Below are 121,722 nucleotides of genomic sequence, written 5' to 3'. Positions count from 1 at the left end.
GGTTTTATGAATTGACAGGAATGAAATGATTTTACTTCACAACCATTCGAATATTTTCGACCTTAACCTAACAATATGTTGATAATGGTTTGAATCAGGTTCAAACTCAGGTAGTAATTTGTATTTCATCGTTGATTTCTAATAATTAGAAGTCAAAATTCATGGAACTTCATCATTTTGTAGCACTAGATTCATAACAATAGTGAAATATTATGTGTTTTTCACAGAAAACCAGCGGAGTGCGGAGATTAACAAAAGTGATGTTGAATCTACAAAATTGTAGGATTGTGAATGCATTTTTCTAGGTTGTTCACTATCGTATATTATCTGCATTGTATCTAGATAAGTCCGTTATTGTCTTGAAATACAGTTTGGAGTTGAGGTAATAATTCTAGTTCAATTTATGATTGTTTTTTTCGGCACTGAAATAGTGAAACATCTAAATCGACATCTATATCTATAAAGCTCAACTGTAGTTACTAATATCTACCAGTTTCTCATCTTCTAAATATTATTATTGCCAAATTGATTATTGTATTGATTCTATTGAAGCATGGCTCTTTTAATGAGCACTCTGTACTTTTATATATAATATAACTACATATTACATTAAATGTTGACCCAAAAATATTTTTTATTGAGTATTGACTAGATTTACAAGATATGAAATTCAGGAGGTGAGACAGGTATGATGTTTACCACGTACACGCAATAATTGAAACTGGTATGAAACAGTAATATAAAACGCACTTGTTATTATGTCACTCTTGAGTTTACTGAGTATGGACAATACCATTCCTTTTCGGCACATAATTATTACTTCACAAATCATAATAATATTGGTAGAATAGTTTCTATGCACTCATTTGGTTTGATCTCTTTTCGTTGATTCATCTGAAAGTTGAAAAAAACGGATACATACTCGATGAATTTAATATCCATTAACTTTCGCCTCACATAAAATTCTTCTCAAAATTTGTACAACAATTTGAAATAAATCATCCTTCGAATTCATTCAATCATTCAACGTCAAATATGAAAACAACCTAACCAATATCTTGATTGTCATTTTCAAACTTCTAATTCGCGCATGCGTACAAGTGGATTCCTCCCAACGATTTGGCTTCATGTTTCGTCGTATTCTAGAACGCGTGTTATCAATATTGGTATAATAGATATATGCCTGATACTCCTGATAGTTCGTACTAAAAATCCCGCGTACTTCTCGCCTGTTTTTGGATATTTTAGCGAATTTCTTAAGATTTATTTCTGTTGGAATGTGTTCTATGATCCTTTCTTAACAAGTTGAAAACAAAATTTCGTAATAAAATGGTATATTTTTTTAATAATGGATCAATATAAAATTGGTAGGCAAGATCCATGGAAGTTTGTCGTAGCTTCATTTCGTTTCTAACCTCCGAAGCTGACATCATTCTAACGCGCAAGCGTAGCATGTAATTTTCCTTGTATTGTTGCGGTTCATGATTGACGTATAGCAGAAATGATCTACGACATGACATACGGATGTATTCCGTATAGTAATGTGTTCAATTTTGATTTAAGGACATATGAAAGTATATTGTGATGTAAAATGTATTTGGAAACAACATTGGAAATGAAGGCACCCAATTTTGCTTGTCTTTATACTAACATTTACTTCTAGCTAGCGATATTCCATCTTATAGTTGATTCCTATGTAAAGCAATTTGAATATGGATCTCTCGCCAATTGAGTGATTCTAACCTCACTAATATGGTCTATACGACTCTAGATCATTTGTTATCAGAATTATCGCAAAGCTTTGGAAAAACTATATGGTTTCTTTTAGGATATTGGCCCGGAAACTTAGGATTGCTGAATTGTTCTCATTATACAGGGTGTCTGTAAACAAATGCGAAGGGAGATGATTCCTCGATGAAAATGAGCAGGGGTAGTTCCTATAAATTTTTTTCGAAATCGACCTCCCTTCCAAGATACAGCCTTTGAAAGTCAATGACGAGTTGACAGTTCTTAATTTTTTATGGGTTCTAAAAAATACTAAGTCATAAGATAAGTGATATGAAGCACTAAGTAGATGTTACACAATTTTTTCAGATTTTATAACTTTATTATAAGGTGTTGAAAATAACAAATCCTTATGATTTTCCTTCGAAAATTGTTTTCGTGGGATGGATTTTCGAGAAATAAAATTCTCTTATGGTTTCCCATTCAATTCTGGAGAAAAAAAGTGTATTGCAAAATTCCGATACAGTCCATACTTTTCTCGGAATAAATAAAAACTTACAAGCAGTTCCAATCACTGTTCATTCCATTTCATCGTATAAGTTTGATGTTTATGTTCTGTGGTATAAGTGTTCCATAGAATGACTATCTCCCCCTAAAATACATCAACTCTCTGAATCATAGACCTTCGTATACTGCTTGTATCTCCAGAATTGAATGGGAAACCATAAAAGAATTTTATTTTTCGAAAATCTATCCCACGGAAACAATTTGTGAAGGAAAATCATAAGGGGTTGTTATTTTCAGCCCCTAATAATAAAGTTCTGAAATCTAAAAAAATTGTTACATCTACTTAGTGCTTCATATTATATATAGTTTTATGACTCAGTGTTTTTTAGAACCCGTAAAAAAATTGAAAACTATCAACTCGTCATCACCTTCCAAAGGCTTTAACTTGGAAGGGAGGTCGATTACGAAAAAAATTTATAGGAACTACCCCTGCTTATTTTCATCGAGGAATCGCCCTAAGTCCTTCGCATTTGTTTACAGACACCCTGTACAACTAACACTTTGTCAACATAAGCACTTTCAAAGAACTGTGTCAATTTTCAACACTTCAAGTGACCTGATGCAACTAATCTGATAGACTCGCATGTACTGAACCCTTCATTGTCCACCCATATGTTTATGCTTTGTTTTTCCGATGCCGGAGTCACCTTCCAATTCCCGTACTTGAAATTCAATGAAATTTTGTGGTTCGGCCATATTGAATATCTTATATAGACAACCTTTCGTGAAATGACTTATTTTGATGACTTCAACCTTCTGTCAGAAAAAATCCTCAACTTCCATAACACCCTGTATATAGTATATTTCTAGGTTTACTTTCACACATCTTTCGATGTGATATGATTTCTATCTGAAAGAATCTTGGACAGTTGTGTTTCGCACGTTGTAGCACAAGCTAGGACCTGAATCTCAACTAAAAAAGTATAGAATTTCTTCTAGAACATTAGTCAATTTTCATTCAATAACCCCGAAATCATATTACTTCTAGAATAAATTCGTTTGTGCATCAATCCAAGTGTTCACTGAAAACTTCGTTATAGGTACTATTATTCCAAGTAAAAAGAACATATTCGAAATTGAATGATAAAATTCACGGCGATGGAAGTTTATAAGTGCTTTTTCCGTCTAACCGTTATGTAGCCAACTTTGAAACAGAAGAAGTGAAGAACATAATAAAGATGAAATTAATACGATAACCTATCTTACAGACACTTGAATTAGTCCATGTCTGAGAACTTTCTGAAGATAAAGTGACAAGGATGGTCTGGTTACCAGTTGACGTAATCGTATTCGTTTATCGGAAGTTCATTTCGTATCTAATGACATTTGAGTAGGATATTAAGATGCTTCGGGCCATTTATTTTGGGGACTAAGCACCGTTGGGTACGGAAAACCATGGAAACGACTCATTTTGAGAGAATTAGGGCCTGTCCGGAGAACTTTTTTCGTTTCTCGTATACAGATCCTATTGAACAAACAGGATTCGTGTATTTGGTGATGGTGGTGTATGGTGATAATGAGACTAACAAAGTTCTCGGTGCTTACACGGGGTGGTCCAACGAATAGTTGGCGAAACCAACTCGATTTTTTTTACACACTTTACTCATAATTTGAGCTTTCTTTCGTGTCGTACATCTCAGCACAAAAATTACAAGACGACCAAATTTCAGAAAATCGCCTACAAGTGCGGGCTATCGAGAGCCTTATTTTCGGAAACGAAGCATCATGGCCGAGGGCGACTAAATCTTGATGATCTAGAAGTAATTCAAAACTATAAACGATGAATATTGGCCATAAAGGCCACCGAAATAAGTTTTTTCGAATTATTTCCTTTACTGGGCTTCGAATTGTTTTCGCATTCATTATAAAAGTTGTAGAGCATAACATTTTCTACAAATTTTGTCCGAAGCATTTTTTGTCTACGTTCAAACTTTTTCGAGATTTAGGGCGACGAATGTACATAATGATACCTGTCCACCCGCGACAAAATAGTCTCGAGAGCAGACTCAAGCACTTTTCGACACAAGTCAATACTAGTCTCCTAGACTAAACGTGTCTCAAGTGTTCAGATGAACAACTCCCTGAGATTTTATCTCAGGTGGACACTTATCATTAGACTGAGTTTCTACATTGACCTTGGCCTTCCGCATGTGTGGCTGAGCTCCTCGCCCTTATCACCCTCTAACTTGAAAATGGTTGAGAGTATGTTAAATTGCTCCAGACAAAAATTGTATAGAATTTTATTATATACAACTTTCATAATGAATACAGGAACGATTAGAGCTACAGGAAGGGCAATAATCTAAAAAAAATGCCTTTTTATCATCGTCGAACTGTCAGATTGAAAGAACTCCCCCTGATTGGTGTCAGATTAATGGGTCAACTTGCTTGGAACACCGAGATTAACCATCTGTATGAAAATGTGACACGCTACAAGTACAATTTTTTTTTTAATTTTCAACGGACCGCTGTGACCTTGCGTCACGTCCGAATTGTCAGTCTTTTGAAGAGTAGCTTCCTTCGGGTGCAATTAACATATCCTCTAAAAATCCGACATGCCAGAAATGTTTTTTCCACCATTTTCAACTCTTCCGTACGGCCAGCCCCACCAAGCAAACTATCAGATTAACATGAATTTATTATCAGAGACACGTTGGACATATACAGCATCTTAATCTGACAAGCTCAAATATGTACACCTGACGATTTTTTTTTACATCTTTCAAAACCTGCAGACGCTTTCCCCACCGCTACATGAACGCAATACCGAGAAGGTTCTATATAGAACCTTCTTTTCTTTCTACCATCTAATCTTCAAAATCCACTAGGTCTCCACAATGCTCAAGTAAATCCCGATTTAGCATCGTGGGCTCCCCAACTATTATTCGATCGGACTGATCGAAGTAGTGCCTACACTGCAGCACCCCCCTACGATTGAAACTGCTATTGAAAGACAACAGTCGTTTATTGGATATGGCATCGCACTAATTTTTTGACTCTTCCACTGTTCCACTAGATCCTGACCATCTTAGAAATTAACATTGAATTTATTGAATTTTCTATTTTTTCGACTCAAATTTTCAAACCTGTATATCTTATAGTTGGGGAGCCGAAGAGGAAAGTTCGGGATTTACTCGAGCGTGTCAGATTAATATAAGGGGACATACCTTGGATCCTGTAGAGTACCTCTACCAAAAATTAGACCTGTATATAGGGTGAATTGTCTAGGACATCCTGTCAGAATAGTAAAAAAAAAAACGATAATTGTACATACTCGAGCGTGTCAGATTGAGATATATGTAGTTAATTACATGTTGAAAAGTATATATTCTCTCAATCTGACAATTTGAGCCTGTCGAAAATGTGTCGGACGGCGCCAAAGTTGCAAAAAAAAACGTCACTCTCGAGCGCGGTTGCGTTTTTTCTTATTTTGCAGCTGATGATTCAAGAATAACGGAAAAAAGATAATCTGACAGTGTTAGCAAGCCGAAACAATAAAAATTAGCCATAAAGGTCACAAAAATCAGTTTTCTTGAATTATCTCCTCCCCTGGGCTTCAAACCTTTTTCGCATTCATCATAAAAGTTGTAGAGCATAACATTTTGTACAAATTTTGTCCGAAGCAATTTTTTCTACGTTCAAACGTTTTTGAGATATATGGCGATTAATACGAGGTGTTTAACGATACATGCTGAAGCGAAAATTCACTCTTTGGAAAATAGTACATTCTAAGGTTCAGTCAGCGAAATCACTGAAATTTTCGTGACTAATTTCGAAATTGTCATCATAGAGATACCTTGTCATTTTGACAATCGGATGAATGTAGATTAGACTGGGATTCTACAATGACCTTGCCCTTTCGCATGTGTGGCTAAGCTCCTCGCCCTTATCGCAATCTAACTCGAGAACGGTTAAGGGTATGTAAAATTACTTCAGACAAAAGTTGTGTAAAATTTTATATTCTACAACTTTCATAATGAATACAAAAACGATTAGAGGTACAGGCAGGGGAATATTCGAAAAAAAAAGCATTTTTATCATTTATCATCTTCAAAATGTCAGATTGAGAAAACCCACCCTGATTAGTGTCAGATTAATGGGTCGACACGTCTATAACACAGAGATTAACCATCTGTTTGAAAATCACACGCTCGAGTATGTACAAGTAACGATTTCTTTTACATTTTCGAAGGACCGCTGTGACCTTGCGTCACGTTCAAATTGTCAGTCCCTTGAAAAGGTAGCTTCCTTTGGGTCCAATTAACATATCCTCCAAAAATCTGACACGCTGGAATTTTTTTTTACCATTTTCAACTCTTCCGTACGGCCAGTCCCACCGCGCAAACTGTCAAATAAGCATGAATTCATTATTAGAGACACGTAGGGCATATACAGTATCTTAATCTGACACGCTCGAGTATGTACACTTGATGATTTTTTTCGACATCTTTGAGACCCTGCAGACGCTTTCCTCACCGCTGAAAGTGCAAACATCATAGAACCTTATTTTCTTTCTACCATCTAATCTTCAAAATCCAATAGGTCTCCATGACGCTCGAGTAAATCCTGATTTAGCATCGTCGGCTCCCCAACTATATATATATATATATATTCGACCCCTGTTGTTGCGCCGAGCGCCTGTTATGTAGCACAAACGTGAGATAATGTACGAGTAGTTGCGCGAAAACGCTGATAATAGACACCTGGCTTCACAATGCGGTGTTGTCCTCTAGAGGTGATTTTGCCGGCACCAGAAGCGACAATAATAATTATTTTCAAGCCAAAAACTTCTCGTGAGTCATCAATTAATTATATGCAATTCCTGTTTACCTTCTGAATGATATCAGCAGACGGGTATCATTAAAACTTCACTTATGAAATGCATACGTTTCGAATTAGAGTGATAGTTTAATTCTACATACCTACCTAATTATGTTGAAGTGGTTCCGATATAAAATCAGCAAGTAGTCGTGAAAAACAGAAATGGATATGTGGAAGGATTATGAGGAATATTCATAATGGAAATTCCGTGAATTAACCGACGAGTTGGCCGGTGGACAAAAAGAGGCAATGAGAATTAGAGCAGCTTTTGTTGAAGTTGGAGTGCAGTCGTCGTCCAACCCTCCCCTTGTGTGCGACAGACATTCCTCTCAAACTTTCTGTGATAGACGACCCCGGAATCAAATAATAAATTCCCTTTAAGGGCACATTTTCCGGGACACTGGGTTTGTGTTGCGCGTAATATAACTCGTTTTCTCAGGCCCATTTTTTTTTTTTTAGTCTTTGGATGTTCTCCTTTTTCTACGCCTTGTTTTACTCGCAAATGAATACCTTAACTTTTCTCCGCTTACGAAGTTCAACGTGTTATGTTTCCGAGGATGAATTATTCCCATTCTATTCTATTCTTTCACTGGTCATATATTACTATAACCGTAAGTGTTAATTTATTGCTGCTGTAGGAAATTCGTCCTATTACGAACCAGGAAATCTGAATGAAAAGAATTTTATTTTCATCAATTTTAGCCTTACCGAACTAAGTATTCTTAGCATAAGAGAAACATAACTGAAGAATATATTACTTTGATTTGCAGTTATGAAATAAAAGTACAGTCACTGTTGTTTTCGGCTACCACTGTATAGAGAGGAAAACATTGCTGATACTTGAACATTCTTTGAACCATAAGAAATCTCCAGTGGTGTACCTCGGAGTTTTTCTACAGGGTAGCATTGGTTATAACCTAAGGTTGAAGTTGAAAACAATAGTTAATAATGAAACAGGAACAATTACCATTTTTTTCCAATACAAAAATATGTGAAATGTCATTTCATATTGTTTTCAAATTTTCACGAATATGATGAAGAATGAGAGATGTATTGTTCAACGAAAAACGTGATTTTTTTCAATATATATAATCAATCAAGTCAATATAAAATATAGTTTTCATAAAAAAAAACACTACTTCACTTCATATCTCAGCAAAGGAACAACTGGCCGCAATTTCGGTACCCTCTTACAAATTTTTCTGCTAATTTTACTGTAGCACCTTGTTCAAAATCGAGGAGATTTTGTAAATAATAAAGTAGTGGACTGTTACTAGATAATTGAGATGGAGATGATAGTGTAAAAACATTTATTTTATTTCGTTCACAATCATAAAATAAATATTTCACCTGTATGAAGCTAATACAGTAATAAATACAAATGCTAACAACATCTATAGATATCGATTGAAATTTATTTTGGGAGGATTTTGCAGGAGCAAATCGTTGATTTCTTTTTTAATTGATTTTGTTTCAGAGATTGGGAGTGAAACCCAAAAAATTTATGAAGAAACATCTATAGACTCAGAGTGAAATTTTTCAACTAGAAACAGAGAAATCAAGAGTAGTAATCAAGAGAAACAAAAGGTTAGAATAATAAATTTTAATGAAGAGGATGAGTTGCAATAATGATGCCGGCCATAAGGTGAAAATTAATGTTTAAGTCTGGTCATTAATGAGATCGATCGATACATTAAATGTGAGTCGAGCATTAATACAATAATTTGAATATTAGAAGAGCAAGAATATTATGAATTAAATATGAGAATATTATAATAAATAAAAATAACGTTGGTCTTGAATTGAAGAGTGCAAAATTCCTCAATGAATACAACATTTACAGAGACGGACTGCTTAGAATAGATTAGACCGCCCATCAGAAAAATAGAAGATACAGTTGATAACTTATGAGAGGTACAAAATGAGAGTATTAATGAGGAAAACACTAATCGTTGGTTTCGAGAAAAACAGAAGCCTTGAAAACTAATCTGTATGTACATCGAGCAAGATGAATATATATGAAAATATATTAATGAGAATACAAATTATAATGAGGAGATCATACTTATTGAAAGAGTACACGATTATCAGAGCAGACCTTCCAGGGTGGAACCAGGATGAGAGACTATCAACCAGTATCATGGCTTACCACTGACCGATGAACCATATTTGAGTTCACATCGTGTTCTGAAGGAAAACAACTAATTCCAGGATCTAGTCCGGAGAACATGAGTGTTCATTCATCTGGAACTCGATAACAGTAATAATAAATCATATGTGATTGAGAGGTTAACATCAGAGTTGACTTGAAAAATAAAATAAACTGATTCAAATAAGGAGAGATTCCAATGAGTTGACTCGAGTGAACATATCAATTGAGCAGTACTAGTGAAGATTATAAATCTGTTTGAAGGTGCTGAAATAATCTTGCACGTAGACTCATTTTATACAGAATAAAAAAAACATGAAACACCAATTTTGAGAAGACTGAGAGTACCTTACCTTTTGTGTAGCATCAGAATTGAATGAGAATTACAATAATCAAGGTCTACATCATGAGAAGTTACTTCAACAAAGTGAACAAAGAGAATGATGAACGCCATAAAGTAAGTCAAGATGGGTGTGTTCTGTGATGAACGCTTCAGCCGAAAAGGGACCACCTGACAACTTGTTGAGAGGCACCATAGAGTGGAACTTCAGTAGCGTAGACAAGAGCAAGCCCGGAGGGGGCTCAATTTTTAACAAGCCGAATAGGGAATGGTCAGACAATATTGACCATGTTTAAAATATTCCAACATCATATTCTGAAAGCAATGTAGTGAAAAGCGTCATGTTTCAATAGAATAATTAGAAACCAACATTTAAATACCACATGTATTATTTGATTGATGTAGTATGGCTCTTTATCAATTTAAGGCCACTACAAATTAGAAGAAGTTTGAAGTCCGTTTTCACTAATAGTACCTAAACAGGCCCCTATCTAAATATTCCTAAGCGTGAAGTATTACCTTACCCTACCCTTACTTACGTGATAGTAATTTACGTGAAAAGTTGCGAAAGTGATATCTTACGGGGTGAGTAGGAATTTCCCGGAAGTCCTGGAATCTTGCAAGTGGAATTCGTTTTCACCGCAGAGTTACACTTAGTAAAGTGCTTCTTAACTAGATGACAGAAAAGGAGTTTATAGCTGCGGAATTTGTCTATGAGGTAAACTCTTGTTCGCACTACGATAGTACTTCAGCCAAATTTCGAGTAATTTACTAGCTGAAATTCCCACTACCGCCTTACTCGACTTAATTCTTGAGGTTAGCACATTGAATTGACTTGACTGAAGAATTAGCGTAGTGCGAACAAGACTACACAAAATAATAGACTATTACTGAGGGAGTAATTAGATTTCTGATATTTCGCAAACAAATTTCCGGTTCATTCTCCACAAATAATTCTATGTCTCGTGTTCTCCTTTGTTCATTCATAATAAAGGTATTTAAAGGAAATGCATTTCCCTATTCAACATGGTTTTTGCACAACTATAATTTGAAAATTTGATATTATTAACCTCTCGTGGTAGTTTGATTGAGGTTGAAATTATTTCGTACAAGCTTTCTCGTTTTTTTGCCTGATAAAAGGTTATTGGTCAATGCGGTTGATTGTGGAAATTGTTTAAGAACCAAAGCCACCTTTTATAGAATACGTAGTACTCCAAATTATATAGCACTGGATTAAATGAGCGATCAAACACAAAAGGTCGAAGACGGTATCTACAAATAATGGTTCAGGTAGGAGGAAAGATCAATTGAAACTTGCAAGAGCTCATGGTCAACGCTGCAATACTCCTCAACTGGAACATTCAACTGGAATCCTCAGTTTCAACCTCCTATCCTATTTAGTTCTACCACTGCTGGTAGTACGATTGCCTGGTCGGCGTGCAAACTCGTTGGGGGCAGAAACCAGAATGGAGGAAAATTGCGCCGTTTTTTTCATCTTCGGTTCTCGTAGCTGGAAGTACGATTTCCTGGCAGTCGTGCTACCCCGTTGGGAGCAGAAAACAGAGCGGAGAACCTTTTCCCAACGTCCTTATTTTTCCGACCTGCAATCTCGTAGTTTTGAAGCTGAGCCCCTACTCCATTGTCGGTTGAGTATAAGTCTTGGTTCTTCTACGAAACGAATCCGTAACACCCCGGAAGCATTTGAGATCGGATTCCCCCTCTTTTTTCGGTTGAATCAACTCAGTAAAATCACCTCCTTCTCATTATTTTTTGTACATCACTCCGAGAAGAACCCTCTCTGTTTTGTATAGTAGGCTGTTTGCCATTACACCTTTTGTACTGTAATTTTCGCTTGACTGATATTAATTCACATCCCTTCAGATCAGTTGATTTTTAGAGTTGTGTAATAGTGCCTATTGTGTTCCTTTTTGCAAAACAACGAATAAAATTTGTGAAATCGGATTTTGACTTATTATCACTAACTCTTCAGATATATTATATATAGTATATAGTGAGAAGGAGTTACAGTTTAACGCTACCTTAAGGTCTATTGTGTCCCCTAACAGAGCTGTTCTCATCGCGCCTTTTACAGCTCTCCTTCCAGTTCCAAAGATCTGATGAAATCCAATATCTTGGACGGCTTCAACGAGGATAATTCCCCACTCCTAAAAGTTTCCTGTCCAAAGTACTCTTTTTTTTGGTTTGCAATGGCATAGCATTCCGTAACCAGGTGAATAGGAGTTTCTTCCTATTCCCCACAGAATCTATACTCGCCAGTGTCCGACATTGTCAACAGACGCTTCCTTAGGCGACAATGTCTTGTGAGAAAGCCAGTGAGTAGGTGTAGTTGGTTCTTACTGAGATCAAGATATATTTTGGATCTAGCAGTTTCAAAGTTCCGATGGAACTTTGTGGAGTGATCCATCCCTGGGAGATTCCGCCAGAGTTTTTCCTTTTCGGGTTTCTCCTTCTCCATAAAGTCCTTTTAGTAGGTGCATTTTCCTTTACCACAGAAGGGTTCTGGACCAGTGAGTGGCGTTTATGCGTTCCCTCTGGCAAGTGTATTGCTCTTCTCGTTTCCTACGATTCCCGAATGATCAGGAACCCAGATAACTCCTCAGATAACAAATAACCTTGTTTTCGACTCGAAGCCACAAGGGTATGTGGTATGTGTGGTATTTTTCCTTCAAAGAATACGTGGCGCTCGAGACATCCAAGGAAACGCTGTTACAGCATAATTATCATCCATTTCAGGTTAATATACACTGCGCAAAAAAATTAACAATTTCAATGAAAATTAACTCTACATTGACTTTATAACTTATTTTTATGTTCTCTCGGGAAGGTTTTGAACGAAACAAGACACATTAAATGGAAGAAAAATTCAGGATTTCACCGAATCTTATGTGAAAGAAGAGAAATGAACAACTTGGTATTTCCACCCCTTGCGTTAATTACAGCTTGGCAACGACGGTTCGTACTCAAAATGAGTGATCTTAAAATGTTCTGATCTAATCCTTCCCAGATTTCTCCGAGTTGGATTTCTAAGTAATTAAGAGTAGCTGGATGATTTTCCTTCTCAGCCTTCTATCGAGGTTGTCCCAAACATGCTCAATCGGATTGAGATCTGGACTTCTTGCTGGCCATTCCATTCGAGAGACTTCAACCTCTTCAAGGTACTCCTGAACGATGCGCGCACGATGGGGTCTGGCATTATCGTCCATAAAAATGAAATTTTCACCACTGTATGGGGCAAATGGCACTACATGCTCTTCATGAATGTTCCTTATATATTTATCAGCATTCATAGCTCCATTATCAACGACAACTAGGTCTGTGCGAGCAGTCAAAGATATTCCACCCCATACCATAATCGATCCTACCCCGAAACCAGTAGTATTCAGGAAATTGCACTGAGCATATCTTTCATGTGGACGTCTGTATACAAGGGAACGTCGATCACAATGATAGAGGCAGAATCTAGACTCATCTGTGAAGAGAACTCTTTTCCAATCGGCCTCTTCCCAATGGATATGCTCTATGGCAAAATCCAAACGCGCCCTTCGATGGGCTGGGGTAAGAGCTGGGCCTCTTGCCGCGGCACGAGGCCTTAAATCATATTCTCTGAGGCGATTTCTTATTGTCTGAGTGCTAATTTGCACCTCATGAGTTTGCTCAAGCTGAATTTGAAGGAGGCGAGCGGTTGCAAACCGTTGTCTCAACGAAGAAACTCTCAAGTAACGTTCTTGAATGGCAGTTGTTAACCGTGGTCTACCCTGTCCTGGTCTTCGGACATACATACCTGTCTCCCTGAATCGCTGCAACATTCTGGACACACTTGTATGGGAAACTCCAAACCTTTCTGCAATTCTTGTGTATGTCCACCCTTCTTCTCGCAAAACTACCGCTTGGGCACATTTCTCTTAGGTCAAATTGCGTGTTTCGCGTTGCATAGCGATCGAGTGTAGAAAATCAAACGAAAGAAAAACTATTGATCACTAGAATTGATCAGATCAGATTCAAAATCTGATAATATTATCTTTTTTTATTCCTGCTGGGAAAAAACTTCTGTATTGAAGAAAACCGTTGAAAGTGGATAACATATGCATGCATAATTCTGATAAAAATAATTATCATTGAGAACACCTTTAGTTGTAGAATAAGTTTGAGATTTCCATAATGTGCGTTAATTTTTTTGCGCAATGTAGTAATGAATGCTAAAGAAGAAAACAAACAGTCCGAAATTATTGTAGACTCGATTCTGAGAATCAGTTACCTTTTGTTGCCAAAAAATAACTCTCATAACTACGCTGGTTCTTGCTGTATGTGAAATATATTTTGGAAACTATTTTCGAAGACAATTGATGCCGGAAAAATATCACTTTCCATTGAACTGAAAAAATATAATTGATTGCCTGAGAATACTTGAATCAATTGCTCATCAAAATTTCAGCCTCCTCAATTCAAACGATCATGCTATGTTATTTTCAGCTTCTTTGTTACTTTGACAACTTTCAACAGTTCGATTCTGTACGTTTTCCATCATCAATGGAATCTCAGGTTGAATATGAAACACTGCAAATTCAAATTCTAGTCTCTTCAAGCCCCTGATTAGTTGGTGCGTTTCTTTCCCACAACTTTTTATGCTAACCGCTGACCTCATGAAGATATGTTGTCCTCGAAGCAAAGCAGCGTTGGGCGAATTCAGTTCCTAAATGCTCTAGCTTGCAAAAGCTTTCGACTTAATGCCAGTGCATTCCTCTCTATTTTCTTCGGTTAAAATTATTACTCGTTTTATTTCTGTTTTTGGGTACGATGTTCCATGAAACCGCCATTTTTCGTGTACTGCAATTAACTAGCAACACATAATTATTAAGGCTTCTTTACATAGCCTGCATTCAATGTTATCTCAGTACTGACAGTGGTTTCCGAAAAGCAGTCTTCTTCACGTAATTCATTAACTTTGGGACACCAAGACAAATAAGACAAATTTCATCTGACACTGATTACAGATATGCCAGGCGTGTTCGATCCGTGAACATTCATCTACACGGTGTACCAGCGACAACATGATGCCAGAATAATGGAACAGATAGAGGTTTGTCTATTCGAAGCAGATATCGATTTCGCGCGGTTCCGAGGTGTCCATCAACACCCCTCTCATTTATCACCGTCTTTGTGTTAGGACGCAGCCGAAACAACAATGAGCAGGTCCCGGCTAATTTCATCCCAGTTTCTGGAACATTTTTTGTTTGGATTTTTTCCAGTCAATAAATTAATGGTGCTTTATTCGATCATTTGCAGAGAAAGTACAGGAACGGCTGAAAACGCTTATGGTTCTTTCATAGAACTTCCATTTATTCACCCATGTTCAAAATCGAGGATGTTATGATTTTGTCAAAATAAGAGTAGTGGACTATATGATAAGATAATTGAGTTGAGGATGGTATAAAAACATTTATTGTACATCTTTCACAATCATAAAATGAACAAGTCACCTGCATGAAGCTAATACAATAATAAAAAATACATATTAACAACATCTATAGACTCAGAGAGACATTATTCAACTAAAAGCAGAGAAAATCTAGGGCATTTCAAATGAGAAGTCACTTGAGGTCAGACTTAGACTTTGAGGTGTTCAATAAATTCAATATTAACACAACGCTTACACAGTGACAGAGCAATCAATGAAAATTGATTGCGAGAGCCTATTTATTCTATCAGAAAAACAGAAGGTTAGAATAATGAATTAATGAGAAGACCGAGAGTAACAGTGAAATAGGCCAAGAGGTGAAACAACATTGTCTAAGTCTGATCAACAAGGAGAGATCAATACATTAAATGTGTGCTGACCAATAATTCTGTTTTGAGTACGAGCAGTGCATGAATCGTACAAGTTAAAATGAGAAAAGCAAAATTAATTAATGTGAGAAGTGCTAGAATATTACAATGAAATGAGAAGATCAAAATTAATCAATAAAATGAGAAGTACAATCATAACAAATTTGGGAAGGCAAGAATATTACCAAGAATTAATATACACTACGTTCAATTTATCATTGAATGCAACATTTACAGAGACGGACCGCTTACAAGTAAGCACGATAAAAACGTCCATCAGAAAAACAGGAGACACAATTGATAAATTATGAGACGTGCAAAACGAGAGTATACAGAGAAAACCACTAATCGTTGGTTTCGAGGGGTGCAGAAGGCTGAGAACTAACATGTACATCGAGTAAGATGAATGAACGTGAGAATGTATCATGAGATTACAAATTTATAATGAGTAGATCATACCAATTGAGTGTGCATGATTACCAGAGCTGGCCCTCCAGGGTCGGAGCAAGGGACGAGAATGTATCAACTTATATCATGATTTACCATTGATCGTTGAACCATAAGTGAGATGTTCATAGCGTATTCTGAAGGAAAACTACTAAATCCAGGGTCCACCCTGGAGAACATGAGAATTCATTCATCTGAAACTCGACAAAAGTAATTAGTCATTAGTAATTGAGCAGGCAAGTGAGTTGACTGAGAAATGAAATAAACTGATTCAAAGAAAGAAAATAGCATGAGAAGACAATAAGACAATAAATCAGTATTCATTATCAATGAGGAAGACTCGAGGAGATTCAATCCTAGTTCTAAATACCCATTTTCATGTGAGAAGATCTTGAGAAATCTGAAAATCTATGTAAATTATAAAATATAATAAAATACATGGTTCTGAGCAGACAGATCAATGATTTGACATATTAATTGAGCAGTACTAGTGATAATTTTAAATCTGTTTGAAGATTTTGAAATAATTCACACGTGGGAACATTTCATTCATAATGAAAAGACATGAAGATGGCTAGTCTTTGAGAAGACTAGCTGAGTATACATTACATTTTGAGTAGAACAATTTAGCACTAGAATTGAATGAGAAGACTAGAAACAGAATTACTTGAATGAGGTGAAAACTTCAAAGAAGTTTTACAACAATCTAAGTGAGATATATATATATAGAAGTGCCTCTTGATAGTGTCGGTACGTATAGAAAGGTATCAATTTCAACTTGAATTCTCAAGGCGAAACCAACTGATACTACAAATTTATTTGATAGGGGATAAGAGGCGCTTCATATGATTGTCCTGTCAGAAACCTATCAACAGATAGTCGCTGACTTAAGATTAAAATTCGAGATTTGCAGCATGTTGAATGACGTTATTTTTTCAAGACCGCGCTGTAGAAGTATATTGATTATTGAATCAATCAATCAAATCGCACAATTTTACTACAAGTCATACATTCCTTTCTGCACGTCACTGGTGTTTTATACTTTCCTTACAAGGTAGTCCTTCAGGTCGCATATACAGGATGATTCATAACTATTGAGACATAGGCTAAGGGCAGATTGTTTGGACCAAAATATGGCGAGAGGACCAAATATACCTCAATAAAATATTGCTGTGGAAAAAGATAGAGGGCGTTAAAGTTTAATTTTTTATAAGGGGACATAATAATATTTTCTTCGAAGTTCGAAAGTCCTTTATTAAAAGAATTAGAAAAGGCATAGAAGTCGGAGTAGGCCACGTAGAACATTTAATTTAAGTTTATTATTTTTATGTTACATTGTTTTTAATTATGCTTTCTCGTCGAAATAATAAAATAAATAAATCGTTACTTCAAATCCCCTTCCGATGCTCTGAACTGTTCAATTATGTTTTTTTTTAAACCGGATGAAAAAATATACAGTGGAATTATTAGCGAAAAACGGAAAAAAAAATTCAACTTTAACGCCCTCTATCTTTTTTCACAGCAATATTTTATTGAGGTGTATTTGGTCTTATCGCCATATTTTGGTCCAAACAATCTGCCCTTAGCCTATGTCCCAATAGTTATGAATCACCCTGTACTAATTGTTCGATCAGAAAAAAAACTATTTTTAAGAAAAAACGTAATTCAATGATATACTGATATTTCCATATCAACGCAATATATCGGAGATATATGGCAAAAATGTCCAGAGGTATTGACCTGATAATCTAACCAACATCAAATAATACTCTGGAATTCCCCCCACTTTTTCCAAATTCTAAGCCAAAAAGGGAAATTTTTTGTTGCCCCACATTCACACCCTGTAAACAAGTATATAATGAAGAAAAAAAACCTATGCCAGTGACTCCCAGAAAAAGGATAGAGCTTTACACACCTCTGGCTAAAAATGCAAAATCCGCTGAGTAATAGCGAAGTTATAGCTGGTCAAATTTTTAGGTGTCCCACTTAATTTGCTGCTTGTTTAACTGTTGATATAACAGTGGTGGATCGAAACAGTATTTTCATTTTGGAATGCAAATTCTTCAGTTTCACCTTTTATATCAGAGGGTTATTAGCGCAAAGTTGAACGTTCTGTTTTTCTTCATGGACTAAATCAACAGAACGGGTTTGTCGGCGGAAATGATTCGAGGTAGTAGCAAAGATTAGTTCCTCTTTGGTAGTAGGGCGTCATATGGAGGATTGCCAAAGAAGTACCTCTTCATAGGGGACGCAATCGGAAGTTATTATGAAAAGAGCGAATATTACTAACTGAAATATATTGCCCTCACACTGCGTCTTTTCTTGTCGGGTGCTTTCAGCTAAACGGGTATACGGTACGGAACGAAGAGAAATGAATTTTTATTAGGTCTTTGAAAACACATTTTTAAATTCAATATTCCACCTGAAGTGAAGAAAATTAAGGTCGATACTCGACTATCGTAATCTGTGACTATGTATGTTGGGGAAGGAAGGAAATTCTGTTTGCCACCTTCCCATCAGAAGAATACGAATGAAAAACTATTTGAATGAAAATCCTGATTATCGTAGAAAAAACTTACACTGCCTACGTGCTGAAATTTTTTATTGATTGTATTATAGAATTGCAATAAAGTTCACTTGAGTAAATTCTATTCAAAATTGAGAATATCCGCAATCTTTCAAATTTGTGTTCGAAATTATTATTCGTTGTTTTGAGAATTGACTTCGTTACTTCAGTACTTCAGTACTTGTATATGGGTTGTCACTGCATATACAAGTTTAAACTGAATAATTATGAGTTTCATTCATGATTTTTTTCAAATGCACCGCGGAAACTATTCAAAATCATACTTCAAATATGGGGTTTTAAAATTTGAATCGCTTGATTTCGAGTTTACGATTCGGCAACAGCGGCTACTGGACAATGAAAAGAACAATGTCCGATCAGCTTGTTTATAAAATTACAGCTGTTGATTCACAGGCGTGTACTTACTGGCCAGCCTTATCTGCAACCGGCCATAAAAATCCCATAAAATTTTACGACCTTCCACATTATCTCATCAAGATAATGTATTTGTTGTCCTTTATTATCAAGGCATATTTCATTTGATGTTGCCAACTTGTGCAATCGAAATGAAACGCTTTAAATTTTTAATACCCATTTTTTTTTCATTTTTAAGTGCTTAAAACAATTTTTTTTGGGAAACGGTTGAAATGGTCATTTCAAAATGTGACGTTTCAAACATATTTCATGAAAAATTCATCATTTTCGTCAGAAGGAGTATTCCCTATTGTACCTTGCGTCACAGGAATCAGGTTCATTTCTCAAAAATCTACATTTTTATTTTCCAGCGACAAAAGTTGTGTCGGGTTAGACCAAAAATTTTTGTAATTGTCGAATTTTACGTGAACTGTCGTTCGAGGAAGAGTAATATGAAAAAACAATATTATTGAGGACAGTTTTTTTTTATATTCTGATGGAGCTTACGGTTTCTGATCTGTCCTCAATAATGCTACTTCAAGGTTAAAAAATTGAAATTATTTCTCTATTGAACTGCTGTGTGATCGCAAAGTATGCTGAAAAATTTGACGAACCTAGATGAAGTATAATGAAAGTTAGTGTCATTCGGGGCAACTGTGCGCACTTTTGCCTTTCAAGCCATACCCTGTTTCAAATGTTGAAGCTAGGAAAATTAAAACATATTCATAAAATAGAGAATTTTCTAATCTATAAAAAAACATCAAAAAGCAAACAAACAAAAACGTTTTCTTTCCGCAAAAAAGAATTTAGTAGAGAAAGTCGGAGTGCGTTCACATGCCCCGTATTGCGGGTAAGTGTGCGCACCCTCACGGGGTAAGTGAACGCAGTGCTTTGTGAACCACACAATCAAAACAAATTACAAAATAATGTCATCAAAATGTTGCAATTTCAGAGAAATGCTGTTTATTGTCAATACAGAAGCGCCTTTTTACAAGCAGTGCATTATTGTTCGTGCCACAATTCTTGGTGAACACAACACTTGATACATTCCCCTGTTAGTGGCTCTTCATATTTTTCTGAACAAATAGGACAATATTGATCGAGTCCTAACCAAGAAAATCAACAATGTCATAATTTATTCCTCACTGAACTAATGCCCATATAATGAATCTATGCGCACACTTACCCGCGCACACTTTCCCCAGTAAGCCAAAATTTGAATTGACGTTCTTACGGCTAAGAGAACCTAAAATTTTTTATTATTTATTCAGATTAATATACCCATGATCGAATAAAATATTGTTTGACACTGAGGGACTCGGAACTTGGACCTGGCAGAATTTGCAGAGATGCTAAAAATTAACAAGAAAACCAGTGAATTTGATTGATTGCAAATGAAAAGTTAAAGAAACGTGGTACGGCGCACTCCTATGGAAAACTAATTTGGCGATTCTGCGCCCTTGCTTCACCCAAATGAACCCCTCTTTCATACATTGCATAGTCGAGATATACGCACTGCGCGCACTTACCCGCTGCGCTCAGTTACCCCGAATGACTCTATAGCAGACGACTAACCCCTCGCAACTCGAAAGTCCCTGATAGAATACGTGTAAGTTTTACCTAAATGGCCAATTTCGAGTAGGAATGAATTTCAATGATTTATAATAACTGTAAGAATCAATATATATGATCCACTAAAAGTAGGTAATAAAAATAATTATTTCTAAATTGTTTTCTCATTTCATTTTTCTTTTGGCGACATTTCACTTAAAATTCAAGGTACATTTCAAATATGCAAAAATATATCTCATTAAAAAAATCGAAAGTTATAGCCATTTCCCCTCAGTAGATACACCTTTCGTAACCTCAGTTGATGGAAAATAGTATGTAGTGTCCATGTCCAAAATTTCAATCCGATATCTTGAAAAATAATTAAGATTTTTTCAAGGGTGTGTCAAATTCATTTAAAGTATGCCCATAGCAGCAATATGTATAGCAAAAATTGATGTAAAATGTATCAATAGTAACGTTTTCTGTTGGTTCAACTCCTTGATGTACTGCTCACTAATTCATTTTCAGGTTTTTATTCATACTTAGTAAGTTATCCGCACACCATTGTGTAGACTTGCGAATGACCAAATCAGAAGCCTACTTTTAGATACGCCCTGCTCATTGGTTAGGAAATCTTCCGGCGTAGAGAAAAAATTTTACTGCCGCTCTATATATGCTGATACTAGCCTTATCAGTTATTATTCGAAATCTGCCCAATAGTGGGCAACCGATTATCATAACTTTAGCCTTAGAGGAAAATTCACTTATCTCAGATATTTCATATATCAAAAGAATTGAGCTCTGTTGGAGCCTTTCACGGCTTTCGGGTTCATAGTGTTGGTCGGGTCCAGGCCGCTCCTCGGCTTCCTGATGTCAATCGGGTTTTTTTTCTTCGTCTCCGTGGTGTCCGTTGGGTTCCTGAACTCCCCGTACTTCTTGTCGAAGTGGATGGTGTTCTTTTCCATGTTCTTCTGCATATTCCAGGAACCTGCTTACCGTTCTAGCCGTCCCTAACTGTGCCGCCTTCTGCATGACTTCATAGATAGTTTCTTCGGTATTAGGCCTGTGGATGAAATGACAATATGGATGGTCTTGACATGTTTCAACTTTCATTGCTTTCTGGTATGTTCCTCGGGGCCTCTGTATTTCGAAATCCTGTTGATGTACTTATCTAGTAGGTTGTTGTTGTTTGGAATCGTCTCGTCAATGAATAGTGCTCTATTCTGTTCCCTGTTCAGTAATATGAGGTATTTTAAAACCGTGTGACCAAGTAGAGCTTGTGACGATCATTTTACAATACAGAATCTGGATGGTTATAGTGACAAGGAACCTTTTTTGTCCTTAAAATTTGGTATTTTATAGCCAATTCTTGGTGTGAAATCTTGTCAACTATTATTCTTTTACTTCGTGCCTACGAACTTCTGGCATCCCCCGGTGATATTTGAAATAGCTTCATGCGCACAGCCAAAACGACATCTATCATCCATCACTGAGTTATGTTTATACATAATATATATGTTTGGCGACATATTTCATATAGTTCTTTTTTGGCATCACTTTATCTTGGATGGCAATGATAAAATATCTTTTTCTACAAGCGTGCGCGTTCAACCTTTTTCCCGCACGCATTCCAAGTTGCAAAGAGTCACTTTCCCACAGAGTGCGGGAAAAACGCCTGCTATTTCTTTCCCGCACGCATTTGCGTGCGGGAATGGATTAGCAGGGGTTTTTCCCGCACGCAAATATTATAGAGTAAATTAAATTCTATCATCTTTCTATGGACAGAACGTCAACGATGAGAAACCCTCAGTAACGACATGCAGAATAACGTCTGTCATTATATATGAATTAATCAAATGAAATATGACCTGTTTCGTAAAATGGATACATTTATATATTTCAAGCGCTTGTAGAAAAAATATTGTTCTTAACTCTTGCGGAAAGTGTCTTGCCCGCACGAAACTGCCGTTGCCCGAACGATGCGAAGCAGAGTTCGGGTAAGCAGTTGAGTTGAGTGTCACTTTCCGCACTTGATAGGAAAATAACTATTCTAGAAGTTACCGCTCTGTTTTCTCTTCTCCCCCGTGTTTTCACACCAGCAGAGAATCAGAAGATGTGGAATACAGACAGGATGGGAAAGGCGAAAGCTGAGGTTTCCAGTTAATAGTACGGAGTGTTGATTCAGCTTTGGGCTCGATATATGGTTTTTGTGGACCTCCGCTCTTAATGTCGCTCTTGGTAGTCGGCGTACACCTGCACAACCTTCGCGTGAGCAGGGCTACGGAAGTTCAATCAAAAAAATACTGGCAAAAAATCTACCCTTAAGCTTGCTTTCGATTACTCGAAAAGCAAGCAAGAAAAAAAAATCGAACCAAAAAACAAATATACAGAATGATCGACCGACGGATAAACATCTTCTGTTGTACCACCTGCGCGGTGTGGAAACGGTATGTCTTACACCGCGTGGATGAAAATGTGTTTAATCCGGCTTATCCGTACTGACGAACATAAACTCGGTTATCTCTATATTCAAAACGGTACGGAATGATAACGGTTTCCAACGATGTCTGAATCCTAAAGGAATTAGAATTATGTCAATTAATACCAAAAACGGACAAAATTACCGAATCATCCTAAAATGAGGATGAATTTGAAAGAAAATGAAGCTTCATTACAAGTTTGTATGAATTTTAATTTGAGCTTAAGTCAGCGGAGTGAAATCCCGTTTGGTGATACTGGTCGTTACGTTAGCGTGCTAAATTCAATCAGTAGAAAATAAATCTCCGAACTCATTGATAAGCTTTATGTAAAGAATCTGATCAGGTTCGAGAAATATTTCATTGAAATACTTTTTAGTATAAAGTAAATGAAGTATAATACAAATTCGTGATTATTGAATGGTTCACACCCACACAAAATCTGTTTGGACTTGGTTATACACTCTGACAAAAAAGAATCCGAAAATTCTCATTTAAATTGCCCGCGTTGAGTATTTTTAAGTATTTTAAGTTTCTGTATGTAGGTAGGACTTGTTGAAGCTGGAAAGGTTTTTCAGCAAGCATTCGTTTATTTTGGTTCTATGATAATTGTATATTTCATTTAATATCAAAATACATAGACTTGTCAATAAAAAAAAATAAGGTGTCAATCAATTTGTCAATTATAATATTGTAAAACTTTATTCTGAATAAAATATACTTCAACATGGTAGCAGAGCGTGGTTGAGAAACAGAATAAAAGTGAAGTTATAAATTGCAAAAGAGTTAAACTGAGAAAATGGATGCAAGTAAAGTACAAATTGTTTTGCTTGAGGGAAAGTCAAACTGGTCAACCTGGAAATATAAATTGTGCATTTTGTTAAGAGGAATTAAAGGTGGTTTAGAAGTTATCGAAGGAAAATTGGAAGCCCCTAAATCCTTACCGGAAGATGCTACAATTGATGACAAACAGAGGTATGAGAAAGACTTATCTGATTTCAATCAGGCCGATACTAATGCTCTATTAGTTCTAACTCTGAACATGACACAAGAAACTTTAGAAAAAGTAATGCGTTTCACATCCGCTAGAGAAATTTGGCTGGAATTGCATAGACTTTATGATGGCAATGTTGAGGACAAAACATATGACCTGTGCATGCAATTCTTTAGCTATGAAAGACAAGCAGATGATGATATAGCAACACATACATCGAAACTAAAGAATCTTTGGGATAAACTTCAGAAAGAAATTTCGAAGGACAAAGTTAGTGCTGGAAATGCGTGTCAGTGTGATTTACCTGAAATTTTGCTTATTTGTAAAATATTAGAAACTCTACCTTCAGATTATTTCTCGTTCAAGTCAAGTTGGATGCTCGTATCAATCAAAGATAGAACTATAGATAATTTGACGAATCAATTGTGTGCTTATGAAAAAGCATTATCAAGCAGAAACGAGACTAAACAGGAAGTATTGTATACAGCAAACAAAAGGAGCAATTTGTTTTGTAAATACTGTAAATCAAGGGGATATAAAATAAAGCAGTGCCTGAAATGGAAGGCAGATGGCAAGCCACCAAAACCTGACAAAACTGATAGAGCTAGTGATGCAAAGAACAAAGTTTCATTATTAGCCGTTTCAAATGTTGTATTGTTGTGTGAAAAGGATAAAGAAAATTGGTACGTGGATAATGGCGCAACCAATCACATTACCAATCAAAGTGACGTTTTTGAGAGCTATTTACCATTTAACAATCATCATCAAATAACAACAGCAAATGGAGAGTCAGTACCAGCATTAGGAAAAGGTACAGTTAGAGTGAAAACAAACGTAAACGGAAGAACACAAGTTTTTCCTCTGACTGAAGTGTGGTATGTTCCGAGTATCAAGAAAAACTTATTTTCAACATTGTCGGCACAAGATAAGAATCCAAACAGTGAATTCGTTTCAACAACAGAAGAATGTTATTTCAAGCTATCTGGAGAAGTAATACTTGTTGGATCAAGAAATTGTTCAGGAGGATTGTATAAACTTAAAATGAAGTCTTTAAAGCCAGAAAATTCCAAAGAAATTAATTTAGTTAATAATGATAATGTTTTACAGTTATATCATGAAAGATTTGGACATCAACATAAGAGATATATAAAAGCAATACTGAAAAGGGAACTGGGATTAGATGTTAATCTTGATAGTGAATTATGCGAAGGTTGTGTCTATGGAAAAGCTCATGTACTTAAATTTGGTACAAGAGATCGAGCCAGCTCTCCTGGTGAACTGTTACATACTGATGTTTGTGGTCCATTTGACCCATCAAAATCTGGCTATCGATATTATGTCTTATTCAAGGATGATTATAGCAGGTATCGTTTTATATATTTCATGAAACACAAATCAGAAGTGATAGATAATTTGAACATTGTCCTAGCGAAAGTTAAAGCTGCAGGATATGGCGTGAAAGAAATCATTTCAGACAATGGTGGTGAGTTCGACAATATAAGAGTAAGAAAAATACTAAACCATTATGGAATACAACAAAGACTGATCATGCCATATACGCCACAACAGAACGGGTGTGCGGAAAGAGAGAACCGAACTGTTGTTGAAACCGCAAGAGCTTTAATGCACGCTAGAGAAGGAATTTTCGATCAAACTTTTTGGGCAGAATTAATCAATACAGCAACATACATTCTAAATCGGACTAGTAAATCAAGTGTTGAAGGAAAATCTCCCTATGAAATATGGTTTAATAAGAAACCAAAATTGAGCCATTTGAGAATCATAGGTAGTAGTTGCTATGCTCATGTTCCGAAAAAGCATCGGAGGAAAATGGAAAAGAAAGCTATTAGAGGTATTCTTATGGGTTATGAAAATGACGATGGTTATCGAATATGGTCTATAGAACAAAAGAAACTCGTAAGATCAAGGGACGTCATTTTTGATGAATGTGCAATTTTACCAATAGTCAATACTGAACACAATAAAAGTCAAAATATTCAAATTCAAAATATTTTTGATTATTTTAAGTTTGATGAAAAAGGTGAGAATTATGAGACTGACAAAGATGAAGAGTTCATTGAAGAAGATAACCAAAATATGGAACTAAGAGTGATGCCTGATGAAGTAGTTGAAGAAAATGAACAGTGTACTGAACAAATGAGACAGCAGTTAAGAGACAGAAAGGACATTAGAAAACTATCACGTTTTGATGACTTCGTTATGACAGTTGCTGCAGAAATATGTGAGTCACATGAACCTTTAAATTACAAGGATGCCATAACTTGTAATGAAAAAGAACACTGGATTTCAGCTATGAAGCAGGAGTTACTATCTTTAAAAGAAAATAATACTTGGATTTTGAAAAAATTACCACCTGGAAAAAAGGCAATTCCTTGCAAATGGGTATTCAAGCTCAAGACGAATGCTGATGGCTCGGTTGAAAAATACAAAGCAAGGTTGGTTATAAAAGGATATTCCCAGAAGAAAGGGATTGATTATGACCAAACCTATAGTCCAGTGGCAAAAGGAGGAACAATCAGGTCACTATTAAGCATAGCTGCCAGCAAAAATATGTCACTCACACAGTTTGATGTATGTACTGCCTTTCTCTATGGTAAATTGGGGGAAGAGGTATACATGAAACAACCTGAAGGTTTCGAAGATGAAAGCGGCATGGTTTGTAAACTCCAACGAAGTTTGTATGGATTGAAACAAGCTCCGAGATGTTGGAATAAACGATTCAGTGATTTTTTGGGAAATCTAGGATTCAAACGATCTGATGCCGACCCATGCTTATTTATCAAAAAACAAAGAACTGACATGCTATTGTTAGCTTTGTATGTTGATGATGGACTACTAGCTTGCAGCAATAATACCATGAAAAACGAATTTTTGAATGGTTTACAAGAAGAATTCAAAATAACAATAAAACCGGCATCTTATTTTCTTGGACTCCAAATTCGGAGAGAAGAGAACGGCACTGTTCTAATGAGTCAATCTTCTTATACTAAGAAAATTCTTGAAAGATTTGGTATGTTAGACTGCAAGCCTGTAACAACTCCAATTGTAAAGGAAGGTTTTCAATTAGGGAAGGAAAATGACGAATTGAACAGAACCTTTCCTTATAGAGAAGCAGTTGGTGCTTTAATGTACTTAATGACAAGTACAAGACCAGACATAGCTTATGCTGTAAGTATCGCATCAAGAAAGCTAGAAAATCCAACAAATGCAGATTGTATAAAAGTGAAGAGGATATTTCGTTATCTGAAGGGCACAATGGATCTTGGTCTTAGCTACAAGCCAGAGGAAAGAGATGAGTTAGTGGCCTTCAGTGATGCAGACCATGGAGGAGACAGTGAAACAGGACGTTCCACTTCGGGCGTTTTATGCATGTATGCTGGTGGAGCTATATCTTGGCTTAGTCAACGTCAAACATCTGTAGCAATTTCCTCAACAGAGGCAGAAATAGTGGCTGCTAGTGAAGCTGCACGAGAAATGGAATGGCTAAAGCGGTTATTTAAGGAAATACTCAGTGTTCAGTCAGTTCCAACATTGATGGTGGACAACGAAGCTGCTATTAGACTGAGCCAAAACCCAGAATTCCACAGACGCACTAAACATATACACATAAGACATTTCTTTGTGCGTGAACTTGTTCTAGATGGAGAGTTGAAAGTTGAAAAAGTTTCAACAGAGGACCAACTGGCAGACTTAATGACAAAACCTCTGTTCAAACCAAGACTGCATACTCTCACAAAGAAAATGGGATTAACCAAAATATCCCAATGAGGGAAGGTGTTGAAGCTGGAAAGGTTTTTCAGCAAGCATTCGTTTATTTTGGTTCTATGATAATTGTATATTTCATTTAATATCAAAATACATAGGACTTGTCAATAAAAAAAAATAAGGTGTCAATAAATTTGTCAATTATAATATTGTAAAACTTTATTCTGAATAAAATATACTTCAACAGGACTGTCCGTAATCACTATACCAAACATGAGCGCGATCTGTCAACTAGTTTGTTTACGACAGCTGTTGAAACCAATCGACCTCAGTGGTAGTCTGCGAATTTTACAACGGAAAAAAATATTGAACAAAGAGTTTGTCTAAAATTTTGTGTTTTGAACGAAATTTCGTGTGCTGACTCGTTGCGAATGCTAGAAAAGGCTTATGGAGAATCTGTTTTATCGAAAACCCAAGTTTACGAATGGTACAAAGCAGGGGCGGATCCAGGATTCGATTTTGGGGGGGCAGGGCACAACTCCCTCCTCCCAACCCAAAATTTTCTGTTCTAATCTGAAGAATACTTTTTTATGCTAATGCCCAGATATCTTTACATTTTTCTATTCTCCAGATATAATGAAAAAAACTGTTACTGGTCAAAAACAGAAATAATAACACGAAAATATGAAGTCGTAGTAGTAAAATCGATATTTTCTTGTTAATCTAATTCGGAATCTGGAGAACCAGATCTGTTATTAATCATCGAAACTCTCTGAATATTGTCATCACATCTACAGTTTCCCCAAAACTATGTATCATAATCCAAATAATTCATACGAATACAAAATTTTCTCATACTGAGTTTCACTTCTAGATAAACGGTGTTTATCTATTTTATCTTAATTGTTGGAATTGAAAACGAATACGAAATGATAATACTGTGGCATAGTTGAGTGAATAACTGTGACACTCTGCCATAAATAAATTGTCATTATCATTTCCGTTAATAAAGAACCGTTGAAATGGAGAGTTCTAGCAGTGTGCAAGTGTTGAGTCCGAACGAAGAAATAAAATTGTATAAATATAGATGGATAATAATTACCATATACGGACTATATGCTGCTATAAATTTTTCGCAATTCATGCAGTTCACGATAATTGGCGATATTTTGAAGAAGTGAGTAGCATAATATGTTATTAACTATAGATTTTTCCGAAAGGAAATAGGAACTTTCCCGATATCAAAAAACAAGCAAATGTTAAGAAATGCGAACAAAATAGATCGTGTATTTTGTTTCACACCCCACCATACCTATCTTCATTTGAGGGTGAGGAATATACCTATAGTCTATTCAAGAATGATTGACATCCTAAGCTGTATTCGGGTTCGACTTTCGGACAGTCCGAGAATGGTTCTAGAACTGCGCAGAGGATTCGATACTAGGGCTCAACAGTTTTGCGCAGTTCTAGAACAATTCTCGGACCGTCCAAAATTCGAACCCGAATACAGCACTAGTAGGACTTGAAAGTCCAGGCGCAGGTCACAAAAGATCTTTAAAAATTTCTGTACTTTCAATCACAGAACTGGAATTTTTTAATATAACCTAGAAAAGTATATGAAAATAATATTCAAATTTAATCAGCATTTAAATTGACCCAATTATGTTTCCAATTTGTACGATTAAATTAAGAACATAAACATCTGTACAAAATTCAAATAACCGTCGGCGAGTGGATAGATTCACATGGTATAATAGATCTATAGATCAATATTTATTCACAACATAGACATAGAGACATGGACTGAGCAATACTAGCATGAAATTTTCTATTATGGGCTACTACCAACTTGAATTTCTTGAGGTGTCAGACATAACGTTATTGTGAATCTTCTTCTTACTTTCATGGTCCTTCAACAGTTTTACTGAATAAGTTAAAATTTTGATCGTAATTGTGGACTTCTAATAATGCTTCTAAAAACATTCTTTTGTTCAACTTTTTCTCCGTACCCTGAACACTTACACTGTAGAATTCCACTCTGTGTTCTGAATCAAATACATGCTGTGCCAACCCACAGTTAGTTTTTTTTTTTTTGTTAACGCAACTCTTTTCGTGTTCTTTTAATCTTGTTCTCAGATTCCTAGATGTCGGACCTACATAAATACCTTGGCATCCGATCGATACACTACTTTTGACCTGCTTGTGTCTTCGGTTTTCTCTTTCATTTTTGTAAAAACGTTTTGGTATTTCACTGGTGTTCTAATGGCAATCTTTACATTATCTTCCGAAATATACTTTTTGAGTAAGGTTGTAATTTTTGTTAAGTTCCTGTAGTCTGGGATAGAGGAAAACCTAGGGGGAGCTTTGTTTGGTCGGTCCAATTCAACTGTTCCTAATCCTTATTCCTAATTTCTGTGTAGGATGGTGTGGAGTAGAGGAATCTGTTGATGAGCTTTGTAGGTAGGAATTGTCGATAAGAACTGACCTTGAATTTTGCAGGTCCGCCTGTGGATACTTTGAACCGGAAATCTTATGCACTCTTATCAGTTATGGGCTGATTTTATGTTCATAAATAGGTTTGCGATACTATCTTGTTGTGATCTTGACATTGTCATCTCGGATTATTTCTACCTCTGAGTATGGTAGGTCACGGTTCTTCTCTGTTTCATAAGTGAAATGGATGTTATTATCATAAGCGTTCAATATTTTTTTTTAGGCTGGAAAAATGCCGAAAGTAGGTACTTGCCAATAAGCAAGGAGAGAATATCCTTAATGATCAGTATTTTGTTTTTCACAAAGGATGAGTTATCATTTTACCAGTCTTTTAAACCATTCCCAAGGAAGATACCATGCCTATAGGCCTATAGTTTCCTCTTTTTTTGTTGCTAAGCAATAGCCAAGAAAGAGCTGAGAGCTTCAGGGGTTGATTCTTCGAGGGAGGTTGCTTCTGGCTTCATCTCCCATATCCTTTCCATAGTTTTCCAGAGAGATAAACTAGAGATTATTCTCAGGGTGTTGTATATTTGGAATCACTGGCGCTCTATAGAGACCCCATTCGTGGCTTTAGCGTGCAGACTTTGATTATTCTGTGTCGGTTTTAGGGTCGACAGTCGCAGTCTACCCCAGGTAGGAAGGTGTTGTCTCTAAGACGTCTTAATTAGGTCTTTAAATGGCCTTTGACGTCATTCGGACGTGCAATGACGTCTCTGAGTACGCTAGTAAGACGTCGCAAAAAGATGTCTGAATAACGTTATTATTAAACAATTCTGAGACTTTAGACTTATAATTTTTTCAAGGTACAATATAATAATAGTTTGAATATAGAAATGTAGATATGAAACGGATAATAACGTTCGTTAAATTATAAATCGCTACATTCATATCTTTTAGATTCAAGGGAAATGAAAATATTTGCAGCCAAAAATCTGAAAAAAATATGATTAGCTATCCTGTAAATTGTAAATACATGTGTCATCCCATTGATAATTCATCTTTTGCTTCATTTCTGTTAGTACACAGTCTTGAATACAACCAAAACTCTTTCTGACACACCTTTTTGTCATATTGAATACCAAGTCTACAATATATATTCTTGGTATTCAGACCTCGGCGGTCTGGTTGGCAGCGATGTCAGCTAAGACGCCGAAGGAATTCCGCCGCTGTCATGGATGTTTGTAGTCTTGAACCTAGAAAAGAAATAACTTGGCTGATATCAATGTTTGTTCATGTCACGTTGTGTTTTTGTATTATTTCTATCCATAAAATTCTGAAATTTTTAGTGAAATATTAACGTCCTGAGTACGAAAGAAAGATGTACACAAGACGTAAAAAAAGATTGAATATCGTCTTCCTAAAGGCAAGCGCCCACAGTTCCGCATCGTACGCAACGCACGGATCGCATTAAAATAACCAAGCGATGCATCCGGGCAGTACGATACGTATCAGTGGACGCACTTATATGAGTTCCTATACAAAGCATTCTAAAATACTTTCTCACACCAAATTGGTCTCCATACGTGCGAATATGAACAACCAACAAAAAAAAGTTTATTAAACAACCAATAATTGCAATTAAATTGAATGGAATCACTAGATACTTCCATGGTTTATCGATTTTAATTGCAATAATTACAAAAAAAAACATCAAACAACTGAAAATATCTTACAAAATTTCATATATTTCTGCGAATGTCCCTCGAATTGATATTTTAACCAGTCTTAGGGTCTTAAAAACACATTTGAAACACAGATGGTGCTTCCCATATTTCTACTTCATAATCCTTCACTGAAACTATGGTGTATTCCTTTGAGTATAGAATAAATATATTATTTTATATTATATGGTGAAATCACACATTTCTTTTTCGGATATGGGATCAGTTTCGTTTCACCCACTGTATGTAGCGCTTTTTAGAAATTGATAGTTGGTGATTTCTTTGTTTTGGCGTATAAAACCTTATGATTGTCCAAACACTCAGAAAACTATTTTCATTTGTATAAATACCAAAATTGGATGTTAGGAAAATAATGAGGTTTTATTCGCCGAAACAAAGGAATTTTTTTGTACCTCGCGAGCCCTTTGAGGAGTACTTGCTCCTCAAGATAATAAAAATTATTGAATTGACAGCAATATTTTCAGTTCATTCAAAAAGAAAAAACTGACACTCTTTATTTTAATTCATTTTCAGGAGTAAACGACACAAGCAATTGATGACAAATTTCGTGAAAAATTTCCACTGAAAAAACTATAATCTGATTCAAACATATAAATTTCAAATCTTGCAGGTATTATGAGGTGGAATCTTTTGCTATTGATCTCAGTGGAATGGTTTTTATGCTTTCTTTCATTCTATTTTTCGCCCCAGTGGGATATATTGTCGAGAAAACAGTGAGTAATACCTACCTATTTTGTATATCATTTTAAAATGTGTTTCATGGATAGTGTAATTTTCGTTTGCGCCAGTTTACTTTCAGAAGTGGGGGAAGATATTTCATAGGATACCCTGTTGGGTTCTGAGCTCTGTAACCTGTCTTAAAATGCGAAATATTGAGAATAATGGAAAACATGGATTCTATTCCATATTTCCCTAACAGACCCTGAACAACTGGAAAAAAATGTGGACAAACATGGACCTACGATGTAAAAACGACTTTGAGTTGTTGGTTGTACCTACGATTAACAAACTACTTCGGAATTTTGGTTTCAAAATTCGCCTTTCGAGGTGCTAGCTCCACATAGCTCGTAAGAGTCGTAAGCAGACACTTTCCTGCTTATCATGGTATGCCTTGCAAGTTGTTGGAGTGTCCATTTTCATGTTTGTTTTGTTTCTCTCCTTATTTGAGAACATTATCTCATACTCCTCTTGTTCATGAGCTGGCTTGCTCACAGAGTGGCTAAAAAAATTATTTCATACTTTGACAGACCGACCATGAAAATATGTCTTTAAACTAAAGATATTGATCTAAATTCCTCAAAATGCATCTAGATATGGTAATTATGCGAAATTCGAAAATTTATCTTAAATTCTATTGGATTGACCACAGAAATGTGTACTGAAATATTTAGCCATAGAAGAGATTTTTTTCAGTGAAACACACCGTTTACTTTTATGAATCTATAAAAACCTTTCCTTAAGCTAAACAACAAGGGTATTCAGATAAATGGAGATAAAAAGGAAGGTTGTGCATGATTAAATTTCAGCTGTATCATCACAATATGAGGAATTTTTGTATATTCTTTTGTTCGACTCGCAGTATCAACAAATTATAATCTTTTTATAAATGCAAAATTCTGGATTAGGATTTACAGAGGTGTTAACTCAATATGGTTAAAATCACACTGCAGCTTAGATTCAATTATACGAATGTATTTTTCTTATGCGCGTTTCGTTTCACTGATATTTGTGCGATTTATGACCCATTATTCACTGGTTTAAAGAACTTCATGATAAAAACCATATAAATGGAAGCGCCTATAGTAACAGCCACAGATAACTCAACAGAGCGTGGGTAGGAGGGAATTCTGAAATTCTGAAAAACTTTTGATTTCAATTGACTTATTCTGAAATTGATGTTATAATAACGTGAAAAATTTAAGAATATAAAATTTGAAATTCGAAGTAGCTTCCTATGATATAAATCAGAGGTTCCCAAACTTTTTTCTCTCATGGACCACTTTCAAAATTTTGCTAGTTTCGGTGGACCCCCTGCCTACATTTCTACCATATTCCCAAAACTCAAAACAAAAAATGTGAAGACTAAAGCAAACTAAAGAAATTTGCGTTAAGGCGAATTAACAGTTTTCAAAAGAAATCTGAGAATAATTGGTTGATTAATTGATTTATTGTACTGTGAGTGGTTGTCAGAAAGTTGGCCAATGAAAAAAGTAATTCCATCCAACTTTTCTTTTTCGTCATTCACTGACAGCACAAGGAATCAATCAATTCTCTTTTATTTTATTTAGAAAACTCCCCATTCGGAGATGGTAAGGAGAAAAATAGTACCTATATTTTCTCTAATATTGAAATATGTAATAATTTCAAATAATATTATCGAGAATATTATACTGTAATATGATAACAGTATAACTAAAATCAAACATTAATAACGTAATATAACTTCTACAATGACAAAATACTCATAATTTTAATGGGAGGTATATACTTGATGGATTGACAGCAAATTATCAATATTTTGCTTCAGTTTTGTTAGGAATAACCGCAAATCTCCCCGTTCTGTGATATTCAATCCGTTTGTTGAAAGATTTGTGACGACACTTTTTTCGACAAGATATGAAGAGGGAAAGGCTATCAGAAGCTTTCTCGCAATTCCAGTCCAGGATATTTTTCGGGTATTTCTGCCTGCAGCCAAAATGTTTGATACCCTCTTCTTGAATTTAACCTTCAGCTCCTCCAATGCTGAGTTCAAGTAGCTCCTCTTGTAATAACACAATCCCCCATTTCCGTTTCATCAAATGGATTTATGATCCATGGTGGTATTTCTATTGTCAAGATATCTTCAAATCTGATTTTAAAGTCATCATGCAGGGCGATTAAATGTTGAACGTATGTCTGAATATCCTCATCAAGGCATTCTACCTGTGACAAGTTTGAGAAATGAGAAAATTCTCGCCGACTAATATTTTGCTTCATAAATTTCAATTTTCCAAGAAAAGCTGAGATTACACCCTTTGTTTTTATTAAATTGAGGCTATCCCTTTATTGTAAGTTGAGGTCATTAAAATTTTGAACAAATCTGTCTGCTTTCGAATTGACCAGGTTTTTTTTTTAATCTGGATCTTTACTATCCAAAAACTCTAGAACAGATTCAAAAAGTGCCAAACATGCACCTTTCGATAACCAGCGTACTTCATCAGTATGTAACTCTCAAAATATTATCTGCCTACGTTGATAGGTGAAGTCAAACCTACATTTTAGTTCTTCACTATCGAGACCAGATAAATTTTCATGGATCCCCGCTTACGAACTGCGAACCCCTATTTTTTTGTCACGCCAACGTAGACCCCCATCGAGTCTTCCATAGACCCCTGGGGGTCCACCTGGACCACTTTGGGAATCAAGGATATAAATAAAGCCTTCAACGCACACAACTGAATTATGATGGGTTTAGTTGTATTCGATTAATTCTAATCAAATTTTGTTATTGAGAAGCCGTATTACTCATAGTAGGTACCATCCAATTCAAAATTCGCTCAGGTTATAAACTGTTCGTATGAAATGCGGAAACTTAAGGAAGCTATATTTATAGAGGAGGCAACTGGTCATACATCAATGTATGAATCAAGTAAGACTCAATGAAATATAGCTCTAGAAGCCTTTTCCTTTTTTGCTGAATTATTATGCGTTTATTTCAAACTCCGCTCAGAAATATAACTTTGGCTAAGTAATCATATTTTATGCAATTTGGGCCTTCTAGGAAATGAAAGGTCCAAAAGGATACTGTCAATTCCTCATTCGAGGGACTAAAGTGACACTCTCAATCCCCGAAGGATTGAAAGTAAAAAAGTGCTCATAATTTTTTTCATATTTAATGAAAATTAATATTTTTACATTCTATTTTGTAAAGATAAACTGCTCCACATGAGTTAGGGATATTGACATAAATTGCAAAAAAATATAGTTAAAATAAGATGAAAAGGAAAGAAGAAAATTCATATTAATATGATTTCAAGTTGCAAATTAATTTTAGCCTGTAGGTCTGCAGCGTATACAGGGTGGTTAAGAAAAATCGAGTAAAATAACGAAATTTTATTCCCAGAGAATTCAAGCATTTTAAGACTATCAATACGATGTATGGCCTCCACGGGCATCAATAACAGCTTGACATCTTCTTTGCATACTACACACGAGGTTGTTGAACACTTTATGAGGAATTTGGTTCCATATACGGGGCAGAAGTTCTCTCAGATCATTTAAGGATTCTGGGGTAGGTTGATGATTATCTAATCCTCTTTGGAGCATATTCCATGCGTGTTCTACGCAATTCAAATTTGGTGAGTACGGAGGTATTGGTAAATGTGGAATACCAAGCTCCTCGCGCGCATTATCAACTATGGCTGCACGGTGCGGTCTAGCGTTATCGTCTAGAAATTGATAGCATCGTGAAAATTTGGCACAACATTGTCAATTACGTGCTCCCTATAGTGTAAGGCGTTCATATTCCCAGGACAAATGTGTAGATCTGTGCGCCCGTTGAAACATATCCCGGTCCATACCATAACACTACCCCCTCGGAATGGATGGACTTCTTTGACATAGTGACGATTTTACGGGGTATGCGTGGGATGGTCCATACCCTTTTTCTTCGAGAATCTGCAAATCGTCCATATTTGGATTCATCAATGAAAAGGACACTACGCCATTGGTCGTTCCAATTGATGTTGCCTTGCCCATTCCACTCTTTGACGCTTATGGTCACGTGTTAATGGAACTCCTCTTAATGGACATCTAGAACCTAGATTCACCTCTCTCAAACGTCGTCTGATGGTTTCGCTGGAAACTTGGACCTCATCTGCATTTTGAAGAGTGTTCCGTATAATTCTACACGTAGATGTAGGGTTTCTTCTCGCTGAAACGATCCTGAGCAGGTGTTGTTTTTCGTCGCCCACCAAGCCTTGGTCTTTTCAACACGGAACATGTCTCCCTGACCCTATTCCAAAGTCGATGTTGTTGGCTGACTTGGAGCCTTTCCGCTACAACAACCTGAGATAGGCCACCCTGAAGCATTCCGATAGCCCTATTAGCCTCAGCGTTTGTTAATTTACATTTTGGCATTTTCAGAAAACTCGTTTCAAATCGAAGCCGTTGATAAACTGACTTCATTTCAAAATAAGAACATTCATGAAGCATATGCAAAGAACCAAACTTCAGAAAAAAGGCGACCAGATTGAGAAATGTCTCATACCTACTGAGTTTTATTGGATCGATTCAAGTTGTTATTGAGTTTTAAATGATTTTACAGCGATTTTCTCGAAGATTACATACTAAAAACGATATCTCTAACTCTCGTGGAGCAGTTTATTTTGACGCCGAAAGGCTATGAAAGATAACAATATAAATCGGACTGGCAGAATGTGGTCCTAAAGTGCATAAAATAAGGTATAAACTACAGGACTAAAGTTCTTTTAATCACTCGGAATTTAAAGTACCACTTTAGTCCCTAGGTTTACAATGACTATTGCAGTATTATTTAAAACGAGATTTAAAATTTTGTTATAGTGGTCGCCACGTTAGGAATTTCTGATGATTAAATAAAATGGTTGCTTTTTTTTACAAAACTTCTCACTGATTTCGATTAGAAAGTAAAATATAAAAATCATTTTTTGTTCATAATAATACTGGTGATATTGTATGAACACGATTATTTTACTTGTATCTATTTGAGGAAAATGCAAATAAAGACTTCCTTTTCTCAGAGGGAAATGTCAATTTTATTCATGAAATTTATGAAAAGTTTGCTTTCGACTGTCAGAAAAAGGTTGCTGTTTTGCTAAATGGTATTTCTTCAGATGAATTATTTTTGCTGTAACATCATAATCTTTTACCGTTCAACTTTAACACCCTGTATGTATTTCCACCAGCATGAGCTTTTCAAGGCATATTTTATTCTAGCCCTATATTTCAATCTTTAGTAATGAATCACCATGTATATTATCATTTAATGCCTACTAACGATGTTTTCTCAGAAATAATTAGAATAACTATCCCTAGGAAATCGCCAAGAAGTGGAGAAGAGTCTTTTTCCACCAATTTATTTAAGGCTGATAGATCAGAGGGTTTTGCAGCAAAATGAGTAGTATAGCAATGTATGTTCTAGCTCAAATTTGACCTTGAGATATTAGAAATCGTATGAATATGGGGGCCCTGAGTAGTGGGGCGCGGAGCGCTGGGTCTCCTAAAAGGGGGTTCCATTGTGGGGGTTCAGAGATGTAGTTGTATTTTGGGGCCGTAATAAAAAAAAGAAAAAGGGGGAAAAAAGAATCTTGAAGTCGACGGGATTCGAACCTAGGATAGTTTTATATAATCCGATTATCAACGCGGCCGCGCCAGCTCGCTAATAAGGAAATTGAATTGTTGGTGATACGTTGATGACGCGATCATGGACTACACGTGCCGCCTGGGAGTACACTGAACCCTGAGATGTCACTGGGGGGTCTGAATGATGTAAAAATATTGGGGGCCCCAGAGTGTCGCCTCCAGAGTATCGCCCCCCAGTTAATTGAGTCCTGAAGGTCTGGATTGAATATATTATATTTGTGATAAATAAAACTATCTAGGTAATTCAATTTTTTTATTGTTCTATAACTACAAATGTATTTCATTTCAACTGAATATAATTATAATATGAAAAAGGTTAATGATGGCATATTCCATGGAACTTCTTCGACTTCTGATCGGAAATCATCATTTTTTCAAAACTTTTAATCATCTTCTGCTTAGTTTCATAGACTTGAATTTGTTTCTTCAGATTCTGAATATTCTTGAGGTGCTCATCTAGTCTATCCATTTCAGGTGGTAGGACAATGATACCTCAATTCTAAAGTACGTTCGTTGAATCAATCCAAGAGTCATGCGACTTGTCTAAGCCCAACCAACGAACTAAGACTTTCTTTCCTTTTCTACGAAGAACTTTTTCCACTAGAAATACATCTGAATATTTTACTTTCTGTAATTCGAACTCATAAAAAGCGCCCCCTATCGGACGACTACTGGAATCCTCAAGAAGATATGTTACAGGATTGGTTATTTGAACTTTTTTTATTTTAAAAATCTCTGTGGTCCAGTTGGGTGTGTAACCTTTCGAGAATATATGTTTGACTTTGCTGATTCTCACCATATCATTAACCTTAAATTTTCCCTTTCCAGCGACCTTAATATGGTTGTATCTAGTATTCAATAAACTCTGCTCATTATTTTTATTAACATCACATGGTTTCATTCCAATAGTACGATGTTTCGTCTGATTATATTCATTAACAATACTGGATATGCTGTCGATCCATTTGTATGTTCCATGTAAACTGAAGTATTTAAACAGTTTTTCCTTAATAGTTCTTATAACTCTTTCTGCTATAGAAGCTTTGGTTTTGGAATAGGTGCAGTAATGTATTATATCATTTTCCTTCATCAGAGATTGAAAATTTACATTAAAAAATTCCTTTCCTTGATCTGTTTGAAGATTTTTCGGTTTAACTCTGCTATCTAGCAAAATTTTCTTGAAAGCGTTCGATACTTCCACACCGGTTTTTGTTTTAAGCGCTCTCACTCGAACAAATTTACTAAAACAATCTATAACTACTAAAATATATTTAAAATTTTTATTCTCCTTCGCGTAAAGATCCATTTGCGCTAAATCAGCTTGCCATAGGTCATTTAATCCTTTAATTATTGTTCTTCTGCGAGGGAAGTTTTTGCGAATTGGTTTGTGCAGTTCTCGAACCACTTGTATTTTCTCCTTCGTATACATGAAGGGTAAATTTTTCATCTAATTGTTTGATTTTATTATTTAATTTATTTAATGCTTCTATAACCTTATCTTGAAATGCGTTTAATTTATCTTCCTGGGACTTCAAATATACATCAAGTTCTAGTTTCTGATAGTATTCGTGCGAAAGTGAAGACAATGTTTGATTGCTTCGCCTTAATTCTTGTTCGAAATACTCAAACCTCTCTTTAAGATTTTCATCAGATGTCTGTTGTTTAATGTCAAAATTAACTAATCTATTATTAACTTCACCCTTAAATTGATGAAAAATCAGTCCTAACTTCCCGAATTCTGCGGTATTTAATTTGATTTGATTATGTATTGTATCGAATTGAATATCTACATATTCCTTATTAGCGCTATCGGAATCGGCAAGAGGTTTACCAACATTACATAATTTGCGGTTACCGAAATCAAAGTCACCATCTGCGGTTCGCAGAAAGATAGGGATAGTTGATTGAATATTTCTTAATTTACTTCTATGAGAAGAACGTCCGAACTTATCGAGAGACATATTGAATTTATCACTTTGCTCTCAATGCAATTCAATATATAACTTTTTCTTTTCGAAGCTCCTCGACTATTGACTCTATTTCATTATCAACAGATGTATTTCCGGCAATTTTGGACGCATATAGTAACCGAAGTCTACTAACAATTTCGTTTACATCATTCCAATAAATATACTCAATAGGTTTTTCGGTGAATGACATTAATCCATGTCCAGTTGATGGTTTTATGATTTCACGATATTTAAATCCTTTATTCGCTTTAACAGGATTATTAGAATCGAATTTTCTCCTATGAACATTAGTCATTTTCAGTATTTTACGATAATTTTCTAAATCAGATTTATTATACTCTTGTGGCTCTTTTTTAAAGAGCAAATTATAAAGCCCATCTGTACCACTAAACCTTTCATTACCAATTAGTAAGTCGCCAGTTTTCTGATGAAAGTCTACAGTTGTTTTACCTAAGGTCCATTTTGAAAGTTTATGATTATATTTAGGTCCGTAAGCATGATCATAGTTATCACGTTGTGTTAACGCCGAATAAACATAATCTCTGACCCTTTCTGGATATTGTTCCAAATAAGTTTCGGCATTATTGAAATTGCTCAATTCATTTAGAAACTGTTCAGATTCATTATTATCTCCATCGATAAAAACTGAATCATTTCCTCTATGGTCTTTATCATCATCACCATCATCATCATTTTTTGATGTAACAATTTCTTTTGTAGGTAAAAAATTCACTAGTTGACGTTTCAAACCAGTTTTTTGAGGTTTATTGAATTTCAATTTTGGTGTAAATGGCGAGGGCACTTCTTCTTCTTCTTCTTCTTCTTCTTCGTCATGCGTTTCAATCTTATTGACTTTCTCTTCTTCTTCTTCTTCGGGTGAACGGAAATGTGATGGCTTCATAATGGTACTCATTCTCTTATATGGTTGAAAAGATATCTCCTGAGTTCTTTTACGAGGAAAAACTCTATTATCTGGTGTTGAAGAAAATTGTGGTTCTGAAATCTTCTCTAGTACTTGCAGATTCTTCAAATCAGTAGTATTCTGGTTAACAGACTTTTTACCAAGTTCATCTTCTATACGCTTGAGTTGTTTTGTTATTGGAGTATATAGCCTTTCCAAAGTTTCATCACCCTCAATTTTTCCAAGTTTAAGTCCAGCATGTTTTTTCTTAATATTCTGAATGAGTTGTTGAATAATAATTTTCCTATTCCGAGCTGATTTGATCTTCATGTTGGAATGCATCGCATACGAATAAATATTAATCATCTAGTGCTATATATTTATCGAACCCCAATCGATAACGACCATTGTTCAAATCAAAGTCTTTAACAATTACCAAAAATCCAAAATTGTCATTCCAACAGATTCCACAAATTTTTTTAAATTCATCATATGTCATATCCGGTGACACATGTTCATTGAATATATGTTTAAGATTTACATCATCTTGTTTGAATATGACCAATATATTCGCATTATCTCTTATTATGTGTTTTTTGGCTGCAACATATGTCTGACATAAAAATGCTACATCTATCGATTTATGTCTACCCATAGCATAGTATGATTTAATCTTATCTTGATTTTCACCTAAGACATCGTCAAAAATAAAAATAGAATTTGCTTTCGCATCGTTTGGTTCGTCAATTTCAGCATTCTCCTTAAATGGGAAATACCCCACTCCAGGCACTTTATTTAAAATATGTTCTAAAATCTGGTATTTCGGCTGGTAGAGACTTTTTGAGTAAATATAGACATTTTCAAAATTCAAACCATTTAAATCGAAAATTAAACTCAATAACGCATTTGACTTTCCACAACCACTTGGACCAGCAAATATGAATCTACAACTGTTTGGAAAGAGATCACCATGTTTTCTCCTTTTTTCAAATTCATAATTATCATCCAGATAATCCAAATTAACAACTGGGAGCACCGTTTGATGTTGTTCAATTCGTATTTTCCCCATTACTAAGCAGAAATCCATATAGATGATGAATATATAGGACTATAAATATTGAATTCATTATGTAATATTGTCATTATTATGTTATCATTCGGAGGTGGAGGTTTAGTGAATTCAATAATTAATAAATTACCTTTCGAGTTACATTTGCCTGGATATCATTATTGTGGCCCTGGAACAAGACTTTCAGAACGTCTTGCTAGAAACGATCCGGGTATAAATAAACTTGATGAAGCTTGTAAGGAACACGATATAGCTTATTCCAAACATACGGAATTGTCTGATAGACATATTGCTGATAAAATATTAGAAGACAAAGCTTGGGAACGAGTGAAGTCCAAAGACGGCACATTTAAGGAGAAAAGTGCTGCCTTGCTAGTCACCGGAGCAATGAAAATGAAACGAAAGATGGGTATGGGTCTTCGGAATAGACAAAAATCTTTCAGAAGTTTTGTCTTGAAACCAACTCATAAAATTTTAAAGAAATCAGGGGGCGATGATTTGAGAAAATCAACGTTGATCGCCCTCAAAACAGCTCGAACTGCAATTAAGAAAGCAGGTGGAAAGAAAAATATTAAAATTCCCCGAATCATACCATTCGAATCAAAATCCGGTGGAATTCTACCACTCATACCCATATTCGCAGGACTGTCAGCATTAGGAACCATGTTAGGTGGAGCTAGCGCTGTTGCCAAAACGGTAATTGATGCTAATAATGCTAAGAAAAAACTGGAAGAAGATCAGCGACACAACAAAGCGATGGAGTCCATAGGACATGGACTTTTCATAAGAAAATCCAAACGTGGATTTGGTTTATATATTAGAAAACAGTCAAAAAACTAGATAAGCTACCCAAACGTGCCCTTTATGATTATGAAATCGAATCTTTTGCGAGAGAAATGAAAATAAAACATTTCCGAGGTGTTTTCATGAGAAATACATTACCAAAATTCCCAAAGAAGAATGAATGTGCAATTCTCAATTTAGATTCAGTTGAGGGTCCTGGAACGCATTGGGTGGCATATAGAAAGTATGGTAATGAAGTTGAATATTTTGATAGTTTCGGAAATCTCAAACCTCCCAAGGAACTAATTCATTATTTAAAATCCTGCAAAGTGAAGTACAATAGAGATACTTATCAACAATTCAATACATCCAATTGTGGTCATTTATGTTTGAGATTTCTAATTCAATAAATTAATATGATTGAAGAGATTTTTCACAGTATATCAATCATGTCGATGTTGTTCACACTCAAAAATCGATCATCAATTTTATCGATTGATTTTGCTGTTCCCATAGAGCTGAACAGTAATTTCAACTATGGTTTGGCTTTGATAGGATTCTATACATACAACACTATCCCGAATGTTGAAAAATATAATAAATTATATTATTCCGTGGATGGTGAAGATAAAGTCTTGACCTTTCCTATTGGAACTTATGAGATATCAGATATGGAGGAATTCATTAAAAGAAAACTCGAACTAGAAACTGGAAATAAAGAGGAATCTCCATTATTCTTCTTGAGACCTAATAATAATACTTTAAAGTGTGAAATATTTCATGAAAAATATGAAATTGACTTTCGACCGGAGGACTCTATTGGTGCCCTATTAGGATTTTCATCTAGGCTTCTCAAGGCAGGACAAGTTCATGAGTCAGATTTACCAGTGGATATCATCAAAGTTCGAACAATAAATATTGATTGCAACTTGATAGAGGGTTCATTTATCAATGAACTCCCATCTCATTCACTTTATGAATTTGCGATTAATAGTGATCCTGGTTACGGAGTGAACGAGATCCCCAACAAGGTGGTATACTTACCTGTAACAACACATCGAATACATAATATCACAGTGAAAGTTCTTGATCAAGACGGTGAATTGGTGAACTTTCAAGGCGAGGAGATAATTTTGAGATTACAATTGAAACGATGCTCTTAGTCGTTCCATATAAATATCAAACTACATACTACAATCAATCAGTTGATAAACAACAACTATCAAAACCACACAAACATCTTTCTCACGAAAATTGGATTTTCCTACAATCAATTGGTCATGTTGTCCAATCACGTTTTCAACCTCTATCAACCCGTAAACACCGATGAATCTAATCGAATCCAATCGAAAGTCGAACCTATTTGCCATTCGTTAAATCCTTCAATCATTCCGATGTCATTGAAATCACGATAAATCGAACAGACTGTTGGCTTTTGATGCATGATGCTGCTATCATTATCAAAGGAAAAGTACAGAAAACAAAAGGCAATGGAGATGTTAAACTAGTTCAAAATGCTGGAGCATTTCTCTTCGATTCAATTATTTATGAACTCTGCGGTATGGAGATAGAGAATGTTCGAGATCCAGGTATTATATCAACAATGCGAGGATACCTAATTTATGAGGAGGATGATTCAAAACTACTCGAAACGGGAGGATGGAACTACCCGAAAACACCAACTGTGAACACAGATGGAAATTTTATATTCAGAATACCAGTCTACCATTTATTCAACTTTTTCAAAGATTACCAAATGGCTATGTGTGGTAAGCAAACGTTCCGATTCTTCAGAGCACAAAATGATCATAATGCGATAAAAATAACATCGTCGGATCCTAAGGATCATACAGAAGCAAAAATCACCATTGATAGTATGGAATTGAAGGTGAAACATATTTATCCGAATGATATTATCAAGATGGATTTATTGAATGCTATAAGGTCTAATAAACCTATATTAATGCCATTCAGGAAGTGGGAGATTCATGAATTACCATCATTACCACATGGGGGTAATAAGGAGATTTGGGCTGTTAAAACATCTACAGAAATCGAGTGTCCAAGATTCATAATTTGTGGGTTTCAAACTGATAAGAAAAATAAAAGTTCTGAGGACATAACTGAATTCAATCATATAAATATAACAGATATTCGAGCATTATTGAATTCGGACATCATTCCGCAAGAAAATTTACGTTTGAATTTCGATAAGAATGAATATGCTGAAGCTTATCAGAATTACACTCAATTTGCTCAGAGTTATGGAATTTTCAAGAAATCCCCACTCCTGACCTTCAGCGAATTCAAAGAAAAGCCTGTTTTTGTACTGGACTGTTCCAGAAGAGATCAGACGTTCAAAGCTACAACAATTGATGTGAAACTAGAAATAGAGTCCTCGAAGGGATTTCCAAATAATACAAGAGTTTTATGTATTATAGTACATGACTGCATTATAGAATTTAAACCTCTAACAGAAGAAATTAAAAAAATTACTAATTTCTAAGAAAAATGCGTATAATCATATGTGATATTCAAGGGTTTTCGATAGATGGAGAATTCTATGTTAAGGAATTATCATTTGTATTGGGGGATAAAATATCTCATTTCATTATGATGCCTCCAAAAGAATTTTCATCTCTAAGTGACAAAGATAAGAGAACTGTTAAATTTCTTGAGAAAAAACTCCATGGGTTAAGATATACCTCCGGATACATCGAATATGGAAAGTTACCAGAGATTTTAAAGAGTATTTTACAAAGTGGAGATGTCATTTACGTGAATGGACATCAGAAGCATGATTTTTTTAAAAACATAATGATAGGAAGAGAAGTGCAAGTACTCAATGTGGAAGAGCACGGATGGACCCCACCAAAATTCGAGAAGAAACCTCCAAAGTGTATGAGTCACATACTCGATCAATGTATGTGCACTCTTAGTAATTGCGATGATCTATATCGATGGGTGTGTATGTTCCTACCGAAAGTTACATTAGTTAGTAGGCATCTCGAGTATAATGAACGCAACAATGGATAACCCAGAAGCTGTTAAAATAAATTTGGATAAATGGATGACGAATGTTTTTAAAAATGTTAATAGATTTAAAAATTTAAAATGTAAACCACGCTATATTCATCTTGTGGAATGTATTGATACAAATTAATTTTCAGTTATTTCATTATCATTATGTCTATCATGTATGAATTATGAAAATAAAATAGAAAACTTAAAAAATAAAAATAAATAAAAAATAGATTTTGTTGAAGAATACCTCAATTGAAAATATCAATGTCACTTTCATAATCAAAGAATAAAACCACAAATATTAGACTTTACGGAAGATCTACAGTTCACTCGAAGATAAGATTATACATCCTCCATAGAGAGCTATAGAGTATATACCCCTAGGTAATATAGATTTCAAAAAGGATTCCATCCATATTTATCAGAGACCGAATAATGAAATCGGACTATTCCATCATAATGAGTTTTATAGAATTGATTCGAGCAGTTTTGGGGTGATACAAAGTCATGAATATAATTGGATGGGTCTCCCACGTAGTGTGATAGTTCATGGGGTATTGAATACCTATAAAGGTAAAACATATATCTTTTATAATAATTTTTATTGTGCTGAAATTGATGAATGCAATTTATCAAGGAAATCCATGAAATATATTAGTGAAATATTCCCAACAATTTTTCATCAGTATTCAGATATATCGATGGAACGATCTATTTTCATTAAAGATAATATGATATATGAATTCAATGAATTTCTAAACAGAGCAACTGGATCATATAAATTTGAAATGGAGACACTTCTGAAAATACCATGTCAGTCAGACGGATTACTGAAGCAATTGAAAAATCTTTTGAGTATGATCATAACAAATCAAATCATTATCAGTAACACCAATTAGATGGAGTGGGGATGATGATATATGAATATGATTTTTTAAACGACTTCGATCAGTACTAGAACGTCAAAACTGTTAAAATGGACGTGTATGATTTCAATAAATCTAAAAGGTTTTATAGTTATCTCTGTCAAGAACTACATCTTGCTCTGTTATATCATGATAGTGAAAAATTCTCAAAAGTTTTGAATGATCTGGGATTATTTACACCAACAACAATATTTCGTGAACTGGTGTTATTTGGAGCACCACAGACTATAATAAGTCAAGTGTTTCAACACAAAAAAAATAATGATTCATTTATTGAAGATATTAAAGAATCTTTCAAAAAAGATGAAATGACATTGAATGAAGTGAAGCTAATCTTGAATAATTTTGATAGTGTTTCATCCTATGATTTAATGAATATTCAGATGCTGTTGAACGGGTCATCCAAAGACATGACAGATTTTCGAAAATGTTATTCCACAAATAATATTTGGGGTGGATATAAAAAATTGAATTCATTTCTGGATGAAATGGTTAGCTTAGCAGCATATTGTGGGAATTTCATAACAATTTATCATATGCTGATGGAATTCAAGAATTGTGAAATCAATTTCGAATTTGATCCTGAGAACAATGAGAACCACAAGAAGATCCTAAGTATGGTTGATGAAGGGATATCAGGAGGTTTAATGGGTGATGATTATGCTGGGAATATAAGACCTACACAAAAAACGTATTATTATGAATTTATCAAAAACTTCTTATGTCAGAGAAATGATGTATTTTTATGATAATAAAAAGGAAATGCTATAGAATAATTCCCCCACCTCAACAATCTCAAATCACATGACTCTTGGATTGATAAATCAAATCGCTTGTAAAACCTAGCAAAAATTTCAATTGTGAGTTTGAATTCGAGTGATCAATATGTATAAGAGTGAATTTCATCCGATAAACTATGATAGTTTATTACTGAATGTGGAAAAATCGTTCATTTTGAATATAAATATCCCGATGATTGAACATACCATTGATTTTGGATTGAGTAGTTTGAGAAATTTCGAGCCATCAGTGAAGATATCAACAAACGAAGCGTCTTTACTCCACGACAGAAAGTTATCAATATCCTTCGATATTCTACAATGGATAATGTTCATTGAAATTCTCAACTTAAATGGAGAAAATGACATTAGATATGTGGATGATATTTCTATAATAAACACAACTGTGAACGGTTTCAAAATTATACAATTATGTAGGAATGATAATTTTATATATTTAATCGGTGATGAGGTGACTAAGATACTAGAAATCAATGAAAATTCAATAAAGAAACGTTTTGACATATTAGTGAATCTCAATTTTTCATCTCATTATAGGAATTTTCTATGTGTCATGAATGATATCAGAAAAAATAGTTCTGAGTCGATTGTAAAATTAATTGAAAATTTTTGTAACCTCAATCCCTCAATTGAGAATGTAATACTGAACGAATGTTTTATTTTATATAAAGATAAAATACTTTACGACATGGAAACAATGTAAAAAGGGTTATAATAAAACAACTTCGAATTAATTTCAATGTTTTTTTTTTTTTCTTTTTTTTTATTCAAAATATAATCAGAAATAATTCACGTCGTCATCACCATCATTATCAGAAAAATCATGAAAGCTTTCAGACATAAGGTCAGGAACCTCTAGTTTCCAGTACAAGTAGTGAAAGCGTGGATATATTGATAACAGAAATTTAATTAATGCTAAATATTTCAAGGGTGGTGGATTATACACTATTAAATCTTTATAAGTTTTGTCATCATCGTTTTTATAAGTATGACATTTGCTGAAGTAAATATCGATTAACATAGATTCTTTTATTATTAACGCTTTCCTCTCTATATGACATGAACAATTACGACTCAAGCGTTCAAATATACTCAAATATAACTTGAATCCATCCGTTCTCTGATTATCAAACAATGTAGAATAACACATGACTTTTACTGTAATAAAGATTTCGTCTATGGAAATACTGTATGATATTGGTATAAACGTTTCCTCAGAGTCATCATCATAATCCTGGCTATCATCAGAATATTCATCCTGACTATCATCATCATCAGAATGCCACCTCTCAGAGTTTTCATGGAACCATTCTCTCATTACCAGACGATGAGGTCCCACTATCCATATTTCAATTTCATCTAATGTCTGAATTAACCCTTGTAAATATAATACAGTTTTCCCAACGATCATCCATTCTTTGACCGGAAGTTCAGTCAATTCGTTGTATTGATTCAATAATTTTATTTTGAACTGGTCGGTTAATTGAGGTTGGAAGGAAAATGTCCTCTCTATAGCTGACATAGTATACTTCAGCATTCTATCCTCACCCTTATTTTCTAAAAACTAAACTATTTTATAGTGACCCCACGGAAGTGAATGATGGTTTTCTGTTATAAAACGTTTTGTATCAGTTCTACATAGAGCCACTTTTTCTTGTTCCATTGAATAAACCCGATGATTTTCAGATATTATGTTTCTTTGAGTTATGATTTTACTTTGTCCATCAAATAGACAATTCAAATAATCATCAAATGAAATAACTTTCTTAACTACCCCCTTTTTAATTCCCTTCGCTTTTTTAGTGATATTATTGTTTGAATCAATTTTGAAAGAATACATTTTAGAGCGTAATCCAACAAACTCGCTCATTATAGCACCATTGTTCTCATCTTTCATGAGCCCTGGAACCTTTTTATTTACACGAGGAATATCATAAATATTGCTATCTGGATAATCTGAAGTATCAAAATGGGTGAGACAATCAAGTTTTATTAATTGATATGGATCTTGATCTCGAATTTCATAAATTAATGAATCAGTATCTACATATAATAGTGAAGAGTCGTTGAATTTAGTGAGACTATAATTATAATGAAAGTCGTATAAACAAGTTTTTGAAATATCTAGTACGGCAGAACCAATATACACAGGTTTATTAAAGATCAAATTAACTTTTTTCATTTCAATTGCCAATAAATTTTCCCCAAATATTATTCTTCCCTTAAAATGGGGGCTACTTATGAGATTTTTGGCGCCATAACGACCTTCCCATTTGTTCACTATTTTAACTATCCTATGTTTGCGTATGTTTTCCATTGTCTTACCAAATACGGCATTATTCATTAGTTTGTAAAGATTCTTTTCAAAATCGTTCGAAGCCTTCATTCTAAGCTCGGTATTGAGATCAATATAAGATTTAAGCCATGCTGATTGTTTGAATTTTAATACCCTATGGATTTTAGTGAGAACCATTCCGTTTTCTAAGGCCTGTTTCAAATTTCTATAATGTAAAATATATTTCTTCTTATCATATAATGTTGTTAACAATTTAGGTAATTTTGAACCTGGAGGTACTCGATTTTCCGGACAAAATGGTAAATCTGAATGTATATCATGTAGGTGTTTTGGATATTCCAGATCAACTTCTAAAAAATACCCTTCTGGAGCATTATCTGGAATTTGTATCACATCAATATTAGTGTTAGTCCACTCAAATTCATCATATGGAAGAAACTGACTCATTGCCCAACCATAGAGATTATTAACATCAAAGTAAATTATATATGATGATAACTTTTCAGAATCAAATGTAGTCATATACTTATTATTTGCCTTCGCATATCGATTAGAACACTGACTTATTCCACCTCTTATACTCTCTTCAATAAATAATATCATATCGATATCCTTGATAATTTGTAATTTCATTGATGTATATTTCAACATACAATCAAACGTAAACCCCGGAAGTGTATAATACCAAGCTGGATCTAATCCATAAGTTGTATGACAACTTACACGAAATTGTTCAAATATATCAGCTAGTAAAAGGACATCTGTTTTAAGATATAAATTGGAATAGTCTAATAAATTTTTACAATCAAAAATTGACCAGACTTGTTGAGCATGTGAATATTCCTCATCAGTTATATCTTCATCATTCAATTTATTATAAAATTTTTCTCTAGATGGGAGTGTAGTCTCTGTCAATTTTTCAATACTATCAATGTAATCATAGGGATAAATACCTTTTCTAGTAAGCAATTTATAGTGTTTAGCAGATAAATTTGGAAAATGTGAGTATAAATTAATGAATGAGTCAGGTTTCAAGTAGGTTGCTAACTTTTCAAGAGATGATTCCATAAATCGAATACTATCAATAAACCTATATTTAATTTGATGTCCCTCAAGATGAACTGTGAACGAAATATACTTTTCTTTATTCAATGGTAACACTGATATCTTAGCAAATTGAGAAAAATTTCTTATTAAGAAATGAGAGTCATAACCGCTTAAATTGTGGAAGACAACTGGTATCATAAATGATTTTTTATATTGTAAATTACATATCTTATGAGCCTGTCCTCTTATTTCACCCGTGAAATGATCGTGATCTATTACAGATTCATCTCCAGCAGTAAATGACCTCTCACATATATGGCACAAATCAGACATTCCATTTTTCGGATATGATTTCATAGGTTTTATGTTCTTTATTTCAATATTCAATTTATTTGCTATCATCTCTAATTCATCATTGAACCATTTCATACAATTTTCACCAGTATAACTGTTATAAAATGATTGAGATGAATCATGATTACATTTTAAGTAATAACCCACACTCATAGGTATATGCTCCTGATACTTAAATGACTTTGAAAATGTAGTTGAAGATGAATTATGTTTCTTCAAATATGATTCAAAATCCGCATAAATTATATATGGAACTTTTTGTTTGTATACATAATTTTTGAATTCAATATGTGAATCAATAGGAAATTTGATCAATGAGGGATCATGTTTCATGCAATATTTCTTATGCTCATTTAAATTGTTTTCAGTGAGGAAATAGTTTAAACACAGGTCACAAATATACTTTTTCTTCGTATTTTTCGAAAGTTTTGAGGAAACAAGGCGAGATAAATTTTTGATTAGCACATAATGATATTTAATGGGTGTATCATCATGATCGTCATAATCAATTTCGCTATTTTCAGGAACGTATTTATCCTGAATAAGAAGTAAGTTGAAATGTCTATCGAAATTTATTTGTGTGGATATACGTGTAGGCACAACCTCGAATTTATTCTTATTCAATTGTAGCGAAAAAATATTCACTGATAAATTATTAAGTTTCTCGAATTTATGAATATCTCTAATGCTCATTGGAAATTTTATATCTTGACAACTAAGAACATTTTTGAAATATGGATAAGATTTCACACGATCACAATTTTTCTCTCTAGGATGAAGTCCAGCAACAATACTCCAAGCGAAACAAGCATTATCATAATTTTTGATATTAATACAAGCCTTTCGACGTTTGATCTCATCGGGCAACTCAATATATGAGCTACCATTCCCCATTTCAAATTTATTAATATTAACTTCAAGTGATATAATAGAATGAAGTGCGTAACCGCTGTCTTTTTCTTGAAATTCTTCTAATTTTTTTAAGATTTTATCTAATATGAGCTCTGATAAAAGTCGGTCAAGATCGCAACCAGAATCAACAATGAAATTTTCTGATTTAAAGTATTTGAAATCTAGTATTTCAGAATCTCCAGATTTTTTTATGAACTCACCACAAAAAGTTGTATTCATTTTAATCATATTCAGTTTTTTCAATAGATTTTTCAATCTTCTTTTAATGAGAACAATGGCATCTACGAAAAACTCATTTATTTCAATATGTTTCAGATTTATAATAACTCCAGTTCTGACTCTACCAGTAAAGGTTGATTGAACATCTTCCCACTTTACCCTACGAGAACGTCTATTCCGTAAATTACCCCCTTTTTTAGATGAAACCATTCGTTGTAAAATTGTTTTATATCGTTTCAAATGATTTATGTTATTTTGAATTTTGAATTTATGACTATGAATATTTGTTTTTTTCATCATCTTGTTGTATAATTTTATGTGATTATTTATAAGAACAATCCATCTGAGCTTACATTTCAAAGATTTAATTTTTTCTAAATACCTGAATGCTCTATGAAAAACTGATATAGAATCATCATTTACCTCCATGGCGACGACTTCTAACAATTTTATTCTTCACTGAATTCGAAATTTGATACAGGATACTTCGTTCCAATATCCTTCACACCTGTGAATTTTAGAAAGATCTTCCCCTCATTCAATTGATCCAGGCACTCCTTCACAGTATCGGTAGCTCGTTTCGGTAGGAAGACTTTATTTTTCTCCAGCTCTAAGAGTATGGTCTTCCCATAACGAGTTTTCAACAGGCTCGCCTTTAAAATACGAAATTTCTCTCCAAGTGGTAAGTCTCGGAGCTTGATTGTAGATTTCTCTGAATAAAAACATGCTGTATTTACTCTTTCGAAATCCATTTTTCTGGATATCTTGAATTGAGAAGAAAAAAATTTATAGAAAAACATTTTAGAATAATTTAAAATTTTACTCACCTAGATCACTATTGCACTAACTTGAGACGAATGATTGAAAACGTCGAATGATTGAAAACGTCGAATGTTATCTGTTTTTATAACTTCTTCATAACAGAGAAGGAAAAATATCTTCCATTTCCTTTATTTTTATTGCGGGAATAGGACAAATTACAATATGTCAGGTTTTCTTCATCCTGCATTGTAACAAGAAAATTCTTCGGTTGTAAAACGATGCCAGCTTCCTGTTTAAATTCTGCCAATGTTTCACTCGGTGGTATGTGATTGTATCGTATATGCGGTGTAGTGTGTCGTAGAAACCAATATCTCCCATTATATAATTATGATTTTCGATCCGCAAACTCTGTTTTTAAAAAGAATTTTATTCTTTCAATTATAAATCACAATTTCGAAAAACTAAATGACTTTATAATTGGACAGAGCGGAAAGGAGTTACAAACAGAATGAATTCTAAAATGGAACTAAACTAGAATGTGTCTCTTTTCACATGGAAACCTTGGATTCTGGAAGAATCCGAGTCATCACTTTCTTCTCGCACTAACACTTTCCGCGAAGACGAAGCTGGCGTCAGCGTTCCAGTACGAGGAGCATCTCGTAATAATATCGATATAATCTTCCATTTTCTTGATTCAGAACCACATCCTCATAATCTTTTGGAACATCACAAACATCGGATATTATGACATTTACATTTTCGAAGCAGAAAAATATTTTTCAATTTCCCAATTCGGAACCGCATCCTCATATTCTTGTCGAAACACGAAAACAATTCAATCCACAATGATAACAGAACCGTGAGATTAACATTGATTATTTTTTTCTTTCAATATTCTTATTCAAATCGAACTGATGAAAAACTTAAAACTCATGGACTCAATTAACTGGGGGGCGATACTCTGGAGGCGACACTCTGGGGCCCCCAATATTTTTACATCATTCAGACCCCCCAGTGACATCTCAGGGTTCAGTGTACTCCCAGGCGGCACGTGTAGTCCATGATCGCGTCATCAACGTATCACCAACAATTCAATTTCCTTATTAGCGAGCTGGCGCGGCCGCGTTGATAATCGGATTATATAAAACTATCCTAGGTTCGAATCCCGTCGACTTCAAGATTCTTTTTTCCCCCTTTTTCTTTTTTTTATTACGGCCCCAAAATACAACTACATCTCTGAACCCCCACAATGGAACCCCCTTTCAGGAGACCCAGCGCTCCGCGCCCCACTACTCAGGGCCCCCATATTCATACGATTTCTAATATCTCAAGGTCAAATTTGAGCTAGAACATACATTGCTATACTACTAAAATGCAAGATCACAACTGGTTGAATCCAGTTTAGGCCACAGCTGCTTCACTTTACGATCTATTGTTTTACATAAAGAAATCCTGGAAATTTTTACCGAGTGCGTATGCTGATGATGACTAACGTCCTAAAACTTACCAGAAACAATTTAGAACCCAATTGAACAAAAAATTTCTGAATGACCAAATGACATTCATCGGTTCCTTATTGGACCAGTGAAACCGATAAGTAGATGGATTTCATTCATTCAGTCATTGCTGTATCTCGTTACCGGGAATGAATCTACAACAAGACAAAAAAAAAAAAGAACAGAATTTCTTAGTGCTAATTGCGACCGTGTGCCCTTCTGTGACTGAAGAGACCCAACCGTGACCTACAGAACCTTCCACACTCCTGGCATGGATAGTCACCAACCAGATCTGGCCGCCGCTGTATTCTTCTCGAGTCTCCATTATAACTGTGCACCACAGACCTCTACTGTGACCTGTCTAACTCTAGTTGTTCCCAGTTATGATTGGCATTAACTGATTTTAGGGATTGATGCAGTATATCCTTAAACCTTATACTGGCCTCCTGGTTTCCGGGCTCACTCTGTCAATTCGCTATTTTGAATAGTCTTGTGTCTTGCATCCTCAGAATGTGGCCGCTCCATCTGAGTCGGGCCCTCGTTACTTGAGTCTCAATTGTTGTACAACTCGCGCGTTGCAAGCCTTCTACATTCGAAACTTTGTGGAACCATCTGATGTGCATTATCTGTCTTAGATGAAGTTGTTGCATTTGTTCAAGCTGTTTAATATTATATGTCGCCATAGGTAATAAACTGCTAACAAAGGTAATAAACGGCAGCTGAAGCAAACGAAGCGCTGAAGTTCATAGCCGAACGGCGCCAATTCTGAAAAAACTTTAGTGTGTCATTGCGTCTGCATTTTCCTCATTAAAGTATATCTCATGCAGCTATAAAGGTCAAACTGTTCATGCTGAAAGCTATAGTAGTACCTATCTATTTTCTTTGCATGACCCTAGTTCAATTTTTGTTTCAGAGTTTGAAAACAACTTCCATAATCGGCGCAGGTTTAACAGTTCTTGGAAACAGTTTGAAGTTATTGGGGACATCTCCAGACAGATATTACGTAATTCTCGTTGCCCAAACGATAGTTGCCGTATCACAAATTTTCATGCTCATCATTCCCTCAAAAGTTGCATCTCACTGGTTCGGATCAGAAGAAGTTTCCACAGCATGCGCGATTGGACTATTTGGTACACAGATAGGTAAGGAATCCCAATAATATTCTTCATAAAATTATTGATGGATTATGTTTGGTGTAGGATATAGATATCGCGCTACAATTATTCCAGATTGAAATTTACCTACACAATACGTTTTTGTGGTAAATATTAGCATATGAATAGAAATTTTTAATTTAATTAAATTTATAATAATTGGAACTGATGACCTAGATGAACTTGAATTCGAATTTTCTTCAGTATCGACAGCATCAGTAAGAGATTATTGGGAAATTGAAAAATACGGTCAGTCGAGATTATTATGGTTTCTGTAGTAAAATCGTCAAGAGCTTTATACCACGGGACTTTCTCGTCATTCGTATAAGGCGTAAAGGGGGAAAGACTACCAAAATGTGGCATGTTGCCAGAACACTTGAACGATAAGTTACGAATATTACAATAGTTTCCACTTTTATCGGAAAGATGGCAACACTGAACGAACGTCTTTATTCAATTTCACCAGGATACGAATTGTAGCCAATGGTGAGACTTTTCGAGAAATTTTTTCATGTGGAAACTCATAGAAGAGATAATTGCACCTCGGAAAGTTAATAACATGAATGAATATTTGTTCTTCAATGAAAAAAATTTTTTTTTCTACAAGCGTGCGCGTTCAACCTTTTTCCCGCACGCATTTCAAGTTGCAAAGAGTCACTTTCCCAAAACGTGCGGGAAAAACGCCTGCTATTTCTTTCCCGCACGCATTTGCGTGCAGGAATGGATTAGCAGGGGTTTTTCCCGCACGCAAATATTATAGAGTAAATTAAATTCTATCATGTTTCTATGCATAGAACGTCAACGATGAGAAATCCATACTAATTACATGCAGAATTACGTCTGTCATTATATATGAATTAATTAAATGAGATATGATCTGTTTCGTGAAATGGATACATTTATATATTTCAAGCGCTTGTAGAAAAAATATTGTTCCTAACTCTTGCGTAAAGTGTCTTGCCCGCACTTGATAGGAAAATAACTATTTCGTTTGACGAATACAAAATTTTCCGACTTTCCGAGATGACGAACTGATTGAATTAAATTATAATGAAAACCTCATATAAATTAGAGGTTTCTGACGTAAGATATTCATTTTCTCTTACTGAACTGACAACTCAAACGGTGTAGACTCCTCTTAACTGACGAAATTGTCTGTTCACTTACAGTATTTTTAAATTCGTGCATTCGAGATATCATTTTTCCTGATATTTTGAAAATTTTGACGGTGGTGCCTCTTCACAAAAAGGGTCCTGATGACTCAGTTGATAACTTCAGGCCTATATCGATAGTACACATTTTATTATGGATTCTCGAAAAAATTATACAACAGAAAGTAACTACCTACTCGTATTGCGGAAAAAAACGTCGTTTTAATCAGTCGCAGTTCCACTCTAGAAACTCCCTCTCGACAGCAGATGACATAACTAAACTATGTAATGAAAATTATAAATGAAGGGTTTAAAGAAGGGCAGTATGTCTTATGTGCGTAATTCTGCGATCTAAGCCTTTTTCTCCAGAAGAAATAGAAATTGGTGAGAGTAAGGAAGTATGAACCTCCAACTCAAAAATACATGGAATACTTCAATTTGAGAATATACATCGACGGAAGGCAGGATTTTTCTCAATAATTATTAGTATAAGAATAATGGCCTGTTCCTAAGTGATTAATGCACGATTCAAAAGATGCTTCAGTGTACAGTTTTCTGAGGAAAATTGGAGTTCATTTTAGTGCATTCCTTTCATTTTAAATTTAATTCTCAAATATTCAGTATATTCATTCCGATAGGCAGAGTAAATGTAAAAAACTGTTTATCTGTGTTTAACGTTGTTTTTCTTGCATGCCGTTGAAGATTTTGACGTTTTTCTGATGTTGATATGCGATAAACCGGAGCTGACGACGTTTTTCATTCTTGTCGCATTCTAGAATTTTCAGATTTTTATGTGTGGGGGGATTTGCCTATAAAAGCATAAATAATTTTGTGTTGCGAGTATTAGTGCTCTTAGAAATTAATCTTTAGTTTTCGTTTGTTTTCCGCGAGTGCCTGAAATAAAGGAGGTAGGTCCCCGTCTTTACCGTTCAGTTTATTCATTAGACCTACACCGGTTACTTCTTTGACACTGCTGTACTGTATCGCTTTCTGTTATATTTTATCGTACTTTACCCTGTTTCGCGAGTCTGACTTTTCCCTTCGCTATCAGTCATGGTGCTTAAGCCCTTGGGGTACTGAAGGGAAAGTCCCGTCAACCCCCCTGTTCGCGTTCCGCGTCATAAGTGTTAAATCCGAAATCTCTTCTTTTTTATCAGTCATGGCACGTAAGCCCTTGGGGTAGAGAATAAGAGATACCGCTCGTCGTCAGTGAAATCCCGTAGTTGCGCTCAAGATAGACCTTTACTTCGCTATCAGTCATGGAGCGTTAACCCTTGGGGTAGCGAGTAAAAGTCTCGAATAGATCCGCCCTGGTTGTGTTTCTTTCATTTCTGGAGAAGTACAATTACTTCCCGATACCGTATAGCAAGTCATTTCACTTCGCGAGGTCATCCTTAGTATCCATTTCGTCAGTTCTGGTTGGCGCATTTTATTGAGCAACCTTTGGTTTTCACTGTACCCGGTATAAACTTTACAAAGTGCTCGTGACCGGATAGAATTTCACGAATGTATGTTTGCTGATAGATTCGCTCATATTTCATATCTACACATATCTCCGTTGTACATATAATCAGTTTCCGAAGGTGTGAATAAACTAGTACTTAATTTGATTTTGACTGCTTCATTATCGCTACCACCCTAGATAAGAGCGAACTCTCCGACTAGCAGCTACTCTGGTGGGTTTGCTATTCTTTCTATTAAAAAGAATAGCTGGCGCTCGAGATAAGTTTTCTCCAAGGTAACCACGTTACATCGGTATTAATTTTTTTCGATTTTCAGGTATAGCAGTAGGTGCAGCTATTCCCACCTTGATGGTTGAGAATGGTGATAAAGATCAAGTCAAGAAGGAATTGTATCAAATGTTCATCCTTCAAATAATTCTGTCTGTTGCTGCTCTAGTTATCGTAATATTATGTGAGTATTTCCTTGCAGCTTTCTACTTCATTCGTTTTCCTTATTGTTTTTGGGAAATCCTTACTTTCTCCTTCAGATGAAATTTTAGAATAAAAGAATGCTGAAGGAAAACTGTGTATAAGATGTAAAAAATAGATTTTCAGTTGAAAAACTCAACAATTAAACTCTTCTAAACTCTAAATTATACACAATTTTTTTCACAATTATTTTCATCGCAATCTTCTTCTTGTTCCAACCCCCAAAATAATATTTTTGGGGTAAAAATGTGTTGCAATAGATGTACGGAACAACGTCGGTCCAGTCATTTGTTTATGTTATCTTCTGATTTTCGATGCTGGAGTCGCTTTTGAAGTCAATGAAATTTGTTCAAAATTCCGGGTGTTGTAGCTCAGTCATCTCGAACATTTTATAGATGCAATTTTTGGTAAAATTACTTATTTCGATGACCTACCTTCTGTCAGTGGCGTAGCTAGTTAGTCAAGTACCTGGTGCAAAAAAATGGGGCCCCCTATTAAATTATTTTCTACAAATTGAGAAACATACTTGAATGAATAATGTTGTTTTGTGAAATTGAATGAAAGATTTATTTATTTATATTAAATATTCGATTGTGGATGACAATAACATATAGAATATCGAAAATAATTTATATAAATTCAAGAAGAAAATAGTCATACCACACATTAATAGAACAGAGCTGGTCAGCAGTTGCTTAAAGTGTGGATATCCAGTATAGTAGATGTAAACATGAACATAGAGATGTTGGATAATCTTTTTCTTGTTGTTTAGGTACCGCCCGATATTCGTAGACAGACTGCTTTTATGAATTCTTGGAATAAATTTCGCTCCTTTCCTTGTCATTTCCAATTCTGTCCTATATTCCAGAAAATACGATTTCAACTCTTTTCTCAATTCGAACAAGGACAAGGATATTTGGCATCCTGAATGGAATACATATTTTCAACAAAGAATTAGATAATAAGAACAGGTAACGGACGTTGCAATACTATGCTTTTCCAATAAAATTCAGTTGAGAGTCGTATATGTAGTTATAAATGCGGGGAACCAGAAGAAACCAGAAATCAATAAATAAAATATTAAATGAGGAAACAGCTCAAATAAATGATCGAGAAATCAATATAGGAGATCTCTTTTTTGTTTCGACCTTGCTCCAATTTTGTTTGAGCTGAAACTTCGAGGGCAAGTATTCACATAGATACCTATAAGTTATCTCATGTATTTAAAAAAAAATTAGTTGAGAGCCAGTAGATTTTCTGATTATGAATCAGTAATTACTTAGTCGAATTTTTTGACATTCAAGTTCACAATTCTGAACTTACGCAGTTTTCAGGTCGAAGCCACCTTCTCCTCCAAGTGCATCACAGGCCTTACTTTCTTCAACTGAAAATAATGAGAATATATCTTTCTGGACGTCATTGAAGAGTTTTGCCAGGAACAGGGACTTCATGTTAGTGCTCCTTTCATTTGGTATCAATTATGGTTTATGGAATAGTTTTGGCGTTTTGTTCAACCAAATATATACAAATTTTTTTCCAGTAAGTTGGCACCACAAAGTTTTGAATTTGAGATTTATTTTCAATATCTATTGTATATTTAGGGTATATTTCACACAAAATATCGCCTTTCCTTGTCAGGTTGGAACCTTTGTGAAAAATGAACGTTGTATAAGATTCAATGGACGACAATTATGTCGTATGTTGTGGCGAAATGCAAATTGAATATTACATTTTTATTAACGTATTAACGAACTATATAAACAAGTATTTAATTTTTTTTTTAGAATGCAGACAATGACTCAGACCTAGGAATACTGACTTCTGCCACTGTTCTATTAGGAGGTTGTTGTGGAAGTGTAATTTTCGGATATCTATTGGATAAAACCCACAAATTCAAGTACGTGTTGGAAATCAATTTTTAGTTAGGAAAGGATTCCGTTATTTTCATTCGATACTGTTGAAAAGTTCGTATTGTACAAATTCATTCAATGTTACAGATTGGTCTCCTTCCTGGTGCTATTCGCTAATCTTCTGGCAACTATAGCTCAAGCCATAACACTTCTATGCAAAAGTAGAATAGGGACTTTCATAGCCGTTCCAATAAACGGGTGAGTTTTTCATGATGTGCGTATAATGTATCCAAATATTTCCTTATCAATGCTAATCCATACACATTCGAAAAAACGCAATTTTATTGTGACTTGCAAAGCGTGATAACATTGCCGCATGAACATTCAAACTCAAATGGATGTTGCGATGAAATTTATGATGACATTTATAAGCAATAGGCTTTTCTAGATGAAAATAAGACAAACCAAATACCTACGCGACAAAAACGATTACAAAGTTGGATTGATGTGGCCGATACTTGATGAAAATCCAGAATTGAACAAAATTATATGACTTTCACGAATATGAATTGTTAAACCCTTGGAACATAGATAACTTTACTCCATTCACTTTATTTTAGCACTCGGTTGGCCATGGAAATTTGACACATTTCACTCTGTATAGTACGAAAGTGTGGGGTTATGAAGCTTGTCAAAACATTTTTGGGTTTTAAATCAACGCTATGTTGCCCGTTCTACGTAAAAGTTTCTGTTATTACGTATTTCATCACAATGTCGAATCTCTTCGGAAAATATGTGACGAACATAATTGAAGTTTATACAAACTGATTGAAGGCATACCAAATCCAGTTATTTGCATGGAAAATACAAGAGATCAGTATAATATCATAATATGCACTAGCTTGAGGACGGTTGATGTTCGTTATCTTCTTTGGCTAAGGTTTGAATACGTTACATCAGTTGTAGATTTCAAAAATATTAACCCGAAGATGAAATGCATATGATGCAGTGGTAGGGAATGGGTATCTCCCGAAGGAATTAACAGATGATTACAAGACTGTTGAACTCTTCAAAAAAAAATCATCTTGCATCAATATAAGTGAAAGGAATTGAAGGAAGTTTCAAGTCAAGATGAATTTCACCTTTGAACAAAAATTTCACATAAATAAACAATCAACAGGACAACTGGCGCTTATTTGTGGCTGTTCATCTTAATACATTGATATAATAATAAGAATTAGGTATTTTTTATTGGTACCTTAAGACATTTACAATGTATAGGAAAAGTCAAATGAAAAATAGAAAAATCAATTTTCGATAACTTATTCTACGATGACATTAACCGAAAATCCTGTAGAAAACTTTTCGCATTAATTCACTCAAACATAAAATTCTCAAATGCCACCACTTTTTTGGGTCTCCCAATAGAAGGAAATTCTATTCTATCTTCCTCTTCATTCACAATCTTTCTGATTGTGGAAATATTCAGTAGAATATAAGTCGTTTAGATTCAGATGAAACATAAAAAATTGATATTAGTTGTGGCAACGGCGTTATGAAATTAACTACATTTTATGAGTGCCAACCTTACTCCGTTCTAGTTACAAAAACTTTAAAAATTATTTCATGGCCAACCGAGTGCTAAAAAAATGTAAATGGAGTATACAAGGAATGAAAAATGAACATTTGTTGTTGTCCAAAGACTGGGCTGTCTCCAATCACAATGGACTAGTTCAGGAACGTTTGCCAACCTTGTAAATAATAGAAAGAACTCTTTCAATGGAAACGTACTTTTTTAAAATTATATTTGTTCCTTTCGGTTGCGTTCATCATTTTACAATCCTTGGAATGTTCCCGGCTCTCAAATCCAAGTGATATAATGGAAAATTTATATTGAATTTTCAAAGTTTTGACATTATTCAGACGTTTTTTCGTGTTTCGTGCATTATATTTCTGGTTTCCTCCATAGACTAATAATTTAGTTATTATAGACTATGGTTTCCACTATTTATACAGGGTGGTCCATATCGTAACCAAGAAATTTTAACCACGTATTCTACATCAAAAATAAGCCCTAGTTTGTCAATAAACATATGTCGAGAAATGTTTCCTCTCCGAGATACGGGGTGTTGAAATTATAGAAAAAAAAGTTTTTTTATTAATAAAAATTTGAGACATAGGTTTTGAGCGTCAAGGAGCACTTTTTGCATAATATCATTTTTTTTTCTATTCTACCAGTGGCGTCCGTACTGCAGCGGGACTGAATATTTTCAGATAAAAAAATTATACGCCAATCGTTTTTCCGACAATAACAATAACTATTCGAATCCTCATTTAATTTGGAGCAAATTTGGTCTCTTGACTTTTTGCTGTACGAGGCACCGTTTCCGGTTGAAAAAATAAAACACATTCTCATGCATGAAGAAATCGCCAAAATTTGATATAGTAAAAATAGTCTTATAATATTATTATTATGTATATACCTATACTTCATTCAAATTTATTTTAGCAGTCGGTTGGCCATGAAATAATTTTCTCAAGTTTTTGTAACTAGAACGAAGTTAGGTTGGCACTCATGAAATGTCGTTAATGTCATAACGCCGTTGCCACAACTAATATCAATTTTTATTACGAAAATTCGAAAATGTCGAAAGTGATTGAAAAAAGGGACAGGGTTTCAGAAAGTGCTATTTAGAATTCAGGTCCGCTCATTCAAATAGTTATACCCTGATATTCTAAAATCCAAAATAAGTCAGACGATAGCGAACATATTCAATGTAAGAGAATTTATATAATGTTTCATCTGAATCTAAAAGACTTATATTTCAGCTGAATATTTCCACAATCAGAAAGATTGTGAATGAAGAGTATGACAAAGAATTTCCTTCTATTGGAAGACCCAAAAAAGTGGTGGTATTTGAGAATTTTATTTTTGAGTGAATTAATGCGAAAAGTATACTACAGGATTTTCGATAAATGACATCGGAGAATAAGTTCCCTAAAATGGATTTTTCTATTTTTCATTTGACTTGTCCTATACAATGTAAATGTCTTAAGGTACTAATAAATAACTAATTATTATAATTACATCAATGTATTAAGATGAATAGCCACAAATACGCGCAAGTTGTCCTGTTACTTGTTTATTCATGTGAAATTTTTGTTCAACGGTGAAGTTGCATCTTAACTTGAAACTTCCTTCAACTCCTTTTACTTATATTGATGCAAGATGATTTTTGTTGAAGAATTTAACATTCTTATAATTATCTGTTAATTCCTTCGTGAGATACCCATTCCCAACCACTGCATCATATGCATTTCATCTTCGGGTTAATATTTTTGAAATCTACAAATGATGTAAGCCAAAGAAGATAACGAACATTAACTCTCCTCAAGCGAGTGCATATTATGATATTATACTGATCTCTTGTATTTTCCATGCAAATAACTGGATTTGGTATGCCTTCAATCAGTTTATATAAACTTCAATTATGTTCGTCACATATTTTCCGAAGAGATTCGACATTGTGATAAAATACGTAATAACAGAAACTTTTACGTAGAACGGGCAACATAGCGTTGATTTAAAACCCAAAAATGTTTTGACAAGCTTCATAACCCCACATTTTCGTACTATACAGAGTGAAATGTGTCAAATTTCCATGGCCAACCGACTGCTAAAATAAAGTTGAATGAAGTATACCATATCAAATTTTGGCGATTTCTTTATGCATGATAATGTGCTTTATTTTTTTTAACCGGAAACGGTGCCTCGTACAGCAAAAAGGCAAGAGACCGAATTTGCTCCAAATTAAATAAGGATATAAATAGTAATTTTTATTGTCGGAAAAACCAGTGGCGTATAATTTTTTTATCTGAAAATATTCAGTCTCGCTGCAGTACGGAGGCCACTGGTAGAATAGAAAAGAAATGATATTATGCAAAAAGTGCTCCTTGACGCTCAAAACCTATGTCTCAAATTTCATAAAAATAATTCAAGCAGTGTAAAAGTTATCAATAAAAAACTTTTTTTTTTCTATAATTTCAACACCCCGTATCTCGGAGAGGAAACATTTCTCGACATATGTTTATATGACAAACTATGGCTTATTTTTGATGTAGAATACGTGGTTAAAATTTTCTGGTTACGATCTGGACCACCCTGTATATAGTCAGTTTTAACAAACTGCTGGCCAAAGATTACACTTGGCCCAGCAATTACGTTCGATTGAATGAGTATTATAAGTAAGTGTGTTCAGAAATATTTTTTTTCCAGGTTCTTCAGTGGAAGTTTGATGGTGATTAGTTACGAATATGCCATTGAAACAACCTATCCCACACCCGAAGCTTTCGGGGCTTCTGTGCTGAATGTAGTTGTCTATATTTTTGCAATAATATTTATAGTTACTCTGAACTTTGTATTTGAAAGTGCTGGATACCTGGTTGGCTTCATAATCATCGTGATTCTAACAGCAATTGGCACCTTCTCAATTCTTTTAGTTTCTCCGGAACTGAAGCGGCGTAACGCTAATTTATTGTTGAACGGAGATCAACAATAGTTACGTCCAATGAACGTATTCTGAAAACAATAGAAATAATTTGGCAGAGTTTTAGTTGAATAAGCTCAAACTGTGATATGGAAAAAAATGAAATGTGTCATATTTAGATTTTTTTTCGAAGCATTGTATGTGTAATATATTGCTTGGACTGAAGTTTATTGATTTTATTTTGATATGAATACTTCACTTTCGGCATTCAAAGACTTTACAAATTCCCTTTCCACAATAGTGCCGTATAAAAAGGTATTCAATAAGTAAAAATTCACAATCACCGCATTAAAGTACCTAATTCTGTTTTGTATGTTAGGAATATATTTCAAATGTCCCCTTCATCAAATAATATTATTTCTGCTGGAAAATTAACCTTTATAGATTTTCCATAAGGAGGATGTGAAATGTCTAATTCAATTAACATTCTGAGTCTTGGTGTCTGTCCGAAATATCATCGTTTCATTATTTAAATCAAAGCTCTTTTATAGGGCATCATAAAAAGTTATAACCATTTAAGGCTTCCATAATGAGCTGAGCCACCCCTGGAAAAACAAAATTACCTTCAGAATAATTAGCTAAACCTGTGACACTACACAGCTGTGGATCTTTCAAACAGACAGATCCAAAGTACCCAATTTTTCAAATTTCACAGATACTTTTCAATTTTTGATCATCAAATTACTAGAAAACGGCGCATTATACGAAAAAATACTCGGAATTTAACTAAATTCCGACTTCAAAGTCGGAATTTAAGGAAAAATATTTTTGAAATATTATGTGGCCCTTCTACGCCTTCGTATCTTTTGACCTCAAGAATTTACTGTTAAAATATTTGTACGAGTCAAAGACTCACCCTGTATAGATCCATTTTTTACGAAACTGATCAAATTTGATTTGATTATTTCATATGCATGTAATTGTGAATGTTGTTACTATGGTTATCTCATTGTTAGCGTTCATAAAGACAATTGTCTTTTATTATTATTATTATTTATTTACTCTTCCATATTTGAGTTCGGAAAAAAAGCACATGCGTGCGGAAAAGAAATAGCAGGGGTTTTCCTGAACTGTTGGGGAAAGTGACTCTTTGCGACTTGAAAAGCTTGTTGGAAGAGGGTTGAATACGCATGCTTGTAGAAAAATAAATTACATACAGGGTGTTTCCTAATGTAATGTAAATATTTATAGGGCTAATTTTTGGGCCCATTTTAAGAAAAAAACTTTATATGGACATATGTCCTAAACGTCTTACCTTTTGAGATACAGGGTGGTAATGTTTTAAAAAATAAATCATTTACTATTAATATCTACAATACCACTTCAGATATTTTAATGAAACTTGTCATACTTGTACTATGAATTAAGAGGCATTTTTTAATTTATCACTTTTTTTTTCATTTCCACCAGTGGCGTTCGTACGTAATTTGACCTACCTATTTTGGCAGACATTGATAGTGCGCCACAGATTTTTCCTGAAATAAAAATTATTTTTGAAATTCCCAATCATTTCTTAGCAAAGTTGATCACTTGATTTTTTCAATCGGATGCACGGCTTTTGGCTTGTAAAAATAAAAAACGTTTCTCTGCATTGAAATAAATTACATTATATATGTAAGTAAGAAAGAATTTTCACTTATCGTAGTGAGCTGTGGTCAAAAATTCAATATTTCTGTTGTCAATGCGGTTGTCATTATTTCGTGTAACAGTTCATCAGTCTTTAAATTCAGTTCTTCGCGTCTTATTTATTTTTGAAAACTTTACCACCCTGTATCTCAAAAGGTGAAACGTTTAGGACATATGTTCATATAAAGTTTTTTTCTTAAAATGGGCCCAAAAATCACCCCCATAAATATTGACATTCAATTAAAAAACACTCTGTATGATGTACTATTTTCATTAAATTCGAAATTATACATCTATCACATAGACCTTCCTGCAAGTACTTTTCATGAATGCAGTAGCAAATTATTTTGTGTGATATTTGCACCTCATCATCGAAATATTCACTTATATTGCAAAATATTATATTTTGTATTATATCTAATGTATTATAGATAATATCATTTTGCATCAATATTTAATTTTTCAGTTTTCCACAAAGATATGATGGTGATGTAGTAAGTAGTCTTTCCAAAAAAGTCATCACATTTACTTCTGGTCAATATTAAGTTCATCATTCAGTTTAAAGATGCCATTAGGTCCTCTAGTTCGTGTTCAAGCGAACTTTTACGCTTAGGTATACTTTGTCGAGAAATCACAGTCCAATTAGATAACTCTCACCGGATACATTTCAATAATCGTTAGGGCAAATTGGAGGTTCGAGCTAGCAATTTGGGCTTCAGAAACAGATAAAGTCTACACTAAAAACAATCCTAACAGATGTTCGGAGCAGGACTGACTTATGAGTATTAGGGTGAAATGCCCAAGTTCTGGGCGTTTTTTACAGGGTTATTTAGATCCTGATGCCTTCACGATTTATCGAATGTGTCTCAGTTTCTCCTCGGTGGCACTGATATTGGAGTCTAGAAAAACGAGACCATGTAACTTGAGGAAAAACTATTTGAAGATACTTTCTTGTTACTTCAATTTTCACGGTTGGAAATATATTCAGTACTCATCCCAGAAAAAGTTTGTAGGTTTTAATTGACCCAGTCGATCCTAGATGGTGCTGATTCCCCTCATATCTATGCGCTATCTGGTTCAATAATATACAGGGAGGTAGGCCGGCAGCACTGAATTATATAAAAATGTTCAAATTCAAAAGCTTATCGCTTCAACCCCAACTCCAATATTTTGAATAAGGAAGATGAGTATGTGATACCTCAGTTCAAAGGCCTTTCTGTTCGGTGTCCAGCATATTTAATTCTATGCATTAAATTCATTCATTTTCGTTCAAATTTCAGACAACTTTGGTTATCTTTCAACCTGCTGTGTAAATCAATCAAATTTTCACTCATTCACGGCTGGTTTCACAAAACTTTGATTGCCGATCAAAAGACTTGACATTCGATCGATTTCCGAAACGAAATCACTGAAAGTTTTTCATTTCTGCATATACAGGGTGCTTCAGAATAAGGTTCCGTAAATTCGGGAACTTCTTCCTCAGATTATTTTATGATACAAAAATTCAATGGCTCTCTGACGCATTGTTTCTGAGCTACAAGATATTGAAATTAAAAAGGCCTTTTACTTTTTTAAACGGTTGCTCAGAAATTGAATGGTCTCGTCAAGATACACAAAGATTGCACACCTCTTAGGCCCATAGTTTGTTATATGAACTAGACCACCTTCAAAATCTCGAAGCTTGTTACAGGTATCTCGGTGAGATTACGCCCATCATTGAAATACACTGCGCAACAAATTAACGCACATTCTGAAAATCTCAATTTTAATGAAAGTTAACTCTACATTGACTTTACAACTTACTATTTTTTATGTTCTCTCGGGAAGGTTTTGAACGAAACAAGACACATTAAATGGAAGAAAAATTCAGAATTTCACCGAATCTTATGTGAAAGAAGAGAAATGACCCATTTTCAAAATACTGAAATGCTGATAAGTGATTTAATACTTGGTATTTCCACCCCTTGAGTTAATTACAGCTCGGCAACGACGGTTCATACTCAAAATGAGTTATCTTAAAATGTTCTGATCTAATCCTTCCCAGATTTCTCCGAGTTGGATTCCTAAGTCATTAAGAGTAGCTGGATGATTTTCTGAACTTCTCAGCCTTCTATTGAGGTTGTCCCAAACCTGCTCAATCGGGTTGAGATCTGGACTTCTTGCTGGCCATTCCATTCGAGAGATTTTAACCTCTTCAAGGTAATCCTGAACGATGCGCGCACGATGGGGTCTGGCATTATCGTCGATAAAAATGAAATTTTCACCAATGTATGGGGCAAATGGCACTACATGCTCTCCAAGAATGTTCCTTATATACTTATCAGCATTCATAGCTCCATTATCAACGACCACTAGGTCTGTGCGAGCAGTCAAATATATTCCACCCCATACCATAATCGATCCTCCCCCGAAACCAGTAGTATTCAGGAAATTGCACTGGGCATATCTTTCATGTGGACGTCTGTATACAAGGGAACGTCGATCACAATGGTAGAGGCAGAATCTAGACTCATATGTGAAGAGAACTCTTTCCCAATCGGCCTCTTCCCAATGGATATGCTCTCTCGTAAAATCCAAACGCGCCCTTCGATGGGCTGGGGTAAGAGCTGAGCCTCTTGCCGCGACACGAGGCCTTAAATCATATTCTCTGAGGCGATTTCTTATTGTCTGAGTGCTAAATTGCACCTCATGAATTTGCTCAAGCTGAATTTGAAGGAGGCGAGCGGTTGCAAACCGTTGTCCCAACGAAGAAACTGCTTGGATGGCAGTTGTTACCCGTGGTCTACCCTCTCCTGGTCTTCGGACATTCATACCTGTCTCCCTAAATCGCTGCAACATTCTGGACACACTTGTATGGGAAACTCCAAACCTTTCTGCAATTCTTGTGTATGTCCACCCTTCTTCTCGCAAAACTACCGCTTGGGCACATTCCTCTTGGGTCAAATTGCGTGTTTCGCGTTGCATAGCGATCGAGTGTAGAAAATCAAACGAAAGAAAAACTATTGATCACTAGAATTGATCGAGAACAACTGATTTTAGAATGGAGCCAATATATTCAAAATCTGATAATAGCATCTTTTTTTATTCCTGCTGGGAAAAAACGTCTGTATTGAAGAAAACCGTTGAAAGTGGATAACATATGCATGCATAATTCTGATAGAAATAATTATCATTGAGAACACCTTCAGTTGTAGAATAAATTTGAGATTTCCATAATGTGCGCTAATTTTCTTGCGCAGTGTACATAATTGAAAACTCTACAGATTCAGTTTCAAAGTTGAAAGATGACTATTTACTGGATTTGTTTGATGGTTATTTCCTGTTCACAAGTAGGAATGTATAACTTCTTTATATGTATCATAAAAAGCAGTTAGAATGAAATGAGCAAATTTACAGTGTTATCAAGGATTCAGTTGTCTGATATAATTGATTTTATATTCGACAAGACTTACTGTCAATATGAGGGACAATTCTTCGAACAGAATAAGGGATCGGCGATATGTGAAACCCTGCTTCACCAACTTTTGGTGAAGTAATAATGCACACACTTTCGTCATATGTTTGTGCAGGTGTAGATTTTCACATCCTCTTTATACATATTAATGTGGATGACATTATCACGGCCATACGTAAAAACAAGATTCAAGTAATGTTAAATTTTTCAATCAAGATTTGAAATTCATATACACAGTATAAAATTTGCCGGTGTAAACTTTTACACCCTGATGTGATTCGAACATTCTTCACTGAATGGTGTTAACTCTGACACCATTGACTGTGGTCAATCTGAAAAACTCCGTTTTGTATGGTTCCACAATTGCCCAAAGACATATTCAATATTGTACTCCGTTTGGTGTTCAATATTGAATCCTCAAGTGGTTAAGACAACACCGTACTACCCTGTACCAGTCACCAGAGCGTATTAAAACAAAGACGCCATATTTGCCATATGAAGTAACGCGTCGTGCGTCGTTCCAGATCTTTGGTTCCAGTTTCCAGTCCTGCCATAAGTCTTTTTGGAGTCGGAGGTTAAGAGGTCGCATCCAGACCTTTTGAAGCCTATTAGATATGTACTTAAATTATCGGACATCAGGGAACCGCCATATTTCTCTGGTAACAGGATAGTGTATTATTGATTGAATAGTGAAGTGTGAAGTGTGATACAAAGTAGGTGTTCATCAATATAGAATACCGAAACATTGAAAAATGGATGTTGGTAGATAAAAATATCAATTACACGGATGTTATTCTGATCAGTGAGTATAACAATAGTTTCGTTGCTTTCCGTAGTCCTTGTAAGTTGTAATTATCTACTAGGAATTCAGACATTAAACTATCATCCAAATTATCTAATAGGTATATAGGTAGAACCAGAACCTTTATGCTTCTTCTCTTTCTACATTTCTACATTGATACAAATGTGTTTCAGGCCTCAACAAATTCACATCACAACAGTTCTACTGGATTGGAAAAGGACGATTTTAAACTGGCAGATGAAAGCGGCTTCCTGATTGATCAGGGAGAATTCTCAAACTTTCTGGAACTGGTTTCAGTAAGTTGTTTGTAATATTTTATTTTTGTTATGTTCAAATACTATTTTCTGTACTGTTTCAAGAAGTGTTTTGAGTAATTATATACCTCTATGTTTGTTTTAAGGGTACATAATAGTAGCATACATTTGAATATGAATATTTTATGATTATCATCCAGAGTCTTTTTGTTGTTTTTTATTGGAGAATAAAGAATTTTATATAATCACCATGTTTTTTTCACCTCTTAGATCCACCATTTTTGTTGGTTCCATACACTCTTTAGTGTCAAAAATTGATACTCTGTATGGTGAATTTAAACATTATCAGTTGAAGAAATTACACCACTAGGTGCTCTTTATACACCGTAAAAAATGATTTTTTACACCTCCCGGAAGACAAATAGACACCATCGGTAAATAAATATCAACAACTACCGGTGTAAAATATATTCACCAACACAGTGTTAATTTTACACTGCACATACGTTGTTAAATCAACACAAAAATGGTGTGTATGGATATAGACACCGCCGGGTGTTATTTTGGTGTTAAAAATCTCCTCGATTTTCTACTGTGTACGAAGTGGAGAATAATGGTATCATCCCTTCTTGGATATACAAGGCTACTGGTGACGTAAGGGACAACGGCTAAGTGAAGATAGAGGATCTCAAACTGGAATGAGAATTTGGGTTTCAAATGTCCCATAGGGGTATCATTTCAGAGATATAGGATGATTTATGAAAAAATGCTAAATCTATAAACTCCCATATCTTCGTTAACATGGTAAATTTTTCGCTGATATTTCACCAGCTTATTTCTATAGGCATTCACCGTCAGCACAAGAAAAAATAGGAAAAATGGCGTGTATTCAAAAATTTCAATTCACTGGTCAGGTAAGAAATATCACACGGTATATGAAATGAATTAAATACAAATCGAAATTTGAGAAGAGTGAAAAAACTGATCATTAATTCTCAATTGATTTATTTCTCCATTAACAATTATTATTCACTGACAGAAATCTTTTATATTGAAAATCTGATTATTTATATTGACATATGTAGAAATAGTTATATTGGTGCAGTCTGATGTCTAAGTCGGATAAATAAATGATTTCCTCATAATAAGATTTCAACTCTGTAAGAAACCAAAACATAACTAAAAAAAATATTTGTTGGGCCATATCCTGAAACAGATATTTCTGGAAGAAAGTAGTACAGTCAGCCAAGAGCCACCCTGGGTTGTAGAGCTAACCGAAGAAGATATTTCCTATATACCCATATTGGAAATTTTTCAGTAGTAAATAATCGTTTTTCTGTGTGTACTATTTGATAAGGCATAGATGAGTTGTTTCGTTAGAGTCGGAACAAAAATAAATCACCCTATTTAATTATGCACGAATTACTGTAATCTCATTGAAATGGTTGTTTCTGATATATTGAATAAATAAGGAATATACGAGAATGCCTGGTTCGAATAAGAATTCCTCAAGAGGTGTGTCGAATAGAAGTTGATTTTCCTCAACATGTTCCACTTTCTATTACTTCTATCAAGGAGCTTCATATTTTTTCCACATAATTAAGATCGTGAGAAGATCCATAGTTTGTCAAGAAAATAGCAAGATGCAATTTGCACCTTATATTCATATTCGCAGAGAAAATAGTTCACATAATTTGACGAATATCATGAGTTACTAAAAACGAGTGTCAAATTCTCAAAATATGGAAGTATAATAACCACAAATCCCTGAGCGCAAAGTGCCAATTCCACCCTTGAGCGGTTTTTCACCATCGTAAACTGTAGTAGGCCGTTCAAGTATGGTTTCCCAAAGAACGGGAAGGTTGTGTTTCATAAGACCCTCGCAGGAGTTGATCTGATGTATAATGCATATGATATATTTCAACATGCTGAGATCCAATTTTGAGTAAAATTTATGACTATATTCTCGTCATCAGAAGCTTACGCCAGCGAGCCGTAGACATTTTCATTCTTGGATATTATCTTTTTGAAATAAATGCTGAGTTTCAATCAGTATTATGCTTCAGGGCTATGAGGTCTTTGATGTGCTCTGTTGATTTTGCTTCCTTTTCTTCTATTTTTATTTTTGAAGTTCATTCTTTGATCGAAGTTTTTATGATCTCAGTCAGCTACTTTCTGTTCTAGCTCTTTTCTGTTGCGCATCTCTCTTATTCTTGTGAGTTCTTCTGCAGTTTCCGTAAATTCTTTCCAATTGTGTATAGTATACTTTTTCTTGGAGTTTCCTCCTCTGATAGTGAATACCACAATTATGATTTTTTGTGAATTCATCTACGACTTCCAGAGTTATGTTGTCGCTTATATTTTTTAAGGGCAATATAAGTTCGAATATTAATCAGGATCCAATAATGGACATTTCATATTAATGAAAAAAAATCATTGTTGCTGAACAACCAGCCAAAATAAGTGAGCAGAAGAAAAATTAGACGTAATGGTTCATCATGCGGCGCAAAATATATTCAAGCTAGGTCATTCAAGAAAAAAATGCCAAACATTCCTAAAAGGCTAAAATCTTTGGAGTAAAAAATTTATCTTAATAAACCAAATGCAAAATTACATGGAGATGCACACTGGTATTACACTTCAGTGGATTTTGCAATGTAGTTTCTTGTATTTTAGTGTGTCATAATAAACTGTTTTAAGCCATACTCACTATATTACCTACTATTGTTATTCCTATGTGGATTAGAATTATTAACTACATATTATTTTTTTATATTTCAGTGTAGTTCAATGAACTATATGGCTAAAGTATATTATTATGTTTTTATGAACGCGAACTGTGAAATTGCGATTGAAACCAAATTTGAACGTGGTTGGGACTGTAACGCACTAAAAATTGTCTCAAGAATGGCTGCTACGTCTGAACACCTGCTTGTGCTGAGTCGTGGTAAGATATGTCTAGGTAGAAAGAGCATTGGATCAGTTATTCTTTACCGCGTTGCAATACCATGTATGCGTTGCATCATAGTAAACAATGCCAATACACTGCCCAGAGCAATCGGAAAGGCCTTAAATTTTTGACATTTACCAAACGCAAATGTAAACGAATCCACGTCAGTTTATATGAATTACAGTGAGGTTAGCACTGATCACAGACAGGATTCGGTAAGACTGATTCAACTCCCCGGCCTGCTAGTATTCCCTGACTATTTTGCTCATTCTTTTCTATCTCTTTTTCTATTTTCTTGAAAAGTTAATTTCTTGAGGAATTTTCCTCTGTTTTCAATTTCTCTCAGTAAGTATTTGATTAGATAATAATAATAATAATAATAATAATTTTATTCATTCTTTAGGACAGGTTACATCTGTATAGAACACGTCAGAAATGAAAACAAAATGAAAAATTAAGAAAAATAGATTAATACCCTAGTAACAAAGAAAAGTAAATGAAAAAAATCCATAAACCTCAAACAATAGAAAAATTCAAAAATTCACCAACACTATAAAAACAATTCACAATCAATAATTCCTTTATTTCTCTCTTGAATTCTCTGTACTCCAAAACTTTTAACTTCTCTGGAAGATGATTAAAAAGCTTGATACCACAGTACATGGGTGAGTGCTCAAATTTAGTTGTTCTATGTTTTGGAATACAGAGAATATCCTTATGCCTGGTATTGTAACAATGAAAATCAGAGCATTTCTTTAGTGAACCAATGTTTCTTTTAATATATAGTAAACATTCAAGTAAAAAAATACAGGGAAAACTCAACAATCTGCTCCCAACAAAGTAGGGTCTACAGGACTCCATAGGTGAAAGATTGAATATGAGTCGAATGATCTTCTTCTGTGCGATAAATACACGATAACTTGTAGACGACTCGCCCCATAATACTACGTTATAACTCAGATGAGAGAAGACGAGTGAGTAATAAATACAAATTAGAGATTCTTTTGGTAGAATCTGCTTGAGACTCCTAATGGCGAAGTATGCACTACCCAATTTCGAACAAACTGAGTCAACATGATTCTTCCAACTCAGAACTCCGTCAACCCACAGTCCGAGGAACTTTACACAATCGGAATTCTTCAACTCACCTGTCGAAAGTTTCAAGCTCAGCTGGCAATTCATATCTCGCGACTGAAAGTACAGGAGATCAGTCTTATTTATATTCAGGATTATAGAATTCCGAAAACACCAATCAGTAAAACAGCGCACTACAAGTTCACAGCTAGCGGTGAGTTCAACAAGGCTGGATGCTCGAATTATAAAAGAAGTATCGTCAGCAAACAAGACTATTTTGATATGGGCTAAGATCGATGCATAAACAATAACATAAAGAGGAAGATCATTGATAAATAAAATAAATAAAAGAGGTCCCAATACAGAACCCTGCGGGACTCCTAGTTCCGTCAGATATTTGGAAGATTCTTGCTGGCCTACACGAACGTAGAAGTCTCTGTTTTCCAGAAAATCTCTAACCCAGTCGAGAAAGACACCCCTAAATCCGAGGCTATACAACTTAGCCAGAATAAAATCGAAATTCAAACAGTCGAATGCTCTCGACTCATCAAAAAAAAGTCCTGCCACATGCGATTCGCCATCCAAGCAGTCGTATACAAAATTGATCAAGTCGCAAGCAGCTGTATTGGTCGACCGGTTGAGTCGAAAGCCATGTTGGCTTTCTGTGATCAACGAAAATTTATTTAAGTAATCCAACATTCTATTGAGAATTAGTTTCTCCATGACTTTCGACAGAGTGCTCAAGAAAGATATTGGACGATAAATTCGCAATATCGTCAGCAGCATTCTTCTTGTGTACGGGAATAACCTCAGCAGTTTTTAAGACGCTAGGAAACCTGCCTGAAGTGACCGACAAGTTAATCAGATGGGCGAGAGGCTCAGAGATCATTGAATTTGGAGAATCCTTCATATTTGTGTGGAGTTGAAATTGAATTTGATCAGCTGAGATATTGTATTGCATGTTTTGAGTTTTTTTTGGGAAATATTGCTTGAGGTTTTGCATTTGAAAAAAATATTAATTTTTGAATTGCTTTGTCATTGGCAGCTAGTTTGATTTTTTTAATTCTTTCAAATTATCTATTTATAAATTTTTTCCGAAATCATTCAAGTTGTTGGAATGATCTCCAGTTTTTTGAGAAAAATTGGAGTTCATTTTAGTGCATTCCTTTCATTTCATATTTCCGTCTTTGAAAATATTTAATTCTCAAATATTCAGTGTATTCATTCCGATAGGCAGAGTAAATGTAAAAAAACCGTTTATCTGTGTTTAACGTTGTTTTTCTCGCATGCCGTTGAAGATTTTGACGTTTTTCTGATGTTGATATGCGATAAACCGGAGCTGACGACGTTTTTCACTCTTGTCACATTCTGGAATTTTCAGATTTTTAACGTGTGGGGGGTTTGCCAATAAAAGCAGATTTTTCCCCGCGACGCTCTCTTTTACTTCAGTCACTTTCACTTGACTCTTTTACTCTTTAGTCACTTTTACGCTTCGTACTCTCTTTTCTCTGCGATTCGACTTTAATTGTGTGCACGACAAGCCGTTCAACGAATTTAGAAATAATTTTGTGTTGCGAGGGTTATTGCTCTTAGGAATTAATTTTAAGTTTTCGTTTGTTTTACGCGAGTGCCTGAAATAGAGGAGTTAGGTCCTCGTCTTTACCGTTCAGTTACTTAATTAGACCTACACCGGTTACTTCTTTGACACTGCTGTACTGTATCGCTTTCTGTTATATTTTATCGTACTTTACCCTGTTTCGCGAGTTTGACTTTTCCCTTCGCTATCAGTCATGGTGCGTAAGCCCTTGGGGTATTGAAGAGAAAGTCCCGTCCACCCCCCTGTTCGCGTTCCGCGTCATAAGTGTTGAAATCGAAATCTCTTCTTTTCTATTAGTCATGGTGCGTAAGCCCTTGGGGTAGAGGATAAGAGATACCGCTCGTCGTCAGTGAAATCCCGTAGTTGCGTTCAAAAAAAGACCGTTTCTTCGCTATCAGTCATGGAGCGTTAGCCCTTGGGGTAGCGAATAAAAGTCTCGAATAGATCCGCCCTGGTTGTGTTTCTTTTCATCAGAGAAATACAATTAATTACATCCCGATACCGTATAGCAAGTCATTTCACTTCGCGAGGTCATCCTTAGTATCCATTCCGTCAGTTCTGGTTGGCGCAATTTATTGAACAACCTTTGATTTTTCAATGTACCCGGTATAAGCTCTACAAAGTGCTCGTGATCGGAAAGAATTTCCAGAATGTATGTTTGCTGATAGATTCGCTCATATTTCATACCTATACATATTTCCGTTGTATATATAATCAGTTTCCGAAGGTGTGAATAAACTGGCACGTAATTTGATTTTGACTACTTCGTTATCGCTACCACCCTAGATAACAGCGAACTCTGTCTCCGACTAGCAGCTGGTAGGTTTGCTATTCTCCCTTAAAGAATAGCTGGCGCTCGAGATAAGTTTTCTCCGAGGAAACCACGTTACAATGTTTATTGCTTTCTTGTTGAACGTGCCACTTTTTAATCGGAATTGCTTTCAGATAACAGTTTATCGAAAGCCTTTTTTGTATAATCTCTTCTGCAATTTGCGAGTGGGAATCCTCCTGAGACTTGTTCACTACTTTAGTCATTAGGAAACAAAGTATTTCAAATCTTACAAAGCTTCACTCTTTGAAAACAAGCTTATATGAAGATGCCAAGCGTTTAGTAGACAGTTTTGCTATAACTGAGGATAACTTTGAGTTAGCCTGGAATACTCTTGAGGACAGTTAAGAGAACAAACGATGGCTAGTGATGTCGACGAAAAAATGTAATATGCACCTTGGCAAAAAACTGTCTATATTGTCTTGCCTACTTGCTTTCCGCGGCTGCGCCTCGGCTACCAATTTGCAGGCTCAACTGTAATGGACAGTTTTTCGTCCTTGGTACATAAATAACTATATTCACTGAACTGAATGTATAAACCACGTTGCATTTGTGGAACAAGTCCATGTGGGCTTTTTGGACCATGTCGAAGGCGTGTCGCTATTGCGTAGATATGGTGGAAAAGGTCTTCCAGCTACATGTGCTATGGTTATTTGCGTTGAGTGATGTAAATGGAAATTTGTTCACTTGTTTATACTTTTGAATATTAGAAGAATATTTTCAGAGAAATGGGACCATGTTGCGAAATGGTGATGCATCGCATTTCTGTTGCTCCTCTCCTGTGTGACAAGGCCCTTAATCTTTGAAAAGCGGTGTTGATACACCACATCCCCGCCTAATGCCTTTCGTTGTTATTATCGCTTCAGAGAGTTCAATATTTAATATTGTCTTCCTCAGAAACGAAATCAATACGAAAGTAAACCCTAATTTATGTTTTTCGCTAGGAATACATGCATCTTGTAATATGCTTGACAACTTGAGATATGAATTTCAGGCGCAAGTCATGCATTTGGAAGCTGCAATCTGTTATGAGTGCTCCCTCGTATTAGGTCGACGCTTCATCAGTTGTCCCGTACGGGGTATCAAAGGAACTTTCGCGCTTCGTGATTTTGACGTTTATAAAGATTGTATTTTATGCCTGAAGTCGTTTCTCATATCATGGTTATGAAGCTTCCTTCTTGGGATCACGAAGGGTGGAAGAAAACTTCTGAAGATATATCTCCGTTTATCACAAAGATGGTCATATTATATTCGAAATATGAATTCAATGGAAAATCATAACTTCTAGAATATTGGGATATTCAATGATATTTGAACAAATCATACGGATACGGGAGATTGGAGGCACCGTTTATAATACTGGTACTCTACACCCACATTTTTTCTCTGAACTCTTTCAAATGCGAATATGGGAAAACGAAAACGATTTCCTTGACCAATGTGCAACAATGATTTTTCGTGAAAAATGCCTAAAACGTGATAAATCTTCAGAATAAAAATAACGATATGGAGCGATTGCCAAATGCTTCAGAAATAGAGAAATCTTTCATCAAATATGTTAGTTTGAGGAATAGTTCCGAACAATTTCTCATTTCCTTTGATCTGTTTCAAGTGTAAAGGTTGGGCAAAATTCGTTGTCTACTGAGAGGATCTTGAGAACTATAAGAGCTAGAAGAAAATGGATGACACATTTCCGAGCTCTTTTTCAGAGAAACAAAGAATGTTGAAAACCGTAGCCTCCTACTATACTTTACAAGCACTTTTTAACGTAAAATCCACCAATGAGCTCAAAGTATTTTTTCATTTCCAATCATTAGGTGAACTTTCATTTTTTTAAATGCAAACTTTTATTGAATTTGTTATTTCTGAATTGGAAAAAAATCTTTTATCAGTAGATTCTACGTAGGCAAGTGCCTAAGAAAGTTCAAGTTTGAGATCTGTAAAAAGTTATGAGAACTTTTTTTTTCTAGAACATCTAAAATAAGAGGCCGATTCTGTTTTAAGATTTGGATTAGTCATGAAAAAAGAGCTCGAAAATATGTCATCCGTTTTCTTCTAGTTGCTATAGTTCCCAAGATCCCATCAGTAGACAACGAATTTTGAACACCCTGTACAGGTTCTAAAATGACCTGATCATAAAAAAATCGACTTTGCCTCAATAGTCATCTAAAATATTGAGTAGGTATCGATTTAATACATTCATCTCGAATTCATTTGAATATTAAAAGTTCCACCTAACGCTTCGTCAACAACTGCGTTAGACATCTGCAAATCTAAATTGAATAATTAACAGCATCTAGACAAATTATTGAATCCTGAAAAAAGCACTTTCCCGAGCAGGACTCGAACCCACGACCCATGCATGAATGACGGTCGGATGCTATACCATCTGAGATACCGAAGAGTCTGACGCTTAGATCTGTGATGTCTGTAAAGTACTCCCAACAGAATTCATGTTAGCATTATCAAGTGTGTAGTTCCAAAGCAATCGGAACTGTTATAGGTGCAGGGAAACAACATTCGTTTTCAATGATCGTCCGAATCAACAAATTTATTTCGGTCATAAGATTGAAACATAATATACATTTATTTACAGTGTTACAGAAAGAGTACCTATACCTACCTATTTCAGTTACAGTTTGAGATTGATTTATATTCAACAGTCTACTGAATACTCATTGTGAGCATACCAAGAAAGTAGCAGCAGTAGAGACGAGAATTTATGAAAAAAAATTTGAAAAATTTCGTCAGAAAAATGTTGAAAATCTCTTACATAACACAGAGGACATAAGCAGCACAGGCTAGTAGCTCTGATTAGCATATCTATTAATATATGTGTGATTCTTTGTTTTTTCCTCATATTTATTAAACGTATGCAACAAGATTATACAGTATGTGTATACAAAAATTTCTAATTTTTTTATGAAGATCAACAAACTTCATTTGAGTCACATTCATCCGAAGATGAGCTAATTTTAAGATTACACATGATATATCAGAAAAACACCCTAAAATTTTTATTTTAATCCTTCCTTATGTTGGAAGGCTGCTGAAGGCGCTGAAGGTTAGGGTTAAGTAGGCCACATACCCAAAATATTTACATATAGACTTTGGAAATTTTTTTTCTTGATCCCTATTAATTACACGACTCTAAAAAAAAAATTTTTGTTCTTTGTCCTAACGTTTATACTAGGATTTTAATTATGCACAAAAACGAAAAGAAAATAACTTTTTTTGGTATAAAGTTTGCTTTTGTGATAGTTATAGTATTGATAGTCGTTCTTAATTTTTTTTATAATTTTTAATAATTCAAAAAGACCGTCCGATGAGAGTGGGGTGTTTACGTTTACTAGGTGCCGCTAGAGGGCACACGAGTCATAAACAATGATCAGGTGTTGTTTACTAGCCCAGACAATCTTCAAATATCGTCAAGAAAGTGTAAATACGATGCTGATGCATTTTGTTTTATATGTGGTCAATTTATTATAATTCGTGACGTGAAATACGAATTAAAGACATCTCACGTTCTCTCTGAAGCCTATGAAGCATATTTGGACTTTCCTGTTTGGAATCAAGACAAGCCATGGGCTCCACATGTTGCTTGTTTTTTGTAAATGCTATCGTTGAATCAAGAAGCAAACTTTTTCATGCCATATTTTTTTTTTTGTCTAATTAGGATCTAAACTATCGAAATTTTATGCTTTGCAGTCAAAGTCAAATTTGGTGTTGACCCGTGTTATCTATTTCTCCTGGCTACGATACAATTGTTTCTGTGGCTCTGTGATCGTGCTGAGATATAAATATAACCTAACTAATACTCGATCCACCACACTCATCAAGCTTTACAGACAGTGGAAATTACAAAACTTGGAGGATTGAATTGTTGAATCGAAAAACGGAAAAGATGTGCCCACCATCTCCACCACAATAATGTAGAAACGACTTGGTGGACTATCATTCTTCCATCACAGCAGATCAGTGAATTAAAAAACGCGCCTATCATATCCGCTGATTTACAATCGACAAATGTTACGATTGAACTATCAAACCACCATAACTGAAATTACCAACAAAAACACCATTTCTTCGAGATAGTGTAGATAGTGACCATGGTTTTGGTCTGATTTGACATCGGCAGAGCATCACAACTCATACCTCGACAAACATGGAACAAATTGAGTGATAGTGGTTTGCTAGATTAATTCAGATCATAACATTTGTGGAATTTATATCAGCAAATATGATGCGTCAGAATGAATTTCGTTTATTATTCAGCTGCTATAAGGCGAGATCCATTTATGATTAAAAAGAATCACCTTCGAAGTGGATCAGAAGTTCATTAGGTAGATCTAACTACCGTTCGACGTCCCTTAACACGGCCATAGATGATGTTGTTTGGCTTGGGCTCTTTCGAGATCAGGAAATTCAACAAAATATAGCTTTACACTTTATTGAGTACCTGATGAAATTTGTATAGGTACATATATATAGGCTCCTGCATAGTTTATCTGAATTACATCACGGAAGAACTGAAACTAGATCATTCTTCCATTACTATTTTAGAGAAACGACCGCAAAAAATTTAATATGAAGTTTATTCTAAGTGGAAGTAAAACCAGAAAACAAAAACAAACAAGAAAATTTCTGTGATATACGAAAAATTTTGTGACTTGGCTGAATGAAGCACTGTTTAAAAGATCCACACTAGTGTCGTAGATTTAGCTTGTTATTCTGAAGAAATTTTGTTAATCCAGGTGTAGCATAGCTCATTATGAAAACTCAAAATGGCTATATCTTTTCATTAGGACCGAATCGGACAAAATGGTGTGAAAAAAAGTGTTTCTTTTGACCTCAAGAATCTACTGTTAAAATTCGTACGAGTCACTTCTAATGTCGCACTGTCGCCATAGACGCCCGGCTCGAAAGTCCACCTTTAAGGAAATTATTCTCGAATTTGGTGGCTGCAAATTTAGCCAGAAACAATGTGAAAATGAAAACAATTCCATTCATTCTTTTGAATTTCAGATTGGAAAGAGCTTTTGGCTGTATATATTGGAAATGATTTGTCTTGCACAAACCCAAAGCCAAATATATCTGAGATATATTCGTTTCAGAATGGATGGCTGCTGTTGCGACTTCATTGTTGTTCTTGATATTTACATCTCCAAATCTTCCAGTCATATTCCCTCCAAAATTGGAAATTCGTAATTTGCGGCTCTCCAAGCGTCCTGCCAACACATCCGCATCGAGTGGAAATCGCACTCCGAGGACCAATCATTTTGGCAGTATAAGCAGAAAACAGTTGTAGGACGATTCATATTTCATTTTTATGCCCTGGCTCCTAACCCCCTATCTTAGAGATCTGTTGCAGAAGGGTCGATTGTTGCTTGTTTGGGAATTGAGAATAGAAGCTTTTTGTTAGAACTGATCTGTTCAAATTATGACCAAATTATAACTTTGAAATGCTATTGCGAATATGAATTATTGTAGCACTACAGCAATTTTTAGGAAGCACGGCTCTATCTCGACCTAATTTTCTTGGGCTACTCAAGAAAATCATGAATTTTTGAGATTCATAATCAAGGACGATTTTATGAGAATTTTTTGTTCTCGTTGAGAATGCATGTCACACTGAAACTTGCACACTTCCAAAATCGAAGGTCGTATCGGTTAAAATCATGAAAATGCGAGGTATTAGAACGTCTTTTGCTTTGTAACTGCTCTTTAAGGTCGTTTCCGAACAGCAGTTGTAGGACTATTTTGTATGACAAATGAAAAGGGTGACAAAATTGCTTCGTTATTGCTTAAACATGCAATACCACCACCCTTGGTATTAAGTTAGGATTCTGCGGTCCAACTTCTATGATAGCCATGCCACTTCCTTTGTTGCTGATGCATTGGGTTCAATAAAATGACGAAAATCTATATGGATATGTGCTTTGAATGTTTCAGAAGGTAAAGGCGGATACGTATCTTATCAACTTTCATGTCCTGCTCATTGACTCTGTTGTAGATCTGCTCTTATCTTGAGTTTACCGGCCCCGATTAAGTGGGTAAAAAAATATGATATGAGCGTGTCATTCTGCATTTGCGTCAACAATGATGGCATCTATACTGCATTTATTTTAGCAGTCGGTTGGCCATGAAATAATTTTCTCAAGTTTTTGTAACTAGAACGGAGTAAGGTTGGCACTCATGAAATGTCGCAAATGTCATAACGCCGTTGCCACAACCCATATCAATTAATCATAGAGAAAGTCTGTGCAATTAATATTACGAAAATGCTGAAAGTGATTGATAAAAGACACAGGGTTTCAGAAAGTGCTATTTAGAATTCAGGTCCGCTCATTCAAATAGTTATAATCTGATATTCTAAAATCCACAATACGTCAGACGGTAGTGAATATATTTAATGTTAGAGAATTTATATAACGTTTCATCTGAATCTAAACGACTTATATTTCAGCTGAATATTTCCACAATCAGAAAGATTGTGAATAAAGAGGATGGCAAAGAATTTCCCTCTATTGGGACACCCAAAAGAGTGGTGGCATTTGAGAATTTTATGTTTGAGTGAATTAATGCGAAAAGTTTACTACAGGATTTTCGATAAATGTCATAGTAGAATAAGTTCCCAAAAATAGATTTTTCTATTTTTCATTTGACTTGTCCTATACATTGTAAATGTTCAAGGTACTAATAAATACTTAATTATTATTATTATATTAATGCATTAAGATGAACAGCCACAAATACGCGCCAGTTGTCCTGCTAATTGTTTATACAAATGTGAAATTTTTGTTCAAAGGTGAAGTTCATCTTGATTGGAATAAGTGAGAGTGACTCTGCAATAGAAAATATTATTTCATACGCTGATACATCTGATAATGAAAACCTTAGACAATCGTTGGTCATTGGAAATGGTTTTCTATCAATGTTCATCCTGAAAAACAAACTTATGGTCAAGTATCCCTCGCCCCCTGTTCAACTCTCCCATGGATTAGGGAGACATGTGCCAATTTTCGGTTCCTAAGAAAAGAATTGCTGTACTCAAAATGTTCATCTCACCATCACTCTACTATTACCTATCGTTACCTATTTGGGCATGATATATTCACGCAAAAAAATGAGTTGCTACCATTTTCAGATATAACTTGAGTGGCTTCAGAGTGAAAAAGCCAATGTGCATAGAGTATCCTGAAAATTACCAGGCAAGTTCCCATCAAAGAACCATTTTCAGGCCATTCGCAACTCTTTCAAATTATTTTCAAAACCTGTCCTAAAACACGTTTCTACCATCAATATCGGCTTTCTCATTTCTATGGAAATGGACAAGGCTCGTTTAAATCGTGTTATTCGTCTTCTATTTACTCTCTATCCGAATACAGTGTAATTGGTTGTAGCGTAGGTACATATCCCTTGTTTACTTTTTGGAACGCATGAGAAGCGTATTTTCCGCTGAATTAATTAACGGACCTCACTAGACATTTCAATTCTGTTTTTTTCGACGCGGTGGTCGGCTATTAATCCCTGAAAGATGGGGTTTAGGAATTTGGGAAATTTTGCTTTTCGAACTCAGTGCGTGAACCGATGAATATTAATTTAGGTGTACCTAATAATGTGCTATTTCCCTAGATTTCAAAATATATGTCATTAAAATTCGAATTTTAAGATATTGCATTTTATCTGTATTCACTTACGAAAATTCTGATTTCAGAAAGGTTCTCTTATGAACATTCTACGTCATTTTCACAATCCGGCAACGCCATCGAGTCAATAATGGTCATGAAAGTTTTCTGATCACCATAAACTTATAGACCCGTTTGCACCAAACGCACTTAGTGTTAAGTGTCCCTTAAAATGAACCCTTAACTTAAATTACGTTGCACCAACTGTTAAGTGACATTTGAATGGCTAAAGCTAGACTTAAATTTAAGCGCTCCTGTAATGACCACTTAGGTATTTAAGGGCGGGATTCTAACCTAAAATAATTTGTTGAACTGGCTGCAGAACTCCCCATTTTTGATAGATTTTGAAAAATGTATGAATTCATTACTAAATAACAAGACTTTTTTTTTTGCCTTTATTGTAAGGCCATCAGTCTTTTTTAATTTTCAATTTGGTGTCACAAATCATACCATAGTTAGCAACATACTCTTTTCTTCTGTTGAGAATTTGAGAACCCTTCGTAAATTACCACCACTTGCTTGGCAATCATTCACCGTATTCGTACTAACAAGAGCATTTTCTTCACGTTCCTCTTCAACATTGGTAAAACAAATTCACACAAGACCAATTCACCAAGACAAAGAAGGTGTTGTACTTATATAAACTTAGGTACCTTTTATTTGACAATCATTATCATTACCAATATTAATGCTAATTCAACAACAAAAAGTTTTTACTCTTTGATAATATTATAATAATATCCTTGACACTGACTGACGCGACAATAAAGTTAGGTTAATGAAATGACAACGATCATCGGCAACCGGCCAACCAATGAAATGGATTTATTGGACTAGAACGAAGTTGCACCAAAATAAAAAACTGAAATATCACTAGATATAAAAACTTAAGGGCCCCTTTCTTAAGATTCTGTTAAGCCACAGTCGTGCAACTGGGAATAGATTAAGCGTCCATTAACTTTAAACGACACTTAGTTAAGTACTCGTTTTAAGGGGTATTGGTGCAAACGGGCCTTAGAGCTTAAACTTCGTTCAGATTCGTAAATAATGCAATTCTGGAAATGTTCCTCAAATTATCTTCTTTGCAGTGTTACGTTTGAACTACTTATCGTAAATAGTTACGGATTCCTGTAAGCTACAGATCACTAAAAACGTCCAGAAATGCAATTTTCTTGTAAGCTTATGAAAAGTTACAGATTGGCTTACAGATGAAAGCAGAATACCACCATAAGACTTATTGCTTGCAATCTATTCTGTGAGGATTAAATACTTCCTTGAATTTAATAAAATTTTTGTAATAGGTATATCGGGTGTCCCAAGGTGAGTGGCCTATTAGATTATTATGGAAACTATTGATGGTGATGATTTCAAATTTTGTGGATCGATATTTGGCCATCTAAGGTACATTTTCAAAATAATTTCACATTTCCAGTGTTGCCGGATGTACGACAATTTGGCAACAAATTGTCGTGAAAAAGTCTGTTTTTTCAAATCAAACACCTTGTATATTTTTCAATTTTTGGCATCAGTACAACACACTCCATAATTTTTCTATTCACGTCCCTATACCTATCTCAACAAGATTCCGAGTTATATGCGTTTATAAGGTTTCAGATTGATTCAATAAGCGTTAATTTCTTTTGTATTGTTATTTTTTCTATGTCATTCATAGATCGATATAATATCAATGAATCAGTTCAATCCATAAATGTCAAAATAAAAAATTATTGCCTAACAGGTGTTTTGTTTCGAGGTTTTTCTATAAATAATGGCTCAAGAAAGATTTACACATGAAGCTTTAATGAATTTACATATTTGAAATTTTTGGCGAATGTGACAAAGTTGTCGAGAGAACATGTCGAAAATGCAATGAAATGTATCCACAATTACCTCGAATGTATCGAAAAAAGTTTTCAAGATGGATATATATTCCTGGTATATTTTTTTTTTATTCAGAATATATAACATACATCGTGTCTCTGATTGTTCTCCCAATAAAAAAACTCAAAAACTAGTTAGGTCTAGTTGGCAGGTCATTTCATTGATAAAATATGATAATGGACTTTATGATCCTAAATTGTGCCAGGTTATTAAATGACACAGGCTTTGCCTTTAGTGGATTTCCTTAGGTTTATCATTCAGACATCAAAATTATAACAACTTTGTAGTTTCGAAGAATAAACCTCATTATTATTACTAATAATATAAGAGACTTTGAAGATCACTTCCATTCCGGATATTTGAAAAGATGAAAAAATGATTCACTTTCAAGAAACCTAATGAAATCCACCAGAGGCAAAGCCTGTGTCATATAATAGCCTGACACAATTTAGGAGCATAAAGTTCGCATATTTCAATGAAATGACCTGCCAACAAGATCGAACTAGTTTTTGAGTTTTTTTATTGGAAGAACAATTAGAGATACGACTTATATATTTTGAATCAAAAAAAATATGGGACTGCAATTTGTTAAAAAAACCTGCGGTTTATGTTTAAAAAGATGAAATATATCACTCTATCACTGAAGTGGCAGACAGACTTTGTCTATGCCACTGTTGTTTCTTTGGTTGAAACAACACTTGCTTGAAGTTTTTAGGGGCAACTGAACGACCAGACTCAGAACGTTCAAGGGAATGTCTTAACTCCACAGTTGCCCAAGAGGTATATTGATCAAACTAAAGATGAATGATGATTTTATTAATTACAGTCTAAGCTTATATACTAAATTGAATAATGACGATAGAAATAACATTGCCATATTTGGTATTACTGCACTGACGGAGTCCCCGGTTGCATCAATTGTTTCTAGCCAGTCAGCAGATTTCGGTAGATCGACGGCTCGCTCGGCGTGACCCAGTTTTGTGAATAATTAGATGGAATTTTCCATATTATTGAACTTGATTATTTTTTAGAATAATGTTCGAATTTCGAACATTACTCCCAAGGCCGAAACGCTGCAGGCTATGATGTTGGAGCTCCAGTGTTGGCAATCTGTTACTTCTATTGTCCTATTTCCTAATTTCCTATTTCTAACTCGTGTGACACTCGATCGAGTGCCTTATTGGGCATGGTCATGAATGGGTGCTGACGTCCGGAGTTGGTCTCTCGTCTGGAATTCTTTATTTTTCGAGGAAGGTCCGACTTTGTTAGTCTTATCGTTTCTTCTTTCTTCTCGCTCGACCGGGAGTATGCAGATTTTGATTGTAGGTCTTCTGATCTCTTTACCATCTTTGCATCGTATCGTAGCTACTCTCACAAATCCGACGTTTCCTGGGTGACACTGCGTCACTCTTCCCAAGGGCCAATAGTTGGGATTAATGTTGTCCTGTTTGACTAGTACGATATCTCCTATTTTCATGTTTTCTTTTTTATCTGTCCATTTGCTCAGGTCTTGGCCAATAGTCATTTGTTCTCCCAATTTTTCTTCCATGTTGGTTGAAGGTTTCATGAATCTCTGCTTTGAAGATTTTTTTTTTGTTGATTTTCCGGAAGGCTAGTTCACGGGCTCGTTGTTGGCGCTGGAAGGCTTCTTCACGGATGCTGTTGTTGGCTCTGGAGGGCTTCTGCTGGCGCTGGATTTGGCTCTGGAAGGCTTCCCCACAGGCGTTGATGATTTGATCGAGATAAGGGTCGTAAATCCTTAGCTCTTATTTTTTCCAGTGGACTCGGTGTGTTCCCTGGCTTTTTTGAATTTCTGATCCGGAAGGCTTGTTCACGGGCTCGGATTTGGCGCTGGATGGCTTCTTCACGGATGCTGTTGTTGGCTCTGGAGGGCTTCTGCTGGCGCTGGATTTGGCTCTGGAAGGCTTCCCCACAGGCGTTGATGATTTGATTGAGATAAGGGTCGTAAATCCTTAGCTCTTATTTTTTCCAGTGGACTCGGTGTGTTCCCTGGCTTTTTTGAATTTTTGATCCGGAAGGCTTGTTCACGGGCTCGGATTTGGCGCTGGATGGCTTCTTCACGGATGCTGTTGTTGGCTCTGGAGGGCTTCTGCTGGCGCTGGATTTGGCTCTGGAAGGCTTCCCCACAGGCGTTGATGATTTAATTGAGATAAGGGTTGTAAATCCTTAGCTCTTATTTTTTCCAGTGGACTCGGTGTGTTCCCTGGCTTTTTGAATTTTTGATCCGGAAGGCTTGTTCACGGGCTCGGATTTGGCGCTGGATGGCTTCTTCACGGATGCTGGTGCTGGCTCTGGAGGGCTTCTGCTGGCGCTGGATTTGGCTCTGGAAGTCTTCCCCACAGGCGTTGATGATTTGATCGAGATTAGGGTCGTAAATCCTTTCTCTCGATCCGGCTCGAAGGACCAAAAAATGTTGTTTCTTTGGTTGAAACAACACTTGCTTGAAGTTTTTAGGGGCAACTGAACGACCAGACTCAGAACGTTCAAGGGAATGTCTTAACTCCACAGTTGCCCAAGAGGTATATTGATCAAACTAAAGATGAATGATGATTTTATTAATTACAGTCTAAGCTTATATACTAAATTGAATAATGACGATAGAAATAACATTGCCATATTTGGTATTACTGCACTGACGGAGTCCCCGGTTGCATCAATTGTTTCTAGCCAGTCAGCAGATTTCGGTAGATCGACGGCTCGCTCGGCGTGACCCAGTTTTGTGAATAATTAGATGGAATTTTCCATATTATTGAACTTGATTATTTTTTAGAATAATGTTCGAATTTCGAACAGCCACTGCATTCTACGTCAAAGTGTCTATAGAAAGTAACATTTGTTTCTCGATATCACTGATACTTTACGAAATAGAGGCACCAGTACGAAAAGCCAAAAACATAGACATATAGAAATGGACTGTGCCTTCCCTTTCTATCTATGCATGAAATACGGTCAAAAAAAGTGACAGAGAGAAACGCACGTCGGGAATGCAGTTGTCTCTTTCTAGAATATTGATTGGTCCACACTCACCTATATGTGAACAAAAAAGAGAAGGTAAATGCCCGACGATCATTTGTCTCTTTCTATAAAAAAAGCCAATTTCATACTGACATTGCTCAGTGCATGTCTCTATGTCTATGGCCAAAAATGACCAAACCGTTGCGACAACTAAAAACTAGAGATGTCATTTCGCGTCAAATGTCACAAACCCCACGCTCCTGCCACCATCACCTGCTTTCCCACGATTTTTTGAAATGTGGTAATTGTCGCACTTTGTATGTTATTGGAGTTATTGGTAAATTTTCGATAATTTTTCCTATGCTCGAAGTTAGAGTAATTGACCTATTATTTATCATTCATCATAAACGTTAAAGTTAAAAATTTGATGGGGACGCACTGTTTTCTCCTTGAATGAGTGGAGTATTATATTGTGAAACCGTCCGGATATCAGGGCTTTGAAGACGATAAATTTCCGACAAAACGGATTGTAGTCTTATTAATCATCCTATGCAGGATAAATAACATGAATTTGCTGGGAATTAATCGAAATATTTGTCTTTTCCAGAAAATGTATGTTAGCAGTGAGCACCACAGAATCTGAAGTGAATTATTGATGCCACGTCTTTTGTGTGTTCGCTTCTCCGATAGTTGAATAAATCAAATTACAAGGAATGGAGCAAAGTTTGGAAGCTGTACGATTCTGTTCTGATGTGATAATTCGAGAGTTGTTCCAATTAAACAATAATTAGAGTTGCAATTTCATTAAATAATTGATAACAACATTGTTCGGAAATCGTCTAGATTGTTTCGGTTCAAGAATACAATGTTGAAGCATAGTTCAAAATTTCTCCTATTCTTCTCAGAATATGTTGCATCAACGCTGAAATATGATATCAGATGAATATTTTGATAACAATTCATCCCGATCATTTACTGAGTTTCAAATACGTATGATCCTACGTTTCTCATACTATATGAATGGCATTAACTGATTTCAGGTATTGATGCAGTATATACTTAAACCGCTTATGCTGGCCTCCTGGTTTCCGAGCTTCCTCTGTGAATTTGTCATACGAAGCTATTTTGGGGAGTCTTGTGTCATACATTTCCAGAATGTGGCCGCTCCAACTGAGTCGGGCCCTCGTTTGTTATACAACTTGCGCGCTGCAAGACTTCCGCATTTGAAACTTTGTGGAACCCTCGGTGGTGCATTATTTTTCTTAGATGACGTTGTTGCGTTTGTTCAAGTTGTTTAATATATCGCCTGTATGGCGTCCAGCTTTTGCTTCCGTAAAGAAGCGTTAGGAGTACCACTGCTTTGTAAACAGCTGCCTGGTCTTCACATTAAGGTCGTGATTTTGAAACACTCTGTCCTTAAGCTTCCAGAATGCCCATGATGCAGAAAAGATACGGTTATGTATTTTCGTGTCCAGATTAGCCCTAGTATTTATGAAGCTTCCCAAGTATTTGAACTGCTCGACCTCAAACATTACGAAATATTTTTGATATACTATAACACATCCTCAATTCGGATATTGTTATAATTGCTTACTGGTTGTCCAATAAACCCAGATAAGTTCAAAAAAGTTGTACTTGTCAAGAAACGATCCATTGACTTTTTCTCTCATTTTCAGCTACAAAGTTTCCATAGCGTAGCTTGTTTCCAGCGATAAATCATGCAAGCCGGAAACGGATGTTTGTCAAATATTTCTGTTCGACTCTTCTCGTGAAAGAGTCCTACCGAATGTACTACTCGAGATGAAAATTAGGCAGGTATGTTAGGTTAGGTGGTTAGTATGGTTACTGTGGTGACCGAAGTGACCTAGCACCGATGTGTCAGGAATTCGACATATGGTCCGTATATGGCCACTTACTAACCAAAGAAACCAAAGTGTAGATATACCCGGACCATACGGTTGATTAAGATTGAGTTCTGTTCTTCAGTGGAAGAACATCAAGTTATATGACAGTGGTCATCTTGATTTGATAGTAGTTCATTTGCCCCGGGTTTCATAAAGCTTGATCGACGAATAGACGTCAATTTATTTTCAATCGATAATTCAGTCATGATCATTCAGAATATCATTTTCGCATCAAATTATGATGTTTGTACATCCATTCGATTATTCTCAATAGCTACTTCTTCAATATATTCAGAAATGAAAAGGTTTCAGTGATTTCGTTCTAGAAAAGGGATAAAGCTTATGTAAAATTTAAAAAACACCCTACAAACATGAACTTAAAGGAAAAATTCATTGAACTCAAGAAGGCAGTATTCAAAATAATCAGAAGATCAAAACAAATATATTTTCGTAAAAGATTTATGAATGCAAGCTCAAGTACAACAAAGCTATGGAGCACTATAAAGGAATTAATTAACACACGTAATAAAAGACAAAATAACGTCCAAAAATTGATAATCGATGGGGAAGAATACACAGATCCAAATGAAATTTCGGATACATTGAATAAATTTTTCATAAATGTCGAATCCGACACTAGCTGGGGCCCAATTGAAGATGAAATCGAGCTGAACTGCTCTGATAGGTCCATATATCTGAAAAAATGCACAGAGGACGAACTGAAGGGAATTTTACATAATTTTAAGAAAAATGCTTCTCCTGGGAACGACCTGATTACAGCAAATGATTTGATATTTTTATATCCAGTAATAAGCAAATACCTCTTGTATTTCATAAACAACTCTCTAAAAACAGGGACAATGCCGTCACAATGTCTTGAAAGCAAAATAATACCAATATTCAAAAAGGGAGAAAGGACCAACCCTAACAACTACCGCCCTATAGCACTCACTTCAATATTCTCCAAACTTATAGAAACAGTAATTAAAAAAAGAATTTGCTCATACTTCAATTTCTCTGACTATCAGTATGGCTTTCAGAGTAATAGCTCAACCCTTGGAGCAACAACAGATCTAGTCCAAAAAATAAGTACTAGCATAGATAGTAGAAATTATGTAGTTGTAGTGTTTATAGACTTACGAAAAGCTTTTGACATGGTTGACCACGATTTACTGCTGAGAAAACTTGAAAACATGGGAATAAATAGAGAAGCCTTTTCCCTCATAAAAACATTTTTGAAAAACAGAAGACATCACACAGTCTTAGGAACAACAAGAAGCTCAGAGGAAAGGGTTTTAAAAGGGGTACCCCAGGGATCAGTGATTGGTCCACTTTTGTATCTTTTGTATGTGGAAGATCTCGCAGCCGTGGGATTGGAGGCACTTTACTACATGTTTGCTGATGACACTGCGTTGTTTTACGAGGGTAGGGATCTAGACAATTTACAGCAACGCATCGAGACTGATCTAAAGAAATTCCAGGATTGGCTGACTGACAATAGACTCATCTTGAATGTGGACAAAACAGTTGCTCTCCTTTTCTGTCAGAAAAATAAGCCCACAAAGCCACTTGACATCACACTTAATGGAATAAAAATCAACCAAAAAAATTTGCACACATACCTTGGATTGAAAATCGATACAAAACTGGAATGGACTGGACACATAGATTATTTGTCACGAAAACTCACACCTTTGATTGGAGCATTGAGAAGAGTCAGTCCCTATCTCAGTGAAAAAGCAAGAAGGTCCATTTATTACTCGAATATTCATTCAGTGCTTACATACCTGATTAGTATATGGTCCAACACATCAATCAATAACTTACAGAGAATTCAAAGACTGCAAAATCGAGCTTTGAAGGCTATATACAATTTACCAAATGACACCCCAACAACTGAGTTACATAACACCTTGAAGATACCCAACATGAAGATCACAAAATTCGTGGAGCAGTGCAAACTAATGTACAAAATCGAGCATGGCCTACTAAAATTCAACACTGAAACGAAAAAAAGACTAAATATTCACAACTACCATACCAGACAAATTAACAATTTCCATCTAGATAATATCAGAACAAATAGAGCCAAAAATTCACCTTACTACCAGGCTGCAATGGTATATAACAACATACCTGAACATGTAAAACGGAAACAATCTCTCAAATTGTTCAATAAATTTGTTAAAGATTTTGCAATGACACATTTTGCCTAATGTTTGTTTATTTCATTTGATTTTATTCAAGATTTAATGATTCTACTAGAACATCACTCTAATGATGATTTGTAGTCTTATGTATTGAATAAATAAATAAATAAATCGAGTGACTATCAAATCGTTGATCGGACAATCAAAGTTTTATGAAACTCGCTGTTCATGTTTCAAAACAATTCACTTATTCATTCTTCCTGTAAATTAAAATAGGAAGAACTTAGTTCAGCTATGTCAGTTCTTTTGTTAACTATGATGTCCTACTGTTTTATCTGTGCTATCCTAATCTCTTTTCATTTCTGTGTTTATTTATATCTCTTCCTAATTGTACCTTTTATGGTTTTTTATTTACATTTTGATTGTAATTTAGTGATTGTCTTTATTCCCCTGATTCATCATCTTTTTCTAGTGCCATGTTGATGCAAAAATAAATTTGCGAAATGTTAGCCATCACATAAAGTGGTTTCTTCTTTTTCACGTTCCCTCACCCAAAACTCTTTACCTTTTATTTTTTGTTTTGTTTATTCTTCAAAATGAAGATTTCTCTTCTTTGAAATAAAGTTATGTTTTCTACGGAATGAACATTATTCTCATTTAACTTTTTTTTTCGAATTAGTGCAATGAACAAATGTTATGATACTTTTTTTAAGGATACAGGGCTTTTGAGCCTCGTTCATTGATAATAATAGTTTGTCCCTAAAACGGACATGACCTTTTGTTTTTCTATTGAATTCAGAGCCAGTAATTAGAAGATTGAGAAAAAATTTATGTTTTCATCAAATAACTCTGGAAAATTTCCATTCGAGGAAAGACAAATTGTTCTTGAATTTCTTGCCACCTCTTGAAAGAAAAATTAAAATTTGGCTCAAGAAAAGTGAAAAAGTTGTATGCGGAACAACGAAATAATTTTAAAATATTGAATGTTGCTTCGCCTCGAAACCTACTCAGGTGTTTTTCGTTATTATTGTTGAACACTCCACCATGGACAAGGAATATATGGAGCAAATAACAGAACAATGTGTAGGGTGGTTCATGAGTTATGATTAATTGAATAAGTGAGAAAAAACGATAAATCATTCTGTATCTTAGTAGAAAAAGACGATAGATCTTTAAAATATGGGTTATTTGAAAGCACCTTAGTATCCTCCATTCTATCCTGTTTGTATGCTAATCTCCTGATGAAGAATCCTGTATAACAATTTCGCGATATTCGAATATTTTTGCAAATACTGAAATTCATCTTGACAAAAGATACTTTAGGATTTCATTACAAGTGAATGATCAATATCGTCTAACACAATCTGTCTACGTCACTTGTCCCCTCCATTAGGTACAGGCTGCCGAATTTTAACACCAATCCCCTTCAAATCAATCACAACCACAGAGGATCTCCACCACCACCATTCAAACCGAAACGTATATGCTGACCTTCATCCGACCTGAGTGGCCGGGCCACTTTATCATTGGACTCTATTATCATAAGGCATTAATCATCTCTACCCGTTCAACAGTATCCACTCTGAAATCTTCGGTTTCCTCCAGCTTGCTGTAAGGAACTAATACTGGAACTCTGGATGAGACTGTGGGTTTGCGGTAATTGCAACAACTGCGTCAAATTGTTCTTTGTAGGGACTGCAAACCATTTTCGGCCATGAAATTCTGCTTAAAACTTGGCGGCATTATTTTTCAAGTGATGCTTAAATAGTATACAAAGTGAATGGTCATGTAAGGAAAAACAGCTGACTAGAGATAGACGACCTGAAACTGAATGAGAATTAGGGTTTTAAATAGAAAGAAGGTGATGTATGAAAAACTGGTTAAATGGGGAATTCTCCTCAATTTGGGTTATCACTGCATATGCAAGTTTAAACTGAATAATTATGAGTTTCATTCATGATTTTTTCAAATTCACCGCGGAAACTATTCAAAATCATCCTTCAAATATGGGGTTTTAAAATTTAAATCGCTTTATGCAGAGTTTACGATTTGGCAACAGCGCAAACAAGACAATGAAAAGAACAATGTCCAATCAGCTTGTTTATAAAATAACAGCTGTTGATTCACAGGCGCGTACTTACTGGCGAGCTTCAACTGCAACCGGCCATAAAAATCCCATAAAATTTTACGACCTTCCTCGTTCGTCGCAGACTTCATAGACAGCCATCTGTGTCTATCTCATCAAGATAATGCATTTGATGTCCTTTATTATCAAGGCATATTTCAGTCGATGTTGCCAGCTTGTGCAATTCTCACAAAACGCTTTAAACTTTAAATACTCATTTTTATTTTTCATTTTTAAGTCCTTAAAATAATTTTTTTTGGGAAACGCTTGAAATGGTTGTTTCAAAATGTGATGTTTCAAAGATATTTCATAAAAAATACATCATTTTCGTCAGAAGGAGTATTCCCTATTATGAACACCCATATCTTCGAGTAGAGCAATCCAGCTGATATTTCACAGGATAGTTCATTCTCATTCAAACCACAAAAAATCTATTCAAACAGTTGAATTTACGTGTGTCAGGTAAAACATAGCACTCGAGATGAGATGAAAAAATTCCGATCAAATTGGAAAAGAGCATAGAAATGAGGTTGGAATTGTTTGAATGGCGCAACATTCGCATGGTTTACATAATATGTTGAAAGCGTAACAAAATTTTCATATCCACTTTATAAAATATTGGAAGAATATTGTTGATAAAACAAAAACACCGAATTTCAAGCACTGAAACTAAAGATAAGGCTAAATCATTCCAATAACTCCCAAATCTCCCATTTAGTCTATTGAAGTGAAAAAAATGGGAACAATCATCCACCGGTTATAACAGGTGTGTTTTGATAATTATAACACTATCTTAATATATTAAGATAGTGTTGTAATTATCAAAACACATTTTTTACAACAGATAGCAATGACGGATCTTCAGGCCTGCCTACCCAAAAATAATCGAGAAATAGAAAATAAATATAATAACCTTATTCTTTGAAACTGAATGATCAGTTTCGATATTTAAATCTCGAGTTATCCCCTCATATAACGTAGTATAACTTATTTGGATCAACATGACAGCCCGAATTATTAGATTTCTCTTCTCTTTCATCTTTCCTAAGGAGATGCATAATTTTCAGATATCAGTTCATATCTGAAAATTATGCATCGTCTTGTCATGTATGTGTCATGTCAGTGCTACGCTACTTTGGTGGGCGCTCTCCCTTAGTGGGAGCGCCCACCAAAGCAGCCAGAGACCAGTCTTCTTGTTTAAACGAAGCTTTGAGTTTTTCCTTATTTCTTTTGGAATGTACTCTTTTCCAAGTACACTGGTTTCTGTTTTGTGTTGTCTGAAAGGTCAGTTGTTGGGATGAGTGATCCGATATATGTTGTATCATAGATGATGTCTAGGTTAGTGTAGATTCCATATATAAAAGTTGCACTCGTTTCAGTTATCCTTTTTGGTTTGAATATTGTCTATTTTATGTTGTAACAGTTAATAGAAAAGTATTTGAAAGGAAGAAATATTCAAATTCAAAGCATATTAATCAGCCTTCAAAATTGATACGATTCTGTTTTCAATTTTGAGAACATGAAGAGCAGAACAAAATTCAAAATATCGTCCGTCAGTGCATAGATTCACATAATATAATTACTGTTTATTCACAATACCAACCTGAATTCCGCAAGACAAAATTTTAATTAATAGGCTATTACCAACTTGAATTTGATTTTCCATAGCCTCCCGAGATGTCAATACGAATCACTCCGTTGAAAATCATACTATACTCCATTCACATTTATTTTAGCAGTCGGTTGGCCATGAAATAAAGGACAAACTAGTATTTTGTTCAGGAGAAAAAGTACTAATGAGCTGTGATAAGCTGAAAAGCCCGAATGATCATCATTTCGATTTTGTTAATCAAATCGAAGGCCCAGAGAACAGACGATGTTTCGCATTCCAATAATAACATTAGATGCCGGTCTCGCAAATCTTCATCGGAAATCAGAGCTTTATCCTCGGATCGATATGTATTTGTTTTCAATCGAGAATCCCTCTATAATTCTTGCATCAAATTATAAAACACGTTCCCTGCTCGAGAATATTGTTGGTGGTGATTATGTATTCAGTAACCAATGTTGATTAGATACAGAAGACTCACAAAAGGAGGACATTGATTTGTATAGAAGGCAAGCAAATTAAAGTTCGGTAACAGTATTGTATGAACATCCGGAGGGGATGTTTTTGCACAACAAGATGAGACGAAGAAGAAAATTCGGAGTATGGAAGATTTGTAGAAATGAGCTAGGGTAGATGGTGAGGAAAGTTCTTCATTCATAATTACCATTGATTTTCTAGTTTCTTATTGGAATTATTTAATTTTATATATACAGGGTGGTCCAGATCGTAACCCAGAAATTATAACCACGTATTCTACATAAAAAATAAGCCCTATATAGTTTGTCACATAAATATATGTCGAGAAATGTTTCCTCTCCGAGATACGGGGGTTGTTAAAATTATAGAAAAAAAAAGTTTTTTATTAATAACTTTCACACTGCTTGAAAAATTTTTATGAAATTTGAGACATAGGTTCTGAGCGTCAAGGAGCAATTTTTGCATAATATCATTTCTTTTCTATTCTATTAGTGGCGTCCGTACTGCAGCGAGACTGAATATTTTCAGGTAAAAAAATTGATACGCCACTGTTTTTTTCGACAATAAAAATTACTATTTAAATCCTTATTTAATTTGGAGCAAATTCAGTCACTTGACTCTTTGCTGAACGAGGCACCGTTTCCGGTTACAAAAATAAAACACATTCTCATGCATGAAAAAATGGCCTAAATTTCATAAAAATATTTCAAGCAGTGTGAAAGTTACTAATAAAAAACATTTTTTTTTTATATAATTTTAACACTCCGTATCTCGGAGAGAAAACATTCCTCTACATATCTTTATATGTCAAACTAGAGCTTATTTTTGATGTAGAATACGTGGTTAAGATTTCTTGGTTACGATCTGGACCACCCTGTAAAATTGCCCAATTTTTTTACAATTCAGAGTGACACTATACCTTTTCAAGTTCAAATAGGCGCTAATCAGAATCAAAATGACGTAAGTCAAAATAAAATTAGCAATAAAATTCGAACATCAAAGTTCGAATGGAACTGAATCAGTTCAGTCCAAGATCCCAGAGCGACCAGACATAACTTATTTTCACACAGATGAAACTTTAATATCTCAGTAGAGTCTCATGTGCTTTGAATACCTGCGAACTTGTGGAGCTTGACAAGTGACACCTGGTCAGATACCAGGTGGCAAAGCTAACTAAAAATAAGTGTTACTTAACTTATTTTCACATATCGATTAAAATTCATTCTGGGAGGATTCTGCATTTCCTGAAACTTTTTAGGGTTTCCACTCCTAATCTCTGTAACAAAATCAATTAAAAAATTGATCGGAGTCTTTATCAGACTCCTCCATCAGACGAAAATCAATTCTCGAAAATCTTCTGAATTGTATCTTTTGTTTGACTTTAATTGTCAATACATAAAAAACAGAGACTGCATAGAAACGTTGATTCATTTAATTTTGAAATTACCGGATGACAGTTCCTTCTTCAGTAAATTGATCCAAATATGATCGATTCCTACCGAACAATTTGCCAAATTATTATTTTGATCTAATAAAATACACGTAGACCCTTTAATCTTTCGTTTATAATGGTCCGGCTCTGTCATTAAAATTTTAGTGTTATTCCAAGCCATCATGGGGTCTCCCGTATTAGAACAAATATGATCTGCGATCTGTGATCGATTAATTTCTCAATTTTTAAGATTATTTTTATGTTCGCGTTTTCTTATTTCTAGAGGTCTAGACGTTTCACCTGTAAAAGTTTTACCACAAATACAGGGTATGTTGTAAATACAATTTTTTTATTTTTGTTTTTCGTTCAAAGGTTTAGTTTTTGTTAATATAAATCGTATGTTGAATTTTGAATTCTTCTTATTTTTTCTGAAGGGCCATTAACATAAGTAATTACGTTCAATAAATTTGGTTGTTCTTGACGGTTTGTTAGTTGTTCCTGATCATTATTATAATCTAAATTTAATATTATTTTTTGATTATACCTAAGAAAATTTTTAATGAAGTCAGAGATACATTCCTTGTATCTATGTTCCATGCTCAGAATAATCTTTTTTTTAAGATGCTCCTGTCGAACTGAATAAAATCCTTTTTTATAAACTAGGTGCTATACTAAGGCGTTTGATATAATGTTTTTCTTCATTCAATGAGCGCTACTCAGAATAATCTTGTTTTTGAAATGTCCCTGTCGGACCGAATGAAATCTACTTTTTTTATAAACTAGGTGCTACGCGTTTTTTCTTTAATTTTCTTCATTGAAAACTCGTGTACAACTCTGAATCAAAATTCCCTGGGTAGAAATAATATTCATTTCGAAATAAGGATGATTCACCCCAGTCAATAAATAGTATTAATAACACACAGGCCACGCATTCATACACGAAAGCGACAAGAAACCATTTATATTTTTACGTCTTCATGATCCAGGCCATTGGATAGTTTAATTGAATTGATGTAGACAAGATAACTAGGGCCGGAAATGAGTAATCTGTTATTCTCTACGATGGATGAGCGACTTTGTTAAATTCTCGGGTTAGGCCACTAAATTATATTATTACGTATGAAATGAAGAGTGATTTATATCATGACACCCCTGTAAGGAGGTCAATGTGAATCTGTTGCATCGTGTTCCGCATGAACTGTGGATAATATAATCACCTGAAACGTAATATTGTGCTAATTAGTGATATTCTATAAAAATCGTAAATCGCGATAACTTGAGATTTTTTATTTTGTTGGAATTTATTTTTATGAAGCCTAGAATAGAAATCTTACACCCAAAAATAGGGTGTTGTTTATTTTCAGTACTTTTCAGTACCAGATAACTCAGTTGATTACGATTTAACATGGCAGCTCTTTCAAAATTACAATTAAGTTTTTTGAGAAAGAAGAACAAGTTATTTTTTTTAGTAGTTTCAGGTTTCTGTTCAATTTTTATATCCATATCCATATTGATTGAGCAAGTTCCCGATAAGGGCAACCGGAAAGCTTCAGCTATTTTATAAGATAGTGAAAGGTGAAATCTATAAACGCAAACAGACAAGGAGCTATAAGAGAGCAGAATGAAAAAGCTATCAGAGAGAATAAATTAAAAGAAAAAAATACTATTACAGGCAATGAAAATAAAAGTTTCATCGATAGAGTAGCAAGAACTATAACACCTTACACGTGCAGTGTGACATTTAATTTATTTTATGAAACATAAGCAGCAAAGATTATAGAGTAGAAAGATAGGAAACGCCCTCATATCGCTAGTACTAAAAACCGACTACATTTTAACCAGTGAAAACACATTTGACAATGAGATGGCGCTGAAAACGTATTATCAATACAGAAAAACTGTTCAATAACAGTTTTCTGTTTTATAATTGAGAGGCGCGAAATTCGAATTCTTTTCCTTGTATTGAATTTCAATATTGATCTTGTTGAGACCAGAAAACAAACATCCTGAGCGACAAAACAAAAGGATGGTTTTGTTGTGTGACCAAGATGTTAGTTTTCATCTGAACATTGTATGGAATCGATTGGTATCAATGAAATACGCTGTTCGATGTGATAAATTTTTATTTGCGATATATAAAAAATTTATATAGAGCTTTGACTAGGATACAAGAGTATATGGTTATCTGCTATAGGTACGTCAAAGGTGTTTTTTTCTGTGAAAACATTTTGAATTAATAAACTGAGTTGAATTTGTACAATTTATATCAGAGATTGATATGAACCAATATTCAATTTACCTTCATCGGATACACATTTCCGTTACTTACATATTATTTACAAAATTTTCAGAACCACAATTGAAAAAAACCTTACAGAGGTATACAAGACCTGTATTCAAGCCCGTCAGTATAATTTCATGGTATGGTCTCTTTATGACACAAATTGATTGACGAATGAACAAAACACTCACAGAAGGTTTCATAAAACTTTAACTTTCCAAACAACAATTTGACATTCACCCGGTTCCCAAATCGAAATCCATAAACTTTTGCATTTCTGAATATATTGAAGGCAATTGAGAATCTTTGAATGGACGTATAAGAGTTATAATTTCCCCTAAATGAGCCCTTCATGCAAGGGATGCTTGCTGCATACAACAATTTACGTGGATCCGTGGATGAACAGTTCTCAATCAATCGACTTGCAGTAAAATGTTTATTGCACATGGATGGTGTAGTCAGTAGTGTTTGCAGGTCTTTACGTCCTGAAAATTTTATCCACTTCGTAGCTCTGAAAATAAAAATCAATGAATGACCGAGTCACATATGTTACCAGTTTTAATACTTACATTCCCATTTTCCTTAGTAAAATTCGTTTTATTTGATCCACAGTTCTTCACCATCCAATAATTTTCGAACGATATTCTGAGGTTTTCGCCAAGAAATTAGACAAAAATTTCAATAATCAGCAACTAGAACGGGCTTGAAAAACAAAAGGCGATACGAGGTTGTCTATGGATACGAGAATCAAAACATTCAAAACCTGTTTGATCATTATGGCCATATGACTCTGACATCTCGCAAAATTTCATATGTCCCTCGAATTGAAATTTCAACCAGTCTTAGGGCCTTAAAAACACATTTTAAACACAGATGGCGCTCACATCACTCTAGTCGCTTCGTTTCCTATCTTTCTACTCTATAATCTTTGATAATGGTCATATGACTCTGACATCTCGCAAAATTTCATATGTCCCTCGAATTGAAATTTTAACCAGTCTTAGGGCCTTAAAAACACATTTGAAACACAGATGGCGCTCACATCACTTTAGTCGCTTCGTTTCCTATCTTTCTACTCTATAATCTTTGATAAGCAGTTTTGCAGGTATATCTGTTGGCCGTTGTATTGATAATTTTGGAAAAATATCATGAGTGAGATTGCGGGAAATCCACAAAATTGAATAATATTACAAGAGAGAAATATTCTATCTGCTTGAATTTCATCTCGAGTGGTATTCGACATTTCATGAGAAAATGAGACAAATATTCGTTTCCCAAGTTATCTTGAATTTGAGAAATGTCAGAATTTTATTCTGAAAAACTAATTTGCTACGTTTTGCCGTCTTGCATGTTTTATCGCTGTGAAACGAGCGTCGCTATGGAGACTATTTCAGTAGAAATGGAACAAATGAATAAGTCTGAAAGAAGAATAAAAAGATATATTTATTGTAATCATAAAAATATATTGTACAATTAATTCAAGAATTCATTTGACTGAACGTACTCCACGGTACTGACCACAATTCCAAAATTCCTTTCTTCAGTCCAACAGCCACTATATTCGACCTGTGAGGATTAACTAAACACGTTGCATTCAGTTGTGATGTTTTCACCTCGTCCTCATCATCACCAATCTTCAGAATTTTTCCAGTTATCACATTGAAAACATGTATTTTACTGTTTCCTCCGTATCCGAACACAAACTGTTTTTCATTTGGAACCCAATATAAAATATCGAGAGAATAATTGTCAAAAATAACTCGTGCAGGATCCTCCTGGTCAATCACATAAATTCTGATTTGGCGATCGCTTCCGGATGTCAGAAAAACGTCTTTCTTGACCTTCGAGAACTGAACTGATATCACACTGCTTTCGTGAGGATTATAGTACTGGTAGACGGGGTCATATAATGGATCTATTTCGGTCCCACCCTTGATTTTGTTAGGCTTCGAGGTGGAACACTGAATAATCAAACCACCCTCTGTTCCAACGACGAACATATCTGGAAGATGCTTAGAAAAGTCGAAACAGGTAATGCCAACACCATGGTCTGAGGTCTTTGCGTCATTTTTCGATTTTGTCACCTTACTTTTTGCTATCAGAGGAGGTTTGATTCGATACCTGAAAAAAAATTCTCTTTACAGTATAAAAATAAATAAAGTCCGAAGTTTCATGGACATTAAGAGCAGAGAACATTCGTAAACTCGACAAACAACAATAGCACGCAAAGTTATCTTTCTTGTCAATTGGAAACAATATTTCCACTACCACAGAATATAGAGGAATAACGAATCTATGGAAATATCAGAACCATAAAAAGAGGCAGATTATTGTAAATTGTAATATTTTTCTGAATGAACAATTTTTACGTTATTCACAATATTTCATAACGATTTTCAGAAAAATGTATAAATTTTTCAATTTAGAGAATTGAAAGGTATAGAAAAATTTGTGAGCATTACTTCTTCATCTCATTTTCAAATTTTCCCAAAAACCAAAAATTCTCTTCTAATATTTCTAAAGCTCCCTATCGTTTCTCTATTCGAATGAAGAGGATCTTTATAAACTGTCGTGACATCATAGTGGGCTCTGAATTACTGCTCCATACCAAAGAAATTCATTCAATTATTTTTCTGTGACACCAATAACGAATAATATTATCTATACTCCATTCGCATTTATTTTACCAGTCGGTTGGCCATGAAATAATTTTCTCAAGTTTTTGTATCTAGAACGGAGTAAGGTTGGTCATAACCCCGTTGCAACAACTAATATCAATTAATATTACAAAAATGTGATTAGAGAGAAGACATGGTGTCAGGAAGTGCTATTTAGAATTCAGGTCCGCTCTTTCAAATAGTGGGTAACCCTGACATTCTAATATCTAGGTACAATATATCAGACGGTAGCGAACATATTCAATATAAGTGAATTTATGTAATGTTTCATCTGAATCTAAACGACTTATATTTCAGAGTGATGTTTCCACAATCAGAAATATCGCAATGAAGAGGATGACAAAGAATTTCCTTCTATTGGGAGACCCAAAAAAGTGGTGGCATTTGAGAATTTTATTTTATGGTGAACGAATGCAAAATTCATTTTCGATTAACCTCATCGTAGAATAAGTTCCCGAAAATTAATTATTTCATTTTTCATTTGACTTGTCCTAAGTATACATTGTAAATGTATTAAGGGATCAATAAATATATAATTATGATCATTATATCAAAGTATTAAAGATAAACAGCCATTAAAACAAACCAGTTGTCCTGTTTATTCATGTGAAATTTTTGTTTGAAGGTAAATTCTTCATTGCCTTGAAACTTCCTTTAAGTTTTTTGACTTCCATTGATGCAAGTTGATCCTTGTTGAAGAATTTAACATTATTGTAATCATCCGTTAATTCCTTCAAGAGAAACTAAACTATTCCCAACCACTATATCATATGCATTTCAACTTCCGGTTGATTTTTTTGAAATCTACCACTGATGTAACGTATTCAACCTTTAGCCAAAGATGATAACCAACATTAACTCTCCTCGAGCTAATGCATATTATGCGTCAATAATTCAATTTTCTTCCATACCAAAAATAAATATATATAAAATGGATCTCTTGTATTTTCCATGCAAAAAACTAGATTTGGTATGCCTTCAATCAGTTTGTATAAACGTCAATTACGTCACATATTTTCGATATAATATTTTCCGAAGTCATTCGACATTGTGATGAAATACGTAATTACTGAGACTTTTACATAGCGCAGATTTAAAAATCCAAAAATGTTTTGACAAGCGTCATAACCCCACATTTTTTTACTTTATAGAATGGAATGTGACAAATTTCCATGGCCAACCGAGTACTTAAATAAAAGTGAATGAAGTATTGGTTTCGATCCGTCGCCTAAGAAACATTTAGTTGTATGCTAATCTGAACATCAATCTTCGATACCAACAACCAGTTCAGTGTGAAAAAAAAATCTCACCCTTCCCCTAGAAAAACAAAATGATAAAAATTAATAGACTTCTAGGAGGTGACTACTAGCTTCTAGATTTCATACCTATAGCTGCAGTGTGAAGAAATGAAATGAAACTGAAGATCATTAGGTACATTTGGCAAATGAAAACATATTTGTAACAAGTGTATCTACGAGAAAAGGATTAGGTACGCGCGTTTAGGTTTGATCTAGACTCTCTGAATGTGTCTTTACTGTGTCTTTATTAATGATTGTTATATTGAAGTGGGAATCTATTTTGAAATTCTATGAGATAAAGGATGTTTCATGAGTAAACGAACAAAATAAATGTAAACTGTGAATAGGAGACACTCAGCTCAATTCAAAAATAAACCATTTGGGTATTTCAGATAGCTCATATATACATAGTGTTTTTGAAATCTTTCAAATTTTTTATTATTCATCCATCCAACTGAAAGTTTGTTTTTAGGTTTATTTCTTTATCTCAGTTCTGTGAAATATAAAATTTTAAAATAATCAGGACGGTACTGAATTAAATCATATTTTAATCCGAACACTTGAATACATTTTTTTCTTGTACTTTCCTTATTTTTGTTATCAGTATGCATTATCTCTCCAAAATTAATGAATTATTGATGTACCCAATCTGTGGCTTATTTTCAATGAATTATTATAAGTTGTCTTGGTAAATCAGGAATAATAGAGAACACACGTTATTTGAAAAGAGTCTATTGGCTATTGTTATTTTTTAAATAACGCGTGTTTTCTATTATTCCGGATCTACGTTTACACACATATGAAAGAATGGGGAATTCTCCTCAATTCGGGTTATCACTGCATATGCAAGTTTAAACTGAATAATTATGAGTTTCATTCATGATTTTTTTCAAATTCACCGCGGAAACTTTTCAAAATCGTCCTTCAAATATGGGGTTTTAAAATTTAAATCGCTTTGTGCGGAGTTCACGATTTGGCAACAGCGCTTACAAGACAATGAAAAGAACAATGTCCGGTCAGCTTGTTTATAAAATAACAGCTGTTGATCTACAGGCGCGTACTTACTGGCGAGCTTCAACTGCAACCGGCCATAAAAATCCCATAAAATTTTACGACCTTCCTCGTTCGTCGCAGACTTCATAGACAGCCATCTTTGCCTATCTCATCAAGATAATGCATTTGTTGTCCTTTATTTTCAAGGACTATTTCAGTCGATGTTGCCAGCTTGTGCAATTCTCACAAAACTCTTTAAATACACATTTTTATTTTTCATTTTTAAGTGCTCAAAATAATTTGTTTCGAGAAACGGTTGAAATGGTTATTTCAAAATGTGACGTTTCAAAGATATTTCATAAAATATACATCATTTTCGTCAGAAGGAATATTCCCTATTTACAACCAAAATAGTGTTGGTAACTTTCAAAAAAAGCTGCAGTGAATGAAATTGGATTTTGAAATGCTCAAAAACATTTTTCATTCCTGAAATATGACTGGCAATTTCAATTGGGAAATTATACCAATTTTGTCTTTGAAACTCATCACTTTCTAGAGTAACAAGCTTTATGATTCGTAGACCATTGATTTGAAAGCAATTTTGCACACAGGTAACGAAAGTATAAAATGAAGAATTAAAAACTATAGACAGAGTTTTTTTTCTTTATTGAACTGAAATATGCCCTTATTCAGTTCGATCCAGCTTTTTCAAAATCACGTTTCCTTATATTGAGGTAAACAACATAAACATAAGAACAAATTCCCAGTTGAATTGTTGTTAATTTAAGAAATTATGGTAAAACAAAAATTCGACAAATTTCCGAAAGACCCTCTATATCGAAAAAGAGATACCCCAAATAACCAAAGAAGGTTTTTTCAAATCGAGCTTTTTGTCCTCTGTAAACTTCATAATAAGAATTAGCAAAGAGTTATTTAATATCATATGCGATGTTTTTCAATTTATGATTGATAAAGACTCTGTATAAACACATATCAGCTTTCAAAACATGGAAATTTCCATCCAGTTTTTATTCAATAACCCATGTAACGAAAGGAGCAATCTTCGAGATGATCATTATGTTTTTTACCTTGATAGATGTCAAAAAGCGTAGATTAAACGGGGTAATGAATAAATATTCACCTGTTATAAACATTCGCGCAGGAGTAGGAATTATTGAATCGCCACAATGTTATTGTACCATCTAGTCCGGCAGTCACCAAGAAGACAATATCCAGAGTAACATAATCCAAAGTCATCCAGTTCAGACATGATAAGTTATCAGTTCTACTAACTTTGATCAAAACAGTTTCATCTTCACGGTTATGTATGTTCCACAGAAAAATGGCACTGGAATGAGTGATTCCTGCCAAAATTGATGCCACACTCGGGTGAAATTGCACCTGACTAACACAAGAATCACAGTTGATCTTCTTGGTAGGGGAAATGGGCAACCTGTCTTCTTTGTCGAAAGTGTATAATAAAACTAATCCTGGATCATAACACCAAGCTTGGTGAGAGTAGCTCAGCGATACAGCTATAGTCTTAGAGCTACAATTCCACGAGAAAGATGATAACTTAGCTATATTCGCTGCTTCCATTGACGACTTGTCTTGTGGTATAACCTCGACCGATTGCAAGAGTTTGATGGACGTATCGCATAACTCGCCTTGTAAGGTGTAATTATCAAAAGCTATAGAGTGCGAATCATCCAACTCTCTTTTGACCCTCGGATACATCTTAGTCAAGAATCCTGCCAGTCTATCCACATCAAAATCGACGTTTTTCAAGGCTTCAGGAGGATCAGTCTGCACTTCAATTTCCTTGTTATCAACGGTGTTCGTGGTTCCATCCTTGGAAACGTAAAGAGGAGTTTGTGTAGATCCCTCATAATACACTTTTTTAACAGACCATCGTGAGTCGAATCCGACACATTCGTTGTGCTTAACACCGAACATATTGACGTTAAACTAATGAGGGTAGAAGAATGTCACCTAGATAGTTTTTAACGTTTGTTGTGATCGTTCCGTTTCCAAGTAACGTACTCACAACGTCGCGTCGTTCATACAAATAATCTAGCTTGAACTCCTTTCGCATGGGAGACGATTGAAGAATTGCTACATCCCGAAAATATCCTTCGTCGTATGAAACATTGAAAGGTGATGCATTTTTGGTCCTTCTTCAGACTTTCTTCACGAATTTGAAAATGAAAATTTCGCTTTCATTCATCGAATTCTGTAATTCAAGTACCATTTTGATTTCTGCATATCTCGTTTTAGGTTACATGTTCTTTCACATTATTTGGGTGGAATAATTATAGTTGTGTATAAACTTTGATTTCAATTTTCATCACTGGAAACTAAAATCTACAGAAAACATAAAGATTGCTAATTCCAATCAAATGAATTCAATAATTCCGTTCTCCATTCTGATAGTTGGGGAGCCGAAGATGGAAATTCGGGATTGTCAGATTAATATAAGGGGACATACCTTGGATCTTGTAGAGTACCTCTACCAAAAATTAAACCTACATACCTGTATATAGGGGGAATTGTCTAGGACAGCCTGTCAGAATAGTAAAAAAAAAAACATACTCGTGCGTGTCAGATTAAGATATATGTGGTTAATTACATGTTGAAAAGTACATATTCTCTTAATCTGGACAATTTAAGCGTGTCGAAAATGTGTGGGAAGGCGCCAAAGTTGCAAAAAAAATGTACATTCTCGAGCGCGGTGGCATTTTTTCTTATTTTGAAGCTAATGATTCAAGAATAACGGAAAAACTATAATCTGACAGAAACAATAAAAATTAGCCATAAAGGTCACAAAAATCAGTTTTTTTGAATTATCTCCTGCCCTGGGCTTGAAATCTTTTTCGCATCCATTATAAAAGTTGTGGAGCATAACATTTTCTACAAATGTTTTCCCAAGCAATTTTTCTACGTTCAAATGTTCTTGAGATATATGGCGATTAACGCGAGATGTTTAGCGATACATGCTGAAGCGAAAATTCACTCGTTGGAAAATAGTACATCATAGAAATAACTTGTCATTTTGACAATTGTAGATTAGACTGGGATTCTACATTGACCTTGCCCTTTCGCATGTGTGGCTAAGCTTCTCGCCCTTATTGCCCTCTAACTCGAGAACGGTTAAGAGTATGTGAAATTGCTTCAGACAAAAGTTGTATGGAATTTTATTATCTACAACTTTCATAATAAATACCAACTCTTCTGTACGGCCAGTCCCACCGCGCAAACTGTCGGATAGGCATGAATTCATTATCAGAGACACGTAGGACATATACAGTATCTTAATCTGACACGCTCGAGTATGTTCACCTGACGATTTTTTTTACATCTTTGGGACCTTGCAGACGCTTTCCCCACCGCTGAAAGTGCATAGATCATAGAACCTTTTTTTCTTTCTACCATCTAATCTTCAAAATCCACTAGGTCTCCACGACGCTCGAGTAAATCCCGATATAGCATCGTCGGCTCCCCAACTATGATGGCTGAATTGTGTATTCATCACTCATTGGAGAAATAAATTCACCCCTCCTCTGAATACATGCGTAGGTGCCGTTGAACCATAATCATTTTCTAATCAGGAGTATTTTGCATATTTTGGGGACAGCTTCATTTCAAAATGAACTTCAATCATATTTTATTACGTGAAAATTGCAAATCTCAGTTCAAATTTATATATCAATTCCACAGACAACAATGGAAATACTGAAATATTGTCTGGAAATACAACATTTTTCATTTTTCATTCGGTTTCACTACAATTTATTATCCATCAAAACAAATCATCTTAAATAATTGTGAAAAAAATGTGAGCTCTTTGCTGTATAATAACTAGCAGTATAGAGTGTCCTGAGGAAAATAACTAATGAAAAAATAGTTGTGGAAATATGTAGGAATCCTAAAAAAAAGTTTATGCAATACTTTATATTTTTTACTCCTTGGCTTCTGATCCCCTCAATTACACTCCAGATTACGTTTAAAAAAATTATCGTTACAATATCTATTGAGAGCTCACTGTGCTTACATTTCGAAGACTAACACACAATGAACCAGACCTCTCCCTAAGCTATAAAAATGGAAATAAAGTTATTGAAGTGGCGATTCCAAGTGAAGACAATCTACTGGAAAGACACGAAGATGTAGAGATACTGCAGAACCAATCAAGAAAGAGTGGAAAATCAAAATCATTCCTATTTTTCAATTCGTCTGAGTTTCTGATACCCAACAAACTTTCAGATACATGCAGAAAGCAGTCCTACTGGGAACTACATGCATTCATTCATTGCTGTATCCCGTTACCAGGAATTAATCTACAAAAAGACATAAATAAAGAACAGACTTATAATTTCTTGGGGCTAATTGCGACTGTGTGCCCTCCTGTGACTGAAGAGACCCAACCGTGACCTACACATCCTTCCACACTCCGGGCATGGATAGTCACCAACCAGATCTGGCCGCCGCTGAATTCTTTTCGAGTCTCCATTATAACTGTGGACCATAGATAACTGTGACCTATCTAAGGCCAGTTGTTCCCAGTTATGATTAGCATTAATTGATTTTAGGGATAGATGTAGTGTAAACAGCTGTCTTGGTCTTCAGATTGAGGTCGTGATTTTTAAACACTCTGACCTTTAGCTTCCAGAATGCCCGTGATGCCGAATTGATACGGTTGTGTATTTCCGTGTCTAGGTTAGCCCTAGTATTTATGAAGCTTCCCAAGTATTTGAACTGCTCGACCTGTTCTAGGGTTTCATTCTCCAGGCTGATATGTGTTTGAAGGCTTTCAGGGGGACTTACCAGGATTCAGGATTTTGGTTTTGTCGATATTGAGTCTAAGGCCTGAGCTTCGTATATATGTTTATAGGTGTCCAGCATTATCTGTAGATCCTCTGGGCTGCTAGCGATAAGTGCGCAGTCGTCTGCATACTGCGCACTACACGAACTACACTGCGAACTACAAGAGCGCGCGGTAGGCAAATACAAGGGAAATGCAAGAATTACTGCACGAGATTTCTTGATATCTGATGTTGAGATTTTCGAAGTCCTAAATGAAATGAAAAAGGATGAAATTATGAACAGAAACTCACCACAATTGATCTTAGCATAAAAAATCATCTAAAAAAAAATTTCACAGTATGAACCTCCGTACATGTGCGGAGCAATATCTAGCAATAATAACTAGTTCATGCCAGCATATCCTTAGGAGAATTAATTTTGCGAATTGAGCAGCTATGATCCTAGCCTAGTTATACATGATATAGTTTGTTGTACGTACATGTGAGCCAGATATCGATGTCCAATATCCCTATGTGAATCCGTGCAAGCACAGTGTTATCAGGATTGAATTCTCCTGGAATAATTATGACTTGAATTAGTAATATCATCTATGACTGCTTCATTGCATGTTCGTGCTGGATTGTTTATTCAAATAGTCATTGTTCGAAATATTGGTAGATTGTTAGCTGCAGAATTGATTCGAATTGTTGCTAAAAGATCATTTAGTGGGTGAGAACAATTAATGTTGACAGCCTCTGTTTTCATCATCATATTATATTCTTTTGATAGGAAATGAATCAAGAGAATTCAACTTTTCGAACAATTTAAATTGAGACACTTTTAAGACCCATTCTGAGAACAAACGAATTCAGAGTTTTCAATCAATGAAACATAAAAAAATATTTTTTTCAGATGTACAGGGTGGGCAAAATTGGTGATACCTGAACTACAACTTTTTCAACCCAACGAGATAGAGGAAAATGAATGTACCATTCATGTCGTCTTCTTTTGAGAAACTAATGCCATAAACTGCATTCCTCTATCTTCTTTTGTTTTCGAGTTATAGGTTAAAATTGAAATTTCAACTTTGGCCATTATCTCCGTTTCTGTTTAAGGTGGGAGGCTGAAATTAAAACATTATAATCCACTTTTTTGATAGCAATCCAGTGGCGTACTATGATTTCTTCCAACAGATATATTTGCTGAGCTACAACATAACGATGTGTTTTTCTCATGAAAACAGTATTAATTACTTGGAAATACTGAGGGCGATGTATCATATATTTCTGAAACAGCAAAAAAATGGCGATTCTTTCGAAGTCATTTCAAACTACTGTTTTCATAAGAAAAAACATAACTTTATGTTATAGCTCACCAAATAAACCCGTAGGAAAAAATCATAGAACGCCACTAGATAGCTATCAAAAAAGAGCCTGTATAATGTTTTCATTTCAACATCTTAGTGCAAACAGAAACGGAGATAATGACCAATGTTAAAATCGCCCAAATTTAAATTTTGTTCTATAACTCAAAAACAAAAGAAGATAGAGGAATGCAGTTGATGGCATTATTAGTTTCTCGAAAAAAGACACCCTGTATGGTCAATCTTTCCAAAGTACCTACTGTTTTGCGATGTGTTGACGAAACAGATGTTCAAGCAAAAAAAAAGGAAGTGGTCAACCAAAGAAGAAGTTATTCAGCAATAATGAAAATATGATGAAAAAAGGTCCACGAACCTCTGTTTGGGTTTTATTTCAAGTGGCTGGAGTAGGTATCAGTTTGCATATTACAACACGATTTTGAAACCAAGACATCAATTTATTATTGCACAGATTGACCTGATTTCAGAAAATTGAAAGGTTGAGGATCTACCCTTAGCATCCAAACAAAATTACAGTTCGGTATGCATCAGTCGAAGGCAAATTGTGGGACTATCTTTTCTTTCACGGAACTCTAATAGTTTAACAGTAGAAGGTGAAATTATCATGTATTTTTATAGCCAAATTGAATTTTGATAAATTGTTCAATAGTTATTTCCATATTATTCAGTTTTTTAGTTAAGTTCTGGATTTTCCGTAATGACCAAATCAATTCAATATTTATAGAGAATTGATAAACATTTTGAGTTAATATGATTTATTCATATCACTGAAATAGGTAGAAACTTTTTACAAAAAAAAATTATATCACGATCCATTCAAGATTCATTATCTTACGTATGAAAATTGTGGACTTCGGTTTAAAGTTTTTACCAAGAATTTTTATAACCTCCTCAGATTGTTTGGATGCTTCTGATCTGACTCAATGGAGGAAATGCTTTTCACACGTTGGGTGAAGTTTACAGGTAACTTTTTCTAAGAAGTGCCTCTGCACTTTCCACACAATATTACGATATATAGGTTAATGTCATCATTGTTTATATTTTGGGAAGGTTATTTCTTCGAACATAGATACAAGGCATGGAAAATAAACATTTGCTGTTGTCCAAAGACTGGAGTGAGATAGTTACTTAGTGTCGCCAATCACAATTGAGATAGTAGAATCTGACATCATTGTCACGTCAATTTTCCGTACAAAAAGGGAGGAGCTATATAAATTTATCTATTTTACGCCACTGCCTTAGTGTCGCGCTAGACAGAGAAGCATCGAATGTTTGTACCACAACAAATACATTCATAGCGCATCAATGTCCATTCCATGTATTTATGTTCTAAGGGTTTAGTAAATATATATTCTTTTGATATAGAGCATTACAATCTTGAACAGCAAACAATAATTATAGCATGTGTATGAGATACAGTTTTAGCAGAGGTTAACGTAATGGGGTACCATACAAATTGGTGTATGATACAAGAGCTTAGGGAAAAACCTCAAAAAAAAAACCCAGTGTAGTGGATTGTAATTGTTCACGAAATAAGCTGAAATATTCCATATTGAAGGGCATCTCGCACTACAAAAATTGATTCTTTCTCCAACAAAAAGGAATATCCAGAAAGTCTTCTCCAAGATACCAGAAACATTCATCTGAAATAAAGAGAAAACAAGAGCAGAAAAAGGTAAAATAATAAAATCAGATTCAATTTGTCAGATTGACCTAAAATTGACAACCCAATTCAAAAATGACTCGGAAACTGCATGTACAGCTCTGAAACCATCCTGAAATTCATAAATTGGACAATGATTAACCAGATGATTTATGGTTACTTCTGGTTCCCCGCATTCACAACTAGGGCTTTCAACTGAGTTCCACCTGAAAAGCATGCTATTGCAACGTCCGTGACCTGTTCTTATACGATTCAGAATACACCATATTTTCTTGGGAAGATCAAAACCAGGAACTCTATTCGAGGGATCAGTTACTAATTCTTTGTTGAAAACCTATTCCATTCAGACTGCCAAAGGTCTTTGTCCCTTATATTTGAATTAAGAAAAGAGTTGGACCATAAAGGTTTACGCGACTTCAGTCATGGATGGTATTTTCGGGAATATAGGATAGAATTGGGAACGAGTCGGTATAGGATATGAATTTTTTCCAGGAATTCATAACCGCAGTATGTCTACCAATATGAGGCTGTAAAATGTTTGAAAGAACTGGTAACCATTGAATAGGTGAAGATCTAATAGTTCCAGTTATGGTTCTCATGGAAAGATTTAGTTGTGCATCAATTTTCTGCACATGAGCAATATTAATCCAAACGGGGCAACAATATTCAGCAGCCGAAAAAACCAAAGCTAGGGCTGCTGTTCGAAGAGTGGCTGCATCAGCACCCCATGAAGTACCAGCTAGTTTATGGAGGATATTTTAACTTTAGACGCAAATTGTCCAAATGGGCTTTGAAATTCAGCGAGGAATCTAGCTTAACTCCTAGATATTTCGGATTGAAGTTATGTTCCAAAAAAAGAATTACCGAAAACTACACTAAATTTTCTATATTTTTGATGATTATTCAAATGGAAACACGAAACTTCGGTTTTATTTGGGTTAGGACGCGAACGCCACTCGAAAAAGTAATTCCTCAAAATTTCTAAATCCGTAGATAAATTATTTTTTATGCATCTAAAATCAGAATGACGGAAAGTGAGGGCAATATCATTAGCGTAAATAAATTTCTCAGAAGAAGTCGTAGGGATATCACACAGATATAAATTGAAAAGAAGAGGTGCTAAAACTAATCCTTGTGGAAGACCGTTATTCAAAGTTTTGAAATCACTACTGTTATCATCTACAAAAACACGAAACCTTCTATCTGACAGCATGTTGTCCAGTAAGCGAACCATCTTTCCACACTTCAGATGAGTATAAAGTTTGAAAATCAAACCATCCTTCCATACTCTGTCATAAGCGGCCGATAAATCTACAAATGCTGCTCCTGTTTTCAATTTATTATTGCAACCTGTTTCAATGGAAGTGGGGAGGCTTAGAACCTGATCACAGCAATTTCTATTTTTCCTGAAACCCCCTTGACAATTTTGGAAAGCGTCTTCTAAAGTCGATTCAATCCTTAAAAGAATTAGCCTCTCTAAAATTTTAAAAGGAACACTCAATAAACTAATTGGTAGATAACTACTGGGATCAGAAGAATTCTTTCCACGTTTTAAGATTCCTATGACTTTCGCTTTTCGGAACTCGGCGGGAAAATTGCCAGTATTTAGAATATTATTATAAAAAGACGCTCTTTTGCCTAAATGCTTGATGAATTCCGGATAAATTCCGTCGAAACCTGCAGCTTTTCGAGATTTAGAAGATTTGAAAGCGGCTTTTAATTAATCCATATTAAATGGATTAGAGATAACATCCACGGCTGGAGTTGAGGTCCTAAAATTGTGTAGTTTATGCTTCATGTCTTTCATTTTTGATTTTGAAATTTCAACCGAATTAGAAAAATCAATGACCCGACGAGCAATGAGTTTAGGGTCGATCTTTGAAGATGACAACGCTAAAGGAGCAGCCTCACCTAGTTTCCTCAGAACAGCCCATGAGCTCCTACTAGAATGTGTGAAGTTCATGTTTGAAACTACACTACTCCATTTCTCCTTACGGCCGGAATTTATTGAATTCATAAGCCTTTCCCCTTTTTCTTGAGATGAGGAATTTTGATAATCTCTATACAAATTTTCGATTTCATTCGACCAACCAAGGGTTTAGTAATTCAATGAAAGACAAAAGTTCAGTAACCGGTAACCGAACATCAACGTCCAAAATTCCATAGCCTACTTGACGACGAATTTCTTTGAACGCACGTTACAAATTCACTGATCTGCAGAATTCTCTTACGATCCTCTGTTCCATTGATTCAAGATAAACTATTGAATTGATGGTTTCACGTCCAGCTTGATCAGATTGAACCGGTTGCCGGAACTCGTATCAATTGAATCTGATAAACACTGCATTTTGTCAATGAAAATGAATCGAGTTGTTACAAAGTATCGTTACCCAGCTTCTATCGACAAAATTCTCTTTTATCATATTCTCAATATCGGAATTCACGACATTCATAAACTCCGCGGCAATGCTCCAGACGCAATTGAATTTTTCCAGGAACAGCAGTTAATAGGATTTGCGAAACCGGAAAAAAGGAGCTGAGGTATACTTTCTCTATGTCAACTTCGTTAATTTGTTGGGGAGTCAATGGTGAATGCTCTTACGCTTCAGTTATTTCCCGCGCTGGAATCTTCTCAAGGTAAAGTTCGCTCGAGTGAAGATAGCTTAAGGAGCAGTCTTTGAAAATTCATATTTCTCTTTTACTATTATGAGTTGAAGTTATTCTCCGAATAATCACATCTTATTCGGATTTCAGTTTTATACTTTGACATACAATAATGAGCATTACCAAAAATAATTCGAGAAGAAGTGAACGCGTTCTGATGGCAATGAGTTGAGCAATTTTTGTTCTCTTAGGAAGAGTTCATTAGAGCTGAAAGTTTCTTGAAGTATTTTTCTTATAGATAGTCTATCCCTCCAAGTTCTTAAGGATGAACTCGTGACCCGTGAAAGGGTCCACCATACGCAGGTTCGTAAGATTTTTTACGCTGTCGATGCGAATGGAAACATAAAAAAGATCTTTGTACACAAAAACTTATGGTGATGTTTTGTTTTGTACTCATCCTAAGGGACTCTCATGCACCTTCATAAATTACTGGCAAAAGTTTCTGGCTCTGTTTTAATTGTTGCATCTTCAAAAAATTCACCAGGAAGGCAAATAAGGTTGTAATATGTCAGTTGATCAAGTGAAAAATTTGAGTATTCACGAAAAAAAGCACTTATACCGAGCAATTTAGTAGGTATACTCCATTCACATTTATTTTAGCAGTCGCTTGGCCGTGAAATAATTTTCTCAAATTTTTGTAACTAGAACGGAGTAAGGTTGGCACTCATGAAATGTCGCTAATGTCATAACGCCGTTGCCACAACTAATATCAATTTTTTTACGAAAATGCCGAAGGTGATTGAAAAAAAAAACAGGCTTTCAGGAAGTGCTATTTAGAATTCAGGTCCGCTCATTCAGAGAGTTATACCCTGATATTCTAAAATCCACAATACGTCAGACGGTAGCGAGTAGCGAACATATTCAATGTAAGAGAATATACAGGGTGTCCGGGGAATAACTGTACATAGTCTTACCAGATATAGAGTTGGACTAGCTGGTTACGGATTGACTATAAAAAATTAATTTCTGGATTTCCCTAGAAAGCTACAGGGTGATTTTCCAACATCATGGAAATACTTAGACCATCATAAAATCCAAACTTATTGACGGATATTATTGAAACTTGGGAGGTTATTGACACATGCTAAGGTCAAGTCAGAAAGATATCAATTATTTCCCTATTCCAGGGCCGGACTCATTAATATTCATCTAAAGTGTTCAGGGCAAAAAAAACACTTTGTATTTCAAATGACAAATGATTGCTTCGTTTTTTAGGAAGAAGCTAAATTATGCTTCAATTCTCGGTATCACTCAAAGTTGTCACATCAAGAATTATTTTTTTATGAATTTTTGAATTTGGATAAAGTTCGAAAATTTGAATTTTTCACCATGAAAAGAACTGAAAATGTCATGTTTGAATATAAAATGCGAATGTATTAGTAGAAAATTTTCAAAAAAGTTCAGAGCTTCAATAAGCACTTCAATAACGAAACAATAACAAATGAACGATATTTCAAAAGTGGTTCGAAATGAAAACCAATAGCTTGTATACATTTCTCTTGCCGAATTTTCAAATTGGACACAGCTTTTCGAATCATATCACCATTATTTCTTAAAATATCGCAACAGTTGATTATTCTGTTCATCAGCTGTTCTCTCCACTGGAAGAAGTGTAACTTTGGTCTATATCATTGTTGTCGAACACCCAGTATACATAAGAATAATTTTGAAATATGCTTCTGTATACCCTATACACATCACCAAATTTTTTTTCAAAATACCTTCATTTACTCCCTCAAAGTGAAATCCGCGTCTGGGGTGGCCACCCAGTATATCAACAAATTATTATAGTCTTCTTCACCTTCAGTGACTTTTCTAAGAAAATTTATTATTTATTTTCATCCTGCACAAGATGACTATGTCCTGTTCAGGTAAAAAAATTGCAATTTTCGAACTTTATCCAAATTAAAAAATTCATAAAAAAATAATTGTTGATGTGACAACTTTGAGCGGTACCAAAAATCGAAGCATAATTTAGCTTCTTTCAAAAAGCTAATCAATTATTTGTAATTCGAGATACAAAGTGTTTTTTTTACCCTGAACACTTTCAATGGAGATTAATGAGTCCGGCCCTGGAATAATGGAATAATTGATATCTTTCTGACTCAACCTTAGCATGTATCAAGAACATCCTAAGTTTCAATAAGATCCGTCAATAAGTTTGGATTTTATGATGATCTAAGTATTTCCATGAAGTTGGAAAATCACCCTGTAGCTTCCTAGGGATATCCAGAAATTAATTTTTTATAGTCAATCCGTAATCAGCTAGTCCAACTCTATCTCTGGAATGAGTATGTACAGTTACTCCCCGGACACCCTGTATATAATGTTTCATCTGAATCTAAACGATTTATATTTCAGCTGAATATTTCCACAATCAGAAAGATTGTGAATGCAGAGGATGACAAAGAGAAAAAAAGTGGCGGCATTCGAGATTTTTATGATTGGGTGAACTGATGCGAAAAGTTACTACAGAATTTTCGATGAATGTCATCGTAGAATAAATTCCCGAAAATTGATTTTTCTATTTTTCATTTGACTCGTCCTATACATTGTAAATGTCTTAAGGTACCAATAAATACCTAATTATTATTATATCAATATATTAAGATGAACAGCCACAAATACGAGCCAGTTTTCCAGTTTATTGTTTATTCATGTGAAATTATTGTTCAAAGGTGAAGTTCATCTTGACTTGAAACTTCCTGTAATTCCTTTTATTTCCATTGATTTAAGATAATTTTTGTTGAAGAATTTAACATTCTTGTAATTATCTGTTAATTCCTTCGAGAGATACCCACTCCCAACCACTGCATCATATGCATTTCATCTTCGGGTTAATACTTTTGAAATCTACAACTGATGTAACGTATTCAAAATTTGGTCAAAGAAGATAACGAATTTTAACTCTCCTCAAGCTGGTGCATATTATGATATTAAATATTAATGGAAACAACAATTCCGAAGGAATTGTCGTTCCAATAATGTGAGTTAGTCATGAACTATCATAGGAAGTCCCAGAGAAGTCGAAAAACTCAAGTGCAACTGTAGACCGGTTTCGGGATCATTTTCCCTCGTCAGTACAGTATAGCACTGAATCTCCCGATCGGAGGATGGTGGTCTTATGCGATCTTGGGACGTCGCTTTGAGATATCTCATCACGATACGCCACCTGTCACGCAAAGACTGAACCAAACCAGATCCATTAAATTTCATTCTTCCGATGCGTCCGGTTAGACGCTTGGAGTACTGTACACTATACAGTATTTCTTCTTTTTCTTTTTGTATTATGATATTATACTGATCTCTTGTATTTTCCATGCAAATACATAACTGGATTTGGTATGCCTTCAATCAGTTTGTATGAACTTCAATTATGTTCGTCACATATTTTCCGAGGAAATTCGACATTGTGATAAAATACGTAATAACAGAAACTTTTACGTAGAACGGGCAACATAGCGTTGATTAAAAAACCCAAAAATGTTTTTGCAAGCATCATAACCCCACATTTTCGTACTATACAGAGTGAAATGTGTCAAATTTCCATGGCCAACCGAGTGCTAAAATAAAAGTGAATGGAGTATAGAGATTTTTTCCATTTGATATGAGTTTGTGCTTGAAAGGCCGTTTTTAGTGTACGTAAGATCCTTTATCCCGCGATGTTCGTATTTGAACATGGGTCTCCATATCATTTTATTCTACTAGCAGTCGTGATATTAATTCCAGAGTTTTAATATGTGAGTAAGGGATGTTATTTTCTG

At 35.0% G+C, this 121,722-nt stretch overlaps 5 protein-coding genes across 6 annotated transcripts; 3 read left to right on the top strand and 2 right to left on the bottom strand.

Moving 5' to 3' along the window:
• The first annotated feature begins 28,546 nt into the window (after positions 1–28,546).
• On the top strand, positions 28,547–55,918 carry LOC123319022 (uncharacterized MFS-type transporter C09D4.1-like). The gene is made up of 3 exons (XM_044905825.1): positions 28,547–28,798; positions 32,407–32,509; positions 55,650–55,918. Exons 1-3 carry the CDS (start codon positions 28,644–28,646, stop codon positions 55,893–55,895), a joined length of 504 nt encoding a protein of 167 aa, XP_044761760.1. The 5' UTR covers positions 28,547–28,643; the 3' UTR covers positions 55,896–55,918.
• On the top strand, positions 42,196–42,957 carry LOC123319021. The gene has a single exon (XM_044905824.1). It carries the CDS (start codon positions 42,196–42,198, stop codon positions 42,955–42,957), a length of 762 nt encoding a protein of 253 aa, XP_044761759.1.
• LOC123319020 lies at positions 48,418–53,616 on the bottom strand. Its single transcript, XM_044905823.1, has 3 exons — positions 53,306–53,616; positions 52,902–53,242; positions 48,418–49,214 (listed from the first exon to the last, which is right to left on the bottom strand). The coding sequence occupies exons 2-3, from the start codon at positions 52,905–52,907 to the stop codon at positions 48,429–48,431; spliced, it is 792 nt and encodes a 263-aa protein (XP_044761758.1). The 5' UTR covers positions 52,908–53,242; positions 53,306–53,616; the 3' UTR covers positions 48,418–48,428.
• A 2,873-nt stretch (positions 55,919–58,791) lies between the features above and the next one.
• On the top strand, positions 58,792–65,534 carry LOC123318807 (uncharacterized MFS-type transporter C09D4.1-like). 2 transcript variants are annotated; one of them, XM_044905547.1, is made up of 5 exons: positions 58,792–58,955; positions 60,300–60,511; positions 60,757–60,869; positions 60,970–61,080; positions 65,099–65,534. In XM_044905547.1, exons 1-5 carry the CDS (start codon positions 58,853–58,855, stop codon positions 65,379–65,381), a joined length of 822 nt encoding a protein of 273 aa, XP_044761482.1. In that variant the 5' UTR covers positions 58,792–58,852; the 3' UTR covers positions 65,382–65,534. The 2 variants fall into 2 exon arrangements, with proteins under 2 accessions (XP_044761482.1, XP_044761483.1); XM_044905548.1 differs by having other exon boundaries at positions 58,802–58,955; positions 60,307–60,511.
• Positions 65,535–103,902: 38,368 nt separating this feature from the next.
• LOC123318823 (cytoplasmic dynein 2 intermediate chain 2-like) lies at positions 103,903–109,480 on the bottom strand. The gene is made up of 2 exons (XM_044905568.1): positions 108,589–109,480; positions 103,903–104,599 (listed from the first exon to the last, which is right to left on the bottom strand). The coding sequence occupies exons 1-2, from the start codon at positions 109,401–109,403 to the stop codon at positions 103,957–103,959; spliced, it is 1,458 nt and encodes a 485-aa protein (XP_044761503.1). The 5' UTR covers positions 109,404–109,480; the 3' UTR covers positions 103,903–103,956.
• Between the last annotated feature and the right edge of the window lie 12,242 nt (positions 109,481–121,722).

Source organism: Coccinella septempunctata, chromosome 8, assembly GCF_907165205.1.
Source record: "Coccinella septempunctata chromosome 8, icCocSept1.1, whole genome shotgun sequence".
NCBI lineage: Eukaryota > Metazoa > Arthropoda > Insecta > Coleoptera > Coccinellidae > Coccinella > Coccinella septempunctata.
The sequence above is the reverse complement of the archived record's forward strand: the minus strand, read 5'-3'. Positions and strand labels throughout refer to the sequence as shown.

Bases quoted from the DNA above. Each gene is read 5' to 3' on its own strand.
- LOC123318823 (XM_044905568.1), bottom strand. From the start codon at position 109,403: ATGTTCGGTGTTAAGCACAACGAATGTGTCGGATTCGACTCACGATGG. The intron at 104,600-108,588 runs GTGAATATTTAT...ATTTTTTTTCAG, and splicing joins TGCGCGAATGTTTATAACAG to GTATCGAATCAAACCTCCTC.
- LOC123319022 (XM_044905825.1), top strand. From the start codon at position 28,644: ATGGAGAGTTCTAGCAGTGTGCAAGTGTTGAGTCCGAACGAAGAAATA. The intron at 28,799-32,406 runs GTGAGTAGCATA...CAAATCTTGCAG, and splicing joins ATTGGCGATATTTTGAAGAA to GTATTATGAGGTGGAATCTT. The intron at 32,510-55,649 runs GTGAGTAATACC...TTTTTGTTTCAG, and splicing joins GATATATTGTCGAGAAAACA to AGTTTGAAAACAACTTCCAT.
- LOC123318807 (XM_044905547.1), top strand. From the start codon at position 58,853: ATGGTTGAGAATGGTGATAAAGATCAAGTCAAGAAGGAATTGTATCAA. The intron at 60,512-60,756 runs GTAAGTTGGCAC...TTTTTTTTTTAG, and splicing joins TATATACAAATTTTTTTCCA to AATGCAGACAATGACTCAGA. The intron at 60,870-60,969 runs GTACGTGTTGGA...TCAATGTTACAG, and splicing joins GATAAAACCCACAAATTCAA to ATTGGTCTCCTTCCTGGTGC.
- LOC123319021 (XM_044905824.1), top strand. From the start codon at position 42,196: ATGTTATCATTCGGAGGTGGAGGTTTAGTGAATTCAATAATTAATAAA.